The sequence below is a fragment of the Adiantum capillus-veneris genome, chromosome 8 (genome assembly GCF_014529385.1).
Source record: "Adiantum capillus-veneris isolate H3 chromosome 8, ASM1452938v2, whole genome shotgun sequence".
Lineage (NCBI taxonomy): Eukaryota > Viridiplantae > Streptophyta > Polypodiopsida > Polypodiales > Pteridaceae > Adiantum > Adiantum capillus-veneris.
This window is the reverse complement of record NC_140938.1, coordinates 60110980-60255158: the sequence shown is the minus strand read 5'-3', so window position 1 is coordinate 60255158 and position 144179 is coordinate 60110980. Positions and strand designations below refer to the sequence as shown.

The 144179-nt window shown below is 42.5% G+C and overlaps 2 protein-coding genes across 3 annotated transcripts; one reads left to right on the top strand and one right to left on the bottom strand.

The window, feature by feature from the left end:
• The first annotated feature begins 52341 nt into the window (after positions 1-52341).
• LOC147452212 (uncharacterized) lies at positions 52342-72508 on the top strand. The gene is made up of 4 exons (XM_086518894.1): positions 52342-52477; positions 52617-55827; positions 55923-56192; positions 71241-72508. Exons 2-4 carry the CDS (start codon positions 52743-52745, stop codon positions 71681-71683), a joined length of 3798 nt encoding a protein of 1265 aa, XP_086375020.1. The 5' UTR covers positions 52342-52477; positions 52617-52742; the 3' UTR covers positions 71684-72508.
• A 23926-nt stretch (positions 72509-96434) lies between these two features.
• Positions 96435-139780, bottom strand: LOC147452211 (sphinganine C4-monooxygenase 1-like). 2 transcript variants are annotated; one of them, XM_086517993.1, is made up of 4 exons: positions 139630-139780; positions 139396-139435; positions 139030-139141; positions 96435-97286 (listed from the first exon to the last, which is right to left on the bottom strand). In XM_086517993.1, exons 1-4 carry the CDS (start codon positions 139763-139765, stop codon positions 96738-96740), a joined length of 837 nt encoding a protein of 278 aa, XP_086374119.1. In that variant the 5' UTR covers positions 139766-139780; the 3' UTR covers positions 96435-96737. The 2 variants fall into 2 exon arrangements, with proteins under 2 accessions (XP_086374119.1, XP_086374117.1); XM_086517991.1 differs by having other exon boundaries at positions 139030-139415; positions 139630-139757.
• Between the last annotated feature and the right edge of the window lie 4399 nt (positions 139781-144179).

The following is a 144179-nucleotide window of genomic DNA, read 5'->3' as shown; positions in this document are numbered from 1 at the left end:
CCCCCCTCCATATGGAAACTCTCCAAAATTTTGGATACATGTTTTTGTTGCGACAGATAAAGGAGGCCTTTTGACCTATCCCTGAATATACACATTCCAAGAATATGATTGGCCTCACCAAGATCCTTCATATCCGAAGCTATTGTGTAGGCTTTGCCTCAATAGGTCCAATGCATGAACATTTTGGCCATTATATCATCCACATACAAAACTAAGATAATTAGACTATTGTCTACTGCCCTCTTGGTGTACAAGCAGTGATCAATCTGACTCCAGCTGAACCCTTGAGATTGCATGAATGTATCAAATTTTCGATACCATTTCCGAGGTGCATGTTTCAGTCCATAAAAGCTTCTTTTGAGTCTACATACCATCTTTTCCTTCCCTTTTGTGACAAAACCTTCAGGTTGCTGCATATAGATTTCCTCATGCAAATCACCATGTAAAAATGTGGTTTTTACATCCATCTATATGAGTTTCCAATCCTTTGATGTAACCAAGCCCAAAACGATCCGCAAAGTAGTCATCTTGATTACGGGAGAAAAAATATCATCAAAATCAATTCCATGTTCTTGCGTGTACCCTTTGATAGCCAATCGTGCCTTGTACTTTATCGAGGAACCATAACTCACTTTCTTTTTGTAAAACAATTTACATGGCAATTTTTTTTGCACTTTTGGCAAATGCACCAAATACCAAGTATCATTCTTCTCCAGAGATTCCATTTTTTATAGAATGGCCCTATACCATTTCCCACTATCTGGACTAGCCGTGCTTCCTTGAAGCAAGACAATTCACCACAATCTATCAACATGACATAATAATCACCAGGAACACATCTATTAGGTTTGATGGTTGGGCTGACCTCTAAACCAAAGGCTCCACATTTGCAGCTTGCTATCCAGCCTACAAATTTGCTGCTTGATGTGTTGACATGTCAGAATGAGCAAACTCAGACTGACTAGACTATCCAATGTCTGACTGTCTGCATGTTAGTCTACCATTTTTGTTTGTCCTGATTTGTGTTGTTTCGACTATCGACTATGATGGGCAATTTTTGGCTGAGCATTTTTAGCACCATTCCCTGCACTTTTGGGAACATCAACATCAATTTGTTGTTGACCATTGGGCATACACTGCTGTCCAGAAGGTACATCTTCACAAAAAAAACTCTCCTAACTTATTCAGTCCTTTGAGGTTGTTTGTGTATGCGATCCTCCTAGAAGATTACATCATGGTTGCAGGCAATTCTCCTCTTTTTGGGATCCCATAATCTATACCCCATTTCACCATCATCAACATATCCTAGGATTACACACTTACAGGACTTTGGCTCCACCTTGTTGTGGTCTTCCTTTTGGATGTGCACAAAACCTTTGCAACCAAACACTCTCAAAGGTGGATTGCCTAACCACACTTCCTGGGGAACTCCCCCACCCAAATACACGTGTGGTGATTGATTAATCAAATGTATGGTTTTCATAAAAGCCTCTGCCCAAAAACGATGGGGTAATGCGGTATGAGATAGCATACATCAAAATTTTTCTTGAATAGTCCAATTCACCCACTTTGGAACACCAGTATCGGGTGGATTATGAGGTGCAATTAGATCCTTCTTTATCCCTTTACTATTATAGAAGTCTCGGAAGTACTTTGACACATACTCACCCCCATTGTTAGAGTGCAAATAATTTACCTTATTGCTTACCTGATTTTTAGCAAGTGCCACAAACTGTTTGAACTTATCCAAGGCCTCATCATTATCACCTTGCGGGTAGCATCATCCATAAAGGTAACAAAATACTGCTTTCCCTTGAGAAATAGCCCTGGCATCTGACATACATCAAAATGTACAAATTCCAAGGGCAAAGATTTCAATGAAAGAGATGTCTTGTGAAGAGTTTGAGCATGCTTTCCATAGATACAATGATCACAATGGTCAAAATCAGCATATCTCAAACATGGTAGATACCCCAAATGAGAAAGCACCATCATTGTGATTTGACTCATGTGTCCCAACCTACCATGCCAGAAGGAAACACTTGGATGCTTGATTATGGTGACAACATGGGTTCGGACACTAGATACATGAAGTGAATACAGAGTGTCACTTTTAGGACCTCTAGCAATGATCTTGGATCCCTTGCTTATTTTCCACTTGCTACCCCCAAAGGTAGTGTGATAGCCATCAGCATCTAGCTACCTTGTGCTTATGAGGCTCTTCTTGAGCTCATGTACATGCACTGTAAAATCTGATCCATGTTGAAATTTCAACTGCACATTGCCAATTTTTTGGTTGTCCCCCAAATGAACAACACCCTATCTGCCAACATTGTAGCTACAAAACCATTCTTGATGTGGTGTCACATGAAATGAAGCACCTAAATCCAAAATCCAGGTGTGCATGTCATCATCAAAATCAACAACCAAAGATTGTGCACTAAAAGAAGAAGCAAAGAGAATAGCATTTCCAATGTCCACATGATTGACTACATCGATTTTCTCTATCTTAACCGTGCTCTTCTTTTCAGTTTGACCATCCTTTTTTCCATCCCTAATATCATCAAAAATTTACCCTTGCCTTTCTCTTTCTTCCACTTAAAGAAATCATGCTTAAAGAAATCACGCTAAAAGTGTCCTTTCTTGCCACAATGATGGCACTCAACATCTTTCCACAAGACTTGTTGATGCGTCTGTTTTTTGATTTCCCCCTTTGTTGAGATCTACCTATGGTATGCAATGCACTGGAAGACTTATCAGTTGCAATATTCTATCTATTCATCTCTTCCATTAGCAAAGAGCTCTCCACATCAGAATACATCAGCATAGAATTGGAGCTGCTCATGGTTGTCCTGAATGTATTCCAAATTTTAGGTAAAGTGCATAGTAGAAAAGTACCTTTGAATGCATCATCAATGTTGAATTTCAAAGCAACCGGCAGACTAAAAAATGAGTTGAACTCATTAAGATATACAATCATGAGTGTGCCTTCCTTCATCCAAAGGTCCATCAACTTCTTCAACCAGTAAACCTTATAGTAGCAACATTTGTCTGAGCATACAACTCCTCAAGTCTAGTCCAGATAACATAGGAAAAATTCAACTTATCTATGTTGAATAAAAAAGAGTCAAAAATTGAATGCTCTATCGTAGATCGTGCAAGCTCATCCAGATCTTCCCAATCCAACTGCTCTATGTCTGCTAGTCATACCCCCTAGTCTTAATAGGCTTCACTTGTTTCTTTTGCACCAAGACATTGTAGCATTGTTTTTGCCATATGGAAAAATTGTGTGCTTCCTCAAGCTTCTTGATGTGCAAAAGATTGTTGCTATCACTATTGCTTGCCATGATTTTAACAAAAAAAAGAAAATTGAAGCCTTTGCTGATCAAAATCTTAAACTTGACCTATAGCACTAGTAGCCGCCGATGACAAAGAGGCACAAGATGAGCTGCAAAGACTGTTTTGAGCTAGTCTCAAAACTCAAATTGTAGGTTCAGACTCAACTGTCTATCTAATTTGTAGACTCAAACTTAGCAGTCTATAGAATTCAGATTATCTAGCAATCTGATTCAGCTGCAATAATCTATGCAATTTCAACAATTTGAATTCAGTTTCAGCAATTTGGATTCAGATCTTCTATACTTTTGGAACACTTTGGAAAACCCTTGCTTGTTACCTAACTCAAAACTGAGTTGCCAAGCTTACAAATCTGAGAGCTCAAAGATCATAAGCACTCTCTCTCTCTCTCTCTCTCTCTCTCTCTCTCTCTCTCTCTCTCTCTCTCTCTCTCTCTCTCTCTCTCTCTACAGGTTTGTTGAACCAGAGTTATGATGTTGAACCAAAACTCTACTGTCCAAACACAACTCTGATGCTGATCCACGCTCACCGCACAAACTTGTAAAACCACAACTTTGATACCAGCTTGTAAGGATCAAGTGAAGCTCAAAATATAGATTCAAACTCAGTAGTCTGCTCAATCTGCAGATTCAGACTCATTAGTTTGCAAAATTTAGACACAATAGTCTGTCGAATTCAGACTCAATAGAGTGACTGTATTGTAGAATCAGACACATCAGTAAAGCAATGGAGATGCACACACATAAGTTAGAGATGGAGAGAAGAACTTTGACATAGTGTTTGTGGGGGTACAAAAGAGTTGTACCTCTTTTTTCTTTTCTGATAGATATAGTGTAGGATTATACAACCGCCCAATAAGGGTGCGAATGGGCATGCGACCCTTTATTCAAAGATATCGTTGTTATCTTTTTGCTTTATCAGTAGGGGTCTTGTATGTTGGACATAAGATATTTCAGTAAGCATGCTTGTGGGTGAGCATGAATGCTCATCAAGGGGGGTGGGCAATGATGGTGCAACCAAAGAAGCTCGATGCAAGAAAGTGTAGAAAGCAATTTTTCAAGGGTGCCTATAGATGTGTGCCAGAATGTCAAAGTAGGTATGAAGACCCAATGTAGGAAAAGGAGTTCAGGATGTGTATGACTTATGCGGTTATGCTGGCCAAGAGCATGGGTTTGATGCTTTAAAAAAGGATTTTCATGTGAAAAGCCTCTAAGAACATGCAAGGCAAGTTGGGAAGTGAGGGCCATGTGGTTACCGATAGAAAGGAAGCAGGTGAGTGACTTAACTTTACTACATGAGGGAGGCCAAAAATTCCCATTTTGTAAAAAATTTGCAAAACTCATTTTTATAAAAATGAGCCACCATGGAGAAGGAAAAGGGCATTTCAAACATTTTTGCGTCTCACACATGTAGGGTAATGCTGCACCAATTGAGAGATATTTCAAGTTTTGCAACCTGCTATTTTTTCAAGCTATGTGTAGGACAAAGAAAGAGATGGAGCTCTAAGAGATCCTTTTGGTGTATGCTCTACCATAGCCCATCACTTGGGAAAAAATCAAGCTTTGATTGCATCATCTCCGGTGTTGTCTCCCTTATCCCTTCTTCTCTTCTCTTGTGCAACTGTGTCGGTGTGTGTAACCCCCCCCCCCCCCCCTTGAGAAAATTGGTGTGTGCAGAGAGAGAGAGAGAGAGAGAGAGAGAGGTGTTATGTGTGGTTTATTTGAGAGGATCGAGGTGTTGTGATTCCATGTGATCCATAGAGAGGTGCATGTGTGTTGTCGGGTGTGTTTTCCCTTTCTCCCCTTCCATCATTGAGAAGCAAGCTTGATCCAAATACTAAAACATGTGTGTTCATTGGTAAATTCCCTTAATAAAAAAGGGTATAAGTGTTACAATACTGTCACAGATAAAGTGAGAGTGAGCAAAGATGTTTTCCATGAAATGGCAAGTTGATATACTGATGTGAAGGATGATTTAGGAGTAGATGTTAGAGAGAACGTGGTTGCAAAAAATATAGATGAGTAGTCACAAGTTTTGAGTGATCTACAAGGGTCACATAGTGCAAGTTATGGTGACAAGCCATAAAGTGAGAGTGAGCAAAGATGTTTTCCATGAAATGGCAAGTTGATATACTGATGTGAAGGATGATTTAGGAGTAGATGTTAGAGAGAACGTGGTTGCAAAAAATATAGATGCATAGTCACAAGTTTTGAGTGATCTACGAGGGTCACATAGTGCAAGTTATGGTGACAAGCCATAAATTGGTAGGTTGTGTGAGAAAGTGATTCCTTAGTAGCACATCAAATGTATCAAGAAAAGGAAAGGAAAAATTTGATGATATCCCTAAGCTGCTAAATTTGAGTGTAGGTCATAATGATGGTGACAATAGTGGTTCTGAGCATAGTTTAGATGAGAAAGTTTGGCACATCCTCCATGAAGACTCCAATGCAAGAAAGATGTAAGCAAGTAATAAAACACCAAAAGTGATCTTGGACCATGCAAATCTGAGAGAGTGATAAATAATATGCAAAGATGGATTTATGAAAATAATATGGCTTGCCATTGTGCGGATATGATGAAGTTTAGAGAGGAGGTAGAATCCAATTTTTTAAAGGATGCTGCTAAGAATGGAAAACGGCAGCAAGCTATGGATGACGAGGTGGCTGCCTTGGAGGCAAATGGAACATGGGAATCGATGCCATTGCCAAAGGGCAAGAAGGAAATTGGATGGAAATTGGGTATACAAGATAAAGCACAATTTGGATGGCAATGTGAGAAGGTACAAAGCAAAGCCTATGGCCAAGGGTTATGTACAAAAATATGGGATTGATTATGAGGATATATTAAGGCATATAGACAAGTGAGCTATTGTTCATGTGTTTATTGCAATGGTTGTAGCTTTAGGATGGGTGTTGAAACAAATGGATGTAAAGAATGCTTTCTTGAATGGAAACTTGGATCCTCCTTGGATGGTCATGTATATGATGTATCCACAGGGTTATGTACATACTACTCTATGTGAAATTCTATGTAGATTAAAGAAAGCATTACATGAGATGAGCAAGCACTTAGAGCTTGGTATGAGAGTATTGTGGCGTTCCTCATCTCTTTGGGTTTTGGGATGTCTGATGCAGATCACTCTTTGTATGTGCTAAAGGATGATGCAAGAATTGTAATTAGTCGTATTATGTGGATGATGCAATTGTTAGTGGTGATAGTGTGGTTGAAGTAGAGGGTGTATAGGCTCTATTTATGCAAGAAGATGAAAGGTCATGGATATTTGTGTTACTTTTTGAGCATTGAGATTATTTACACAAAAGAGGGTGTATGGTTGTGGCAAAGTCAATATGCATTGGACATGTTGACAAAGTATAGTATGGATTATTGTAAGCCTATTGCAATGCTCTGAAAGATCATAAGGTGAAGCTGGGAATGATGAAGGTCAAGTAGTTGAGAATGCTACCATGTACAAGACGATTTTGGGTAGCTTGATCTACTTGACTATTCACGTCCAGACTTGAGTTACACAGTTGGATTGTTGAGTCAGTTTATGAAGTCTCCCACCTATGGAGAGTCATATTTGGTGATGTGGTCATTTGCAGGGTAGTAAATATGAGATCTTTTGTTTGGTCACTTTTGGCACCATAAGGGCCCTAGGTATTCTGTGTCTAAGCATTGTGGATTAAACTGAGGATACCATTGTGGAGAGATGTATTATGATTATGTGACCGTAGTGACTGACTTTGTAGTTTTATAGTGGGATTGGTGGTTTGCTTAATGTTTATGCATCATACCATGAAAGTTCAACGATAGAGTTTTGGATAGACACTACTAATAAATTCCCTACCATGGAGCGTTGGTGTGTTGGTGGAGAGTTCAATGTAGCTAAGGTGCCTCTACTGACAAAATGGAGGGCAATCACCCCATTGTTCATGGTAGTGAGCTTGCAATTGGGAAGAGGCTATATAAGACTTTAGGGTATCTATTCTATGAAAACATGAGCAACACATGAATCTTTTGTGCATCAACAAGGGATTTTGTCCTTTTTGAGATTGGATTATATCTAAGGGGCACCACTATGTGGTGCATTGACAGATTCTATATTGGTGACCTCCTTGGAGATAGAGAAGGGTCCATTTTGGCAAGCTTCTCCTTCTTAGATCATGCTTTTGTCATTCTAATTATTTAGGAGGTATCAAGTTGACACACACTGCCTTTCTTAAGGCATTTTTTAATGTCTTAGAAAGGTCAAAATTTTATGATTCTATCATTAGAAGGGCTAGTTAAAAATATTTCCTTCTCTAAGAAAGGGAAATAAAATAGGTACTTACCAATGGAATGGGAGTGAAATAAGATGTCTCTTAGATTTAGGAAACAAAGACATGCTATAGTTTTGAAAATGGAAAAGTTACTATAGTGGGAGAATGTTTTGACCTCCACAAAGGATTGTAAATAGACTTTACTAATATAATTCACCAAACACACTACCTTCTTGTATTCCTCGCCAAACACACTACTTTCTTGTATTCCTCACCAAAGACGTCACTAAATAATAAACATTAACTTGTAATTTTGGTGATATTTAGTCATGAGAGGGGAAAAATGAAAATATGCCCTTCCATCAAAAGGGGTACTACTAAATTTCAAGTGCCTATCTCTTAAAATAATAGGGACATGCAACTCTAGTGGCAGCTAGAAGGGTGACAATGTTGAGATACTTTTTGCATGACTTATCACATTCACAATTGTTTGAGATCCGATAGTGGAAGTGTCACATGCATGGGTGGGGCCTTTGCAACCTTATAACTTAGATGCAAGAAAACCATCATGAGAGCTCATGGCTTGATTTATAGAAAAACCATGCCACAACCTTGAAGAGCAATATCATGACTTTATTTATAAAAAAAACATTGGCAAGCTTCCCATCGACTCTAAGACTCTAGTCGAGATTAGGATTACTCAAGAGTTATTTAACACTAGTTATGTAATTGGACATTCAAGTGTCCTATTTTTCTTCCGAATGTTTTGGATTTAGTTTGTGAAGCTAGAAACTAATCCTTGAAGTGTTTCTCATCAAGGAGTTAGCTTCTAAGCCAAAGAAAAATGAGGATTTTGTTCTATGTCAAAATGAGCACTATAGTAAGAGATGGTTTTGAATCCCATTGTTTCATGTGACTGATGGTTTTCATAAAAACATAGTCTTTATAATAAAACCACTACCTTAAAGACGTAATATTTTGAAGTACTTACAACGTTGCATTGCAATGGAAACAAACCCTTCATAAACAACTCAACCATAGGCAAATGCCAAACAATACTAAAGGAGTTGACACTAGTTAGGAGGAGGGGCCTATGAAGGTTAGAATGTTTAGGTAGATGATTTATGAAGGGGTGTCGCAAGAGGTTGGACATGAGAGATGGATGGTCCTACAAGTGGTGGCACTTGGCATTGAGTTTCTAGTGCGGTTCTTGTTTTTTTTTTTTTTGTATGGAGCTTTCCTTATGGTAGAGCTTACAAATTTCCTATTCTCGAGATCATGAGGCAAATCCTTTGGTCCTTGCAAGCAAGCCAAAAAGAACACTCCATCCTGCTTGAGGCTCACACAATGTTGATGAAGCTTATGACATGCCCTCACCATGGTTCCCATGCTTGCAAACACATCGAGCACACTGTCCCTAGCTTGTGTAAATGTGTCAAGAAACCAACTATTAAAGAAGCACAAAATTGATATTTAAAACTATATACTATGGACACATTGCTTGCCATGGAAATGAATGTTGTCGTTGTGCCAGTCCTTTGATAGCACATCCATCCTTGCTCTGCATCGATGCCAAATCTTTTCTCTTCTCGTAGGTTTCCTTTAGTATCTGTGTGATATCTGGTTGTGGTACCCACCATCACTATCGCATCTCTAATGTGTTGGTTACTACAAGCACATCAATCTAGAAGAATTACAGACATTGAGACACTCAACAAGGTCTCGGGTTGCGAAAACTAAAAGCTCGTACTCAGTGCGTGAGTACAATGCGTGATGATGAAAATATTGCAGCTTTAGCTAGCAGATTGAAAAGCATTCGCACTCAGCTAATTTACGTTGAAGCTCCTATCGAGATGAAGATATTATAGCCGTTTTTTTTAATAGTCTACATGCAAAATTTTGTCAAATCGTAGCTATTTTAAAGGAAAAGGATCCGCTGCCTTCTTTGGATGGTTTTGTTAATTCATTGCACGAGAAAGAGAAACGAGTACCACATATTAGTTCTTTTGTACCGACTGCATATGTAGCTCGTGGTTGCACTTCGACTACAAATTCAACCAGGACTGCAACTTCAACCAGGCCTACTACCAGCACTAGACCTTGTGTGATATGTGGCGGCAAGAATCATCAAACCAAGGATTGTTTCAGCAAAAATCCTTGCATCCACTGGGAAAAGACCAATCACCCTTCGAATAAAAGTTTTAAGAAGAATAAGCGACAGATCAACATGGTTGAAAGTGAAGAAGATGGTGAAGCACCAGCACTTTTCGTAGATAGTGATGTCCTATAGTTTTTCTTTTGTTTTATGTTTCCTTGTATGTCAGTCATTTTTCAATAAAATGTACGGGTTATAGATAATGCCACACATATCAATGGTAAGACCACCCTTTTACGTTTGGTTCTGAGTTCTAGTTTGTCTCACGTTGATAGTTGTTTGAGGGAAGTGCACACACATACCTATGTTATTATCAAACAAGGGACTTCTACTCATAGTTTTAATTAGGTGATTGATCTCAACCATGGTCTGTCTCGAGTCCATTGTCAGTGGTTTGGGCTTGAGGAGGGGGTTGTTGGGTTCAAGCCATGTGGTCTAAGTGTTCAAAGTTGTTCAAGCCCTGTGGTCTAAGCCCGTGGGAAACTCCCCGTATAGCATGCAAAGGAAAGTTTAGTTTGGAGCCAGTTTGCATGGTCACTTTATATTGTAAGTTTTTTAACAATGGGAATACAATCAATATACACAGCATTATTTTTGTCGACTCTCTCTCTGTCTCTCTCTCTCTCTCTCTCTCTCTCTCTCTCTCTCTCTCTCTCTCTCTCTCGTTTTTATGCACCCTTATCACCATGGCTGCATGCCATCATCCTCCCTAGGTAACTGCTCCATCAATACTCAGGGATTTCTCGCCATGGCTGCACACCATCATCCTCCCTAGGCAACTACTCCATTAACACTCAGGGCTTTCATGCGGTATTCTCTGAAAGTGGGAGATTATTCCATCAACCTTATTATCAAATTGGTTTTTGCACAATTAGTTCTTACACATTTTCAAGTTAGCTATTAGAGGTGAGATGGCCCCAAAAAGGACCCATGTTAGCGAGACTCACAATGATGAGGCTAGCACTAGCTGAGAAGTTGATATAAGGGAAAAAGAATTGCCTTGGAGGACCTGCCACCAAACTTGCAACGCACTGCTCCTACATTAGACAAGGTTAGAATTAATTTATTTAAGTATTTGCATTCGTTGCATAGACGACATAGTAGGAAAAGGAAAAACAATCTCAATAGATCATAAAACCATCACAAATTATGGCATGTGTTTTATATAATTTTCTTTGTAGTGAAAGATTGTTTGGAAAGTAGTATGTGTGCTCGTAGGAAAGAAATGTGTGCCTAGTAGGAAAACTCTCGAACCTTCTTCATTTAAAAATCCTATACCGATATAGTCAAAACTCCCTTTGATATCCAAGGAAAATAGTGGTGAATGCTAAAGTAGTGCATATGGGTGCACACATCATGCGGGTTTGTGCCCAGAATGTAAGATATTTCTTGTGGGTTTGTGCCAAAGTTGCAAGTTAGTCACTGTGGGTTTGTGCCCTGATTGCATGACAATTTACTTGTTTGGGCAACTAAAGGCACCAAGAGCAATCAACTCTCGCCGAGAGGAGTGAACTCTTGGGGTTTGTATGTTTTAATGAAGAAGAGTCATATGTTGTTTTTCTTATAGGAAATATTGTTTTGGTGCTGCTTTGATAATTCTTGAAGGGTTGTTTTAATGAACTTGTGATAGAAACCTTAAAAATGAATTTTGTGTATGAAAAATCATGTGGTAGTAATTAGAAAAGAAGCAAAAAGTGTGATTGCAGGGGTGGAAAGTGGGGACTGTCTCAGGTTGCCAATCAAGGATGGGTGGTCTCAATTAGTGAAGAAACTCTCCACTCCTTCTTGATAGGAGAAGTGAAACTAGAGACTCATTGTGCCAAGAGTCGACAAGTCTCGAATTGTACATGCCTCTAAAAATTATGGGGAAAAAGGAATTTGGGGTTTCTCTCTTTTGGAAGGTGAGAATTAGGAGCGTTAGATTATTGTGCTAGTTCATGATTTCCCTGTGAGACAGGGCTATGAAACCTTTTCAATGGCTTGGACTCAAGTTACTTGGAGACAAGATCCTTTCCATTAAAAATCTTGTCCTTCTTGACTATGTTTTTCTCAATCAATTAGGGCCTAACGACCTGTCAGGTACCATCGTGTTGCCAAATGGTTATGGAAAAAGGGAGGGGACCTCACATGTCAGGTTAGGAAACTGGAAAATTTTTTATTGTTTGAAAATTTGAAAAATGAATTGGAGACTTAAGTTCGAGAACTTACCATCATCAATGTTTCAAGAAGATGCCGACACTGAGTATCGCAAGTTCAAAACCTTTGAGATAATGTATTTTGAGGCTTGTCACTCTTCAAATTTTACCTTTTGTTGCAACATGATGAAGATTTTGATGAAGGCTTTCTCTACTCCATCAACAAGAATCCAAAGGGGATGGGAACTTGCATGGGGATGCGACGGTGGCATCTTCTACATCAATGTGAAGAAGCTCAAATGCCTCTCCTTTGATCTAAAGAAGCTTCGATGGGGGAAAGAGCTGCGAGTTATCCAGCTGTACTACTTTCTTGGTACTGTTAGAGATGACTACATTGTTATCTCTGAAGACGGAATTGACATGACCTTAAATGAATGGGTTTTCAATCAAGTGGTCAAAGTGATCCCTACTTACAGGATCAACCCCATTTTTGTCACTGACATTTCCCCCCAAAATAAGAGCTTTGTATTTTACGATCCTCACAAGGATGTGTACAACAGTTACTACTCAAATGAAATAGTGGATTGTAAAAACTTAACTACAAATACCTATTGATTGTACCACTATGTCCCTGGGAATCTAGCTCTAAGATCATCTAGCTTTTTGGCAAAGCTAACCTTTGTATATATTATGATTGACTAAAAAGATGCTCATCCAGCTTCTCAATGAGATCTCAACTTTGTACATACCTTGATATAAATAAATTTATGGCATCTTGAATTTAGTAAAGCTACTTGCTTTTTTTTTTAAAAATTGCCTTGAGTTGTGGAAGTTTAAAGCACTTGATATTGTGTTAAGTCTTAAATCAATCCATTGACAAGCGTATTATTGCATAGGTACCATCAGCTGCCTTATACACTATCGTACATGAGAAAAAATTTCTCCTGAAACAAGCCCAACCACCCACATTCAAAGGCAAGGGAGCCCATATCACGTGCAATGTTGAAGCCTCAATTGAGGCAATTGAGGATTATTTTGAGGCTGCAGGGACCCAACCTGTAAATCAAACTATACTTGCAATGTTTTGTCTTACTAGTGATGAAACAATATGGTGGAAATAGCACTGCAAGGACTTGGGAGTTTCAGGGTCTTCCCAGTATTGGGAGGATATTAAAGAATCGATTACAGCATGGTGTGTTCCACCCGCTCATTGAGACGCCAAAATGAATGAGTTATTTGCTCTAAAACATTTATCCTTATGGGTGGGGAAGTATTACTCCAAATTTGTAACCTTGTGAAGGTGAGGTGAAGGTATTCCCCAAAAATTTCCACATGTAGCATGGTTCCATCAAGGATTGAATCAACCTTTGGATACCCTTCTTGAATCAATGAGACCCATATCACTCCAGGATGCTCCCTTAAGGGCAACTCCTCTGGCCAAAGAAACAACTAGGAATCTAGGAAGAGGAAACTTTAGAAATCAAAGGGCCAAGCCCAACAACTGGAGCCCCAGACCTGCTAATCAGGCTTATCAACCTCTTCCTATAGCATCAGTGGATACAATAACTCAATCATAGAATCCAAATAGTCATTTTTTTTGAGTGTAATGAGCTAGGTCATTACAGAAGTCATTGTCCTAGAAGAAACATACCAAAAATTGCAAATGCCATTTCTGTAGCACCAAATGGTAAGAGCTCATGGAAGAAAAGCAATGGCTAAAACTCATGCCGTTATTATGGAAGAGCCAATAGTAGGAGATAAAGCTTAAGAGAGAGCAACTCTACATGCCGCAGTTGACAACCCTAGTGCTCGGCATCAATATGCAATCATTCAAGCACCACGATCTCGCCCAGATGAAAAAAATGAATTTTTAATTGATTGTGGAAGCACACACTCATTTCTCTCTCCTAAATGCATGAGAATATTGAAACTAAACCAGTATCCTACTAAAAGGCAACTTATTGAACAAGGATTCATCCGACCAAGTGCTTCTCCTTGGGGTGCTCTAGTCATTTTTCAAAATAAGAAGGATGGTTCTATACAACTTTGCATAGACTATCGCGGGCTTATTTCAAGTTATTGTACCCCATTCCTAGGATTGATGAGTTATTGGATAGGCTACACAGGTCTAAGATCTTCACAAAGATTGATCTTTGCTCTGGGTATTACCAGACAAAGATCAAAGAATTAGACATTCCAAAGAAGTCTTTCAATACTAGGTATGGACATTATGAGTTCAAAGTAATGTCTTTTGGTCTTACTAATGCTCGTGCAAGCTTCAATTGCCTAATGCATGATATTTTCAGACCTTATGTAGATGATTTTGTCTTGGTTTTTTTAATGATATCTTGATCTTTTCTAAAGATGAGGCAGATCATGAAGAGCACATTCGTAAAGTATTACAACTCTTATGTCAGCATCAACTTTTTTCTTAGAAAAGTAAATGTACATTTTGCTCTCCCCTATCTTGGCTTTATTATATCTTCCAAGGGTATTTCACTTGACTTAGATAAAGTCAAAGACATTGTAGAATCGCCTCAACCTACTTTTGTCATTGAAATAAGGGGATTTCTTGGGATCGCAGGATGGTACATGATATTTGTCAAGGATTATGCTCTCATTGAAGCACCTTTAACGTAGTTATTAGAGAAAGGAATGAGAATCAAGTGGAGAGCCAAATAGGAGGCCAATACTGCAAAACTAAAAGGTTACCTAGTATCAGCCCCTATTCTTAAGCTTCCCAATTTCAACAAAGAGTTTGAAGTTATAGCAGATGCTAGCAAACTTGCTTCAGGGGGAAACCTTACTCAAGAAGGTAGGCATGTAGCCTAAACTTCTCAAATCTCAGAGATCATGATAAGAATTATCCAACTCATGAATCGAACTCTTATAAATCATCCATGCATTAAATTTATGGAGACATTATCTTTCAGCCGCAAATTTCAGTTAGTCACTGATCAGAAAAGCTTGAAGTGGATCTTTACACAACCCAGTCTCAACATGAGGCAAAGGAGATGGATTGAACTTCTTCAAGAATACAACTTCGACATAAAGTTTAGACCTTGGAAGGACAATGTGGTGGTAGTTGGACTTGGCCGGAAATCTTTCCTTAGTGTTATCTGTATACCTAATAATCCTATCTGGGAGAGAATTAAGCCCAGATTATTAGCAAATATCCTTGCAGATTGAATAAGGCATAACACCTGAAGCAAAGATAATCTCTGTAAAGGATTACTCTATTCAAGAGGGGTGTATTTATTTTTTACACAGAGGCTTTGTGTACCTAAGGACCCAACACTGTAGAAAGACATCCTTTTTGAGGCTCATGATAGACCAACTTCAGGGTACCCTGGGTATGCAAAGACCTGGAAGCTATTGATAGCCATTTTTCGGCTCTTTGTAATTACCACAGTGAGTTACCTCACCCTACCAAAATCACCCAAACACTGTGGCTATCCCTACCATTTCACTGTACATAGGCGTGCGTGTGAGTTAGGGGACTTTTCCCATATCTCCTTACTGAAATAAAAAACCCTCAATTAGCTAGTCATTGGGCTAGTTGAGCCAAAAAAATAAAAAATATAAAAAATATAAGTATATTATGGCCCATGCGTATGTAAATATTTCTTTGTATATAGGGCCTAAATAAAATATTTTTTCATAATTATTTTGGTATTTATTTAAATATTTTTACCTAGGTGTGTGTTATTTATGCTCTGTACATTGCCTCACCATTATCACAATTTTTCTTACCATTTTTCATACTCTTTATTTCATATAGAAATATTTTCATGTAAGCTTCTCTTATATTTGGTGTAACTCCACCCCAACAAAAATCCAAAAAAATTGGTTTTATTTATGTGTATATTTTTTTCACTATTGTGATTTTTCCCTTCCTACATCTATTTTGTTTTTTTTCTAAAAAATTAGAACACCAAAAATATTTATCTTTTTATGGTAGCCTCATAATGAGAGAGATTTCTTTTGACCCCTTTATATTTTTTTCCACTTATATTATTTATATTTGACATGTACATATTTTTTAGACCCCTCAATATTTGATTTTCTTACTTGTACTATTCACTTATATCCTAATCTCAACAATATCTTCAATTATAGACCTACCAAATAAGGTCAAGGGTAGGTGGCATGCATACATGCACTATGGAGGGCTCACTCTTGGAGGTATTCAAAAGAATCATCCAAAGAAGAACCCCACAAGGACCTTGTGCAGTGGAAAAAAACGGTCGGTTTTGCTGAATTTTTAAAGTTCACTTGCTCTCCGAATTTGAAAAGGTGATACAAACAAAAGTTGTAGCTCGTGGGCTGAACTTTTGCCTCAAATTTTTTCATATTTTTTTGAGCTACGAGCTGTGAGCTATGATTTTATTAGTGGACCCCAGTTTTCCCATGCTATGCAGCCACACTCTCTCTTCCACTTTATCATTTTCCTCTTTCACACACACTTCTCCACTCATCATCCCCACCTCTCTCACCACTCCTCTCTGCACCCTACTCACCTTCTCCTCAACCTTGAAGAATAAGAGAAACCATGGTGAACTCATACCTCACACACACAATTCCATTCAAAAATTGACCACCTAGTCTCATTTTTCCTCCTCCAAATTACCCATATCTATAAAAAAACCACAAAATTCAGCCTCTTCTCTTAAAAGACAGCATCATGGTGGTTGATTACTCAGCTTCAATTACCTTGTCTCTCAAGGAAGGTCAAGAGTGGAGAAAAAATGTACCGTCAAAGCTAGTGGACCGTCAACAACCGTCAAAATTGGCCCTACTCAAGACACTTGGAGCATCAACCTTGTAAGAAATCCACCTTTTCTTATCTCTTAAGAGTTTTTCTTCCTTATTTGTATCCTACATGGATACTCCCATTGTAAATATCCAATTCCATTTGTAAATTAATACTAACTCTACTAACACTAACCCACTATGAAAAGTCCTATCACCTCCATTTCTCTCCTCTCTCTTTCCCCACCAACTTCTTGATAATTCCAAGCAAAAGAAATTAGATAAATTGCTGAAAATCTAACCCAACCATGGTTAGAGGAGTAACCCTAGCCTTCAAAATTGCTATAAAAGGAGGGTGTAGCTAGCACAAAAGGGAGAGCCATAAACAAGAGCACTATGCTATAGCTTGAGAAGCCAAGCTCAACCTCTCTAGAAGGAGCTCTTGAGTGGAAGCTCATTGTCTTATGCATGTGCATGTGTTGTAATAGGGGATTAGCAAGGGAACTCTATGCCATTGTAAGAGAGAGAGTGATCATTCAATTGAGAGTAGGAAATCTATCATTTCTCCTACTAGTGTAAGCCCAACATTTGCTGAATCAAGGAGGGTGGATTTGGACTAAGCTTGGATACTTTGTTTCCCTTCCAACGTGAAGTAATGGACAACAATGATGCGTAAGTGTCTTGGTGTTCTTTGTTAAGTTCTTGATAGCTTGTCTCTGGTGCTGTCATCAATCTAGCCATAAATCCCACATACTGTAAGAGGGCGACAGGGTGGAGAGGACTCCCCTGGCCTTAAGACAGTGATTGGGGTGGCTTTTCTTGTGATGTGTTGTGGTGAAATTTACGCAAGCTATGTTGAACAAATACTAATCTCACTTTGATTTGTCATGACAGATTTGTAAGAAGGTATTAATGCAACAAGCACCCCCTCCCCCTTTCTCTCTCTTTCTTAAATATATATTTGTGTTTGCTTGATCATTAACGATACACTTCAAAGCAGCCCGAGCACCAACTCTCTCTCTCTCTCTCGTGTTTTAGTGTGTGAGAGTGTTCCATTGGTGTTAGGGTTAGTGTAAATTCCTTGCTTGTTTGTGGGTTGCTCTAACGATTCTCCTCTTTTGCGTCCTAGTTCGCTCTTAAACTAGGTGGTGCCCCTTGTGTAGTTGGGATTTGGCTGTGGGTTTGTTGTTTTGGTTTGTGTTGTGTTGTGCCCCAGCCCCATTGAGCAGCACGGGAGCCTTGAAGGGTGTCTAGAGGTTGCTCTTCTTGTTGCCCGCCCCGGACCGCCTCAGTACCTTGCATGAATAAGATAACCAAAATTTAGAAAACATGCATGAAAAAGGGTTAAAATGAATTTTCTATTATCTCTTTCTACGCATTTCTTACAAGGCCCAAATTTGAGTCCAAACTTTTTCCAATGCCACGAAGACGGTGGTCTCAACGATCCCCAACTCCTCCCAAGAGGAAAAGATTGTCATATAGTCCTTCTCCTCGTCATTTTGAGAGGGAAGAGAGGAATCAAAAGAAGAAAAAGGCGAGAAAGAGGTCACCCTCTTCTCCATCTTCATCGTCTTCCTCCTCTTCCGATGAAAGCAGCGGTTTTTTTCCTAGAATACAAGAGGGGAGGACATCGCAAATCCTATGTTGCTTGAAAATCAACAACAACAACAACTCCTCTCTTCTAAAGAGTTATAAGCTTTTTGCAAAGACCATAAATGTTTCAAGTGTGGGGAGCAAGGACATGGCTATCATTCTTGCCCCAAAAGAAATGCACGCAATGAAACTCCTAGAGCTTTGATGGTTGAAGCTCCAAAAGAGGACACTCATTGCAAAGGATCATTTGTTTCCTATGCTTGGTGAAAGGTGAGGGAGCATGATGCCTTTATCCCTTTTGACCCTGGCTCTACTCACAACTTCACATCAACAGAGTTGGCCACTAAGCTGGGCATGCAAGCTTTTTGAGATGGGAGATACTATGATTGCCGATGGAGCTTTCAAGGGACAACAAGTCTCTGTTACTCCCTTGATTGGGAAATTGAGGCTTCGTGTCCAAAGCTACGTCGACAAAGAGGACTTTTTCATCTCCCCTCTCCAACATGAAGATGTTATCCTAGGGGCACCATGGTTCAACCGCATGGCTCCCAATATGAAGTTCCCTGAAAGGAGAATTTATTTCACTTACAAGGAAAAGAACATGTATATAGATGCTAATGAGTCGGGTCATATGTCAAGGCTAGGGACTTGCTACGCGCCGTGTGCGAGCCACAAAGGCTCCTAGCACACAGTCATACAACAGACAAGCTCACAAGGAAGAATGGTGTGTCACTCACCTTCCTGCGTAGTTGCGAATGAAGGATTCCCGTGCCGTGAAGAAGAGGGAGACGCCGCTACGCCGCGCTCAACCGCCTCGCCGCCGTCGTGCCGCCGCAATGCTCGATCACACACACTCTCTCTCTCTCTCTCTCACACACGTACACACACACACAAGGAGATGGTGAAGGAGAAGGTGGAGATGGAGCAAGAGCAACTTCTATTGCACAATGAGAGAATGAGTAAAAATTAGGTTTAGTGGCTTTTATATGTGCTCACCCCATTCACACTTGGGCGCCCATACTTAGCCAACTAACTCCTTGAATATTCCAGTTAGAGTGCGCCTGTCATCGGCGATCACCCTTACCCTATTCCTATTGGTCCGACAAGCCCGGTACCTGACTCTAAATAATACAACGTTTATAGATCATAGGGTGTCCGTGTGCCGTGAGGGTTAACATGTCCCCCTTCCTGATGTAGATTCCGTCCTCGGAAGCTATCCAGTTGAAGCTCGTTCGTCGAGATGGAAGAGTAGTCGACATGGATGTGCGTAGCCTTCTTTAATCACTGCAAAATCAAACAACATTGCCACAGTAATTGCATTCTCATATACAATTAAAAATCATATGCAATAGACAGACAAAGTGATTGGTAACAGAATTTTAGACAATTTGTCAGCAATAAACATTAAATTGCAATATAATCAAATGCATAAACAGATGTAAAGGTAAAAAATTAAACAAGTCTGGGGTCGCTAATTTAACGGTCAAAAGGCATTAGAGCTCGACTATTAATACCATGGGTAACTTCTCAATTTTTTCTGGTCAATTAAGTTGTTTAATCGCGAGAGCCAAGTATTTGATGTTCGAGGGCTGACTAGAGGCTATACCTAGAAGACCTTGTAGTTAAGCTACGATAAAAGGAATTTCTCATGAAATCATCGCCTGACTAATTACCTTTTCTTTGACCCCCCAAAGTCTTTTCACATTGATTCAATTTTGATGTGTGTGCTTATTTTGTATGCCTTGGGTTTTTTGCTTTTCAAGGAAAAGCGCCCACACTGGGAACCTCTGGGGCTCTAGTACTATAGGCGATACATGTGAGTGAAGTACCAATTTAAGCAGGGATTTCTCTTCCAGCTTAAAATTTTACATTGTGGCACTTTGATTTTTTGTTTGTTCATTTTCAGCATTTTATTTTTGTAACTTTGGGGGGTCATATAACATTGTTACCCTCCCCAGGCTCATCACATTAGTAAACTCCCTTTATATTACTTAAGCTAAAGGTCAATAGGGTTAAGCCCACTAGAAAGCCCTAGTACATTTCACACAATGCTGCCTAAATCGGATTAAGAACCTAAGTAACCATTGCTTATTAGGAAGGCATTCCCCATGGTATTAAGAGAAGATTTCTAATACCTAGCTTGGTCAAACTAGCTTAGTCGGTCTGCTTGATTTTTAAACCTAGACAAGTGATTATGACAAAACATTACATTGAATTAAATGTTTGATACTAAGCAAATGCGCTGAATATTATGCTACCAATCACAATCAAAGCAGACAAACATTATGACAAAACATTACATTGAATTAAATGTTTGATACTAAGCAAATGCGCTGAATATTATGCTACCAATCACAATCAAAGCAGACAAACATGGATGCAAAAAGATAAGGGCAATGCTAATGGACATAAAACACCTGTTTGTGTTGATGGTCGCGCTTGATTTGAAGTGTGAACGAGAGAAAGGTTCCATGAAGGTCCAAATCCTATCAATAGCAATACGCTCCTGTACACACTAGGAAACAAAAGGAATACCTCCAGAAGGCACATTAGTGGGAAAAGGTACCAACACTTATTGAACACAACAAAAAACATAAGGAACCCTAACCTAATTATTTGCACTCCCCCTAAAGAGTCAAGGGAATAGGATATTGTAGAGGTTGGGGGGAAACCCTAAGGCTAAACCCCTATCCTCGTCGTCGAGATAAACAAAGTCATCATCCATGAGACCATATGTGCCATCCGTGTAGTCATGTAAATTTTCTTCTTCATCATAGGTGCCCATGTTTACTAAGAAGGTCACTAGACGCCTATGGTCATCTTGGTCAAAAGGGTAGGCTTGTGCAACGGGAGAAACGCTCTCTACTAAGTATGGATCAGACGTGGTCAAGAGACGTATCAGCCATTCTAACTCCTCAAAATTCCTCTCACATGCTAGCGTACCTATCAAATCCCATTCACATGCAAGCACTGGAAAGACCATGTGAAATATTTGTGAAACGTAACGAGGGTACCTCTCACCCAAGGCAGGAGTGGATGACTCTAGCGTACTAGCCATATCTGTACACGCAAATAGATGATGGTTAGAGTGCAAATATTACAAGGGTTGTGTTCTTGTGCATAATTTGTTTTTATGATTTGTGTGATGGCTCTTGCTCTTTTACTTTTTTATCTTGTTTTTGTGAGTATAAGGCTTTATATATACATTCCCTAAGATCGGAGATTAAGAGGTCAGGGAGAAAGGTTGAGAGGGAAGCAAGTGAATGATGGATGTCCACAAACACTCCCCCCCTTCCTTGGGTAGATCATACCGTTTGAAATGAGCTTGTCACCCTTTGAAACCAATTGTTCCAGTTGGTAATAGGTGAGGATTTTTGCCAGTAGTTTTCTATTACCCTAGGTGCCTCGTCAAGTTGCAAGGGTGGTAAGGTACTCTCCCAGGATCTAACTTGAAGTGGTTTATCAGGTGATTCTTGAACACTAGGAGGTGTGGATTCTTTTGTAGCTTCATTGAGGTCCATTACTATAGATGGAGGCTGTGTAGAAGCTTTTACCTCTATGGATGTATTACATGAGGAGCTAGAAGCTTCATGGAACTCCCCCCTTCTTGAGCTAGGTGGAATAAATTGGGTTTGCCTTGGAGCCCAAACTAGCTCTGGACTAGGTGTGTAGCATTCTGTGATCTTTCCCTTCCCACGGTCTGCCATTGGCTTTAGCGTTACACTGTTTGACTCATATGGGTTTGTTGTTGATAGGGAAGGACACATTTTACGTTTAGGTACCCAAATTTTCTCATTTCCATCATAGTATCCTTGGGCTTTTAATAGTCGTTTAGGAATCCAGCGCCACGTTTTCTTACATTTCTTGGAGCGAGTGGGACGTTTCTTACGAGGCTTCCGTTTTTTAGCATCAGCCATGGTTACTAAAGAAGCTTTAGGGACCCACTTGTATGATTTCTTTGTTATATTAGGATGGTTCTTGTGTGTCTCAAGCTTTCTTTCAACTACATCAGTTGAAGATCTAGAGAGTTGGGCTATGGGGACGTATGGTTCAACCTCCTGGACATGCAATGTCTTGGGTTTTATTTCCTTAGGCAATATCTCAGGGACTATGGCTTGAGTGGTAGGGATAAGAGTTGGTTCTTGCGTTGTGACACCCCCAGTCCCCCAATCAATAGTGCATTTGGTGGCTATCATCCACGTGCGTCCTAGGTTTATATTACCCTCCATAGTTCTAGTAGGCATGACCAAAAAGTCTTGAGCTACAATTCCATTGTCATAACTGACAAAAGTGTGCCAGATTCCAAAAACCGTAGTTTTTTTCTTGTTGACACCCTTGACTTGGATAATACTCTCAGATAGAGGTGGCTTCCCTAACTGACACCACACCCATAGGATAGCAGATTATATTTAGCACCCGTGTCCAATAAGGCGTTATATAGCACTTTTCCATAGGCACTATTTAACTCAATAGGGTATCGTAGAGGTGTGTCAGAGTCCAACCAATCCTCTTCGATTTCCACGTGGAATGCATTTGTGACTCCAAGGTTAGCCTCTCGTTTTTGTCTTATACGTTGTTGTCGCTCCTTAGACTCAGCTTGAGCTTGTATCTTCTTTAACTCGGTTTGTGCTTTGGCGGCCTTCTTTTGATGAATGGCCCGTAGTTCTTCTTGGCTTAAAGGATCATAATATCTTTTGATTTTACTGCCATTGAGGAATCCAATGGTTTCAACTCCATCAAGAGTTTCCACACGAAGGGTACCTTGTGGGGTAATTTCACATACTCTATATGGTCCTTTACCAGCATATTTCAACTTTTACTTCTCTTTACGTACTCCATACATCAGGACTTTATCACCAACTTTGATGTCCTTGTCCTTCACATGGCGATCAAACCACTTCTTTCTCCTATCCTTTTCCACAAGAGCATTTTGCACAGCCAACTGTCTCTCTTCGTCTAGTTTTTCTAAGATATACAAACGCTCGGTTAAGGGGTTACCAATCCATCCTTCTTGCGAAGCTACCCTAAGACTAGGAATGACAAACTCCCAAGGCATAACCGCTTCTTGGCCGTATACCATTTTGAATGGCGTACAATTAATAGCCACTTTATAAGCAGTACGATAAGCCCATAGAGCAGATGTCAACTTCAAATCCCAATCAGTGCGATGAGCTTCTACCGTCTTGGTTAAAATAGAGATTAGAGTCTTGTTGGTGCTCTCGGCTTGTCCATTAGCTTGCGGGTAATAAGGTGTAGACTTATGGTGGGATATCATAAAGGTCGTGGTAAGCTCTCTTAGTACCTCATTTATAAAATGGGTACCATTATCACTAACAATTTCAAAAAGGCAACCAAATCTTGTGATAATGTTCTCAAAAAGAAACTTAGTTGTTGTCCTCGCGTCAGCTTTTTGTGAAGCCTTAGCTTCAGCCCACTTTGTTACATAGTCCGTAGCAACTAGAATATATCGAGATTGAGTGTTGCGAGCTGCGGGACTAATTGGACCTACAAAGTGTAAGCCCCATTTTTCAAATGGTTGGGTTACTTTAATAGGATGTAAGGGCATTCTGTCTTTGCGCTGTGTGGTCTTGTAACGTTGGCACTCATCACACCCTTTTGTAAAAAGTGATGCATCCTTAAATAAAGTTGGCCACCAATAGCCTGATTGTAGCACCTTTCTAGCAGTCAGGTCTCCTGAAAAATGTCCTCCTGCTATGCCCATATGTGCTTTTTGCAAGATATACAAATATTCATCCTCGCGGGCACAACGCCTAAGAATATCGTCCTTGCCTAGTCTATACAGAGTTCCGGCAATCAAACAATAGGGTTCACATTCTTTTACTAGCCTTCGAGCGATATCCTTACGAAGTTCCTTGGGTGGAAAACCATTAACTAAAAAGTTAACAATTTTCTCACTCCATTCATGCATAGTCTCAACTATGAATAGGGAAGTATCGGGTAATTCATCATCAACTCCTGTAGGGGCTTCACCATTGGGTATGCGAGACAAATGATCAGCCATGACGTGCCTTTTACCGGGTCTCACTACAATCGTGAAACCAAACTCCAGAAGAATTAACAACCATCGTGTGATTCTTCCTGTGGAGCATGGCTTGTTTACCAGATACAGCAACGCTTGATGATCCACATAAAATACAAACTTGTTTGCCAGAAGGTAGTAGCGCAATTTCTTTACTGCATAAACCATTGCCAAACCTTCTCGCTCTGTAGTGGTGTAGTTCCTTTCAGCATCGTTCAATTGACGGCTTGCAAAGCTAATGGGATAGTCCAATTTATGTTCTCTTGGTTGAGTGAGAACACACCCAATAGCAAAGTTTGATGCATCAATATGCACATGGAAAATGACATCCCAGTTAGGTGTCCTTAAAATCGGAGCACTTGCTAGTGTTTTCTTCAATTGTTCATAGGCCTGGTCACACTCTTCAGTCCATTTAAATTCAATGAGAAGCTTGTACAAAGGACGTGCTATCTCAGCGAAAAATAAAATAAACCGTCGATAATAACCCACGTGTCCCATGAACCTTTGAACTCCCTTGTAATTGGTTGGTGGTGGTAACTCTAGAATCACTTTAATTTTGCTCTCATCAGTTGAGATACCATTCTTAGATACTATATGCCCTAAAATAACTCCATGCTTGACCCAAAATTGGCATTTGAACGGGTTCAATGAGATACGATATAACCTACACTTTTCAAACACCTTCCGCAAACATGATAGATGTTCTTTCCAAGAAGAGTAAACACAAAGGTCGTCTAAGAAAGCTTCACAAAACTCTCTCAAATATTCTTTAAAAGGAGTGTTTATTAATCGTTGGAATGTAGCAGGGGCATTTGTTAAGCCAAAAGCCATCACACGAAATGTAAACACGCCAAATTCTGTGATGAAGGCAGTTTTAGCTTGGTCCTCTAGCGCTATCGTGATTTGGTTGTAGCCTGAGTACCCATCTAGAAAGCTATAAGCTTCCTTGCCTGCAACTCTTTCGAGTACATGTTCGGAATATGGTAGGGGGTAATGGTCTCTTCTAGTAGCTGCATTAACTTTTTTGAGGTCCACGCACACCCTGAGTTTCCCATTCTTTTTTGGCACGATAACTATTGGAGACACCCATTCAGAGTGTTCAATAGAATATATGAACCCACATTTGATAAGCTTTTCTAGTTCTTCTTGAATGATCCTTGCGTACTTAGGATTCATCGGGTAGGGTCTTTGTTGTATGGGCTTCGCAGTGCTAATCATAGGGATTGTATGTTGGACCACAGAAGGTGGAACACCTTTCATATCATGGTATGTCCAAGCGAATATGTCCTTGAATTCCTTGAGAAGCTCTTTGAGGACCGCCTCTTCAACTTCTGTGAGGTCTTGGGCAATAAAAACAGGTTTTGATTCTTCATCGGGGTCGGCTAATTCTATTTCTTTAACTATTGCCGGACCATCATAGATTCCATTATTCCCATCGATAGGTATTCTTTGGGCTTTTGTGTACACAACCTTTGCTTCCCCTGTGGTGTAAGATTTGAAATGTTCTGGTGCAGGATGCAAGTCTGTGGATTCTGGTTGTGCTTTGGTCTGTGCTTCCATTTATGCTTTCTTGTGTTGTCGAGCTAACTCTTGGTTTTGACGCCTCCTTGCAGTGCGGCTCAACTTTGGCTTGTCTATGATCTCTAATTGGGCTATGTCATGGTGTCGTGGTCTACACCACATAACATTTTGGAGATATTCACCCCAATCGTCTACCAATTTTCGATGAGCATCACATGCTCCTATATAACTGAGCCATTCTGCTAAGGATCTCTTCTTTTTTATCCTAGCACGTACATTGGCTCGATATCGACGCCTCTTAAATTTTTTCTTTTTCTTATTTGAGACCTGCTTTTGATTTGCATTTAGATCTGGCTCACTAAAGGAGTCCTCGTTGGTGTCCTCTTCACTCTCGGAGGAGCTATCATCGGTTGATGTGCTCGGTCCTTCCGAATGTTTTGACTCTGAACTTGCTCCACTCTCTAATTCATGAGATTCAGAATCCGTTTCACTCTGGGAGTCTGTGTCTGAGTCGTGTTGGTCAAAGTCTTCTATTGAGCTGTCGGTGTCACTGTCAGATTGGTCTACAATTGCCTTGCCCTTAGAAGATGCATGTATGGCACTTATCATGTTCAGAGGTGCAATTTGTGGTACCTCTTCCCCCTCTGGTGTGACCCAAGTGGTTCCTCTATTTCCCCAGGTATCTATGGTTGCAGCTAGGTGTACCCAGTCTACGTTGTCTGATTCCGTCATACAAGGTAACACATCCATGTAAGGAGAATCTTGGCCAATGTCTGTATCCTTCTTACAAGTGTAACAATATTGTAGTGGGGCCGACTGAACTGTGGTGTCAGAGCGATGATCAATAATGGTTTTACTCCCTAAGGGGTGTACCTTACCAGTCACCAAATCCACTCTAAGGACAGAGTCTTGGAATTGCAAATAGACATGATTTTTAGACCAATCATGAACCATTTGTGCTTCCCTCATGAATGGTCGTCCTAAAATCATTTCATATGACATAAGGTGTTTAGAGAAATCCATAACAATGAACGTATGTCGTACCTTGTGTCCTAGAACTTTGATCCTAAGATCCTTGAGCATCCCCATAGGTTTGGCTATGGTACCATTTGCCATCTTTACCACAATGTTAGTAACACTGAGTCGGGGTTTTCCCATGGATTCCCAACAATCTTTTCTAACGATGCTAACTCCCGCACCACCATCAAGAATTCCCTTTATAGTTAATCCCTTGGTAGTGATGGGTAGGGTCGCATTAGACTCGTCGCCTTCAAAATACTGCCCTAATTCGTTAATGGGTACCTCGCTCACAGACTCGTGTCCATCTAAGTCAAGTGATTGCACATGATTTTCCTCATCAATCATAATCGAGTCAGGCCTATTTGGTTGCGCAAACTGCGGTAATCCCGTTCGTAGCTCTCCGTTAAGGAATGCTCGAAGTGCAAGGAATAACTCAGGATCTCCATACAGCTTTGCTATGATCGTGGTTCGGACCTCAGAAGACATGAAGTCCACTAGTTTGGCAACATTCATTGGCATTTTGCAGGGTGTAGGTCCTTGACTAGGAACTGGTGAGGATGGAATCTCATATTCCTCAATGGGATCAGGTATTCCTTCGTTAAACATCCTTTCCAACAAGAAATGTGTATGCTCACTTTCTGATGTCCCGTCCTCACTCCCTTCTTGGATGATACTAGATATGGCTAACGGTCTATGGTTCATGTCGGGTGGATGAACTTGCGTGGGAAACACTGTGTCATGAATTTTGACATGCATGGGTTCTGGTTCTAGTTTCCTTTGAGTCTCCTCCACTAAACCTCTTAGATGTTTCACCTGCTCAATCTCATCTACTGGGTTTGGGTACGTCCCAATCTTCTTTTTACGATTCTTCGCTTTTTGCCCCTGCGGTTTATCTTGGGGGTCTTGGATTGGATTTGGAAACACTTGTGGTGTTTTCAGAGGCTCTTTATGGTTTTCTCTTATTCGGTTTTCATTTGGTTCCATGTTACGGTTTTCTTTGTCGGTCTTTCCCTTTGTGGTATTGGTTCTAGTCTCCATTGTCTCGATTGAATCTGAATCATCCTCGAGGTCATTCATATACACGGGGTCATCTCCTGTTCCTATGTTTGTTTTGGAACTTGGCTTTGAATTTCCCGTATTCTGCGACCTCTTCCTTCGTGTCTTCTTTTTCTTTGCTTGGATAACTGACGCGGTATCTCTCTCTTCGAGGATATAGCTTGGCCCTTGAAGCATGGACCGTGTAATCGCATAAGCGGGTGCGACGGGTGGTATTGGCGATGTCACACTAGCAATTTCGACCAAATTTAGGGGTGTGATTTTAGGCGCATTTGGGTTATAGGGGCATTGGGCAATCAAGTGATCTATGCCACAACGATTACATGTGAGTATTGGCATTGCAGACGTGCTCCCTTGATTCATTTGCATCTGTGCAGCATTCTTTTGCAACCTAATAGGGCACTCCGCTGCCCGATGTGGTCCACCACACTCGTAGCATTGAAGAGGTGGCCTCCTAGCCTGGGTGTTGATATTTTGACCTCTGGATGCGAGAGCAGCAGCTTGATAAACCGGCTTGACTTGCCCCCAACAATCTTCCATGTAGTATATAGGATACTCTTCCAATATATCAAGTCCGTAGGCAATACTAGTGTCTATTTCCTCCTCACAGCCATCTGCATAAGCATTAGATGGCTCGCAACCCACTTGGTTCATAGGGGCGACTCTTGGATGCGGGGGCTGCGGTCCTAGCACAGGAGGTGGTAGCGGTGTAGCTTGTACAACATTTTGAGATCTAGGGACCATGTGTTGCGGTAGTTGCTCAACAGGTGGAGCAGACATCAATACAGGAGCTCGAGGTGCATCCGTCCAGGCTACAGGTGGTCTATTTGCCATCATATGTTTGATCATTAAACAATCCTTAGCTTGGTGACCATACCTACCACATGCGTTGCAAGTTCCATTAAATTTTACTCTAAACGTAGGGCACTCACTAGTGCTATGTGGACCTAAGCAAATGGAACACCATTGTTGCTCCCTTCTTGGATACATGTGACTATTTTGAGGGGGTCGATTATCCTTAAGAGACTCTTGGATTGCCTTGGTGAGGTCTGTCAAGAATGTCTCAAATACCTTTGGCTCATTGGCAATGGGCTTTGCAGTCATGGGTTCATACTCAATGGCTTGTGAGCTAGTGGATCTCGTGTCAGTAGACACCCTCATGCCTGCTATCATCAAGTTGTCCTCTAATTGGATTGCATTGGCAGTGACATCTTCCCAGGTTGTGATACCTCTAATCACTAGTCCATTATAGATTCCTTCATTCCTCAACCCTCGAATGAATCGATCAAGCAGTTGGTTATTGTTGAAGCGCTCATTTACAGGGCAGCGAGAGTTTAAGTGCTTTAGACGACTAATGAAGTCCCTTACTGACTCTCCTTTCTTACGTTCGGCCTTCTGTAGCTGAGATGCTACACCCCAAAGCACACCTTCTCGTATGTACTCCTTTAGAAACAACCTTCGAAGGGTAGGGTAGATTGTTTTCTCGTCCACCCTTAGGGTTCTATACCAATCTCCAGCCTTCCCACTTAATGTCAAGCTTAAGGCATTGCACTTATGTAGTTCGTTGCGTTCCCCTAAGGAATCACATACTTGTTCAAACACTTCAATGTGTTTTCTAGCATCTTCGTCCCCATTGAATTTTTGCGTGAGTTTGGCAATTTGTACTGCCTTACTTCTAGGCTCTCTATCAGATGCATAACGCATATTTTCCGCGATAGATCGACCTATGGTTTGAGCAAACGCTGCCAAGTCACCTATGTGAGGAGGCAGGGCCGGTGGAGGTACTCTTGGAATCATATGTGGGAGAGGGACGGGTACCGGTCTTGGCATATGTGTGGATGATGCAGGATATGGAACATAACCGGGCATAGGTCCACTCGGATAAGGGCTAGGGAGCGGCACTCGAGGAGCATAAACAAGTGGTACAATTGGAGGTGTGGGGGCCATGTGTGCATAAGGGGCTAGAGGCACATACCGTCGAGGCCCCATATTAGGTACTACGACACTAGGTAGTGGCACTGCACTAACCATAGATGTCATCGGTACATTCTCTGTCAGGCTTATCCCTGGAGTGAGCACTGTGTTTTCCTTAATAGAGGGTTGAGCCAAGTTAGGGAAGCTAAAGTTGTCGCTCGGAGGCTCAGATTGCATAGAGACCCCAGGTGAAATGACGTAAGATGGGTCCATGGGGCTCATTAGAGGAGTCTCCATTTGTGATAGAGTAGGCTGTTGAGCCTTGCTCGTATCCAGAAATCTCATGGGGCCAGTTGAGAGTATATTTACCCCTCGGTTTTGCCTTTCTGATTGAATAATGCCATGGATAACATTACAGATCATTTTCGGTTGATCTTCGATGCTAGTGGCACTAGAGGTGGATTGTACAATCTCTATCCATCCTACATGGTAGGCGTGGCCAGAGTGTAGATCCGTCAACACCTCAGTGTGGAGGCCGTATGTCCAATGATCATTAATGAACAATCCTTCTAGAGTCGACGTGTTAACGGTTTCTTGTGAGGTAGAAGCAATGTTGCTCACCGTGGTTTTACTTGTCACCAACGGTACTCTAGAGGGAACTTCTGAAGGAGGCAGCTCAACAGGGCCTTCTTGGTAAGAAGTTGGCAGGATATCCACATGGACACTCTTTGGTGGTGTGGGGTCCACGTGCGATGTGAAAGGAGAGTCCACTTCCCCACCCCCTTCGTGTGCTTCATTTGCATCATGTTCCGAGCGAGTAGCTCTACCTAATGTTTCCATGAAACGGCTAAACATACTAGTACTAGGCTGTGGAGCTTCGGGAGGTGCATGGCCTTCTCTCTCAGTGTTTTGGGTAGGGTATGCTTCCATGACTTCTGAGTCGGAGGAGGAATCACTAGCGGCTATTTTAGGGTCTTGGGTGGTGCTACCTTGTGTCCCCGCTGAGGGTCTAGAGCCTATCGTGGATGGGTAATGGGTGTTCGTATGAACAGAGGCACCCTCAATATACTCGTGTTCTAGCACCCGCCCAGAGCGTAAGTGCATGTGCTTTTGATACCCTAAGGTGTCAAAAAGCTGCTCTAGGAGGCCTTGTGACTAGTTTTTTGCGTGTTTTTTATTTGTTTTTTTGCTAGATTTTTTAAAGGGTGTGTTGGAATGGGCCGTGTGATAGCTCGAAACGAGCGTATCGCTAGGAGGGATGCGTTGTTCTTTACAGCCCACCGTTTGGTTCTATTTTGCTCCAGAAAAACCCGAAACAGTCTTTTCCTAGCTGGGGAACTAGGCTCCATAGCAAGTCTAAGGGTGCAAGTGGGAAGAGAAGGGAGGAGAGTGGAGGACTTTCCCCACATGCTCTCATTCCCTCTTGAGGGGGTAGGGTATATATATACGAGAGAGTCTAGTATATATCATAGGACTAAGGCCTGGGCCTGGGCTTGGGCTTGGGCTTGGGCTTGGGGAAATGATCCCGATCCCGATCAAAAATTTAGTGATCCCCCCAGTCACTCACGCTTAAATATTTTCGATTTTTTTATAGCCTCCCCCTCACTCACGTTTTTATTTTTTGAAAATTTTTTTTTCAAAAAAAAAATCTTTTTAAAAAAAAATTTAACTTTTTTTTTATTTTTTTATTTTTTATTTTTGGATATTATTTGGTACACGTTTTGGTGCACGTTGACCTCACCTAACTATTTACTGTCCCACCTACCTACTGACCTGCTAATCAGTGGTTCACCTAATTACTAACCTTCTTAATTAACTAACTGTGCGCCTAATTGTGCACAAACCAGAAAACACAGAAAATGCAAAAAATTGAAACTTGACAGAACTATGCAGTGCAAACCAAAAAATGCAGAAAACGCAGAAACGCAAGAAATGCTAACTGTGTAAGCTGAAATCTGAGCTTAATAGAACTAGCAAAACAAAGCTTAACAGAACACAGAAAACTTGAATGCAGTCAACAACATTCTGTCTTTCTCTATTGTTTTTGCATAACAACAATAATCAAACTTAAGCCGCGCCTTTCCTACATAAAAAATAGCTTCAATACAATTTACAGGCCGCCATTTGAGCTTCACGCGCAGCAGCTCCCCGGCAACGGCGCCAAAAATGTCAAGGCTAGGGACTTGCTACGCGCCGTGTGCGAGCCACAAAGGCTCCTAGCACACAGTCATACAACAGACAAGCTCACAAGGAAGAATGGTGTGTCACTCACCTTCCTACGTAGTTGCGAATGAAGGATTCCCGCGCCGCGAAGAAGAGGGAGACGCCGCTACGCCGCGCTCAACTGCCTCGCCGTCGTTGTGCCGCCGCAACGCTCGATCACACACACACTCTCACACACTCTCTCTCTCTCTCTCTCTCTCTCTCTCTCTCTCTCTCTCACACGTACACACACACACAAGGAGATGGTGAAGGAGAAGGTGGAGATGGAGCAAGAGCAGCTTCTATTGCACAATGAGAGAATGAGTAAAAATTAGGTTTAGTGGCTTTTATATGTGCTCACCCCATTCACACTTGGGCGCCCATACTTAGCCAACTAACTCCTTGAATATTCCAGTTAGAGTGCGCCTGTCATCGGCGATCACCCTTACCCTGTTCCTATTGGTCCGACAAGCCCGGTACCTGACTCTAAATAATACAACGTTTATAGATCATAGGGTGTCCGTGTGCCGTGAGGGTTAACATCATACTATACCTCTTGTAAGTTCACCTGCTTTTGATGAGTCAATGAAAAGCTCAGTTTTCGCGTATATGATTTTTGTCAAAAAGTCCATAAATGATCCTAATGTTTTACCCAATCAAAGTGGTAGGAATCAAGAGGAATTAGAGTTGTCTAATTTTCTAAATAGATTCCAAGATCTTTTTATTGATGACATCCCTATGGAGTTACCTCCAAAACATGGGGATAATGACCATATGATAGAGCTTTTACATGGGAGCTCACCGCCTAATAGACCTCCTTATCGAGTTTCCCAAGCTCAACAAGAGGAGATTATGAGACAAGTACATGAACTGGTGGATAAGGGGATGGTGAGGCCTAGTTCATCTCCCTAATGTTCATCTGTCCTATTAGTGCAAAAGAAAGATGACACATACCGTACGTGTTGACTACAGAGCACTAAATCCCATTACTATCAAGAATAGATTTCCCGTAGCATGGGTAGAAGATTTGTTTGATAAGCTACAAGGCTCTACCTACTTCAGTAGGATTTATCTTAAAAATGGCTATCATCAAATAAGAATAGTGTATGAAGATATTGTAAAGACTGCTTTCCGCACAACATTTGATCTTAATGAATATCTTGTCATGCCTTTGGTTTGACAAATGCTCCGTCCACATTCAACCGCCTAATGGAGAAAAAAAATTAGGCCCCACCACAAGTTTACTGTATCATCATCTACTCCAATTCTCTTGAGGAACATAAGCAACATCTCCGGGTAATCTTTCAAGATTTCAGGGAGAATAAACTTTTCATTAAACAAAAGAAGAGTGAATATATCCTTCAAGAGATTCAATACTTAGGTCACATTATCTATCGAGAGGGTATCCGTATGGATCCAACAAAGCTAGAGTTAATAAAAGGATGGCCTAGCGTAAGGAATCTACATGAGCTATAAATCTTTGTTGGTATGTATGCATACTATAGATGCTTCATAAAAAAATAATCACAAATAGCAGGACCATTACATGACTTAACAAAGAAGAACATCAAGTATACATGGACTGCAAAAGAGAAAAATGCTTTTGATAAGCTCAAAGAAAAGCTTATCTCTCAACATGTGCTTACATTGTTGGATCTCTCAAAACCATTTGAGGTCTGATATGATTCTTGTGGATATTGCCTTGGAGTAGTTTTGCTTCAAGAAGGGCATGCCATAGCATACAAAAATCAAAGGCTCAATTTCAATGAGCGAGTGTTGGGCATATACAAAAAGGAGCTACTAGTTGTTCTACATGCCTGGGACACATGGAAACATTATCTTTTGGTGATTCGATTCATCCTACAAATGGCGGATCACCAAAGTCTTTACTTCATGACACAAACCAAGATTTCCAACAAACAAATGAGGTGGGAAAATTTTCTTTCGCAATGTAATTTTAATTTTCATATTGCTCATATTGTTTGCAAGCACAATCAAGTGGCCGATGCACTATCACGAGACAACCAAAGGTAAATGCAATGTCTATAGCAACTAACAATGATCTATCTTTATGATAGATGAGTATGATAATGATCTTGATTTTAAGGATATAATGTTAGGCCTTACCTTAGGGAAGAAAGAAGAACCGCTCACCTTGCAGGATGGTTATCTTCTCCATGGAAATAGGCTATGTGTTACTAACTCCCTCCATGAGAAAATAATGTATGAATCCCATGCTCCTTCATATGCGGGACATCGAGGGAGTCAACCTACTCTTTGAGGGGTAGAGACGTATTTCTATTGGCCTACCACGAAAGTAGACATACAAGAGTATGTTTCAAAATGTGTGGTATGCCAAAAGACCAAGTATGATAGAGGGAAGCAACCTGGATTTTTCCAGCCATTGCAATTCCTAATTTACCATGGGAGAGTATATCCATGGAGTTTATATTTGGATTACCCAAGTCTATCCATGGGAATAGGAGAATTTGGACAATAGGCGACAAGTTTAGTAAAAAAGCATATTTCATACCTATCAAAAAGACTATTGAGGCACATCAAATGGCAACCCTCTTCATATCATATATTTTTAAACACCATGGCTTGCCAATATCCATAGTGTCAGATATAGATCCTCAAATGACCAGTAATTTCTAGAAGGGTCTCTTTGAGAATCTAGGTACAAGGCTAAATTTCTCTTCGGCCTATCACCCACAAACGGATGGCCAAAGTGAGATAGCTAACCTTACGATTCTAGATCTACTCAAGACCTATGTCACAGAAGTAGATCAACGCTCACAATGGGAGAAGTACCTACCTCTTGTAGAGTATGCGTATAATAATATTGTCCATACTACTATAGGAAAGGCACCCTTCGAAATCATTGAGGGAAGACCTAAAGGTCTCTTTCTTCTTAAGGTACATGGGAAGATATTCGCTGTTGCTGTTGATGAGTATATCCGAGACCTACAAGAATCTTTTCAAAAGATTAAGAGGCTATATCTATCTCACAAAAAAGGAAAAAAGTTGTTGCTAACAAGCACAGAAGGGCCTTAACTTTCAAGGAAAATGATTGGGTCCTACTCAAGTTTCCCAAGGCTTGATTGAGGCAAACGACATGCAAAAATCCTACGGGCCACCAAAAGTATTATGCTAAGCTAGCAAAAAGATACTATGGTCCTTTTCAAATCCCAAAGCCAATCAACAAAATGGCCTATCAACTAAAGTTTCCCAATCATTGGCTCATACACAATCCTTTTCATGTGAGCCTACTTAAGCCTTACAAAGGAGAACCAATAATTGAAGACTCGTCCGAGATTGAGGATCAAGAAGAGGTGTTGCAACCCAAATCCATCCTTCGACATGAAGATAAGGTACTAAGACATGGTAAGATTATCAGACGGTATCTTATTAAGTTCAAAAATTATCCTTTTGAAGATGTTAGATGGATGCAAGGAACATAGCTTAAGGATAGGATGAACCTTTTCAATGCTTACAATGCTACTTTAGAGTAAGCAAATGTAAATGCTTTTTGAATAAACAATGTTTTTGTCTTGTAAGACTAGTTCTCTTTTTATTGTGCACAAATTTAAGTAGTATGCATACTTAGAATCTTGTTTGCGATGACAATGTCTCCCAAATACATAAATAGAATTTGACACTCTACTTTGGGAATATGATATGGATTAAAGAGCAAACATGCTTGAGGTAGCTAAGTCTCCCAGGCACCAAATGGATTATTCATCCATTCTAGAATGATGTTGTAGGGTACAAGTGGATCCTCTACCCCCTCAAAAACATAGACTAATGACTAAGGCTTTATCTTCTCTACCTCATAGTCGAGTACGACTATGGTTTCAAGAGAGAGGTAATGTCATAAAATCTGATGTCTAACTATCTCAAATGATTTTCTCATATTGAACTGATCATCTAGTGTGGGAAAATAAATGGGAACAAGTGTTAGAATATAGATATGTGCTTTTAGACCTATTCTAGCACTAGACCAAAGAGAGAGAAGGCTACATCTGTTGAAGGGTCCAAAAAGGGAGATGGTATATCAAAGAACAATGAGCAGATAATGGAGTTTAAAAGACCTTAGGATTAGCTTCATTAAAGACCTCCAAAGGTTACTCTTAAAATTCCTTAGACCTAAGACCTTTAGGAACTTTAGACCTTAGGCAAGCTAGGCATGTGCTTGAGGTGCTTGTCGTGCTTGAGTTGGCTAAGGTGCTTGTTGTACTTGATGACCAAGATGCTTGATGGCTAATATTCTTCAGGAGCTTGAGGTGCTTGAAGTCAAAAAGGTTTCTACAAAGGAGGGGGCGAGCCCAAGAAGTAGGGGAGGAGAGAGAAGACACATGCACCCTCTCAAGGGTCACCCCTTCCACAAGAGGCATATAGGTAAAGCCCCTAGCAAGGTTGCCCTCATATTGTGCCTAAAGCCTATGGATGACCTTTAGAGAGGTCCAATGAAAATTTAGATTAATTGAATAATTATCCAAGAATGATTCAAGCCCTCTCTCTCAAAGGGGAAAGAAGGAAACGTGTCCAAATGCTACCTCTATTGCTAGTTATTACCAAGACAATTGATTGGCTAAGCTTGGCAAGGGCCAATGAGGTGCAAGCATGAGCTAGAAGGAGGGGTCAACCAAGGCTTGTAGGGGGCTTTTTTTTTCCCTTACCTCACTCCCTGCTAGCTCTCTCCACCTTTGAAGGTGTTTCAGGTCTTGGTATTGTGGCTGGGGACAAGTTAATGCTTTTGCAAGTTAGTTAAGGGCATAGTTTTGTTTCATGAATCTTACCATTTTTATTGCATCAACAAGGTTTCAAGGAACACAAAGCATGTATTGTACTAAGTCTCTCTTCATGGGAGAATCTATAATACAAAAGCCTTTTAGAGGGGGGACTGGCTCCAAGTAAATCCGGTCCTCAACTGTTGTCAATTTTTCTTATTCTCTCTTTCTTTTACAAGTATCGTTCATGCCAAGCTAACTAGGTATAATGTTCATTTTGCTACCTTTAATCAAGTGCTCTCCTTATGCTCTTTAAGAATTCTCTTAAGTAAATGCTCCCTATTGTTACTTTAATTCCGCTACAATCAATGTTATAGCCATATTCCGTTACAAAAAGAGACATTAGGTTAGTTTCTAGGAAGGTGATGAGGAGTCCTTACATGTTCTAGACCATTCATAGTGTCAAAAAACTAGAACCACATGTAAGTTATCTCCAAGATATTGTAGTCCATTTAAAATACGCAAGTGAGTAGGAGAAATTGCCTACAAATTATCACTTCCATCAAACTCTTGCATACATCCATTATATCATGTAAGCCGCTTATAACAATGTTGACATCAGGGCAACAATGCTATTCATCAAAATGTCTTGGTTGATTGCATTGGACCTACAATTTACCACATGAACCTAAACAAATCATGGATTCTCATAGGTTACATAACAGCAAGTGCTCCTCAAGTAAAAAGATAAACTTATAGAAGGTGCCACTTGTTAAAAAAAACATTGGTTCTCTTAAGAAAAACATCCCACCTTTGTTTTCAAGGACGATTTTTTTTTTTGGCTCGGGGAGGGGGAGGGCGAGGGGGATTCAAGGACAAGGGTCCTACTGAGCATGGATTTAGGACGATGGAACAGGGGTCCGTATTTGTATAATAGGAGGTTGGTGTAGAGTTTAGGGACGATAAATAAGAGAACCATTCATGGCATTGACATAATAATCAACACTTCATCAGACACTAGATAATGGAGTAGAGTGTAGACACAAACATGATTACTAGATTGCTCAAAAGCTTTACAAGAGTGCTCTTATATAGAATAGCTAGAGTGTAATACAAAGCTAGTACAAAAGTGTAGTACAACCTCCACTCACTTGCCAACTAGGTGTAATAGAATTAGTCTATTCAACTTGAGAATAGCGGAAATTAATGAGAATACTTTCGAGAAATAACTTTGTGAGCATAGCGGGTAGACATAATTGAAGATAGCAACATAATCATAGCAATTAGTTAACTTGGCATAAACAATACTTTTGCAAGAGAGAGAATTTAGAGAACATGACAACATTTGAGGACCGGATTTATGTGGAGCCGGTCCCCCCTCCAATAGGCATTTGTATTATGATTTCTCCCATTAAGAGAGACTTGTTACAATACATTCTTTGTGTTCCTTGTGACCTAGGTCATGCAATGAAGATGGAAAGCTTCATGCATCACAATCATAACATAACATGAACTTGAAGAAAGCTTTAATTGTCCCAAGCCTCAGTCCCAAGACCTCAAACACCTTCGAAGGTGGAGAGAGCTAGCAGGGAATGAGGGTAGGGAAGAGGAAGAAGAAACATTTCATAGGAGAAAGAACTAGTTCCTCACTTATCATACTCTTGTTGCTAGCATACATAATAGCATAGTAATGAAGAAGAAGGAGATGACAAGCTCAAGCATTGAAGCATGGCTCTTGGTTGGATTTGCACTCCATAGCCAAGAGTGTTGGTGTAGGCTCTCAACCTCTACTTGCTTGGAGAGGGAGCTCTTGCACTTTGCATAGCACACAATGAGAGTGATTGTGAGTGTGTGTGGGTGAGTATACCCCTCAAGCAAGCCCCTAGCTAGCTTGGGTCGACCCCCCCTTCTAGCTCATGCTTGAAGCTCATTGGACCCTCCCAGGCCTAGCCAATCATGAGCAGGAGGCATTACAAGCAGTAGGGGTACCCTTGAGACAAGTGTCCCCCTTTCCTTTTTGAGAGAGAGGGCTAGATAAATGCTAAAACAATTAGATAATTCATGTAATTTATCATTGGGCCCCTTTGAAGCTTAGCCAATAGGCTTCAAGCAACACATAAAGGTAACATGGGTAGGGGCCTGACATGTGTCCTTGCTGCCTCTTCAAGTTGGGGCTTCCCTTGTGTGTGTGAGTGGGTGTTCTCTCTCTAGCCCCTAGGAAAAGGGCTCGCCCCCCCTCTTGTAGGAATGCTTTTGACTTTAGGTGATCAAGCACCTTACTCACCAAGCATGACAAAGCACTTGAACTAGGGGGTGTTCCCACAAGCATCTCAGGCAAGCTTCTCAAGGCACCTCAAGTACCTTAATCATGTAGCAAGTCAAGCACCTCAAGCATGGAGCCAGTCAAGCACCTCAAGCATCTTAATCAAGCACCTCAAGCATGACAAACACCTCAAGCACGACAAACACCTCAAGCAAGACAAGCACCTCGAGCTTAGGCCGGGTTCCCACCTCAAGCTCAGCCCTAGCTTACCTAAGGTCAAAGGACTTTTACACACATTTATTGGAGGTCTTCAATGAAGCTAACCCTAAGGTCTTATGCTCCATTGGTTAGCCTTGCTCTTTGATAGACCATCTCCCTTTTGGGCCCCTTTACCATTGGCCCCGTGTTGAGATAGATCTATAAGCACATATCTATATCTTAACACTTGTTCCCGTTTATTCTCCCACATTAAGTGATCAATTTAATATGAGAAAATCATTTGGGTTGGTTAGATATTAGATTTTATGACATTACCTCTCTCTTGAAATCATAGTCGTCCTCGACTATGAGGTAGAAGAGATAAAGTCTTAGTCATTAGTCAATCGTACTTAGCGGGTAAAGGATCCCTTTTTACCCTACGACATCTTTCCAAGATGGATGACTAATCCATTTGGTGCTTGGGAGACATAGCTGCCGCAAGCATGTCTGCTCTTTAGTCCATTTCATTCTCCCAAAGTAGAGTGACAAATTCTACTTGGTGTTTGAGAGACGTCGTCATCACAAACATGATTCTAAGCATGCATACAAGTTAAATTTGTGCACAATTAAAAAGAGGACTAGTCATATAAGACAAAAACATGAGTCATTTAAAAGAAATTTGTACATTTGCTTACTCTAATGTAGCATTGTAAGCATTGACAAGGTTCATACTATCCTTAAGTTGTACTCCTTGCATCCATTTAGCATCTTCAAAAGGATAATTTTTGAACTTAATAAGATACCGTCGGATTATCTTACCATGTCGTAGTACCTTGTCTTCATGCCGAAGGACAGCCTCGGGTTGTAGCACCTCTTCTTGGTCTTCGACTTCGGGAGGGTCTTCAATAATTGGTTCAATTGGTGGCTCTCCTTTGTAGGGCTTAAGTAAGCTTACATGAAAGGCATTGTGTATAAGCCAATGGTTGGGCAACTTGAGTTGATAAGCCGTCTCATTGATAGGCTTCAAGATTTGGAAAGGACCATAGTATCTTTTTGCTAGTTTAGCATAATACTTTTGATGGCCCGTAGGATTTTTGCCCGTCGTTTGCCTTAATCGAGCCTTAGGAAACTTGAGTAAGACCCAATCATTTTCTTTGAACATTAAGGCTCTTCTGTGCTTATCAACAGCAGCTTTTTTCCTTTGTTGAGAGATGGCTATAGCCTCCCTAATCTTTTGAAAAGATTCTTGTAGGTCACGGCTATACTCATCGGCGGCGAAGATCTTCCCATGTACTTTCAGTAGCAAGGGACTTTTAGGTCTTCCCTCTATGATCTCGAAAGGTTCTTTCCCCGTAGAAGTATGTACAGTATTATTGTAGGCATACTCTACTAGCGGTAAATACTTTTCCCATTGTGAGCGTTGATCTACTTCGGTAACATAAGTTTTGAGTAGATCGAGTATCGTAAGATTGGCTATCTCACTTTGGCCATCCGTTTGTGGGTGATAGGACGAAGAGAAATTCAATCTTGTTCCTAGATTTTCAAAGAGGCCTTTCCAGAAATTACTGGTCATTCTAGGATCTCTATCTGACACGATGGATGTGGGTAATCCATGGTGCTTGAAAATCTGAGATATGAAGAGAGTTGCCATTTGCTTGCTAAACCTGTCGACTATTGTCCATATTCCTGTATTCCCATGGATAGACTTGGGCAATCCAAAGATGAAATCCATGGATATACTCTCCCATGGTGAATTTGGAATAGGCAATGGCTGGAGTAATCCAGGTTGCTTCCCTCTATCATACTTGGTCTTTTGGCATACTACACATTTTGAAACATACTCTTGTATGTCCACTTTCATGGTAGGCCAATAGAAATACGTCTCTACTCCTCGGAGAGTAGGTTGAATACCTCTATGCCCTGCATATGGAGGAGCATGGGATTCATACATAACCTTCTCACGAAGGGAATGAGTAACACATAGCCTATTGCCGTGGAGAAGATAACCATCCTGCAAGGTGAATGGTTCCTCTTTCTTCCCCAAAGCAAGGGCTGACATTATGTTTCTAAAGTTAGGGTCAGTAGCATACTCATCTATCATAGAGGATAGATCATTCTGAGTAGCTATAGACACCGCATTAACTTTTGGTCGTCGTGAAAGTGCATCGGCAACTTGATTGTGCTTACCAGCTATGTGAGCAATATGGAAATTAAATTGCGAAAGAAAATTTGCCCACCTCATTTGTTTGTCGGAAAGCTTGGTTTGCGTCATGAAATACTTGAGACTTTGGTGGTCGGTTCGTAGGATAAATGGAGTCCCCAATAGGTAGTGCTTCCATGTGTCTAGGGCATGTAGAATAGCTAAAATCTCTTTCTCATAAATGCCCAAGACTCGTTCATCACCATTGAGCCTTCGGCTCTCATATGCTATGGCATGCCCTTCTTGAAGCAAAACCGCTCCAAGGCAATCACCACAAGCATCACATTGGACCTCAAATGGCTTTGAGAGATCCGGAAGCACGAGGACTGGTTGGGAAGTAAGCTTCTCTTTGAGTTTTTCAAAAGCATTTTACTCCTTAGCAGTCCATACAAACTTAACGTTCTTCTTAGTTAAGTCGTGTAGTGGTCCTGCTACTTGAGAGAATTTTGCTATGAAGCGTCTATAGTATGCACACATACCAATAAAGCTTCTTAGCTCATGTAGATTTCTTGGGTTAGGCCATGCTTTTATTACCTCTAACTTTGATGGATCCATTTGGATACCATCTTTAGAGATAATATGACCTAAGTATTGAATCTCTTGAAGGAAGAATTCGCTTTTCTTTTGGTTGAGATAAAGCTTGTTCTCCCTCAATGCTTGAAAAATCACTTGGAGATGCTGCTTATGTTCCTCCAAAGACTTGGAGTAGATGATGATATCATCAAAGAACACTCCAGTGAATTTTCGATATGGTCTAAAAATTTTCTCCATCAAACGATTGAACGTAGCTGGTGCATTAGTCAAGCCAAAAGGCATGACTAGATATTCATAAAGACCAAACGTTGTGCGAAACGCGGTCTTTAAGATATCTTCATCCACTATCCTTATTTGATGATAGCCACTCTTAAGGTCAATCCTACTGAAGTAGATAGAGCCTTGTAGCTTATCAAACTGATCTTCTACCCGAGGTACGGGAAATCTGTTTTTGATAGTGATATGGTTTAGTGCTCGATAGTCCACACACATACGGTATGTACCATCTTTCTTTTGCACTAAAAGGACTGGAGAACAAAAGGGAGAGGAAATAGGCCTCACCATCCCTTTGTCTACCAGCTCTTGTACTTGCCTCATGATCTCCTCTTGTTGAGCTTGTGAGACTCGATAAGGAGGCTTGTTAGGTGGTGAGCTTCCAGGAAGAAGCTCAATACGATGGTCATCATCCCCTCGTTTTGGAGGTAAGTCCATAGGGATATCATCGATGAACACATCTTGGAATCCTTTTAGAAAATTAGACAAGTCTAACTCTTCTTGATTCCTATCATTTACATTTGATGAAACATTAGTATCTTTTGGAGACTCTTTGACAAAAATCATGTACGCAGAAACTGAGCTCTTCATTGATTTATCAAAAGAAAGAGGATTTACAAGTGGAATAGTGCGACCACGCTCAGTAGCATCTATATACATGTTCTTTCCCCTGTAAGTGAAGTAAATTCTCCTTTCAGGGAACTTCATGTTGGCAGCCATGCGATCAAACCATGGTGCCCCTAGGATAACATCCTGATGTTAGAGAGGAGAGATGAAGAAGTCTTCTTTGTCGACATAGCTTTGGACATGAAGCCTCAACTTCCCAATCAAGGGAGTAACGGAGGCTTGTTGTCCCTTGAAAGCTGCATCAGCAACTACTATATCTCCCATCTCAAAAGCTTGAATGCCCAACTTGGTGGCCAACTCTATTGATATGAAGTTAAGAGTAGAGCCAGGGTCAAACAAGATGAAGGCATCATGCTCTCTTACCTTTCCCCAAGCATAGGAGAGTGATGATCCTTTGCAATGAGCATCCTCTTTTGGAGCTTCGATGGTGGAAGCTCTAGGAGTCTCATTGTGAGTATTCTTCTTGGGGCAAGAACAATAGCCATGTCCTTGCTCTCCACACTTGAAACACTTATGGTCCTTGCGAAAAGCTTCAAGCTCTTCAAGAGAGAGTTTGTTTTTACCTTTGTAAACTCCCTTCTCCTTGGACCGATTGTTGTTGTTGTTGTTGTTGTTGGAAGTGCCTTGGGAATTATTTTGAGCATTGGATTTCCCCTTTGCATCATTTTTATCTTTGTTTTCCATGGGCTTGACATTACGTCTAGCCCCTTGATGGAAATTGATGCGTGAAGCAACCATGGTGTGGTGGATTACTTCGGTAATAGTACCGGGCCGTTGAGAGTTGATGTATTCGGCCATCTCTTCAGGTAATCCCGCACAGAATTGCTGTCTTTGCTCGGCAAAGTCTATCTTTTGAAAGACAGTAGCTTTGAGATGTAAATCCCAAAACTTGTCTACATACTTGTTGATAGACTCATGAGAGAGAAGCTTCAAGGCGCGCCATTCGGTAAGAACTTTAACTTTAGTATCGCTTGGCAGAAATTGCTTCAAGATGGAAACTCATAGAGTTTTCCATGACTTTGGGGCTTCTCCATTGCCACGAAGGCTAGCCCACCATTGACGAGCTGATTTTTGGAATTGCATAGCTACATGACGTAGCTTGGAGGACTTTGTGAAGCCCTCGTTCCCAAAGGCCGCGTCAAATTGCTGGATGAAGGCCAAGACTTTGTCGGTAGCACCAAAGGTGCCATCGTAGGTGAGAAAAGAGATACTCTTTCCTCCCTCCTTGAACTTCTTTAGCTTTTGTGACCTTCGCCATGCAGGAAATGATTTGCGATGTCCTTCCCTCTTGTATTCTCTAGGAGAATAGCCATAACTTTCATCGGAAGAGGAGGAAGGTGAAGAAGAAGGAGAAGAGGGTGACCTCTTCCTAGCCCTTTGTTTCCTCTCTTGCCTTTCAGAGTGATGAGGAGAAGGACTATGGGTTGCTCTTTTCCTCTTGGGAGGAGTAGGCGATCGTCTAGACCGCCTTCTTCGTGGAGCCACATCTTCAGAAGAACTTAGACTTTCATTGCTTTCTTTCTCTTTGGATTCCTCCTCTCGAATGGGAGAGAGTCTTCTTTTGGGGGTCTCTTCAAGAGGCCTCCTAAGCTCTCTCTCCTCTTGGAGAGGAAGGGAAATTCCATAGGCACAAAGTTGTTGAGTAACTTCGGCTTGCAAGGTAGGGTTGCCCATAGCTTGTTGCAACATAGTAACAAGATAATTCACAAACATGGGAGCATCATCATTAGCACCTTCATGTGCAAAATCAAAGCTATCAATGTTCATTCTACTCTCTTGATTATTGTCAGCCATGTTAACAAAATTTTATGTATGTACTTAGTGTATGCTTTGGCAATTCAAAACCTTAGTTGCCACTCCTCTTAGCCTTTGAAAATTGGCTCTTAAGCATCTACACCCACGGCTCAAAGTGGTTAATTATAGAGAGTAGAGGAGTAGGTCTAACATAGCAGAGTTTCCAAGGGCTAGCTCCTTTCGGACTTCTTATGGCTCAATAATGGTAAAGCCGTAGGCAAGTCTAAAAAGACTCCATTATTAAGTCCAAAGCTCCCGAGGTGTGCACCATCCCCCACATAGTGGGCTTAACAAAACCGATATTAGATCCCAGTTCCACTTACCCTGTTATAATTAACAACATCAACCATTTATAGGCTACTTAAGGACCTCTCTTCTTAAGCAAGAAAAGAGAAACCAAATGCTCTGATACCAATGTAATAGAATTAGCCTATTCAACTTGAGAATAGCGGAAATTAATGAGAATACTTTCGAGAAATAACTTTGTGAGCATAGCGGGTAGACATAATTGAAGATAGCAACATAATCATAGCAATTAGTTAACTTGGCATAAACAATACTTTTGCAAGAGAGAGAATTTAGAGAACATGACAACAGTTGAGGACCGGATTTATGTGGAGCCGGTCCCCCCTCCAATAGGCATTTGTATTATGATTTCTCCCATTAAGAGAAACTTGTTACAATACATTCTTTGTGCTCCTTGTGACCTAGGTGATGCAATGAAGATGGAAAGCTTCATGCATCACAATCATAACATAACATGAACTTGAAGAAAGCTTTAATTGTCCCAAGCCTCAATCCCAAGACCTCAAACACCTTCGAAGGTGGAGAGAGCTAGCAGGGAATGAGGGTAGGGAAGAGGTCTACTTGCTTGGAGAGGGAGCTCTTGCACTTTGCATAGCACACAATGAGAGTGATTGTGAGTGTGTGTGGGTGAGTATACCCCTCAAGCAAGCCCCTAGCTAGCTTGGGTAGACCCCCCCTTGTAGCTCATGCTTGAAGCTCATTGGACCCTCCCAGGCCTAGCCAATCATGAGCAGGAGGCATTACAAGCAGTAGGGGTAGCCTTGAGACAAGTGTCCCCCTTTCCTTTTTGAGAGAGAGGGCTAGATAAATGCTAAAACAATTAGATAATTCATGTAATTTATCATTGGACCCCTTTGAAGCTTAGCCAATAGGCTTCAAGCAACACATGAAGGTAACATGGGTAGGGGCCTGACATATGTTCTTGCTGCCTCTTCAAGTTGGGGCTTCCCTTGTGTGTGTGAGTGGGTGTTCTCTCTCTAGCCCCTAGGAAAAGGGCTCGCCCCCCCTCTTGTAGGAATGCTTTTGACTTTAGGTGATCAAGCACCTTACTCACCAAGCATGACAAAGCACTTGAACTAGGGGGTGTTCCCACAAGCATCTCAGGCAAGCTTCTCAAGGCACCTCAAGTACCTTAATCATGCAGCAAGTCAAGCACCTCAAGCATGGAGCCAGTCAAGCACCTCAAGCATGACAAACACCTCAAGCACGACAAGCACCTCAAGCAGGACAAGCACCTCGAGCTTGGGCCGGGTTCCCACCTCAAGCTCAGCCCTAGCTTACCTAAGGTCAAAGGACTTTTACACACATTTATTGGAGGTCTTCAATGAAGCTAACCCTAAGGTCTTATGCTCCATTGGTTAGCCTTGCTCTTTGATAGACCATCTCCCTTTTGGGCCCCTTTACCATTGGCCCCATGTTGAGATAGATCTATAAGCACATATCTATATCTTAACACTTGTTCCCGTTTATTCTCCCACATTAAGTGATCAATTTAATATGAGAAAATCATTTGGGTTGGTTAGATATTAGATTTTATGACACTAGGCATCCACATGGGCTCTAGGCCACCTGTGCATCCAGTAGACTAAGGCCGGTACACACCAAGGCATAGGCTAAACATTACATATCCCAACAACCTCCCCTTGGGGTTTGACAGCTTTGACTTGTGGCAACTTTGACACGTTCCACTCTAGGACACACATCTCCAATCTAGGAGCCACTGCAAGTCTCCGACCCAAAAGCCTACAAAAGATCATAAGTCACCACAAGTCTATAATCCAAGAGCCTGTAGGAAAATGCCTCCTCTCAAACAATGTTGACAAGTCTTGGACCAAGTTAATCCAAGCTCATCCCAATGTGACTCTACTGCTATAGAAAACTTCAACTTTTCCACTGCCAATGGTTGTCCTCCCTTCTACTTTATCTTCATGTTTTGACTTTGCTACCCGGACCATCTTTGTGATGCTATTGCCATGGTTGCTGCCCTAGTCTTCTCATGAGCTTTATTGTATGCAAAGCTAATAACACTAATGTAAGATGAATTTATGATGCTAAAACTTCTCTCCTTGAGGGTGAATCTCCAGATGAGTTAATGATGCTAAACCTCCCCGGCCTTGAAGATGAATCTCCCTTTTGGTTTCTCTCCTCACCATTTGCTATGCTTTGGAGTGGTCTTTGCACTTGGAGATTCTCCAAGGCCCATGTCTAAAATCCATACAAATGCACACACTCATCCTTGCAGATAACTTTGACATACGTTTCATTTATAATGTGAATGTCGCTTTTATACAATGGGAAGGTTTTGGACATCTTTAAGTGTGAAAGATACATCTCAATCACTTGAGTATCCTTCTAGGAAAGCCCGCATCTATGGGATTAAGCGCTTAAGAGGTCTTTGCTTAATTTTAATGTGAACAAGGCACTGACAGCGTGACAAGGGTGACAAGAATTTGGGTGGGTTTGGGTCGATTGTGGCAAAGGCAGTAGCTACAAGCTAAAAGCATAAAATTGCTATCAACAAGCAAGTAAGGATAATAGGTTGCCTACGTGGCAGAGCCACAAAGCTATTTCAACGAGTGTTGTAAGCAGTGTCTTGGGAGTTGGATAGGGTGGTGTCAACCCTAGTGCCCACGAAGGTGCTCACGAGGCTGACAGAAGAGGACACAACTGGTCGAAAGGTTGTGCTTTAGGTACTGTGCAGCACTATGCGGGATTCGAGTGTTGATGGTAAAATAGGCTGCTAACAATTGCATTGATACAATCATGTAGGTTCAACCTTATAAGGTGAGAACCAATAGGGGTGCACCGTGTACTGAGGGTGCCATGTAATCGCAGTTGAATAAAGTGGGCACGGGCACAAGGGCATTGACCACTAGCAGCTTTGATGGTTTCATGTCTTGTGTGGGTCCTTAATGGTAGCTATTGGCATGCTCAAAAAAGAAAAAGAATAGTAAAATATTTTCATGGTGGTGGTTCGCACACAAGCACAAATACACACAAATGGTGCACACACCCAAAAAAAGAAAGAGAGATTAAGACCTAATCTCCTCTAATTGCAAAGATTAAAGGTGCATATGAAAGCTCCTGAAGAGTAGTATCCACTCACATAGCTGTTTAATTCACGAGGAAAACAATCAATTATTAATGCAAGAAAGCCAATGGAAGTGCTCAATCAACAATATTTACACACGACTAATGTAAATAAAAATGCTCAATTAAAGAGCTTATTGATGAGCACTAATGGTGGAATTTGAAGGGGATAATGATGATAAATGTTGATGAAAACCACAAGCTCTTTGTAATCAAGCTCACTTAACCATGGAGGGTAGTAGTCTCTTGGGTCTACCAAGAGCAGACATGCCCACAAATAGGAGATTAGCCATTGTTTAGTGAAGAATATACAATTAGCTAGGAGGCATACCATTGGGCCTTAATGATGATTAAGAGATATTAATCACCCTTAATGGCTCTGATAATATTTGTAGAGTTTAGGAAGGATAAATCGAAGAACCATTCATGAAATTGGCATAATAATCAACTCTTAATCACACACTATAGAATGGAATAGTGTAGGCATAAACTTGATTACTAGATTGCTTGAACTTGGAAAAAGGATTTACAAGAGTGCTCTTATATAGAAGAGCTAGAGAGTAGTAAAAGGCTAGTTCAAAAGTGTAGCATCCACATGGGCTCTAGGCCACATAGGCATCCAATAGACTAGGGACTGTACAAACCAAGGCATAGGCCAAAGGCCACATATCCAAACAGTTGGATGGGAGGAGCACTAGAGATGTCATATCCTAGTCCTTTCGCAAGGGTATTTTATTTGAAAAGTTTTTTGCAACATTAAAGTATTACATTTATAAAAGAAGTTTGTATTGCATTCTAAGAAAAAATCCCTACGTGCCTTGCAAAAAAAAAAAAAAAAAAGGGATCATTTAACTATCTCATAGCATAAGTATAGGGATTGTTTTACTGCTCTTGAATGCACATGATATAGATGATTTTCTAGAAGTGACCCCTTCAAGTATATTGTCTCCCCTACAAAACACCACTTTCAAGATTTGGAAAAGATTATCAAGGACTATAGGAAGCTCAAGAGCACACGACAATGAATATCCATAGCCTCCAACTACAAAGATAAGCTTTCCCCAACATGAAGGGTGCATATAGAATGCACAAGGGAAAATCCCTCCTAGCAAGGGAAAAAGGTGTCATGGCACCCCTAAGGATGCTCTCCTACATTTCTTTGGTAGCAAATCCACCAATAGTGGTGTTGCCAAGAGAAGCGCCACTCACTAAGGAGATCAATCCACAAAGGGTATCGAGCCCAAAGCTTTAAAGATCAATTACCTTGTCTTAGGTAGGAACATAACTCAAATCTATCTCATGTAAAGAGTCTCCTTTCCACAAGGGTAATGGACCTCTACGTGCTTTGTGCAACAGTGGAAAATTGGGTCTAGTGCAATTGTATTGTGCCTTGATTAGCCACAAGAATAGTGGTGATTGCCTATTGTCCTATACACGAATTAACAAGGAGGCATCTCATCGAGACGCACAATTGTAGCGATGAATACTACCTTGCATGAGTTGGCAGGCAAGCATGAAGCAAAAGCCACCATCAAACACTAGAATGTCATAATAAATAACCAATCCTATCCGGATCCAAAAACTCATGTAAATCTGGTTGCAATGACCCTCCCTTCGGATAAAGCAACCCAATCTGCGTAGAGCTAATCATGTCGCGAAGAACCCACTAATATTCATTTCAATCATATTAGAATGGCTTAAATGGTTGTCATATATCAAGTGGGAGCAAAGGTCTCATCAAAATCTATGCATTTCTCTTGTGTATAACCCTTCACAACAAGCCTTTCTTTGCAATGTAAATGCTATAATTTAGCTTACCTTAGGGTCACTACAATCGACGATTAAAAAAAAACTAAAATAACCATGTCAATATATAGGGGGGTCAATCCACGAAGGAAAACGTAGGCTCATTAGGCATTATGACATCTCAAAAGGATACAATAAAGCAATTACAACGCTCTTTTATATGCAAACCTCTCTTGTCACAATAAAGGGCATGTTTGCACGGGCTTCGTTCCACTCTAGCTCTCTTACATCAACGAACGTTGCCTCGCTTTCCCAATTCTATCGATTTTGGCAAAGTTGGGAAACCCCATCTTCTACCCCCGCTCTTTGAAATGCCAATCAATTCACATCGGTAAATGCTGATTGCTTTCAATGATATCGAGCCAATGTTGCTGACAAGAGACGGGGGTTCTATCCCAACCTGTGCGAAACTGCCCTAAAGTTTCTCACATGTAGCTCTTGAAAGCACTAATAAATGGTTGAATTCTTGTTTGTTTGTCTTTTATAGAAGCTCTAGTTAGGGTCTCCATTGCATATCAAATATACTATCCATTCATGCAACAATGTCAATCAATTGTGCGCCATCATACACGAGTGCCACACATTGAGTTGGTAGGTACTAGGCGGTACCATGAAGGGAATTTTGTTGCATTTTTTGTTTAGGTGAGCACCTTTGCATGTTTAGTTATAAACCTTGTTCTAGACGACTATGGAATAAAGGTCTTATAAGTGAAGGGATAGGGAATGGCCCTCCCTTGGGAGGGCCATTCTACAGGTCAGGTGACCGGCGGCAGCCAGGAGCCTATTGCAAATGAGTCGACCAATGGCCTTTCCCTCTCGTCACAGTTGCCGGGAGGATGACACCTCAGCAATCACAGTCGTCGAGAGGGTGACACCTCTTGAATAATAGGTCTTGAGTTCAACTCTTGTCGGATAGATCTTTGGGGTCTCTTGGGATAGTTTCCTACGACGTTAAAATCCTCTTCTTCTTCTTTTCTCTCTCTCTCTCTCTCTCTCTCTCTCTCTCTCTCTCTCTCTCTCTCTCAGAGGAGAGCCAACGAAGCAGTCATTACAACAAATCTGAGAGCCTACTCATACTAGAGGTACACTGCTTGATCGAGCCACGAAACTTGGCAGATCCAGACGTCCACGATCTCAGGGGGTCTCCCACTACTGACGAAGACTGCAACAGAAGATACAGATCACTCTAGCTCGACATGCAAGATGCCCAACCAAAGTACTGACCATGGAGGAGGTCGATGAGATCCGACAGCGACCAATGAGAAATTTCATCTGACCCAGAAACACCGCCCCCCCCCCAAAATTTCCTTTCTCCTTAGCGTCTTAGTGTTAGTTCTTTGTAACTTTGTAATTTCCGTACTCAAACACGGTATCAGATTCACCAATTGTACCTTTTTGGTCTCATAGGTCATTTTGGCCTTTTGAAGACGTTAATATAACATTTCATTTCATTTCATTCCTCTCTCTCTCTCTCTCTCTCTCTCTCTCTCTCTCTCTCTCTCTATATATATATATATATTTATTTATTTATTTATTTAGTTTTTTTTTTTTGGCATCTGTGTTGGTCTTCTATCATACCAAGACATAGCATTTGCCATAGCAAAATCATTCATTTTACTCGAGATTGTTGATTGGTAAAAGAGAGATCTTTGGCAAATATCTCTACTTTTAGGAAATCTCTCTCTCTCTCGCGCGCTCTCTCTCTCTCTCTCTCTCTCTCTCTCACACACACACACACACACACACACAACACACCCACTATTGGGCATTGATGGCATTAATGGGTATGTCATAGCACTTGATTTACCAAGACCTTATTAGCAATGAATTTGAGCCTATCCTGGATTCATATAGGTAAATATGTTTCGATCGTATTAGTGAAAATGCAAATTTTGTTACCATCTTCACTGATGCAAATACATGGGTTGACTAACGAGATCTTATATCTTCACTTTTTCTGTCGCGTGTATACCATGACATTGGCTCACATGGATGGCTACAACTTAGAGCAGATTCGCAGAAGGGAAGAAAAGGGGGGGGGGGGGGGGGGGGGGGGTGTTTATCCCCACCCACCCCCCCCACGCGCGTGCCCGCGGAGGTTCGACTCTGCCCATGCGGATGCGCCCTTACACTCTACACTCTATGGACTTGTCCTATAGAGGAATGCACGTGCAATAAACAAGTGCAATGGAAAGCACAAGTCAAGGCCTTCGCTTGTCAAAGTGGAATTTAGCAGGCTGCAGCACACATAAGTCAAGGCCATGGGGCCATGGCTTGTCAAAATTGTCGAAGGAATAGTCTACTGATGAAGTTAAAAACATTTAAATATTAACAGGCATCATACATTATGGACTCGTGAACAGTCTTTTTCTCCCGTGGATAATATTTGAGCCAAAACTGGATTATTTTTTAAGTCAAATAGTTATAATAATCCGAAAATTATTGCATTACATTTGAACCAGGTTCTGAATACAGTTAGTTCCAATTACATTTGAGCCAATTATAATTATTTCCTTTGGTCTCAAGTCTATGATCTTTAGTCACAGAAATTCTGACAAAAAAATTGGAGCCAACCAAAGGAGCATGGTGGGAGCATGCAGGCCATTGAAGCTGGTTAATAAGACCATCTTCCTGCAATATGTTTTTAGTGTAAGTGTTGCATTAAGTCTGCTTTTCTTCATTACCTATGGTTGAGCTGCAATATACCCCTCATGCAATCCTTTTATCTATTACTAGTCATGCATGCTGCAAGCAAACAATCTTCATAATCCATAAACTTCTCATGCAGGCCATTGAAGGTGGTTGATAACACCACCTCAACAGCAGCAAGGCATTTTCTACCATTAGCTTACTTCCACTCCACTCCATTTCATCACAAGTGCCAGTCTACTCAAGGAGAGCTGCTACCGCAGCGATGATGTTCTCTCTTCAGTTCCGTTGCACCTCACCACGCAATTGTCAGATTCGCTTTATATTCACAGCAATTTTTTCCCTGCTGCCCCTTCTTGTGAATGGCCAAGTACCACCCCCACCCATGGCTCCATGCAACCAAGAGGACATGCAGCTTCTCTTGGAGTTTAAGCAAGGCATAACCGAGGACCCATTAGGCTTGCTCTCCACTTGGTATAATCCAAACACCAATGCTAGCAGTGATTGCTGCATCAACTGGGTGGGCGTGTCTTGCGACAACTCTTCACGAGTTCAATCACTTCAACTTCCGGAGCTCCAGCTTGCTGGCTCCATCTCTGCATCATTGGGCTCCCTTCCGTCTCTGATCTCCCTTGACCTCTCCTCTAACCTACTCTCTGGCCCTCTTCCCCTGCAACTCGGCAATTCTTCGCTCTTGCAGACTCTATACCTACAGCAGAACCTCTTCTCGGGCCCACTCCCTCTCGAGCTCGGTCAGCTTTACAGCTTGTCGTCTCTTAACCTCGCCCACAACAACTTCTCTGCACCCATACCATTATCCTTGGGAAATTGCACAGCTCTCTTGTCTCTGGATCTGAGTTACAACAACCTCTCAGGTCAGATTCCATCCGAGCTTGGTAGCCTCAGTAGCTTGGAAACTCTATTACTCACTGACAATAAGCTCTCTGGAGCCATACCTCCATCAATCCTCCTCCTCCAAAGCCTATCTTTCCTCAACATCTCTACCGACCTTCTATCAGGCTCAATCGAACTAAGCTCCGCCTCTTGCAAGGCACTTGTCACCCTGGACATCTCCAGCAACACGCTTGACGGAAGCTTGTCTGATTCCATAGCCGCTTGCTCACAGCTCCAAATGCTCGCTCTTGGGCAAAACAAGCTCAAGGGAACCATTCCAAGTGCTTTGAGGAACTCATCCCTTGTATATTTAGATCTATCTAACAATACCTTAACTGGGCCTTTTCCCGCAGAGCTATGCGACATCTCAACACTTCTTGTCATATACATACCATGGAACAGTTTGAGTGGAGACCTTTCTGCATTCATTAACTGCTCTAGCTTAAACATTCTCACCACCGCCTTCAACCTTTTCACCGGTCCCATTCCACTGGAGTTTGAAACTTTCAGAGATTTGCAATTACTTGCTATTGGCGCCAATAGCCACTTCGGCACTATCCCGACCTCGCTCGCAAACTGCACTGGCCTTCAAGGGCTTATACTATCAGAGAACAATCTTACCGGTTTCACACCCTCCGAGTTTGGAAGCCTGGTATTCCTCCAAGTATTAGCTATTAGTCGCAACCAGATAAGCGGCACCATTCCCCCATCACTTGTCAATTGCTCCAATCTGGATCTTCTCTACCTCGATGATAACAATTTGGAAGGTCACATACCCTCTGAGATCGGAAAGCTAACCCTGCTCACTTCTCTCAAACTCTTCGGCAACCATCTAACAGGGCCCATTCCCACGTCGATCTACAATTGCACAAGCCTCCTCACTCTGGAAGTTGCAGCAAATCAGCTCAATGGAACATTGTCGCCCCAAATTCGAGACCTCAGAAACCTGCAAGTGCTCTCTGCTTTCCAAAACCAGCTCACGGGAAGCATCCCCATGGAAATCGGAGACTGCAAGGACATTTGGTCTGTATGGCTACATAACAACTTCTTCACTGGAGGAATACCAAGCACATTTGGTTCTCTCACCATGCTAGAAGAGCTTGATATAGGAGAAAATGCACTCAGCGGGCCCTTTCCTTCTGCCATAGCTAGGCTCACCAACCTTACTTGGTTGGCACTCTCAGATAATCGTCTCAATGGAAGTTTTCCATCAGAAGTCTTAAACTTGTCCAAAGTGACCTACCTTAGCCTTGGTTATAACCTCTTCACAGGAGAAATACCACAAGCAATCGGCAACCTAACAGAGCTCGTACTTCTGCGGCTTAGTCACAGCTTTCTGGAGGGACCCATACCAACTTCAATTGGACAGCTCAAGCAGCTTGTCAGATTGTATCTGGGGGGCAACCAGCTGAGTGGAAGAATTCCCTCAACAATCGCAAATTGCTCGAGCCTTATTCGTTTGGATCTTGGCGACAACCGCTTGAGCGGCGACCTGCCATCTGCAATAGGCAGACTCACAAATCTCGCCGAGCTTTTGAATGTATCCTTCAATCAGCTCAGTGGTATAATCCCATCAGAGCTTGGAGCTTTGCAACAGCTTCTGATCATGGACATCTCTCACAATCAGTTTACAGGGAGCATTCCAGGGTCTCTCGGCAGCTGCGTTATGCTTGAGGCTTTAGATCTCTCCTTCAACAATCTCACTGGACAAATCCCGAACTCATTCGGATCCCTCCTAAATCTTAAATCCCTCAACCTTTCACAAAATAAGCTTCAAGGAAGCATACCCACATCTCTCTCTGAGCTTCCCAGACTTGAAGCCCTAAACCTTTCATATAATGAGCTCGAGGGTGCAATCCCTGACAGTCCTGTCTTCCGCAACCTCTCATCAGCTAGCTTCACAGGAAATCCTGGTCTCTGCGGGGAAGTGATCGACAACCCTTGTGAGGCACCCTCTCAAGGCAGCTCACAATTGAGTAGCATGGCACGAGGCTTCATCATCGGTGCCCCTCTCTGTATTCTTGTCATTATAATAGCTATAGCAGTTGCCTTTTTGTATAGAAAAGCCCGGAGGGCTAAGGCCACAGTGCAAGGCGAGGTTGATATTGTCGACAAGAACCTGCTGAGACTAAGTGAAGATGAAATCAGAGAGGCAACCAATGGGTTTTCTGAAGATAATATTATTGGAAGGGGGGGATTCAGCACTGTTTACAAAGCTATCTTAGAAAACAGGGACCCAGTTGCTGTGAAGTTGATGAAGACTGAGGCAGACGACAAATCCAAGATCGCAAACAAGGCATTTTTGTCTGAACTGCAGACGCTGGGGAAGCTTCGGCACCGTAACCTGGTCAAAATTCTTGGGTATTGTGCTAACCTGGACATGAAGGCAATCATTTTGGAGTTTATACCCAACAGAAGTATGGAGTACTGGCTTCACGAGCACGATGTATCCGGAGGTAATCTTATGAGATGGTTTGCAAGACTATGCAGTGCATGCTCTTCACAAAACAGATATATATCTCAAGTCACAAGAAGTTGTATACTCATGCAGGTCCAGTATTAACTTGGAACCAACGACTGGACATTGTCAAAGGTGTAGCTCAAGGCCTGGTTTATTTACATCATGATTACGGCCAAGAATGTATTGTCCATTGTGACCTCAAGCCGAGTAACATTCTTTTGGGCCAAGACATGCAGCCTCATATTGCCGACTTTGGAACTGCCAGGATTTTGCAGCATCCAGGCATAGATAACAATGACGCAGTCAATGCATCAACATTGTCTACAATCTTTCAAGGTTCCATCGGCTATGTTCCACCAGGTATAGTTAAATAACCAAATTTTACTTAAAACCTTCTTGAAAAGGTGTGAAAACCCATAGAGCTCACATTGTAAAACCTTTGTTATTTGATTCGACCTTAAAAAAATTTGGACTGCTGCATTTCTCTCTCTCTATTTTTGTCACAAGAGAAAGACCAGACATGTACAAAGCACGCCATATGCCTCAACTTTGCAAAGCAGGAAAAAAGATAGGCAAACTGTGAAGAGCATGCGATCCTGGAAGGACTTGTTCTTGAATAAGTTACGGTCATCGATCACAGATGAAACCTGCCATAGCAACAGGCTCTCTGGATTCAGGGAGAGGATTCTGTCACGAGGACGTGGCAGTTATTAACCATGTCACAGAGATGTGGCAACTGCTAACCTTGGTTGTTGGTTTCTTTCCAATGGGGTTTATTTTATTTGTTTTGAGACCCTTTTTTTTCAAGTAGCAAACGGTCAGACATTGTATGGCCAATGTGAACGGTAGATTCACCGGCAGACGGGAAGTGGTGGGCACTGGAATTCGTATGGTAAGAGGATGTCTAGGCTCAGAGCAAGATCATATAGGTCCCCCCGTCGCACTTAGCAAGTTGGTGGATACTAGGAAGTGAACTCAATTAAGGCGTAAAGTCAAGGTGGGACTACCAACAAAAAGTATCCGACAGTTGGGCCACATTGCACTTTTGGATGCGGTCCCAATGAGGATAGATGGTCAGAAGACCAGTAGGAGCCCAACGGAAGCATCTCCTAAAATTTAGGGAACTGCTATTTTGGGCCGTGAAATGTGTTCGCGTCATTACCTTCGGTATGACTAGGGAAACATTTTATAACTCTGCCGCGAAGTCAACTGACGCGTCAGTTGGGATATTTTTAAGCGGCGAACCAAAAACAGGAAAATGCTTGAAAATGCGCCAAGTGTCACATTTTCATGCACTTGCTTCCTCCAGAAAAATGGGCGCTGAATTTATAACCTGGGAAGGCCTCATTATGCAATTTGTCACAGGTTAAGAGCTATGGAGTGCTTCCTTTCCCTCTCATGTACAGTGTGGTGCTAGGAGTGATGCCCTGCACACTACACACTGCTCTCTCTCTCCCCTACGTGCAGTTATGTGATGCCACACAAGAGGGCTACTCATTTGACTGATGTACAGTTGTGTGGGTTCATGCTTTTGTGCTGAGGCAAGAGCCTCCTTGAGCAGGAACAGGGATAGCTAGCTGCTGCTCCAAAGCAGGCACTGGTGAGGGTCATAACCTCACCGTCCAAGTGCAAAATCAGCGCTGTGTATGCGCTGTAAATTCACTGTTTTTCAGCCATACAGACGCCAGGACCATTGGGAATCGTGCCCCACTGGCAGAGGACAGTTAGGAGACTGTATGGGGCTGAAAACAGGGCAAAAACCAGTAAATACAGCGTGCTGAATTTACTGTTTTTGGGCAGGAAACAGAGGGTACACGCCAGTGCAAGTGAGTTCTAGCAGGGGAATTGGTTTCGCGCAAGTTTTGGGGCTGTTATGCTGCCGAAATTTGGCCAAATCAAATGGGAGCTAGGTGGATACACGTGAAGGATTCCCAAGACCTTACCTTGTAATTTACCCTCCTAAAGAATAAAGAAATACCGAAAGGGGCGCCAATTTTGGGGCCTACAGGTTGTCGGTGTCTGCTCGGAGCATTCTAGCTGCCGAGCCGTGTGTGTATTCAAGTGTTAATTCCCGTCGCAGGTTCTCTTTGTAAAGTGCTCTGTGTGTAAGTCTAAAGTAAAGAATTTTCGGGTGAGAGCCAACACCTACCGCCCCACTACGGGCTGGTTTCAGGATTCTCTGCATTTGATCATATATATACAGTTTTGGCTATCATTGAGGGTCGACAAGCACATGGACACTGTAACTATTGTTGGCTTGTGGATTTCCCCAAAGCTTTTGATACAGTACCTACAACGAGATTGATGCATAGATTGTTTGATTTGGGTGTTACTAGTGAGATTGCATGGGGGGATTTTGGCTCTTTATGAGACACTAACAAGTAGAGTGCACACTGCATATGCCAGAGGGCCTATCGGCGGAGATAGTTCAGTCACCATTAAGAGTGAAGCATGGATGCTCGCTCTCTCCTGCACTCTTTGGTGTGTATATTAATGAGGTATCCCGAGTATACTCGTAGAGAGGGACATAGAGGTGAACAGCTATCACACTTGGATACCCTTGTTGCTTTATGCGGATGATATTGTTCTCAATCTTGACTCGCCAAATGGGCTATAAAGACAATTGGATGCATTACGAAGCTATGCACACATAAGGAATTTGTCCGTGAACCTTGGCAAGATCAAACCTCAAGGTGCTGATATTTAACACAACACATTGGAAGAAGTAGCAACCGCTGCCAGAGCTTACCTTTGGGTTTTCCTCCTTTCCAAACATGTCGATGCACCGAGAGAAAAAAGAGCCTAGCCACGACACCAAGAGGATGCAAAATATGACCAAAATACCAAGTGTGTGAGGGCTGAAAATCTGAGTACAGCTCAATCTGAGAGCAGCCATCAATAAGTCCGATGAGATCTATTCTCCTAGCATCCAAAAACCATCATCAAATGCTCGGCTTGTGGAGTCAAATGTCACCAGTCCTCCGTCAACGTAAATGTTTAATTCTGGGTCCGCAAAAGATCGTTCGAAAGGAGTTTAGTAGGGAGAAAGAGTCTATCTATTGGTATCACGCTCGAGGGGCTTGCTTCAGGCCATAGAGAGCCTTTAGCAACCTACAAACCATGTCTCGGAAATCTAGATCCTCGAACACTCGAGGTTGCTCCACATACACCTCCTCTAAGTCACCACTGAGAAATGTTGAAACATCTATCCATCAAAAATAGAGGCCACTCGAAAAAGGCAACAAGGGCAAAAACTATCTGAATGGTCGCCATCCTCGCAGTCGGTGCAAAGGTCTCGTCATAGTCCACACCAAATTTTTGAGAAAAGCCCTTGGCAACTAGCCTTGCCTTCTGCTTGTCCATTTGTACTTGGTCTTGTAGACCCATTTGACACCAATCACCTTCCACTTGGCAGGCTGCGGAACCAACTTCCAAGTGGTTGTTTTTCTTGATGAAATCAAGCTCTTTCTGCATGGTCAACTTCCACTTTGGCTGTGAAAGCACCTCCTCCACTGTCAGAGGCCTTGATCACTACATATAACAAGGAATGGCCGTTTTCAGGTCTCCGTTCCCCGCTCCCATACTAAGTTCCCGTTCCGAATCCCCGTTCCGTGTTTCAAACGTGAGTACCCGTAACAGGGAATGGCATTTTGTGACACTTGCCGTTCCGCGTTCCTCCTTCCAGTTTCCCGTTCCTGGTAACCATGGATCACTGTCGACATCAAACCATAGTTCACTTGTAATAAAGTCCCATCTACCTTAGCAAATCAAAGTCGTTGAGATCATCGTGTAGTACTAGCTTCACGTCAATCAGATGGAAAATCTGAAGTCGTCGTATCTCGCAAGGTCTCCAATAGCCACTTCGGTAACTTGTCTGACTTGCTCCCTAGGGGAGGAGCTACTGGTATATCTCGCTCTAACTCTGCACTATGATGAGAACCATTGTCATCTGCATCATGTGAAGCCTGAGGGATAGGGGCAGGAGAAGAGGGTTCATCAAGAGGCAAGACAGAATCTGGGTCTCCAAGTATCAGCAAGTCAGGTATCGTCGTGGAAGACTCGGGCACTCTGAAGGTAAAAACTCATCGAAGACAATATCACGGCTGAGTACAACATCCTTCTTCTTTGGCTCATGAAGAAAATATCCCTCTGAAAGAGTACTGTAGGCGATTCTCTTGGACTTGGGATCAACTTCCCCCTCCATTCCTTCGGTACATGGACATACCTCCCAAAGATCCGAAAATGGGAGAGGTTGGGCTTGTTTTAGCTTCGAACGGGGTCTTGCCGGTCTCAATGCTCAAGCATGGTCCATGCATTTCTACTAGTGTCCTATTCTTCTGCTCCACAACTCCATTCTCTGAAGGGGATCCGGTATTCGCAAGCTCTCACTTGATGCCATTGTCCACACAAAACTGAATGAATGCTTCGGAGGTAAACTTCCTACATTTGTCCGATCGAATAGTCTACAACACTTGATTGCTTTCCTTCTCCACAAGAGAACATGTCACAAGACGGGCACCACATGCCAATAGAAAAGAACAGACTGAACAGACTTTTAGCACTTCAATAACAACTAAACTGAGAGAGAGAGAGAGAGAGAGACGACACGCAACACGGAGTGGCGTAATTCCACCCCAGAGAGTATTGGCCCCAAACCTTGGCGCCCCTTTCGGTATTTCTTTATATTGCATCAACACAGTACAAGCCGATACTCCAGACTCTACACCTTCTCCAGGAAGCATGCCAGAGAATGAGCCCTAGCCTCATATTTAAAGGCCCTAAGGCCCCAAAAGTAGTTTTACATAAAAAGCCTTCAAACTCAAAAGCTTTTGGTCCCAAAAGCAATGCCAAAAGCTGCCAACGTAAATCACGGAAATCCGTACAGCCGGCCACGTCATCATGTCGGTGCAATTTTCGAAAACTGCCACGACATTAGCTGCGGGTCTTGCTTTATTTTAATGTTTATGTCACCTGGGGCCCCATCGGATGAGGTCCCCATAAGTTGGTAGGACTTCTTATTTTGTTACTTGTTCTTCTTAGGGTTTAGGCCCCTCGGCCGGCATCTGTAAGTTGGCTCCATTCTTTAGGCTTTGACACGTCAGCAGTTTGTGACATCTCCCCTTCTTGAAAGAGAGTAATCGTCCGTGATTACAGCATATCTGCAAAACAACTCAAGTTAGCTCAAAAATTTCAGAGGGACATTCCGAGGGACAATCAGTTTGCTCTTTTTGTTAAGGAGTTAGCTTCTCCTTTTGGCTCTTTTGATCAAGGAGTTAGCTTCTCCTTTCGTCCAGATCGGAACTCTTGATATTCCGGCATAGTAAAATTAGCCATCACACCCATACCGTACCGATCTTCCACGAGTGTCTTGATGCACTAAAATTACATACCCAGGCAATCTCATCCAATTAGGAATATTCAATGGTTGGCACATCACAATGCAACACAAATGCTCACATATGCATGTTACAAGACATAGAAACATAAAACCGTCGATGAACACTCCCCCCACAAATAACCATCCAAGTCCTGGCCATGAGCTGTTCAACGACTCCCTCATCACTCCTCCCGCAAATAACCTAAAAAGGTCCGGGCCATGAGATATAGAGGCCTTTTACAACCAAACATCCCCCCATACCGCAGCCTGCGTCGTTTGGAGGTGCTGAGAGTAACCACTACTCAAACTTCTTAATACTCCTCCCGCATAACCATCCAGGTCCGGGCCATGAGTACAACAATAATACTCCCCCCGTAAATAACCACAAGGATGCGGGCCATGAGTAAAAACAACACTTTTCAATCATTCAATACTCCCCCCGCAAATAACCACAAGGGTCCGGGCCATGAGTATAAACAAGCATTCTCAAACTTCATTTCTCACTACTTTACCCGGGAGTAAAATCAACAATCATTGAAGCCAGTATTAAAACCAGAGTCAAACAATTCAAATCGGCACCAAGACAGGTTCAAAACAGATACCATCCATTTCAAACACACTTCCAAACAGGATCACCAAACAAGTTCTCAAACAGATTTCAAACTTAAAAAGCAATCTCGACACTTCTAGAGCTCGAAAAGTCGACCGTCTTTCCATCATGAAACCTGCACCAAAAATTAAGGTTAGATTCATTCCGTAAGGTCGTAGCCGAGCACAGCATGGTCCATCAGCTCTTGTGTTTCTTTAGCGGCGATGGTAGTCCCACGATAGCAATCGCACTGGACCTCCAAGGTCATCTGCTCATGAAGAGATATCTACTAGGAGTTGTCAAGAAACTTCATGTTATAATCTGCTAGGGTTTCCATGGATGATGGCAAGCATTTCAAGATACCCCACTCTGCTTGAAGTTGCACTCTGAAGGAAGATGTTAGAAACCATATAACTTCAGGCAAATTTTTTTTCTTGAAAGCTTGCCAAGTACCTGGAGTATGCTGCTTAGTAGCTATCAACGTCTGCATGGCACTGCCTCTGAGAAAAACAGCAGCTCGAAACAAACTTGGATCCTTCTCTTGTAAGTGATCTTTATGGCTTATGCCTTGTAAGACATGACCGGTGAAGACGGGAGCGCGCCCGATGCGCGATGAAGTAAGGGTGGGAGTGGCTAATAAGTCCGGGTTGGAGGGCGAAGATACCTCGAATAAATTTCCAATAGCTCTATCTGCTCTTTTGTAGGACTAGTATGCTTTCACGAAAGCACACGCCCAATGCTCTGATACCACTGTCACAAGACGGGCACCACGTGCCAATAGAAAAGAACAGACTAAACAGACTTTTAGCACTTCAATAACAACTGAACTGAGAGAGAGAGAGAGAGACGACACGCGACACGGAGTGGCGTAATTCCACCCCAGAGAGTATTGGCCCCAAACCTTGGCACCCCTGTAACAAACTTAGACACTCCAAGTCGAGAATCTACCACAACAGCCCAAATAACCACTTCAAATACAATACACAATTCACAATTGATTCAACACTAGCCCGGCGGAGTTCCGTGCCTAGAGATATTGGCCTCAAAGATTGGCGCCCCTTTCGGTATTTCTTTTTGTATTAATCTGAGTTCAAAGTACAAGAGTGCGGGCAGGCGCTCACACTCAGACTCTGCGTCCAGATGCTCTGAGTTGTGAATGGCCTACGCACTTATTTAAAGAGTACAAGGGATGCCAAAAGCAGAGCCCTAAAAGCTTCAAAAGCTGAAAATCAAAAGCTTTTAAAATAAAGCAAAAGCCTTCTGCTTTTCACCATCTCTCTCTCTCTTTCTCTCTTGAGAGGGAATAAAGCAAACAAAAGCTCTCTCTCTCTCTCTTTCTTCAATTGCGTAGCATAAAAAGCATCGTCCAAAAACTGCCGCAAAAAGCAAGTTGCCGTTGCTGCTGCCACGTCAGCACTGCCACAGCATCATTTTCTGTAGTCTTTTTAGGGTTAGGGTTTCTGGCAAAATTACGGTTTCGAGCAGAATTAGGGTTTCGGGCAGCCATGTCATCACTTTGTGACATACCATACCCCCCTGTTGAAAGCATTGTAATCGCCCTCGATTACGCCTGCAAAATAGACAGAGGCCATAAACCGTCTTAGCAGACACTGACTGTTAGTGCCTACTAGGAACACACATCTAGCACATGTACAAATCGACAGTCACATCACTAGACATCACAGGACATCACATGACATTCAACATTCATTCGGATCTTAGACCATGATTTATCAACAATGTAGCTAGCAATCGCATCTAGATCCAGTCGGGACCTCATTGATGCCCAATTGACTAACCCCTATTGCAACCATGTCTATTCGAGATCAATTAGACCAAAATGCTGCAATCATTTCGTCTATCAGTTCCTACACTTAAAAACAAGTCAAGAATAAATCAGTTTCATATTCAGGAATTCCATTTTATAACGTCATCCAGCAGAATACTGTCAACTCTCAGTATCCCTGAAGCTCAAAGAGACATCAGTGACTCTAGTATCAAAATCGAGGCATCTGTTGACAAAGGAGCAAAGTAACTCCCCTCTTGTGCATCCCACTGCACCGATCTCCGGCCAAGCTGAATTATGGGTTCCATTTGGAGTAGACTATGCTAAACCAAAAGCTTCGAGGTAAAGTTTCACAATCTGAGGAGTATCTGCTAGGTCCTCCTCCTCCATCCACTTCGCATCCAATGCAGGATAGTTCTTGAATTCAACCAAGAACCGCCTTCGGACTTTACCTTTATTCTTTCTTTCTGTGCCAATTTCTGTTCTGGAACGAGTATCTGCTCGTTTTCGTCCATTTCGTGTTGTTCATCATCAGGCACATCGTCTTCAAAAGGCTTCAAGAGACTCACATGAAAAACATTGTGAATCCTCCAAGTATTCTGACAGCTTCAATCCTAAGGAGATATCGTTTATCTTCTTGGAAAATCTGGAAAGGTCCACACTATCTCATGCTAAGCTTTCAAAGAAGCGTTTCTTTCCCTTTTTGGTTTCTTTCTCGAGAGTGCCTTCCCATAATGTAAGAGCACCCAATCATTCTCCTTCAATTTCAAATCGCGACAATGGCGATCTGCTGCCTTTTTCTGTCTTTCCCGAAATTTCTGCAAAGCCTTACCGACCAAGTCCCTCGTGAACTGGTCTGCTTCGTACTCAAGAAGGGTGAAACCTTTGTAGCAATTTCAAGAATCTCAAATGGCACCTTCCCCATCAAAGAGTTCAAACGTGTTTCTTGTAGGTATTTTCCACCAAAGGTAAAACCCTTTCCCACGTAGTCGTCTGATCCAACACAGAAGACTTTAACAAATCCAATACCACTGAATAGCAATCTCAGATTGCCCGTCAATCTGCAAGTGAAACGAGAACTGCAACCACGTGCCTATGTTCTCCCAAATAGCCGTTCGAAACAAACTCATGAATCTGGGGTGCCTGTCGAAGACAATCGTCTCAGGCATGCCATGTAATCTGAAGACCTGGGCAATAAAGAATCGTGCCCACGCTGTGTTCTCGGGAGATGAAATCCATTGCAATACTTTCCGAGGGCGGGTGGGTATGGGTAAAAAGACTGTAACAATCCCTGTGCTTCTGGCATACTCTGCACAAACTCTTCCACATCCTTCTTGAGTCTCGGCCAAAAGAAGTATCTCTCTACCCCTTTCAAGGTGGTAGCGATGCCGCGGTGACCTGTAAAAGGCGGACGGTGGCATTCAGTCATAACCTTTTCCCTCAACGGCTGTGCAACGCACAACATGGTTTTCTTCATCAAGTAGCTATCCCGAATGGAATAGTCTGCTACCATCTCCTCTTTCTGTATTCAACGGAATACATCTGCAAAATCTGTATCTGTGGCATACTGACCAACCAATACCTCGAAGTCTCTATGATGTATCGCGGAAATAGCCAGAACCAACGGCTTTTGAGACAAAGTATTTGCCACCAATTTCTTCTGTCCATGCACATGGACAATCTGGAAGTAAACCGTGACAAGATGTTTGCCCACCGCATTTACTTTTTCCGATAACTGCTTCCGTGACAAGTGGCGTAAACTCCCATCATCTGTAAAATTCGTAAAATCGACTCCGAGTAGGTAATGTCGCCACTGAATAAGAGCATGGATAGCCGCCAAAAGCTCTTTTTCACATATCTGTATTGTCAATTCCGGCCTTGAAAACAATCGGCTCTCATAGGCAATGACACTGGCCTTCTTGCATTAAGACCGCATCTAGACTACGACCACAAGTATCACAATATACTTCAAACGACTTCTGCAAATCCAGCAAAGTCAAAAATTGGTCATGTAGTGAAATTCTGTTTCAATTCCTGAAAGGCAGTCACTTTTGTGGGTCCCCACGAGAAAGGAACTCCTTTTTGTGTCAAGATATGCAAAGAGGAAGCAACCTCTGCAAACTTTCGAATGAACCGCCTGTAGTACGAACACAGTCCCAAGAAGCTTCTAACTTCATCGACATTCTTCAAATCGGGCCAATCACGGATAGTCTCTATCTTGGCCGGATGCATTTGCACTCCCGCTGCTGAGACAATGTGTCCCAAAAAGTGTATCTCTAGTAAGAAAAATTCACTTTTCTTTGCATTAATCACTAACTTGTGATCTCATAATGCTTGAAAGACCTGAAGCAGATGGTCTCTGTGTTCTGCCTCATTCTTGGAGAAAACAATGATATCGTCAAAGAAAGTGCCAACGAATAGCCTGTACTCTCGAAAAATCATGTCCATCATCCGGTTAAATGTCGCAGGAGCATTGGTTAAGCCAAAAGGCATCACCAAAAACTCAAATAACCCAAAAGTCGTCCGAAAAGCTATCTTGTAGACGTCTCCCGGCGCGATTCTGATCTGATGATATTCACTCTTCAAATCAATCCTGCTAAAGCACGAGGATCCCTGTAATCTGTCGAGTATATCATCGATCCTAGGAATCGGAAATCTGTTCTTGATGGTGATTCTGTTGAGAGCTCTATAATCGATGCACATTCTCCAAGATCCGTCTTTCTTCAAAACCAACAACATTGGAGAGCAATACGGTGAAGTACTAGGTTGGACAAGACCCTTTTCCAAGAGGTCTTTCACTTAGTTCATAATCTCTTTATTCTGTGCTCGGCTCACATGGTTAGGTGGCCGGTTCGATGGCGTGCTTCCAGGTATCAGATCAATGGTATGATCTTCAAGACGAGCGGACGGTTACTCGCCTGACAGGCCCTCTGAAAAGCTATCGGCATGAGTATGGAGAAAATCTTGGCGTTCTTTTGTTCAGGTCAAAATTTGCTCCTGGCGTTCTTTTGTTCAAGTCAAAACATATTCGACCTTCATCCATCGTTCGGTACTCTCTCAAAAAAAAGTGAGTAAAGAAACTGAAATTCATCAAGTACAATCTCTGAGCCCTTCATTTGTCAAAGTCGCATTCTCGGCCCGATAGTCAACCACGACGTTGTTCTTGTGGTACCAAGGAATTTCGAGTAGAACGTCACTACGCGTGCCCTATAACACCCCTGTCATTGCAAACAAAGTTTGCCAACGCTCCGTGTAATGGCCACATCCCGTCCGGATGCCACTCGAACTACCCCCGCCTGTGGCCTCAACCTGTCGGACGTAATTCCAAATCGAGCTGCCAATCCCAAGTCAAAAGAAGTTGGCCTTGGCTCCTTCAAAAGAGCTTCCTAATCTTTCATGTTGCCCAAGAAGCAGCAAAGTTTGTACTTTCATTCATGTGATTCGGTTCAGGCCCCACGCAATGTGGTACCAGTTCTGCTTTTTATCTGCCTTTTCTGCCACATCTCTCAGCTGCTTTAGAACTTTCTAGCCTTTCTTCATCCTGTTCATTTGGTGCCTTGCTAGGACACTTCGCGGAGATAAGTCCATGTTCCCCGCATCCAAAGCACTTCCCCTCCCTGACGAAGCGAGCCTCCTCCTGAGGAGTAAGCTTGGGTCGTGCATCTTTCTTTTCTGAGTTGCTCTTTCTCTTTCTACTTTCATTCGTCGAAGTCTGTTCGGCTCTCTGTGTCATGACCTCATCGGTGGGGTAGGTCAGACTGCCAGAGTGAATGGCAAAACCCCGTTTCGCATGACTCATCAACTCCTAAATAGAAGCTGACTTCTGTTCCAAGCAGTGATCTCAAATCTCTGTAAGTAGACCCAAGGTAAACCGCTCAATCTGTTCTCTGAACGAGGTCTTCTTGAATGAAGAGGCGGATAGAAAAGAGCTCCAGAATCTCTCGCAATAAGCATCCATTGTATCTTTCTTGGTCATCCGAAGATGGCTCCAACCAGTTCGTATATCACGTTCTTACTCTCGAGTCAGCCAAGAAGAAATAAAAAGGCTCTTGAATTTCAGCCATTTAACTGGCGCAGTCTTGTTTAAAAGAAGCGTGGACCACCAAGTTCGAGCATTCCCTTTAAAGTAAGAGGCAGCTCTCTAAATCTAGAGTGCTCGGAGTAGCGTCCTCCCGCGAAAGCGATGTCAAACTGTCGTACAAAAGACAAAGCCTTCGAAGCATCTCTATATCCCGAAAACATATCAAATTTAATTGACTGTCCACCTTCCTTAAATTCTCAGACTTTCTTGCTTTTGTCTTCCAGAAAGTCATACTGGTTGGCTTTGTGAAAATTCTTCTTCTTTGCATAAAAGTTGCCGTCGTCAGAGTCTGAACTGTCTGTAGACGAGTCCTCTGTAGAACTGTCTCTCACTGGGCAAGATTTAGACTTCTTTGCCTTTTACTTGCCCTTTCCGAAGCGTTGTTTCTTGCTTCGCTTTTTGCCTTTGCGGTTTTCTTCGCTCGAATCAGATGAGCTAGAAGAACTGTCAGAAGAAGAAGAACAAGAAGAATTGGGTACTCCTTCAAATCGAACACGCTTCTTCTGTTTCTTTGCCTTATCAAATGTCGACTGACAACCCAAATAACCCAAGAAGTCAGTGCCTTTCTTCGGCTTTTTAGCTTTGTTTTGCGCGTCAAAAAGCTGAGCAATCCGTGCATCAACCACCTCTTCTGATTCCTTCTCTGAATATTTCTTATGAGCAGAAGGTTTCTTGAGAGCGGGTTTCGGGGGTGGTGTTGTGGTTTTCTGCCACTGCTCGTGCACTTCCTGAAAAGAAGTCTCGCTCATATATTTTGCAAATTTTGGGTCCTTCACAAAATTGAGCATCATCTTTGTTGCATCGCCGATCAATTGACGATGCTCCATCTCTCATCCCTCCGCCTAAGTAGGCCCGAGGCGGGCCATACTCTCTGCCGGAATCTTCGTTGTCATCCCTGCCCGCATCTCCAGATGCAGAGGGAGTCGATTGATCCTTGCATGAAGCCATAGGTGCCGCGGAAAAAAATTTGGGAATCAGATTTCCCGTAGAAGAGAAATTGGCCGTGCTCTGATACCACTGTAACAAACTTGGACACTCGAAGTCAAGAATCTACCACGACAACACCAAATAACCACTTCAAATACAATTCAAGTTCACAATTGATTCAACACTGGCCCGTCCGGCGGAGTTCCGTGCCTAGAGATATTGGCCCCAAAGACTAGCGCCCCTTTCGGTATTTCTTTTTGTATTAATCTAAGTTCAAAGTACAAGAGTGCGGGCAGGCGCTCACACTCAGACTCTGCGTCCAGATGCTCTGAGTTGTGAGTGGCCTACCCACTTATTTAAAGAGTACAAGGGATGCCAAAAGCAGAGCCCCAAAAAGCTTCAAAAGCTGAAAATCAAAAGCTTTTAAAACAAAGAAAAAGCCTTCTGCTTTTCACCATCTCTCTCTTTCTCTCTTGAGAGGGAATAAAGCAAACAAAAGCTCTCTTTCTCTTTCTTCAATTGCATAGCATAAAAAGCATCGCCCAAAAACTGCCAAAAACTACCGCAAAAAGCAAGTTGCCGCTGCTGCTGCCATGTCAGCATTGCCACAGCAGCATTTTCTGCAGTCTTTTTAGGATTAGGGTTTCTTGCAGAATTAGGGTTTCGGACAACCACGTCATCACTTTGTGACAGCCCCTTTTTGGTATTTCTTTATATCTTTTCTCAAAGGAAATACTCGAACATGGTGGTCCACCCTTCTTCTGAGGAAAGAAGCTACAGTCAAGTGGTTGAAATTCAAAAGGCTCTTTATTTCTTCTTGATTGACCCGGGAGTACGAACGGGATATACGAACCGCTTGAAACCATCTTTGGATGACCAAGGGAGATTCTTTGGATGCTTATTGCGAGAGGTTTTGGGACTCTTTTCTACCAACCTCTTCATTTAAGGTCACCTTTAAGGAACAGATTGAGCGGTTTTGTTGCGGACTCCCTACAGAGATCCGAAACTACTACCTTGAACAAAAGTCAAATTCTATCCAAGAATTAAGGGGTCATGCGAAGCGGGGACCAAAGTACGATAGGCGAATTCAGATTTCTCACTCTGAATGTGGCTAAACGTCTCTGTGGTGTCCACCTCGCGCTCACTCGGGAACTCATCGCCACGAAACTCTTGGCGTATGCAGCTCAAAACAGTCTTGTAACTCACGCTCCCTACAGGACAGACCTCGTCACCGCTCTGCAATTGTTTGTCTACAAGCCTCGGAAGACGCAGTGATGCATGTCACCAGATGGGACGTGGAATCTATAAAACCAATGCGTGTCCAAACATCCTGAATCGACTAGGACAATGAAGCATCCTCTAACACCAAGTCACGTATGCACAATCCTTGTCTAGGCATAGAGGAAGTCTCAAATCTCAAATGCAAAGAAATGGGGCATGATCAGAGAGTACCTTCTTGTGCCGAAGAGGTAGTGAGGCAACCACTTGTATGGAATGCATATGTGACAGATGTAGAAGGCCGTCAGCTAGGCAACAGGACTCACATTGATTGGGCTAGAAGGGATGACGGGCCAGCAAGCGAAAAACGCCGTTTGTCTTATGCTTCCTTGCTTGGGTCACACAGGGTATTGGAGTAACCTACCGGATCCGGTGTTTTTGCATCAGTTCAGTAAGTGTTTTTGCATCGCACCATCACCAGCAGGCAGTGGTAAGCAACTCCAGCAGGCAGGGTTACCTCAGCAGGTTGTTCAGAAAATCACCAGCAAGCTGTGCAGGAGGAGGCAAAGAGCAGCAATTGAGGAATTTGCCAGAACCTGCAGGGGTAAAATCACGAGGCAGCAGTGCTATGAACCTGAACAACAGAGGTGTAGGTTGTGGGCAGCAAAACTGGCGTTCTGAGACAGGTAATCCACAGCATGTGCATACACAGGGTCAGCAGCAGGGTGCAGAAACCAAGATTGCTTTGGATCAGCAACAAAAGGATCACTTGCACCCTCTGTGTTCAGCACGGAAATGATATTGTAGCTTCTGTGAATCTGCTACACAGAATGCTGCAACCTGTAGCCCAGAAAATGACGAGAGAGCTGAAGGTAGCTGCAGTTGAGGCCAGTGCAGTCGCTGCTGTAGGGCAGGACAAAACAGCAGAGCAGTGCAGGTGCTGTTGTGGGGCACGACGAAGCAGCAGAGCAGCGCTGGTACTGTCAGATCACGTTTCTGCAGGCAGATTCGGCCTGCAGCAGCCAAATTAGGGTCCGCGTCGCACTTAGGGTTTGCTGCAGGAGGAATCGAAAGTTCTCTCTCTCTCTCTCTCTCTCTCTCTCTCTCTCTCTCTCTCTCTCTCTCTCTCTCTCTCCAACAAAAAAGTGGGACTTGTACCCTTTCCAAATTCTGTCATAGGCCAACATACAAGAAATATGGGAAAAACCCTGAAAAATATACAATGCCATCATTGGGAGAAAACACCCATACAATCACTATCGCTCCCTCACAAACACACATTGACCCAAAAAGTGATATCCAAAAACACTAGCCCTTTTCCATGCAAGACATAAGCATTGCATTTGAGGTGTGGTCAATGACTTGTTGTCCATTCTTAGATTGCTAATGGAACCATATGTGAACAACATCATTCCTTTTTTATTTTGCAGAGTATGGATCGATAGCTAAGCCCAGTGCAAAAGGGGATGTTTATAGCTATGGGGTTATCATGCTGGAGCTTCTAACAGGAAAAAGGCCCACTAATACAGACCTGGGGGAAAGCATAACCATTAGGAGATGGGTGCTTGAGAACCTAGGAGAACATGGCATTGATGGAATCTTGGACCCTCGAGTTTTGATAGCTGAGAAGACAACAAACAATGAGGTCTCCATGCAGCACTTTTACAGACAAGCAGAGCTATTCACACAACTTGCCCTCCGATGCACCAATGATAATGCCATGGATCGGCCGTCCATGAAGGAAGCTCTCCAATGGCTGCTTGAACATGTTGAAGGGGGGTTGTTTCCAAGTCCCAGCTTGGACAGAATTCTACAAGCTGAATCACAAGATGCCCAAGCACACCAAGTACACACAATCGCCTCTTTTGACTAGAGGCTCCCTACAGCTTCTCCATAGCCAGGCAGTGTAGTTCATGCATATTTCTTTGCAAGTATTATCTTACTTCTTGACATGCATTTTGAGTCCTCTCATCTTGCAAATGTTCAAGAAATGTCGAGATCAAATTCGGACATAATTGTTGTCAATTCACCATGTTACGTGCAAATTACGAGACATTCACAAGGTGCTACACATCAATACCTCGCAGAGTCCAGAGTCTTTAGTTTCGCAGCAAATAAAAGCAATTAACAAAGTCAATTAGCCACAGTTTATAGGTGGCTGGCCTTCTCGGAGTTTTCTATTTTACCGTTGTGGAGGGTTTTCTGCACATGTTGTTTGGGCCATCTTGAGATTGTTTGTTTTTCACTTCAATCCACTTTGTCATACAGTCAATCTATCTAGACAAAGCACATTTCTAGGGTTTTCTGCAAATGATCATCTGCTCCTCCTAAAGCTGTTGAGGAGAGGAATGACACGCTTGGAGGGGGCAACTTGTGCTAGAAATCTCAAGCCTTGGTTCTTATTGTTCATTTGTGGAGAAAATAGGAAGAGAAGAGAGCACTCACCCAGAGAGGGAATCCGGCATCATGTGTCAAGTTGTCTTCTTTAACCTTTTAGTTGAAGCAATGTTACAACATAGTCTCCCCAGGAAAGGCATCTGGAAAATCGAAAGCCGGGGAGAGGTCTGCTTGTGTTGACCACCATTTCATTATACTCTCGACAGAAAAACTTACAGCGGATGCATGGCAGACTCCGCAGAGGGAGATACGGCCTGTGTGTAATGTGCGCGCGAGCTTTAAAAGTACACCCATATCGCAAGTGGCGCCCGTCCAAAGCATGGCCGCCCATTTGAAAATGGGGGCGAGCGTGGAGGGCATTGGTGGAGGAGAAATGGAGAGTATAAGGTACCAGGGCCAATACAGTGGCAAGAAAATGAAGAGCGAACCGAGTGAGCTGATTCTTGTAAATGGAGCCGCTCGTAGAACGAAAGAAAAAGTGATAGTGATGTGGATTTTACCTGATGGTAGAGCTTGTGATAATAGCTCCTTAGCATCTCTCCTTGAAGCTTTTGCCAAAAACTCGATGACCTCGCATCACAAATGAGATTTTGCATTAAAAGATGTATGGGAGAAAAAAATGCACATTCTAGCATTCAAAGATGGAAAGAGATGCATTTTGTGCATTGCGATGCTTGTGCCCAAAAAACAAAGAAAAAACCATATGTATGTATGGTGTGGAGTTGGCACCATTCTCCATATTTATAATAATACCGTAAGGAACATGCCCTTCCCCGGCCAACCATCGAGATTCAGTATGGGAAGCTCTAAATTCAAATTAATGGCTAAATTTATGGATTGTGAAGGTGAAATGGCGAGTATCAAGAACCAGAGACTTGCAAGATATTAAAGAAGCAATAATTAAGAAAGTCGACATCGGGACGCCTTGAAGGAGATTCTAAAAGACGAACCTAGCATAAGTAAAGACAAAATCGAGAAGTGGTTTCGGCTTGAGCAAGCTGTTGAGGGCAGATTTCGAGATTAAGAGAAGAATTAATTAAGAAGACGGCTTGTGTGAGAGCTTTCGAGGTTTCTTGGAAGAGGAAATTGAAAAATTCATAAGCTTGGTATGATGCCGACACTCCCCAGTGAAGTCAAGGTTGCAACATTTTCTGTCCGAAGCACAAAGGGAATATTACAATTCAAATTGAGGGTCCGATAAGGACCACAGTGGGAGTGGCCTCTTGCAAGCCCAACGACTAGTACCAACGGGGGTGTCCTGGAGCAATTTCTCTTGTTGTCTCGTGGCCGAAAGTGCCTCTGCATGTCACTGTTGTCCTCCCTCTTCCTCACGCTATCACTCTGTAGACCTCCAAAGTTAGTGTTTACACACACTTTAATGTAAAAAGTGTAAAGAATGAGGATGCAAGAGAGCTACACAAGACAAGCACAAAGCACACAGAGATGGAAAGCTTCTTCTTCTTCTTCTTCACAGAAAAGAGAGTACAAAATGACTAAGTGCTAAAGCTGAAAAGTAGCACATATGTACATGCGGTCACTAAGTGTGAACTCGCTAGAAGCGTACTACGCTGGCACTATAAGTGTAGTCCAGCTGTAGAATCACTGGCAGAGATCCTCCGTGTCGGTCACCTAACGCGCCAGTGAGTAAATGCCGTAAGCGGCCAAGACCCATAGTGGATGCCAGCTCAAGGTGTAGAGCTCGACATCTCAACACTTCCCCTCGAGCTCTGCATGTCGCAGAGTCCAAGCATAGTCCGCAAACGTCGAAGCTTCTCAGCTCCAAGGGCCTTGGTAAAGATATCCGCTATCTGCTCCTCTGTGCTAACGTAGACCAAGTCGATGTCGCCCGCCAACACTCGCTCTCGAACGTAGTGGTAATAGACCTCTATGTGTTTGGTCCTGGCATGGAACACTGGGTTCCTAGCCAACTGCATGCTGCTGAGGTTGTCACAATGGATGAAAATCTGCTGGTCCACCTGCACTCCCAAGTCCTCAAGTAATGTGCGTAGCCAAGCTACCTCGCACGCCGCAACTGCTGCACCTCTGTACTCGGCCTCTGTGCTCGATAAAGCAACCGTAGGCTTCTTTTTGCTGCTCCAAGTAACAGCAGCACTCCCAAAAGAGAACATGAAGCCACTCGTAGATCTCCTATCAACAATGCTACCTGCCCAATCTGCATCTGTATACCCATACAATGCTAATGGTGCATCTGCTGCATAGAACAATGCGTAGTCAAGAGTACCTTGCACATACCTAAGTGTGCGTCGTACTCCATCCAAATGTGGCTTCCTCGGAAGCTGCATGAACTGACTCTCCAAGCCCACTGTGTAGCTCAAGTCTGGCCTCGTGATAGTCAAGTAGATTAGACTACCCACAATCTTCCTATACATATTGACATCCTCAACAACATCACCCTTCTCTGCACTCAACTTTGCATTCACATCCAAGGGAATAGAAATTGGCTTACAATCAACCATACCATACTTTGACAACATGTCCAAAGCATACTGTCTCTGTGATAGCCATACACCCTCTAGAGTCTTGATCACCTCAATGCCAAGAAAGTAGCGCAACTCACCTAAATCTTTCATTTCAAACTCCTGTTTGAGAAGACCCTTCACATGGTCAATCTCCATAGCATTGTCACCAACAATAATAAGGTCATCTACATATATGGTAATGACCACAATCCCCACATCACTCTCACGTACATAGAGTGAATCATCAGCATGAGCTCTCCTAAAACCAATACTGACAAGATACTTGGCAATCCTGTCATACCATGCTCTAGAGCCCTGCTTCAAACCATACAAAGCTTTGAGAAGTCTGCATACATAATCTAGGTAACCTGGATCGACATAACTAGGTGGCTGATCCATATACACTTCCTCTTGCAACTCACCATTCAAGAAGGCATTCTTTACATCCATTTGATGCATAATCCATCCTCTAGATGCAGCCACTGCTATGACAGCTCTCACAGTCGTCATCTTTGCCACTGGAGCAAAGGTCTCCTCATAGTCTATGCCATACGTCTGTGCATAACCCTTTGCGACCAGCCTTGCCTTGTGACGCTCAATGTTACCATCAGCCTTATGCTTGGTTTTATACACCCATTTACAGCCAATAGCTTTCTTGCCACTTGGCAATGGCACCAACTCCAATGTGTCGTTTGCTTCCAATGCAGCCATCTCTTCATTCATTGCATCATCCCAATGCACATTTCCAACTGCATCCTCAAAACATGTGGGCTCCACATCCTGTATCACCTTAGCCATGTAGGCTTGGTGATGTGCTAGATACCCATCATAAGTCAATTTCTGAACTGGATTTCTGACTCTATTAGATCTGCGCGGTCCTGGGTCACTCCTTTGCCCTCTAGCATCTTCTTGTACTTTCCTTACACCAGGTGTCCTGACAACCGGAATTCCAAATTCCTCATCAAGACTTTGTTCAGAACCATCTGAATCCATGTCTACATGTGAAAAACCTGATGATGCATCAGCCATAAAGGGAGGTTCATCAACCTTTTCCTTTCCTTTTCGTGATACATTCCCTGTACCTGTTGGTGGAGTAACCTGCGTACGTAGTCTACCATTCCATGGTTTCTCAACAGAGCCACGAGAAGAGGACTCTTGTGGTCCACTCAAAACCTGTGATTGTGGCCTCACATTTTGTACAACCACATCATCTTTTACATCAGCCCCAATAGTGCCATGTGCATTACTGTACCAGCTGCTCATCTCATCAAAGACTACATCTCTGCTCACTCGTAATTCTCGTGTAGTAGGATTGTAGCACCTGTACCCCTTTTGTTCAAGGGAATATCCCACAAGAATACATTTCTCTGCTTTAGGATCCAATTTCCTACGCAACTCATCTGGTACATGCACGTAAGCTATGCAGCCGAACACTTTCAAGTGTGCCAAATCAGGCTTTGTACCTGTAAACTTTGTACCTGTGTTACATCATGCACCGCAGCTGTAGGTGTCCTGTTCATAATGTACACAGTTGTATTTACGGCTTCAGCCCAGAAATGATGAGGCATGTTCTTCTCATTCATCAATGCACGTGCAACCTCTGCAATGTGCCTGTTTTTTCTTTCTGCGACCCCATTCTGTTGTGGAGTATATCTGCATGTAAACTGCCTGCGTATACCATGCATTCGCAGAAAATCTGAAAAATCTTTGGAGAAGTACTCTCCCCCTCCATCTGACCTCAATGTCTTGATTTGCATATCTGTCTCCTTCTCAATCATGACTTTGAAGTCTTGAAAGTGACCAAACACTTCACTTTTGTTACGCATATAGTAGACCCATACTTTCCTTGTATGGTCATCAATGAAAGAGACATAATACCTGCAACCATGTATACTTGCAGTATCGGTTGGACCCCAAACATCTGTGTGCACCACCTCAAGTGGCTTTTTACATACATTGCGCTCATGTGGAAATGAGTCCTTTGACTGTTTTCCAAACTGGCATGCTGCACACACTTTATGCATACCATCCACCTTGAATTTGGGCAAACCTTTTACAATCTGTTTTGATTGCATGCTGCGCAATCTCTGCTCATTGACATGGCCAATGTGTTTGTGCCAAATGTCAACATCAGCCACAACACATGTGCCCTGTGCAAATAAGGCATCTTTTACCTCAGGCATGTCTACATTTAGCGTAAACATTCTGCCCACACATTTGCCCTCTGTGATCAGCTTACAGCCATTCTGGAAATCTTCTACATAACAGCCATTTGGATTGAAGCGAACCTGCAAACCCTGCTCAACCATTTGTCCAACAGAAACAAGATTCTTTGTAATGTTTGGGACATGAAGTACATCTGCTAAGTACTTTGATTTCCCACTCTTCGTATTTAGAGGTATGTCCCCTACATGAGCAATGGGGTGAGCTGTGTCATCTCCTGTCTGCACATAGCCTGACACATCTGGTTTGCGCATATCTCTAAACCACTCTCCATGAGACGTCATGTGACTAGAGGCACCTGAATCCACATACCAAACATCATCTTGGGTGGAATTCTTTGCAGTCATTGTATTCATTACATGCTGCATAACAAACATGCGCTCGTTTTTGTTGTCATTTGCATCTCTGCTAGTAGATGCATAGTTGCCATGTTCTCTCTTTCCACTTGCTTTTCCCTTTGGACAATCACGTGACATGTGACCTCTTTCACCACAAGTCCAACATTCTCTGTTATCTGGAGTATGTTGTTGCCTGCTTGATCCTGCACCACGACCTCTTTGACTCCCCCTGCCTAGAGACTGGTTTCCCCTGCCACCTGTATTGTTTTGATTTGATTGACCTTCCAGAAATTGGCCCCTGCAACCCCTTGGGCCTCGACCACCACGACCTCTACCTCTACCTCTGTTGGAGTTAGAATAGAAGGCCTGTTCAGAATTATTTCTACCATGAGAAGAAGATGTGTCAAGGTTCTTCTCCTCCAGAATAAGCATAGAAATCAAATCTTGGAACACGGGGATGTCGTCTCTTGTATTCATGGAAGACCTGAAATGTACATACTCATCTCCTAGACCATCCAAGCATGCACGGACAATGTCATCCTCTTCCACTGAGACTTTAATAGATCCAAGAACCTCAATGATACTCTTGATCTTCAAGGCATAATCATTGATTGAGAGGTTGTTCCTCTTAACCTGATTTAGCTCCAACTTTAGTTGAAGCTTCCTGGCCTTGGTGTTCACCTCGAACACTCTGCCTAAGTTTCTCCATGCAATGGCGGGGGTTTCAGCATCCTGTAGATAGCCCATCATGCCATCTGTGATGCTCATAGAAAGCCAATACATCACTTTGCTCTGGCCTTGTTGCCAGTCCCTCAAAGCTTTCCTTTGTTCTGCTATAGCATTTGCCTCGGGAATCTCTGTTCCTTTTCATTGTCTCCTTCTACATAGTCCCAATAACCTTTTTCTTTTAGGAAATTTGTTATTCTGAACTTCCATGCAGGGTAGTTATTTTTCTCAAGCTTCTCAGTAACAATCTGACTGAAACCGTCAAACATCTTGAAGCACTAAGACAAAATAGTTGCAATCTACAAAAACCTGCAAATCTGTTGAACCTGCTATCGTGGTACCTGTAACGCTTTCTACACTCAACAAGTGTCCACAATCAAGCGTACATACAACCACTGTACTTGTACAGTAAATCTCTGTATACTGCACTTTGGAGACCTTTTCAGAAACTTGTGCGAGAAACTCGGCATCTGGTCGTGGATTGCGAACGAAGGGATTGTGATGCTCTTGCTCTCTTAGCCTCTCTTGCCTGCACCAGGCTCTGATACCATGTAAAGAATGAGGATGCAAGAGAGCTACACAAGACAAGCACAAAGCACACAGAGATGGAAAGCTTCTTCTTCTTCTTCTTCACAAAAAAGAGAGTACAAAATGACTAAGTGCTAAAGCTGAAAAGTAGCACATATGTACATGCGGTCACTAAGTGTGAACTCGCTAGAAGCGTACTAGGCTGGCACTATAAGTGTAGTCCAGCTGTAGAATCACTGGCAGAGATCCTCCGTGTCGGTCACCTAACGCGCCAGTGAGTAAATGCCGTAAGCGGCCAAGACCCGTAGTGGATGCCAGCTCAAGGTGTAGAGCTCGACATCTCAACAAAAAGGTGTGGCTCTTATTTACTCTTTGGTCGGCCACCCAGTGAACTCCCAAAGACATCCATTTTAAAGCCCTTTCACCCACTTTCAAGCTCTTGACCGGCCATTGCAAACCCAAGCAGTAAAAAGAAAAGTTTGGCCGCCCAACTAGCCAATTTGAAACTTCAAGGCCAAGTACGATCCAATTTTTTTAGCCATGGTATCACCATAAACCCTTCAATTTCCACAGGCTTTGATCTCTTTGAGATCCATATTTAAAACTTCTTTTCGGCCCTCCACAAAGCATTTGAAGCAAGTTTTCCAAAGCACGACACCAATGGTATTTAATCTGACAAGGCAGAAATGAAGATGTACAGACTTACACTGATCATTTTTGGAATTGCCTCATTCAACTTCAAGCTATCGAACATGTCATCTGCAAGAAATTAAAGCGTAAGTATATATCTAGGTTAGCACTGCAAATTGGTGATGAAGTGGACATGTTTGAGCCAGATTCAAAGTCAAAGACCATCTATTTGGCACTAAGTTAAACAGTCTACTAACACTAACCATTAATAAGAGAATTCTTTCCTATCCAAACTTTTACAAGAGACGCAAATTTGACAACTCTACCACCTCTTCTCAACCACATGGCACAAACAACAATCCTATGTAGCAGAGTACCAATCACAATCCTTCAACCAACCAACACCCCAAAAAGGTGAAATGTTATAAATGCTTTCAGTTTGGTCATTATACAGAGAAGTGTCCAAACAACCCTGTTAAGAGCAACGATCGTTCCAATGGCCAACCTAATGGAGTCATACGCAACCACCACAACCAAAAGCCATTCAACAACAAGCGCCTAAATGGTGCACAAATTAACCTCATCAAAGATGCTATCCCGATGACAATGAAGTTGAGGTCAACTATGGTGAGGGCTATGATCCTGAGTATGATACCAATGACGATCCTTATCTAGGTATTCCTATATCTCCACACACTCTTCTCAAAGTGAAAGGCACAATTAAAGGTGAACATATCACAATTATGTTAGATGATGGTAGTAGCTATGATTTCATCTCTACACGATTGGCACAACAACTATCTCTTTCACAACTCTGTTCACCTCACAAAGTAAAAACTATTTTTACTAATCAACATTTTAACTGTAAAACTCAGGTCATTGTTGAAGTTTGCATTGGTGAATTCTCTCATACACGTACATTTATAGTCGTACTTTTGCATGGTATTGACATGATTTTGGGGATGCTTTTTTGACATGAATTTAACCCACCAATAAATTACAAAACACGTACTTTAACTCTCTCTCATGAAAACAAAGCCCACTCCAGCCAAGCACTCCTAGAACACCAAAAATTCCCACCCTTCTCTCACACTCAAGCCAAACAAGCAATTTGAAAGCAAGGGAAAACATATCTAATGCTTGTAAACCAACTTTCTACTCAAGCGGACACTTTCAAGACTCTTCACACAATGAATTTCTCTCACAATTTAAACATTATTTCATGCATGATTTGCCTCTTTGACTACCACCATCACGTCTTGAAGACCATAAAATTGACATTAATCCGGGTAGTGAACCTCCCTCTAGAGCACCATACCGTGTAAACCCCACCGCACACAAGGATATATAAAACCAAATCATAGACTTACTTGATCAAGGCCCTATTAGACCTAGTAGTTTCACCATATGGAGCTCTAGTACTTCTTGTTAAGAAGAAAATGGAACCTTTCGTATGTGTATTGACTACATGGCTCTAAACAAGATCACCATTAAGAATAGATTTCATATTCCTAGAGTGGGCGATCTTCTGGACAAACTCATAGGGGAAAATATCTTTAGCAAAATCGCCCTTCAATCAGGGTATCACCAAGTTAAAATGTTTGAACAAGATGTCTAAAAAACTGCACTCATAACACAAATGGGGCACTATGAATTTCTTGTCATGCCATTTGGCCTGACAAATGCACTAGCTACCTTCACTCGCATGATGAATCGAATATTCATTCACCTTCAAGACTTTGTCATTGTATTTTGATCATATTCTAGTATTTAGTAAATCTGAGCAAAAACATAAGGAGCGTTTAACAAGTGTCTTTGATCTTCTATCACAAAACCTTCTATACTTGAATCCTGAAAAAAGTTCATTTTTCCAATCTGAAATAGAGTATTTGGGACATATTGTATCGGGTAAAGGAATACATGTAGACCCCAAGAAAATTGAAGCTATACAATCATGGACTAGACATAAAAACCTGCATGAGCTATGTTCTTTCATTGGTCTTTGCAATTATTACAGGAAGTTTGTTCATAATTTTGCCTACAAATCACACTATCTGACTCTCCTGTTAAAGAAAAACACCCTATATGTATGGACTCATCTACAAGAAAGCTCATTCATTGCACTTAAGAATGCTTTGACTAATTCACTTGTGTTACAATTACCTGATGTGGACCGACCATTCTTTGTGGTAGTCACTGATGCTAAGTAGAAAAGGTATCGGTGCAGTTCTTATGCAAGATAACCATCCAATTCATTTGAAAGTCGTAAATTTAAACTATGTGATGCTAAATTTAGTACATATGACAAAGAGTTGACTGTTGTAGTGCATGCTTTGAAATTTTAAAAACACTATCTAATGGGTGCTAAATTAATCATTAAAACTGATCGGCAAAGTATTAAGTACTTGTTATCACAACCCTTAATAAATGATAGGCATATTAAGTGGGTTGCCTTACATTTTTCAACCAAACATTCAGTACCAACCTGGTAAAGAAAACGTTGTGGTGGATGATGCTTTGAGTCGAAGACCCTATCTTAACAATATATCTATTATTATGGGAACTTCATTTGATACTATGCCTGATACTTATGCACAAGATGATGACTTTAAAACCACTTGGTTACATATGCTTGAAAATTCAGTGCACACTTTTCTTGAATACACTAAAAAAAAAAAAAAATCTTTACTTCAAATAGAAACTGTGTGTCACAAAACCATTTTGTGTTCTGCTCATTGAAGTGTTACATGAACCACCTTATGTTGGACATAGAGATTTTGTTGCTGCTTTTTAGAATTTATGTCGTGATTTTTATTGGCTTGCCATAAAAAGTGATGTTAAACAGTATGTTTCATCTTGTTTAATTTGCTAAAAGATTAAAGCAACAACATGTAAGAAATTAGGTATGTTACATCCTCTCCCTATTCTTGAAAGACCTTGGGAACTCATTTTATAGACTTTGTTACTGGTTTCCCACTCATTGCTCACAAACATGACATGATTTGGACTGTTATAGATCGTTTTTCTAAGCAAGCATATTTCATTACATGCAAGAAAACTCTCACTTAACATCAAACTGCACTTCTTTTTTAAAATGATGTTTTTCCTCATCATCGTTTGCCAAAAGTAATCATATCTCATAGGGATTCAAATTTCTGTAGTGCTTTTTGGACTACAGTTTTTGAAAATCTTGGCACCACACTTGATTTCACTTCTGCATTCCATCTTGCATCTAATGGTCAAACAAAAATCACTAATCGTATTATTATTGACTTATCTTATGTGTCTTCTCAACCCAAGAAGTGGGATGATTACATGCATATTTTACAATTTGTTTATAACAACACCACACACTCTGCTACAGGTAACTCTCCTTTTGAGATTGTGTATGGTCGTTATCTTCTTGCTCCAGCTTCAAGAGTTTCTAACATTGTGCATATAGTTTTGATGAATTTCATGAAATTTATGAAAGTGTACACTCTGCTATAAAGCATTCACAAGAACTGTACACTAAGCATGCTAACAAGCACCTTAAACCACATGAATTTAAGGAAGGAGATTATGTTATTCTTTGAATTGAAAAGAGAAGAATTAAAAGTGTTGATACAAATATTTTGTTAATCTTGCTCCTCGTTTTTATGGTCCATTCAAAATTTTTGATGTGCTCAATGATATTTCATTTCGTTTAGAATTACCTTCACGCTGGCACATTCACAATGCATTTCACATTAGTTTACTCTGACCCTTTAGAGGACCCCTACCTACACATTTTATTTATGAAGAACCGCCCACACTTGTAGATCAAGAAGAGAAACTCATTCCTGACCAAATAATTGATCATGAAACCACCACTACACGCACGCACTGGCATGGTTTATAATAGTTATTTTTTGACTTTTAAAGGTCACCCTAGAGAAGATGCTAAATGGATGCCTAATTTTTTTTTCCAAAACTTCCCAGATCTTCTCCACACATTTCATCAGTCATGGTCTAGTTGATTCTCTATTGAGCAACTGAGGACAGCTGCTATCCTTGGAGGGAGGGATGTTACGAGAGTGGGTACCCTCTTGTTGTATGTGGTTAACTACAATTAGGATAGATGGAGCGTAATGGGTCATTATTGTGTTGTCTTTCTATATATTTTACTAACGGTGATTTGATGATTTGTAGATTGGAGTTCTCGGCAATAAATAAATTCCTCCACCATTTTATATTTGCACAGCGTTCCACTATGGCTACTTTGTAAATAGGATAGTGAGAGCTCACCCTAAAAAGGTTACGCAATAAGTGATATGCTCCACTCATAACTAAACTCGACTAAGTGTCAAAAAGAGCCTCCAATTTTTGGCACCAACAAGTACTATCAAATATTAAATAACAAACTCCAAAAGAAGTGCCATGGAGTTTGGAGCTACAAACTTTAGGCTTTTCTTGTGTAGATCCTCTCGAATTTTTCATTTCCCCTGTCTTATGCAATGTTATGATGTGTTGTGTACTCTCTAATCAAGTCTACATCTCTTCTCTTGCACTCTTTCATTATCAAGCTTATGTGTGTGTGTGTGTGTGTGTGTGTGTGTGTGTGTGTGTGTGTGTGTGTGTGTGTGTGTGTGTGTGTGTGTTGTCATAGCCTAGGTGTGTGTGTGTACTTGGAAATTGGGAGAGATGGTGAGAGGTTGACAGGGACGTGTGCAAGCAAGATTGGAATTGGAAGAAACCGTTCTCCCATCTCCTTTTCAACATAACCTCTCTCTCTCTCTCTCTCTCTCTCTCTCTCTCTCTCTCTCTCTCTCTCTCTATATATATATATATATATATATATATATATATATATATATATATATATATATATATCTTCACACACATCAATTGGCTCGGGGGACTCACACATGCGTACACACATCGATGTCGTTGCACAAGAGAAGAGAAAAGGACAAGGGATGCGGGGAGGCGACAATATAGAAGATGCAATCAAAGCTTGCTTCTTTCCAAAGTAATAGGTTATGGTGAAGCATACAAAAAAAAGGCTCCCTTAGAGCTCTCTCTCCTTCTCTACTTTGTCCACAGTCTCCAAAAATAGCAAAACATGAAAACTTAAAATTCTCTTGATTGGTGTGGATTTTGCCTATGTGCGTGAGATGCAAGAATGTCCAAAATGGTCTTTCCCTTGACCATCCACGGCCATTTTTGCAAAAACCACGTTTTACAAAAAAAAAATTACAGACTATCATTTTTTGGCCTCCCTCATGTAGTATAGAATCTCTCATCCACTTTCCTCTCTATGATAGGCCACATGGCCTCAATTCCCCAACTTGCCTTGCACGGTTTAAGAGGCTTTTCATATAAAAACATGCAAGCATCAAATCCCTGCACTTGGGCTTGCATAACCGCATAAATCATACACATATGAACTACTTTTCCTGCACTAGGTCTTCATACCTACTCCGACATTTTGGCATACACATGTAAGCACCTTGATATTGCTTTCCATTTTTTCTGGTATCGACTCTCTTTGGTTGTACCAATGGAGGGAGCTTGTACCTAGTGCTCATGTCATCATCTACTTCTCTCTCCTCTCGCTCACATGCATGAAGCCTTTGTTGAATGAGGGAATGGGCATAAAGGTGTCACAAGCTCAAGAATATCCATTATGAAGTGGAAAATTATAACCTAGAATGAATTTGCAAGATAAAAACGGGTTCTAAATGACTCTCAAACCTCAATTTCAATAATTGGGGAGCAGTACGAGAACTGAAGGGGAGGCTGATCCATAAAGCTAGAATAGGTGGAAAAAGCAAGAATTATAGTTTGGGATGCAAGGAATTTGCTAGAAGTAGCACATGACATAGCTTTATGGGGTGCCATCACTCCTTTTGTGTGTGTGTGTGTGTGTGTGTGTGTGTAGAGTAGGCCTAGGCACTCAGACCATGCATGTTCTTTCAGGCATGAAGTACCCTAGGCAACTACTTTGGAATGGTGTTTAGATCCAATGCAATAACCTTTATCCCTTCATATGTTCAAAGTCAAGGATGACTATGATGTAGGTGTCACCAAATTTAATTTTTGGTAAGTCTAAATTACAATAGAAGTAATGAAAATTCAATTCACTCGAAGATTTTTTAGAGTGATCAAATTGAAAATGTAAGGCTAGACAAGTAACTTTCTCTCTCTAGTTTGGAGAGAGAATTAGTGCCTATTTGACATAAATTCGGATACGGAGTAAGCATGTGAACAACAACACTAATGCTAAATTTTAAAAAGCCTTAGAACACTCACAAACTACTAAAATTTATTCTATGGGTTTTCGAACTTTTTTTTTAAACAAAAGGACCTAAAAATGACCTTGTGACGGTGTTTTCACAACTCGACAAGCCTTTGTTAAATGGGGAAATGAGCATGAAGGTGTCCGAAACTAAAATCCGTTATGATGTGGAAATTTTTTAGGGAACTGGCTTTAATATTTTGGGATCAAAATAGGTTCAAATGACTCATGAACCTGGATTTTAGTGTTCGGAGACTAGTTTAAGAATTGTAGGGGAAAGCCAACATGTGAATGGGACATTGTGATAATTGCACACAATGTCTATGATTTGTTGATCATTCATACACAACTCTAAACAGGGAGGTCAATCCATAAAGCAAAGATGACATAGATTTATGAGGTGTCATCTCTCCTTGTGTGTGTGCGTGCGCGCGCCTCTCGTATTCATATTAGAGCTATAAATTGCTCATGGATGACAGAAAAGGCTAACAACAACAACAACGATGTCATGATGCTTCGTGTCCAAAAGGAAAAGCAAAAAAAATAATAGGATTTTTCTGTGGTGAAAGAAAGTCGTTTCTCAAGTGCGGTGATTGCAGGTGATGGCAATATGGCAATGGTAAGGGATTTTTGCGTTGTTTTTGCATCAAAAGTGACTAGATGTTGTGTATGGCAAAGGTTTGGTTGATATGAAAGCCAAATGGGTGCCATATGTTGTTTTTTGCAGTGCTTTGGTTGATATGCATGCCAATACTGCTTGGCAAAGCTTTGATCGATATGTATGCTAAATATCAGCTAGCTTCGTTAGCCATTGAAGGGAAATGTGCTCTTTTGCAATGCTTGGGTCAATATCCATGCCAAATATGGTGAACTTCAAAGAGCATTGTAAGTGCTTGAGGAGCTTCTTATTCAAAATGTAATTTTTTTGAGTACATTGCTTGCGGGGATACTCTCGGCATGACAGGAATGAGGAAGCTTTGAATGGATATTTTTTTCAATCAAGGCTTGTGGAAAAGTGTTGGAATTAGGGTTGCAGAGAAACACACACAGCTTGGAGAAGACGAAGGAAGCTCAAGGCACACAATAGAGAGTGTGTTACTTAGTGCGCAATGGAAAGATAGATAGCCCTAGAGTGATGGGCGTATATACAATGCACGGGGGAAAAAACCTCCTAAAGAGGGAAAAAATGCCCCGGCGGTCCTAGTGTGTTCACACACATCACTACCACATGTATATGGTAACAAATCCCCCCTGGAGTGATGCGGTGAACGAGAGCTGGCACATGAGTAAAGGGAAGTGCCATGCCCTGAGGACAGGATCAGTCCACAAAGGGGAGTAAGCCCAAAGCTTTGCGGAAAGCTTCAAGCTTCTCACGAGACAATGCCTTTGTGAAAAGATCTGCAAGGTTGTCCTGTGTTGGCACATAAGCCAAGCTGATCTCTCCTGCTGAGAGCCTTTCCCTGACATAGTGGTAATGCACCTCAATGTGCTTTGTGCGAGCATGAAAAACTGGGTTCCTCGCAACTGCCAATGCGCTCTGACTGTCAGTGAAGATAGTGTTGGCAGTGTCCTGTCCAACACCCAAGTCAGCCATAAGGCGTCTGAGCCATACACACTCAACCGTAGCTGTGAAGACTGCCCTGTACTCAGCCTCACAACTCGAAGTGGCCACAGTAGGTTGCTTCTTGCTCAACCATGATATACATGAACTGCCAAGCATGAAACAAAAACCACTTGTGGACACTCGCGTGTCAAAACAACCAGCCCAATCTGAGTCCGAAAAAGCATGTAAGTCTGGCGGCAATGATCCCCCCTTGGGATAAAACAAGCCAAGATGTAAAGTGCCACTAAGGTAGCGGAAAATCCTCTTGACAGCCTGCCAATGCTTAGACCCTGGGCTATGCATAAATCTGCTGACCTGCGAGACTGCAAACTGAATATCTGGCCTCGTGTTGCATACATAAATGAGGCAGCCAACAGCAGTTTGGTAAAGAGTGACATCAGCAGGATCGCCAGCATCATGTAGACTCAACTTCAAACCTGTTTCCATGGGAGTGGCAATAGGTTTGCAATCCTCAAGTCCAAACTTACATAGCAATGTCTCTATGTAACTTTTCTGACACAAGGCAATACCACCATCACATTGCTTAAACTGTATACCCAAGTAATGATGCAACAGCCCCAAATCTTTCATCTTGAAAGTAGCATTCAAATCAGCCTTAAATTCAGCAATATGTCTCTCATTTGGTCCAGTGATCAGCAAATCATCAACATAAAGAACCACAATGAGAAATACATCATCCTCACGCTTTACATACAATGTGCTTTCTGTTGGACTGTTACGAAAGCCTCGTTTAACCAAATGAGTGTCAGCTTTCTCATACCAAGCACGAGGAGATTGCTTCAACCCATACAAAGCCTTCTTACATTTGCACACTTTGTCCTCTTGTCCTTTTATGACAAAACCGCGAGGCTGCGTTACATAAACTTCCTCAAATATGTCACCATTCAAGAAAGCAGTAACAATGTCTGATTGATGTACATCCCAACCAAAATGAGCTGCCAATGCACATAGAAAACGCACAGTAGTCATACGACAAGTGGGAGCAAAAGTCTCTTCATAATCTATGCCTTTTTGTTGTGCATAACCCTTTGCAACAAGTCGAGCCTTATGGCGATCGATCTCACCATCCGGCTTGCGTTTCAACTTGTAAACCCACTTCGTACCAATGGCCTTTTTGCCAGGAGGCAAATCACATAAAGTCCATGTGTCATTCTCTATAAGTGCATCATATTCTGATTTCATGGCAGCAATCCAATTTTCTGAATTCTGTGCTTCATCAAAAGACAGAGGCTCCTCAACATCATGTAAACTAGACACAGCCAAAGCATAACAATCTGATGCATAAGATGCATGGCGAGAGCCTGAACGAGTACGACTAGATAAAGGTGCATCCAATTTACTGTCACGCAAAGTGTGCACCAGCCATTTTGGCATACTTCTAGCCTGCTCATTTTCAGCCCTTTCCTCATCAAGTACATCATGTACATCTGCATCAGTAATAGGCTGTTCTAAAACATTTTCAGAAACCCCCATAGGCTGTACATTTGCCTCATTGGAACTTACATTCGTATTTCCACCACTGAAAAGAGGCAACAAAGTGTCATAAATGTCCTGTGAGCTTACATTACTGTCTCTAGTACATGACAGCAAGGGTTGAACAGAATCTTCCACAAACACTACATCCCGTGAAACCAAAATACGTTTTGTTTGCGGATGATACAACCTGTAACCTTTGCTTTCAGCACTATAACCAACAAAAATACATTTGACAGCCTTATCATCCAATTTTCTGCGCTGCATTTGTGGCACCAAAGCATATGCCAAACAGCCAAAAACACGCATGTGCTCAATAGAAGGTTTTCTATCATGCCATGCTTCATATGGAGTAATAGACTGCAAAGCTTTCGTAGGACACCTGTTAAGTACATAAGTGGCACACATGATGGCCTCAAGCCAAAAAGAATGCGGCAAAGCTTGACTTTTGACCATACATCGTGCCATTTCCGTTAGTGACCTGTTTTTCCTCTCAGCAACACCATTTTGCTGAGGTGTATAAGGCACTGTACATTGGTGTTTTATCCCACGACTAGCCAGAAATGCATTAAATTCATGAGACATATACTCCCCCCCTCGATCGGAACGGAGGGTGCCCATAGTACATTTTGAGACAGTTTCAGCCATAGCCAAAAATTGTTTGAAGCACATAAAAACTTCGGACTTCGCTTTAAGCGGAAATACCCACGCATGCCTGGAGTAATCATCAATGAAAGTCACGAAGTACAGGTAATTGCCCAAGGACGGAGTTTGCATGGGCCCACAAACGTCACTATGCACAAGCTGCAACCTGCATGTGGCCCTAACTGAACCATCCTTTGGAAACTTAGAACGCTGTATTTTACCCAGAATACAGCCTTCACAAACATGTTTGATAGGTGCTTCAAGAGGCGGCAAAGAAGCAACCATATCAGATTTCTGCAAACGCAGCAAACTGGCAAAATTCAGATGACCAAAACGTGCATGCCAAAGTTTTGCATCTGAAATAGCCCTTGAATCTACAACAGCATTTGCAAAATTTTGTCCACACTTGTCATACAAAGTGAGCTTATACAGCCCACGGCACAAAAGCCCAGATGCAACAATTTCATCACCAAAACTGAGATCATGAACTGTACATCTGTCATCCACAAATTTGACTACAAGTCCAAGTCTAGCAAGTGCGGATACAGACAAGAGATTCTTCTTGATCCCAGGTACATAAAGTGCATCAACAAGTGTGAAGGAACTGCCATTAGCAGCAGTGAGCACAATCTTTCCAACTCCCTGAACTGGATAAGAGGCGTTGTTGGCACAAGTGACTGAATTCCCATGAGGGACAGACTCGAGAGAGGTAAACAATTCACGATGTGAGGTAATGTGCTTTGTAGCACCACTGTCGAAATACCACACATGTGAATCTGCAGCAACTGACAAGCATGCATCATGGACAGCAGGATTGTAAGTGCACTCTGCGCTAAAAGCCCATTCTGCATCAACATCAGCATCAAAATCTCCTTTCACAGAAGACAACAATGGCTGCATTTGTAGTGGAACCAGCATTTGCAGTGGAACCACCCTCTTTCTTCTTAGCCTCTTTGGCCTTCAACTTAGGACACGACTTGATCAAGTGATCATTGGCTTTACAATAATGGCAACGCATCTTCTTTTTGCCCTTATCACCAGAATTTCCAGACGAAGTGCTGCCAGCAGAAGCATTAGGAACAGAATTTTTGCCACTCGCAGCAGAACCATAAGAAGTGGCTGCATTACTGTTACCACCCTTTCTTTGAGAAGCAATAAAAGCCTGTTCAACTGCACGCTGCCTAGTCCTGTTTTTTCTAGAAAGTGACTCTTGCAACAGCAATGTGCATAATGCATCAAACTTGACAACTTCAGGATTTCCTTGGGTCATCAGTCTCCAAGTACTAGCAAAAGTCTGGTAGGAATCTGGTAAGGCATCAAGAACAGTTTGCACAAGGGAACTGTCAGAAATGACTTCACCTGCAGAAATGAGTTGCTCATTGATATCCTTGACACTAGCAAGGAAAGTGTCCATATCATCTTCCTCATGCATAATCTTCGACTCTAGCTCTTTACGCAGCAAAGCAATTTTAGCCTCATTGCGGCTTGCATAAAGACCTGCTAGAATATCCCAAGCCTGTTTTGCAGATTTTGCTGAACGGATGTGAGGAATAATGGTGCGCTTCACAGACAACGCAATCAATGCATGAGCCTGCGCATCCTTAACATCCCAACGAGCTTGTTCTGCTGTAGGCAAAACAACTCTAACAGCTGCAATCCTTGCAGCAAGACCTGCAACATCCTCAACATCGCCTACATCTTCAGAACCAGGACGTACATCAATGCCCTGCACAATGTTCCAGACACCTTTTGACACAAGAACATGTTGCATCATATAAGCCCACATAGGGTAGTTGTCCCCATCCAACCTGTCCTCAGCAACAAACATCTTGAACACATCTGTGTTGTTGTTGTCAGCCATGGTAAATGCTGCACCTGATGTGAAAACTGCCCGAAAATAGGAGAAATGGAGCGGGAACAACTTGTGCTATATAGCACAAACCGTAGAAGACTATAAGGCACCTGTTATGCAGAAAACAGCACTGACAGAAAATCTGCACAAAATGACGAAATAGCCTGTGCAGTACTGCCCGTAGTGGAAACGGAGGTCGAAATGAGCCCAAATCAAAATTCTGAGCAGACCAAGCTCTTCGAGCTTACCCAAAATATTTGTCGACCTGCGAACGCTCGCCAAAGCTCACTGAAATCGGAGAAAGTGAGCAGGCGTGTGCTGGAGCAGCTGGCGACTAAGCCCGGGAGGACGTGACCTGCTCTGATACCAATTGTTGGAATTAGGGTTGCAGAGAAACACACACAGCTTGGAGAAGACGAAGGAAGCTCAAGGCACACAATAGAGAGTGTGTTACTTAGTGCGCAATGGAAAGATAGATAGCCCTAGAGTGATGGGCGTATATACAATGCACGGGGGAAAAAACCTCCTAAAGAGGGAAAAAATGCCCCAGCGGTCCTAGTGTGTTCACACACATCACTACCACATGTATATGGTAACAAAAAGATGTGTTTAGCAATGCATTGGCCGATATTTATGCCAAATGTGGTAGACTTTCGGGAGCACAAAAGTGCTTAAAAATTGAATTGTCTGAGATCTCTTAGAGTACATTGAATGCAAGATTATGTCCAACATGGCAGTGGCAAGGATACTTTTGTTTGATCATCGATAGTTGTACATAGCAATGCTTTGGATGGTATACAAGCCAAATATGGTGGAAAGTGGCTGCCCATGGTTAAACAAGATGTCTCGAGGATGAATGGCATTGCCGGAGGCGAGATGTGAAGACGTAGCTTAGAAGGAGGGTAGAGTAAGAGAAAAGCCCTCTCTCTCTCTCTCTCTCTCTCTCTCTCTCTCTCTCTCTCTCTCTCTCTCTCAAGTACACACCTTAGAAAAAAACGTGGAGAATAGAAGAGAAAAGAGAAGATGGGTTATCGTAAAGGATAAATTCTATTTGTGATCAGAAATTGACGGCAACATTTTTGTAGTAAAACATAGAAACGTTGCATTAGCAACTACCTTTGGCAGTGCCAATAAAGAAAATCAAAGTTAATTAATAGTGTACAGAACAGAGTAAGGGGGCAAAAGCGAGGAAGGAAAAATAGCACAGGGCACTAACAGATTTTGGTTTTGCTCGCCTCGCCATCAACCTGCCATGTCATGTCACTAGGGGCAGATTCCCACGCGTGCATCGGCTACACAAGCAAACAAAAGAAAATTTCATAAATAACTTTGCAAGGGAAAAGGTTTTTTTTTTGTATCTACGAGCAACAAGAGAGGAGTCTAAGTTGTTTAGAACAATCTTTAGGAGGAGGATGTCAGAGAGTTTGAGAAGGGGAGAAGGCCTCAACACTAAAGGGCATGCATAGATGGGGAGAGATGGGATCCGCGATGGGGGTCGAAAGTGGGAATCTCGAGGCGAATGGAAGGTGGTAAAAAATAGGCGCCCGTTGGCAGGCACCCGAACTCAAACCCTCACCACCGCTGTGAGAGCCCAATGCGCGTCCCCATCTCCGTGTCCTAGTTTCGCTGCCGTAGATCCCACCGCTTGGGCTTTATTAAATTGCGTGTGCCCTTTAGTGTTGAGGGGGAGATTCCTCTCGTGACATTTGTAATCTTGGCCGTGTTGTTCAAGAACATCTAGAGCAAGGGATGACTGAGAGATGAAGAGTAAGTGTTAAAGCAAGGGGTCAGAGCAAGGGCGAGAGAAGAAGATATAAATTCTTGTTCCAAGGTGTCATTTGTGCATAGTTTCTTTGTCTTGTGCGCTCTCTCACACTTTTTTTTTTCCCACAATGAGCAATCGAGTAATCACCCCGGTTCACCTTGCGAACACAAATCCCCCGACAACAACAAAAGTATGAGGACCTTGAATCCAACATTCATCTAAACCCTTATTCGGTTTAGTTTACCAATTCATGTTTGGAACAAAATTGTTAAGTCATCTCGGAAATTCAAGGTATGTAACTAAAGTAAATCAATATCAACGTTCCCATCCACCTAAAGCAATATATGAGTAGTCCCAAACCATTAAAGTCGAGCATCACACATGGCCTCTCACATGAAATCCATGACCCTTAGACCATTGAAATCCTTTAAAGCCATGTGAGATGCTTGTCAATACTATGTCACTCCCCTGCCTCAAGCACAAAATGGTTGTAATCAAACACCCTTTTTTTGGAGTTTTCAGCATCACTTGAAGAAATGCACCCGTCAAAGAGGTCACCAATCGATAACGTGACAAAAGTGATGACAAATGTAATCAAACCTTCAAAGCATGATGAAAAGGGAGTCGAGTGACTAGGTAATGGAAAAATGTAATGAGAGGGGATATCTATTGGCTCTGATATCATGTTGATAATTTGAATGCCAAGATCACAAAGAGGAAGATGAACATTAAAAGACACATTCTTCCATGAAGATGAAGGCATTATATAGCCATACAACTTTACAAGAGAGAACATTGCATAAGTAATTATGTCACATGTATGCACATATCATAACAGATGTCATCGCTAGACTAGAGATAGTGGAGGTCTCCACCGTCAAGGTCGCTGGTCGGGGAGTAGGCCATCCTGGCCGTCCATCCCGCCGCCATTACTGGACGAAATCAGTGTGGAGGGCTACTGGATGAACGACATCTCATCACTCAGAATCTGAGAGGCAGAAGTTGACCAATAGTAGGTGTTCAGCTCATCATGCGGAATGATCGCTACCTCTTCCAATCATTGCCAATGATTGCATGGCAAATCAACCCTCGAAATAATATCTCTACCAATAACGCATCACAACTCACTGCTCAGAATAATCATCATTGCCAATGGTTCTATGGCAACTCAACACTGGACGATGACCTGTGATTGGCGTAGACACTGGGACTTTGCAATCTTTGCAACTAAACCACTGTATCCGATAATCTGAGTTTCTGTACTTGGCCCCCCTCCCAACAACCTTGACGGTTGGGAATGGTCATTTAATGACCATACCCATAATATTGACTCCCACCATGACTCCTCCGCCGGTCGCCATGTGGTCGTCAATATTATGGAGTATGGTCATTAAATGACCATTCCCTACCCCATGAAGACCTAAAAGTGACTTAGTGTGAATTAATCTCTCTCTTCCTCACTTACTATCAAGATCTAAGTGAGCAAAAAGAAGCTTGGTCACCTGAATATATAGGTGAGGCCTATAGACAAGAGTTCGTCAAGCAAGACTCGTTATTGCCTCAAATGAGCCAAGGCCATGATGATGAGAAGAGTGGTCTATTGAGTGGCCAATTCAAGAGCAAACCGCAAAGAACCAACCCACGACATGCAAAATCCCAATAAGAAAAAACCTAAAAAATGTGTGGCTGGGTTTAACACATTAAAGGTGTCCATGAACCATACTGTTAAAACATATTTTGAAAAAGTATGAGGTAGCCTGAATTGGAGGGAAATAATAGGTTCCCTAAATTGATCCCAAGTGTTAGAATCTAGAAGGGTATTGAATGTGTGTGTGTGTGTGTGTGTGTGTGTGTGTGTGAGAGAGAGAGAGAGAGAGAGAGAGATACTGGTATAACAAATTTACCAAATAGCCATATGCTATTTGGCAAAGTAGATGCGTGAAGCAGGGGAGTAAAATCAGGGGGTATTCCCTTTTCGGAAGTCGGAGCAGGCATAGAGCAGGAGAGGGCCAGCAGGTGCAAGAGGCGACGATGCTCGAGGGCGATGGCCAGAGAAGCATGCGCGTGCGATCCGCTTGCTGTGATGATTTTTTAAAATTAGTATGCTTGCCAGCTGCAGCGGCATCGCGTCGAAGGTTGGTTGGTTATGAGGGTCAACACAACTTGTAGGCTTCTATCCATGTGGGTTCGACACTCCTACATAACACTTTTAAAGGTCGAAGGAATGAGTTCCTCGGTAGCTGCTCATAGCTGCTGAAGGCAAGTATTCAAAGAATCTCCTCGAGAAATGAATAAAATAAACAGGGAGCCAGTAGCTACCAAGAATTGGTTCCTTTTGTTGTGCATTATCAAGTCACAATCGCAATGCACTCTCTCGATGTGCTTCCACCTTTCCTTTCTGGTGCTAAAGCACTATTGCTTTCTTAGTCTTCAAAGCACATTTGATGCATGATCAATTCAACATCATCAGTACTTGTCTTGAAGACGGTGGTCTAAATTTGCGTAGACAAGCACACTCAACGTTGGTAATGTTAGAAAAGCAAGAATATATCATTATTCGAACAGCATGAAGGAAATGACCCAAGGTAGGAACTATAGGTCCCCCAAGGGAGGAACAACTTCCTCACATTACCAGTCGCTTCCAAAACCTTAATAGCTCCACGATCTCAGGCAAACACAGCTCTTTTGTCAAAAAACTAGAACACGGTTCAAGAACCATCATCACCCACCTATCCTGTAAAGTAAAGGTTCCATCTTCACCATGCAGGGCAACAGTTTCTTAAAAGCTACATCAAATTCTCCATCTTCCCACATTTGGTGTAACTCTAATGTCCTCTTATAGTTCTGTTCCATTCAATGCTGCGGAATTGGACTGATTGTTTGATATCAACCCAACAAGGAGCATTCTCTTGAACTACTAGAACTAACTTGTTCCACAAAAACATCAGGTGATTGAAGCACGCCTTCTGCACGTACTCTATTACAAGCACTCTTCTACCATATGTGAACGCCGTGATGCTATTGATTGCAAGCTCCTCTTTCCTGGTGTGGCTTATGAGTCAAGAGTTCAAGGGAAGACTTTCTTAGACAAACCTGCTCCACTTCATTACACTGCAATGGTACAAACAAAATATTTGGCGCATACCAAGCCAGTTCAAATCCCTGTAAGACATTGCTCTCATTAAGTGTTACCTATACGTATTTGCAGAATTCCATTCGTATCCTTGTGTTCAGATTCGTGTCTGTAATACCATCCTCCAGCATCGTCCTCCAAATAAATTTGAGGCAATCACAACATTTGTGCCTCATCCACAATGTATTTGAGTCCATTCTCTGGGCATCTTGAATCTTCACTCCATTGAGAAACTCATCGTGGCCATCGTAAGCATTTACACAAGTACTCCTGCATGCACCTCACCCATGCACCATCACCAACCAAGAAATTCACTTGCCAAAACCGAGTGGGGGACAACCCACAACCGTCCGAAACAAGGAACCCCATCACCCATAAGTGGGTCGTCAGTTTTTTGCCCCGCATTGGAAAAAGGCCCCTAATTCGTCACACGGGTATGCTTATCAAAAGCCTTGCAAATACCGAAAATATCTGACTTAACTTGATCTAACAATCTTTCTGACAGCAAAATGACATGGAGGTAAAAGAAGTCAGGCACTGATTAGCAAAAATAAATCGAACCTGAGAGTGTCAGTTTTTTTTTTAAAACTCAAACGTTACATCGCCGCAAAGAACAGACTTTGTAGGAGTCTGCAATTCTAAATCATTGTAGCGTTCTTTGCACTTTACCATAAAGAATGAATTATTGAAGCCATTTGCTACATGAACATATCTTAAAATACAGAGTCACTGCAAAAATTACTATAAGGAGGGCCATCAGCATATATAGCTTAGCCGAGAGCTACACATTGAAGAATCTTCGGACTTCCCATGCTGTTGCAGCAACAGAACTCTGATGTTTGCATAAGACAAGCTCAAGTCTCATGTTTTACAGGTCTGGCTTCAAAGCCACCATCCAATCGTTTCACAAGAGTAAACGCCATGTACGTTCCTAGGTACTTGTCCCACATCATGAAAAATGGCTGAGAGAAATTGTACTTTGTACCGTGAAGTTGATGATGAATATCGTGGTAAGCTGTATTGTTCCCAAATAACAAGTGGAATGGGTTACCTGGCAATCGTAGCCCACAATGATCGTCTACGGTTTTGATCACTGCAAATGAAAAGAAGAAAACAGACGTTTTGGGTGTCATTCCTGATACTAGAAATGAAATGGCACCCCCTACGGTGTCCAGCAATAAGCCTTCCAATGGATGGTTGTAAAGAGCCCCAATGGCATACGGAACAACCAATCTATGATGCTGAGAGTGTACGTGACGATACAAGAAACTGTTCACATGCATGTAACGGTGTACAAAATACTGCCATGTGTCCATCACAAACATGGCAATCCCTACTTGTAGGATTTGAACCCATAAGCTTGGCTGCATGGGCTTCTCAATCACGCCTTTCCTTGAGGTTACCTGGAAAAATGTCACATAAGAGTTAGCTAAACTGAACTGAATTACAAGAAGGAAAAAAATGATTTGGAACAAAATTTGTAATGACCAGAAGCAAGAGCAAAGAAGCAGCAAAAGCAAGAAGGGTATGGCCAGTTAATGATGTATCATCAACTCATGGTAAGCCCTATCTATGCTAAACAAGAAAAAGGGCCTGAGCAGTAGACAATGTATCATTGTTACAACTGAGCTGACATGGCCTACAGGACCTATTGGGCCCCTAAAGGGCCCACTGAAGTTAAATGTGAAGGCCAGACAAAGACTCCTGCAAAACGCATTGTCGTGGCAGCTCCGAAAAACACGGAAGGCGATGACTTGGCAATTTCATAATAAAATGCTAGGGCCGTACTATTGAGGCTTTTTGCACAAGATCTTTTCAAGGCCAGCTTTTAGCAAGATAAGAAGCAGTTTTGGGGCGCCCAGATTTCAGGCCCCTTGTACCTATAAATAAGTGGCTAGGGCTCTTCCGCAGATTTGCTTGGAAGCAATCGCAGAAAAGGTGACCCTCAGCATTTGTACTGTTTGTGATAAATCAAGAAAGAAATACTGAAAGGGGTGCCAATCTTTCAAGCCAGTGCATCTGAAAGTGGAACTCCGCAGCTTCATGTCGACTCTCGTCTTCTCTCTCTCTCTCTCTCTATTCAAGCTCAGTTTGTTGCAGTTTCGGTTCATGTGTGGCTATTGATTTCTCACTTGGGGTGCCCAAGCCTGTTACAGTGGTATCAGAGCTCAGACGACTCTTCTTCTCAAATGATCCGATCCATCTTCTACAACACACATAGATTCTAGCAGTGAATCCGTCAGAGAGGACAATGTTCCATTGACTACACGACTCGGGGAAGATGAAGAGGGCTCCAATCCCAACAATGGTACGGAGTGAATTAACAAAGCTTTGAACCGGAGCAACCCTCCTTCCGAGGAATCGGGAGAGGACCACAGCAAGTTTCCGGCGGGGGATCTCAATAAGACAGTCTGGGCATTTGACACATGCGCAAAACGAATGATCAATTACTCCAATGACCCGAACTACGTGAAGTACACCCACTTGATTAGGTTCACTCTCGATGGCAAGATGCCGTCCACTCACCTATCAAATCGGTCATGAAGACTAAAGCAAAGCCGGTGTCACAAACTACCAACGTGTCAAGCCATTGAAGACCCAAGCCAACCTGGAGATCCTGGCCAAGGGAAGTACAAGCAAAAGAAGACAAAGGTCTCACCAACTTACAGATCCTCGTCGTGTAAGGTGCAGCGGAATGAATGTTGTATTTTCTCAAGATTAGTGATCTTTATTGCTCAAGGTTCCTTTTAGTTCTTAGGAAAGGAGAGAGCCTTCCGTCTATGGAGAGTGCTATGATCACGAACAAACTGAGTGGATATTGTGTGTGCAAGTGAATGAGATTGAGAGAAGGAGAGAAAAGAGATACGACACCGAGAGGTTGTAAAACCCTCCTCCGAAGGCCCCAATCTCGTCGGCGAGAGTGGTCTACTTTGATTGCACAAAGGTGTACAATGCGTATGCAATGGACTCATGCAATGGGACTATGCCGATGACGACGACGGTGGTGATGACGACGACTTAGGTCTGAAATCTGGGATCTTCTATTTGTTGAATTTCTTGGACTGTTTCGGGGCTGAAAATGACTGTTTTTGTCGATGGTTCTTGGCTGAATAAAAACCCTGATGTCAAGGGGGTGAGGCTGCGTTTTTATATGGCTGTTGCAGGCTGAAAACGCTGCAGATCTGCAAGTCAAGGGCTGCATTTTAATGGGCTCATTACCTGCTGCAAAAACGCTACCAAAGGCTGATGTCTGCTGGCGCTTTTGGCTGATATCGCTAATGCTCTGATGAGGTTGAAAAACGCTGGACTGCAGGCTTTTCCAATGCTAAACACGCTGAAATTGCTGATGGTGATGGCGATGGTCTGCAAATGAGGAAACGCCAAGGATGGGAACTTGCCCGGCGAGGATGGGGATCCAAGACGCTGGGGGTGCTGTGGGGTACTGCTGAGAAGTTGCCTATTGAGCGGGAAGCTCCTGCTGCCTCTTCTGCCAGAAAGTGCTAACTTGGGTTTGCTTATATATTAACTTAGCAAAATTGCCCTACCTACTTTTGTTGGAAAGTCACTTAAAAATAATAAGTGAAAATATCAAAAATAGGGAAAATAAACTAAATGCACTAGAAAATTCCCCTGACTGAATCTGATGGATTCTGAAGGGAATACTGATGATCATGTTGTGTGCAACCGGAGGATATGCATCTATGCTAAGTGACTGGGCATGCAAGGTCTACGAATAGACTCACAAATGTGCCAGATCACTTCTAAATCTAGACTAACCGGACTGACTGAACCCTGGTCGTGCTGTAGCTTGTCCACGGACACATAGGGTTGGGATGTGTCACGTGACATCCCCTCCTTTTCAAAGTGAGGTACTGGTACCGAATTGTACGGCGTCGAGGGAGATTGCCAACAGCATCCGGAATCTTGGAAGGGACTCTTCGTCGGCCCACTCTGTTGTGTGGGTCGTGCGGTACTTGAACTTCATAAAGGTCTGCAACGCTTGCTTCTTTGGGCCGCACCGAAAGCGACTCAAAGTCTTCTATGGCTCCTTTGATGCTTCAACTTCGTCTAGAGTCCTGCTTCTTTCGTCTTCAAGAATCTCCATGGCTGAAAATTCATGAAACCATTTCCAACACAAAACCATGAACATACCCGTTCCATGTAAAGTGAAGGAAAAGAATCTTGTCTTCTCTGAAGACTGTGTATGCAATGTAGATGAACATAGAGACGGAGTGACCAACCGTTCATCAAACACATGCAAACAATGAGGTCAAATCTTTTTTGTTTGATCGAAATCAATCAACTCACAATGGAAATGCCCATGCTTGGTGCTCATACCGTCGTGTGCTCTGTCTACAACTGTGTCATGCCAAGGAAGAGACATGAAATGTGACCTCCTTACATACAAACTTTTCAGCTTTTCATGAACAATCCGCATACATTCGTGCTCATTCATGATAGAAACGTGCTCAACCTACAATATGTCATGCCTACGAAAAGGGATCACATAACGATGTTGACTAAAATACAGGAAACCGTCACGAATGAAACACTCGAACAATGCGTGCGTATCAATCATGCGAACACATAATACTTCCTGTGAGGGCTCTTTGGACCAAGGCTCGAGAGCCAAGATCGCTTCTTCGGGATCTATCGAATCTTCTTGTGGGGGATCTATCGAATCTTCTTCTGGGGGATCTGTGGACCTCGACTCGAAAGCCAAGATCGATTCTTGGTGATTGATCGAATCTACAACGAGGTTAGCTCCGCTAGAAAAAGCATCAACTAACACATCATCCTTGTGAACAATCACATCATCTTCATGCAACTCATCATGCTTGTGAGAAATCACATCCTAATCATGCAAATCATCATACTTGTCATTGTCATCCAAATCATCATGCAAATCATTATCCTTCAAATCATCATGCTTCTCATAATCATGCAAATCCTGTGTATCATGTTCTAGAGAAAAAGAGATTGAGAGAATCTCCTTATCCCGAATCCTTTCAACCTTGTCCTGCATATTAGCAATGAGAGATGGAGAAGGAGCAATGTCCACTCCATGAAAGACAGTAGGAGAATCACTTTTGGCATTGAGAGTTAAAGTGTTAGCCTCAGAATCAATGAGAGCGTTAGTCTCACGAAACCATCGAATGCCCAAAATCATATCACATCCTGAGAGAGGAGAAACAACAAATCTTCTAGTGAAGGCAATCTGTTGAATTGCAAACAACACATCAAGGCATTCCTCTGTGATGAGAGCGTCCATACCGGGACGAAAGCCAGAGACCTCGATAGGAGATCTCAGACTAACCTCGAGGCGGGCTCTCTCAACAAGAGAGGAACTGATCACATCATGCATACTACCTGGGTCAAACAATATGACAAAACGGTGCCCCAACATACGACCATAACATTTAATGAGAGAATCGTCAATGGGAGGGTCCTGAGAAACTTGGGACACACTCGTGTTATCATTCATTGCATTGACAGATGTAGTGGGTGTTGTGGGTTCTTTAGATTCATTCGATTCAAGCTTAGGACATTTTCTTTTTATGTGACCCTTAATGTGACAATAAAAACAACGACCTTCCTTAGAATAAGTGCTTTGTTCTTCCGACGTGATGTATCCTCCTACAATTCCTTGTGCTGCCTTTTCATCTGGAGTAAGCTTAGGTTTAGCAATTGTGTTAGCCTTACCCTTAGATTCATTGGAAGAATTCTTTGATGAGATACTGTTGGTAGATTGGTTAGAAGAGTTATCATTCTTACCATTCTTACCGTTCTGAGGGTTCTGAGAAGTCTGCGAGGTACTTGTGGAAGTCTTGTTCTCCTTACGCTTTCCCTTGTTATGCTTCATCTCCTGTGCGAGAGCAATCGCTACCGCCTTGTTGAGATCGATTGGATCGAGTACCTCTACATCGTACTTGATATACTCGTCCAATCCAAAGAGAAAAGCCTCTTTGCGCTCATCATCCGACATACGTAATTGGGTACCTAGCTGCAAAACACGATTAGAAAAAGACATGACTGGCATACCATTTTGCTTGAAAGAGCGCCAATCGTGCGAGGTACTGAGGTGGCATAAACCGCGCCTTGAGCTTGTCTTGGAAATCAACCCAATCGAAGGAAAGGGACGTGAAATCGTCGGCTGCCTCTAGGTGCGCGGCTAGCTGTGCCTCTTGCCATGCGTAGTACCAATTGATGGCATCACCGGCAAGGTACATAGCTGTCGTCAAACTTTGCTATTTCCTGTCTTCTTAGTTGTCGCAAAATAAGCATTAAATTGATGCAACCAAGAATGAATAACTGTAGCATCCATCTTACCGTCATACTTATTGAAAGTCGACTTCTCTGTGGACTGGATGGTTGGAATCCGCATCGTGGCTTACGCCACTTGATGAACTCCCACGATCTTTGGGTGGTTCGGTCCTCGAGGCTAGCACGTGGAAAATAAATTCTTGATTGCGTAGCTCCCTTTGAGCTTCACGCTCGGCGTCCTTTTCTGCTTTTCGTTCATTTCGTTCATCACGCTCGCGTTCGAAAGCAAGGCGATTGGCTTCTTGTTGTGCCAACGCAACTCGATTCGCCTCTATGGTAAGGCGAGTCGCTTCTTGTTGTTGTAGTGCGTTTCTTTCATTTCGTTCCATCGTAAGGCGAGTCGTTTCTTGTTGTGCCAACATCATGTCCATCATTGATTTGACCATCATCTCCATAGGAGTTAGAACAACTCGTGGTGTAGATGGCGAAGGGGGAGGGTCGAAAAAGTCTCCTGGTGGGGAAAAATCTTCGCCGCCTCTCTCATGCTCATCACCTGTATGCGAAGGATCCATTCCGCTTCAGGTGACGACCATGCACTAGGATCTTTGGTTCTTAAGTTCACAAGGAACTTGGGTTCTTGAGGTCTTGATTTTCACTAACTGCTAACGTATCAAGCTATTCAAGACCCATGGAAATCCCGGCTGAGAGAAGTAAAAGCAGAAGAAGACAAAGGTCTCACCAACATACACATCCTTGTCGAGTGGGGCAAAGTATTTAAAAACCTACCAACTTATGGGGAGCCTGTCCGATGGGGCCCAAATTTAATAAAGCAAGACGCACACACACTAATTGCATAAGCAACTAATGACGTGGCAGACTATACGAACATTCCACAATTTATGCTACATGCTGACGTGGCACCCGGATTTTGTACCAACCTGTTAACGTGGCAAACTATACGAACACATCCACGTTTTGCGCTGCTAGTTGCTGACGTGGCAGACTGTACGGACAACTCTGCTGGTGCTAGCTTTTGCGAGAGCAAATATTTTAAGATTGTATGCTTTTCATGTATTGCTTTTGGATGGACCTAGGGCCTATAAATACGAAGGATGGGCTCTCTCTCTCTCTCTCTCTCTCTCTCTCTCTCTCTCTCTCTCTCTCACGAGCAGATGCAGATGTAGAGCAGAGCAGAGCCACCAACCTTGTACTGAGTTAAAGCAATATAAAGAAGGAAAAATTACCAAAATACCCCTCAAAATTCAAAATTCCCAGAATACCCCCCATATTTTGTTATAAATTCCCAAAATTCACTTCAAATTTTCCAAAATTCCCAAAATACCCTTGGTTGTTGGGCCCTAAATGATCTCTTAATGTACATTTTTATACTTTGTCCAGGTTCAATGTGAACCTAGACACATTTTTTGAAGTCACTTGTAATAAAAATAGGATGGCCACAAAAACTATTAATGTGGGTTTCCCTAAAAACGAGCATGCCTTCTCTCTCTCTCTGCTTCGATCCGTAGCGCTTCCTCTCTGCTGCACTCCACCTCATGCTTCTTGTCCCAATCTTGCACTACATCGCGACGCGCACCTACCGGTACACTCTGCTTCGCGCTTTCAATTGGTATCAAAGCCCTAAAGTTTCAAAACAACCCTGCGCAATTTGTTGGACAGCGAGTTAAAATTGCTCTCCCGCGATCGATTTTCGCTTCCATCGCGAAGCTCCTTGAACAGGTTGTTTTTAGGTCAAAACAGGTGATTTACAAGTTATTATTGGTCAAAACAGCAATACGCAAGTGTACCAAAGTTGTGGGATCACATGTATTGATGTTTGTCACGACAAATTGAGTGAAAAGCTGAGTACAGGTACTTGAAATTACACATTTCATCTGAAATTTCAGATTTGGATTGTTTCATGTAAAGAAACTGTGGCTCTTTGTATGCAAAGTCTTGTGGTTGCTACTATCTCTGCTGAAATTTTCAGCCTATTGTATCTCTCTTGTATACACACTTTTGGTTGAATTAAGATGGCTTCTTCCTCTTCCGCATCTAACACTAAAAGTTTGATGGAAATTCAACGGTTTGATAGTCATTCGATCTTTGGCAAGAACGCATGCAAGGTATCCTTTTCTTAAAGGATTGTGAAGATGCATTGGAACAGAATAAGCCACCGGGTTTGTTTGACGAAGAGTGGACAGGTTAACACTAGTTTGGTACCAAAACAAGACACTTTAAGTGTCCTTCTTTAACAAATTTAAATTAAATGCTACTTGCATTAGACGGTTTATTTAAGAAAACCCTCTTAATATGCTTAAATATGTTAGCTAGAGAGTCTTTTAAAAATATAACCTTGCATTTTAGAATCTATCATGATCAAGAACTATACTCATCAAGTTGACACTCGTAAGACTGCGATTGACGCTTTGAAGAAATCGCCTTTATAAGCTCAAGAAAAAATGAGGTGACCTGGTAGAAAATTTTAGGTGACTTCCACAATTTTTCTATAGATAATTGAAAGTTTCATGTGTAAAAAAATTGACTTTGGAGTATATAAAATAATGGAAAGTTCCATGTGTTTGATATGGTCATTTCAAGCATATCGTTATATACAAAGAAAAATATGTTTCTGATGTATTTGTGAGTTTTAGAAAGTGATACATTGCTTGCCTTTTCCATTGAGCACTCAAGGTGGCAAGTAGAAGAGCTTTGGTATGCAACAATTATTGGATCATTTTAAATATTCAAAACTGCATAAGAGAAAAGTTTCATATTTTCATTTTTGAGACATAAGCATTCAAAACCTCAAATAATATCAAACTTTCCATGTATATTAACTAAATGTATCAAAGTACGTGGTACATACACAATTGGGGTGCTTAAAACCTTGGTTTCAATGTTATTATAGAGAACTAAAGATTTTCAAGAGTTTTTGCACGATAAAAAATTCAAGATAGAGTTCAAGCAACGAGATTTAATTGAGTTAGGAAGCCCAAAAAATACATAGTTTTTTTGTTTAAACATATAAAGTCATTTGTAGTTGTCAAATTGCACTAAAATAGTACCAATTTCATGAGGGGCCCCACCTTTGGAAGACCAAAATTGTGCTCTTATTCAACACGTGGTCAAGTATGAAATTATGTCTATAGCTTGCATGTGACTTGAAAAATTATCTTTGAAGTGCATTCCATTGTTTTGTAACACTAAATGCTAACACTTGGCTTTTATAAACATAAAAATGGCCATCTCTACAAAAAGATATAATAATTTTATGACTTTTTTGAAAAAACAGCTTGAAATTTTACTAAAATTTATGTCTTAGAACTCATCGAAATTCTCTCCATATAGATTGTATTTTGATATGGATAAAAATCCAATGCTTTCTTTCCCTCATAAGCAATCTATGGTAGAAGCAAGGTGTAAAAAAAATCTTTCTAGCTTGGCAAATAAATTTCCAAAACTTGGTAGAAAAACAGGACACTTTAGTGTCTCAGGACACTTAAGTGTCCAATTACAAAACTAATGTTAAGCGTTTGGACTTTGCTTATGCTATAATATGTCAAAAGCTGAAGTCAAATTATGAAAACACCATGCCTATGAATTTGATGCGAAAGTTGGTGAATATGCAGCTTGATGACTCGAAGTCAGCTTCTGAGCATTTGAGTGCTTTTACAGGTGTGTTGAGTTAGTTGCAGGACAGTGGGCTTCAGCAATTCGATGATAAGCTGAAAGCTATTTTCTTGCTTATGACATTGCCAAATACTTGGGAAACCTTGGTTGTCTCCTTGAGTAACAGTCCCACCCTCACGTATGACGGTGTGAGAGGGTCTATTCTCAATGAAGAGATTGGACGCAAGTCTAGTGGGGAAGGTGGCGGTTCTGCCTACAATGCAAGAGGTAGAAATCAAAAGCGTAATGCGGGCAACACGTCTCAAAATAGAAGTAAGAGTAAGACAAAGGATAAGGATATCACTTGTTATCAATGCGGCAGAAAGGATCACAAGAAACCCGATTGCAGGTATTTCAAGAAAGAACAGGAAAGGAAGAAGGAAACGCAAGATAAGAAGAAAGAGGAAAAATTAGTAGGTGATTCCTCCAGGGATACTAAGAATGCAAATGTATCCTCTAGTGTGGTCATTGAGGAGTTGTCAGACGTTGAGAAAATTTTGGTTGCGGCTTCATGCCCCTCAGATTTGGTGATAGCTAATGCAGAAGACATGCTTATCTCAAAGAAAGATGTCATTGATGTATTGCTTAGTGCTAATGATGGCCTATCCCAGTCTTGGATAGTGGATTCTGGTACTTCATTCCATGTGACTCCAACTTTGGAGTGTTTTGCTACATATACTATATGCAATTATGGCAAGGTGTACCTTGGTGATAATTTTGCTTGCAATATTGAGGGAATGGATACTATGCGTTTGGCTCTTAACAATGGTCAAGAGCTTGTGTTGAATGATGTCAGGTTTGTAGCAGGTATTAAGAAAAGTTTGCTATCTGTTGGCCAGTTAGACGCACATGGTTATACTATCATTTTTGATGGGGGTTTAAGGAAGTTGCTCAAGAGCTCCATGCTTGTTGCAAAAGGGTCTAAAAGAGGTACTTTGAACTATCTTCGATGCAAAGCTTTGCCTGGCAAGTTTCTTACTGTTGCTGAAGTTGCTTTACACACGGAATTGTGGCATAAGAGACTTGGCCATATGAGCCAAAAGGGTATTGATGTGCTTTCCTCTCTGAAGAGGGTTGATGTAAAAGGCAAAAACTTGGCTTTTTGTAACGATTGTCTTTATGAAAAGCAAAAGAAATCTTCTTATTACTATGGTGTCTCTCGCAAAGCTAATCCTCTTGATCTTATTCACTCTGATGTATGCACTATGCTTGTTAAGTCTTTTGGTGGTGCATTGTATTTTGTTACATTCATTGATGATTGTACTAGGAAAGGATGGGTGCATTTGTTGAAAAGTAAGAGTGAGACTTTTAATGCTTTTGAGGAGTTTCATGCTTTTGTCCACTATGCAAAAGAGTACTCAGCTTAAATGTCTCAGATTTGATAATGGAGGAGTATGTATCTGCTGAATTTCAGCGTTTTTGTGATGAAAATGGGATTAAAAGGGAGTAGACAGCCCCTTATAATCCGTCTTCTAATGGTGTGGCTGAGAGGTATAATTGTACTTTATGTGAGAGAGTGCGTTGCATGTTGTCGACCGCTAATCTTTTCCAAGAGTTTTGGGGGGAGGCATTGAAAACTGCAGATCATATTTGCAATTGCTCTCCTAATAGTATGCTAAAAAATAACATTCCGGAGGAGGTTTGGTCTAGCAAACCTTCCTCTTATGGTCATTTGAGAGTATTTGGTTGCGAAGCTTTCGTTCATGTACGCAATGACTTGAGAACAAAGCTTGATATGAAGTCCATTAAGAGAGTCTTCCTAGGTTATGGGGAAGAAGATGAAATGGGCTATAGAGTGTGGTTACCACAGTTTAGAAAAGTAATCCGCAGTCGAAATGTAGTGTTCAATGAGGCAAAATTGCTTAAGAATGCTACAAAACCTGATGCTGACAAGAAAACAATTAGATTTTAGCCTTCCGTGCCACCCATTGATGTTGAAAAAGAGCCTCATGATGCATTACCGCAAATTGATAATCAGCCGGTTAACCTTGAGCCAGAAGAGGTAGGACATGATATTGATGCTCCTAATGAGGATGGACAGCCACCTGAATTGGTTGAAAATGATGTTCAACAGCATGACAGAGTTGAAAATGAGTTGCCTTATGATGTAGAACCGTTGCCTAAGAATGTAGATCATTGGGTACGCAGGTCAACTCGTTTAAGAAGGTAACCACAGAGATTTAACTCCTCTTTGGATCATGTAATGTTGACAGATGAGAGTGAACCTCTTACATATAAAGAGGCCAAATCATGTAAGTCAAGCAGTAAGTGGAGCTTGCAATGCAAGAGGAAATGAAATCCTTGTATGCAAATGATACTTGGGATCTTGTGCCATTGCCTAAAGGGAGAAAGGCTCTTCCTAACAAATGGGTGTACAAGATTAAGATTGTGGATGAAAAACCCAAGTACAAAGCTACAAAAGGATATGCACAGAAAGAAGGAATTGATTTTCAAGAAATCTTTTCTCATGTTGTAAAGCTTACAACTTTACGTGTCCTTTTTGCTCTCGTTGCGGTACTTGATTTGGAATTGAATCAAATGGATGTAAAAACAGCGTTTTTGCATGGTGACATTGAAGAGGACATACATGAAACAACCTGAGGGTTTTGTAGTTCCTACACGTGAGGAACTAGTATGCAAACTGAAAAGGGCTCTGTATGGTTTGAGACAATTTTCACGACAGTGGTATAAGAAGTTTGACACTATTATGTTGTCTCAAGGCTTTAAATGCAGCCATGCACATCATTGTTTGTATACAAGACGGAATGAAGATGGTAGTCAGATCACACTTGTTCTCTATGTTGATGACATGCTCCTTGTCGAGAAACATAAGATTAGTCTTGATGCTCTGAAACGTAAGCTGAATTCAGCATTTGCTATGACGGATTTGGGTGATGCAGAGCATATTTTGGGCATGAGTATTAAAAGATATAGAAAGCTGAAATTGTTGTTTTTATCTCAAGAAAGGTACATTGCAAAAGTACTTGACAGATTTAATATGGCTGATGTTAAGCCTCTCTGGGTACCTTTACCTCCATACACTAAACTTAGCAAAGCCGATTGCCCAAAGGATGAGATGGCATTGAACGCAATGAAGGGAATCCCTTTGTTAGTGGATACATGTCGAATCCTGGCAAAGCGCATTGGCCAAATGCATTTTGAGATATTTGAAAGGTACACAATCAAAGTGTATTTGTTATGGCAAAAGTGACTTAAAGTTGCAGGGATATTGTGATGCAGATGTCACGAGGACGTGGCAACTGCTAACCTTAGTTGTTGGTTTCTTTCCAATGATTTTTGTTTAATTTCGAGACCCTCTTTTTGAAGTTGCAAATGGTCAGACATTGTATGGCCAATGTGAACGGTAGTTTCACCCGCAGACGGGAAGTTGGTCGGCATTGGAATTCGTACAGTAAGAGGATGTCTAGGCTCAGAGCAAGATCACACAAGTCCCCCAGTCGCACTTAGCAAGTTGGTGGATACTAGGAAGTGAACTCAATAAAGGCATAAAGTGAAGGTGGGATCACCAACAGAAAGTATCCGACAGTTGGGCCACATTGCACTTTTGGATGCGGTCCCAATGAGGATAGATGGTCAGAAGACCAGCGGGAGCCCGACGGAAGCATCTCCTAAAATTTAGGGAACTGCTATTTTGGGCCGTGAAATGTGTTCGCGTCATTACCTTCGGTATGACCAACGGAACATTTTATTACTTTGTTGCAAAGTCAACTGATGCACCAGTTGAGAGATTTTTAAGCAAGAAGCCCAATGCGGTGAAATTGCATGTATAAGTGCCAAGTGGCACTTTTTGGTCAATTTACCGAGTCTGGGAGAACAGAACTCGTAACTGATTTTCTGGAGCAGTTTTGGAGGCTGTTAACGCTGATTTTCAGCCATTTCTCTCCATTTTTGAGCTTCCCATGACTTTGCCTAGGTCCAAGGAGCTCATTTTCAGCATTGGAAGGCATCAGATGCGTGTTTATAGGGCTGTTTTGCTGCGTTTTCAGCGATACGCAAGTTTTGGCAGCCATGGAAATCTTCCCCTTTTTGCATCTATTTGTTCATAGATGCATTACACGTCAAGGGCAGAAGAAGGGGGCGCTCGATTTATGCTGGAGGATGCTTCATTGAGAACCTGTCACAGGTTAAGAGCTATGGAGTGCATGCTTTCCTCTCCATGTACAGTGTGGTGCTAGGAGTGATGACCTGCACACTACACACTGCTCTCTCTCTCCCCTACGTGCAGTTATGTGATGCCCCACAAGAGGGCTCCTCATTTGACTCATGTACAGCTGTGTGGGTTCATGCTTTTGTGCTGAGGCAAAAGCCTCCTTGAGCAAGAACAGGGGTAGCTAGCTGCTACTCCAAAGCAGGCACTGGTGAGGGTCATAACCTCACCGTACAGGTGCATTTTCAGCGCTGTGTATGCGCTGTAAATTGACTGTTTTTCAGCCATATGGATGCCAGAACCATTGGGAATAGTGCCCCACTGGCAGAGGACAGTTAGGGGACTGTTTGGGGCTGAAAACAGAGCAAAAACCAGTAAATACAGCGTGCTGAATTTACTGTTTTTGGGCAAGAATCCGAGGGTTTATGCCAGTGGAAGTGAGTTCCAGCAGGGGAATCGGTTTCGCGCAAGTTTTGGGGCTGTTATGCTGCCGAAATTTGGCCAAATCAAGTGGTATCTAGTGTGATACATGTAAAGGATTCCCAGGACCTTACTTTGTAATTTACCCTCTCAAAGAATAAAGAAATACCGAAAGGGGCGCCAATTTTGGGGCCTACAGGTTGTCGGTGTCTGCTCGGAGCATTCTAGCCTCCAAGCCGTGTGTGTGATTAAGTGTTAATTCCCGTTACAGGTCTCCTTTGCGAGTGCTCTGTGTGTGTGTGTCTAAAGTAAAGAATTTCGGGTGAAAGCCAAAGCCTACCGCCCTACGGGCCGGTTTCAGCAGACATGGTAGTTGACATGGATACCAGGAAATCTACCGGTGGATATGTATTTGCTATTGCTGGTGGTGCAGTCTCTTAGTGTTATAGGTTGCAAAAAATTGTGGCATTGAGTACTACTGAGGCTGAATACATTTCAGCCACAGAGGCTTCAAAGGAGGCCATTTGGTTGGGCAGACTTGCAAAAGAACTTGGCATGCCTGCTCATATACCCGTGTTGGGTTGTGATAGCCAGAGTGTTGTCTAATTAGCCAAAAATGCCATGTTTCATTCGCGTACCAAACACATAGATGTGCAGTACCACTTCATACGTCAAGTATTGGAGGATGGTCTAGTCACCTTGACTAAGATCCATACAAAGGATAACCTTGCAAATGTTCTCACCAAGAGTCTTGCTAAGGCTCAACATGAGCATTGCATACAGCTGGTGGGAGTTGGTTAACTTAAAGGCGTCATTTATGCCTTTTAGTGGGAGGTTGTTGGGTTAAAGGCCCCAAATGACCTCTTATTGTACATTTTTATACTTTGTCCAGGTTCACATTTGTAAGGTGCAGCGGAATTGAAAGTTGAACTTTGCTCAAGATGAGTGCTCCGAACTGTGCTCCAGGTTCCTTTTTCTTACGGAAGGGAGAGCCTTCTGTTAGTGAGAGAGTGCAATGGACACAAACAGAGTGGTGAACACTGTGAATGAAGGTGCTGAGACTGAGATATAGAGAGAGAAGAATACGACACCAGAATGTTGTCAAAACCCTCCCCCGAAGGCCCCACTCTCTATGGCGAGAGTGGTCTACTATTGATTGCACAAATCTCTACAATGCTTTGGACTTGCAGACGATGTCGTGACGATGAGGACGACGACGAGACGGGCTGAAATGTGATAATGCTAAGGGCTGAGATCTGCAAATCTTTATTACTGAATTCTGACTCTATGTCGGTGACGATGTCGATGAGACGATGCGACGACGACGCGCTGAAAATGCAGATGCTGAAATCTGCGTTTTCCGGGCTGAAACTGCAACTTCGCGGGATCTGACCGTGCGGCGAGGATCTGCTGCGGGAAGGTGAGATCTGCGAGGTTCGGGGGGTTCTACTGCGGGTACTGACTGCTGAAAACTGAAACGCTGAGTCTAGGGCTGATTTTGTCACGAAGATCTGCAAAAACGCTAGGGCTGAAAATCTTTTGCTGCGGTGGAAATCTGCTAACGCTAGTGGATCTGCTGTCTGTTGTGGTCGTAGAGGCTGATCTGCTGCGCAAAAATGCCAAGTTTGGTCTACGGTGCAAAAACGCGAGTGTTGATGCTGTGTTGCAAAAACGCTAGGCCTTGCTAGGGGGTCCTTGCTGAGAAGGTGCCTGTTGAGCAGGGCTCCTGCTGCCTCTTCTGTTAGAAAGTGCTAGTCTGGTTTGTTTATATATTATCTTAGCAAAATTGCCCTACCTAGTTCCCAACAAAAGTCACTTAAAAATAATAAGTGAATGTCAAAATTAGGGAAAATAGGTCTATGCACTGTAAAAATGCTCCTGATGGGTTCTGATTGTAATCTGATGATCATGCTGTGTGCAACCAGAGGATATGCATCTAATCTAAGTGTCTGGACATGCACGGTCTGCGAACAGACTCACAAAAGTGCCAGATCACTTCCTATTCTATACTGGCTTGACTGAACTGAACCCTGGTCATGTTGTAGCTTGTCCACGGACACAAGGGTTGGATGTGTCACGTGACAACATTGAACCTAGACATGAGCCTTGAACCTGGACACATTTTTTAAAGTCACTTATAATAAAAGTGGGATTGCCACAAAAACTATTATTGTGGGTTTCCCCAAAAACGAGCGTGCCTTCTCTCTCTCTACTTCGATCCCTAGCGCTTCTTCTCTGCTGCACTCCGCCTCCTACTTCTTGCCCCAATCCTGCACTACATCGCCACGCGCACCTACCGGTACCCTCTGCTTCGCGCTTTCAGTTGTGAGAGTAAATTTCTACAAAATAAAAAAAAATTGTAGCTTTTCATAAGAAGAGTGATTGTCTATCATACAGCATGCTAAAACTAAAATTTGAGTTGGTTATGTAGACTTTGGAGATGAATTGCTTCATTATTTTTAGACATAATTGCCTTTTTTGCGAGATAATTTGTGGCAAATTACATTTTAAGCACTCAAAAATGGATCTCAATTGTCAAACAAGAATAAAGATTAGTAAATCTTGAAGAATCCAACCAAAATAGATCCAAGGGTATTTTTTAAATTTGAGGGAAACACTAGAAATTTCCACAAATTAGAGAGGTATTTTGGTAATTTTTCCTATAACTAAATACCGAAAGGGACGCCAGGGTTTGGGGCCAATGCTCTCTTGGGGCGGAACTCTGCCACTTCCCGTCTCCTGTGTCGTGTATCTCTTTCAGCTAAGTTGTTATTGAAGTGCTTAAAAGTTTGTTCCATCTATTCTTCTCCGTTGGCACGTGGTGCCCTCCTGCTACAATGGGTATCAGAGCTCCAATCGTGTGCTTTTTTGAAAGCATACTGGTCCTACCAAGAATAGATAGAGCACAACGGCCTTCTTGACGAGCTTTGCGACATACTCTCGCGGCATCCTCTGTAACAAATTTGGACACTCCAAGTCAAGATTCTACCGCGACACAACAGGAATTCACTTCAAAACAGTTCAAAGTTCACAATTGATTCGACACGGCCTGGCGAAGTTCCGTGCCTAGAGATATTGGCCCCAAAGATTGGCGACCTTTTGGTATTTCTTTTTGTATTAATCTGCAGCTCAAAGTACAAGGGAGTGGGAGGGTCTCACTCTCAAACTCTGCGTCCAGATGCTCTGCAGAGTGGGAGCCCTACCCACTAATTTACAACTTTACAAGGGTTGCTAAAAGCACAGCCACAAAAGCTGCCCCAAAAACAGGCTTACAAATAAAGCAAGGCTTTCAAAGGCTTCTAAAAATAAAGCCATTTCACAAAAGGCCTTCACGTAAAAACTTCTTTTTTTCCTTGCGTAAGATTTCAGCCTTGCATCGGTAGCCAAAAAGCAGCCCCATACTGCCGTGAATTGCACCGCAAAACGCGGAGAGTCCGTATGAAGTGCCACGCCAGCATTCAGCACATTTTCCGAAAATCTTGCGTCAACAATGCTCAGACTTTCACCGCCACAGCCACAGCTAGTGTGTGTGTGTGTGTTTCTCCTGTCCACTGGAAGACTTCCGCCGCCGCCGCCGCCATAGCTAGTGTGTGTGTGTGTTTTTCTCCTGTCCACTTGCCAGTGGCCACATCATCGGTTTGTGACATACCCCGCTCTTGAAAGCATTGTAATTGCCCTCGATTACACGTGCAAAACAAACAGAGGCCATAAAATGTCTTAGCAAACACTGACTGTTAGTACCGACGCACTAGGAACACACATCTAGTACATGTACCAATCGACAGTCACATCACACGACATTACAAGACATCACTTGACATCACAGGATATCACATGACAAATCACATTCAACATTTATTCGAATCTCAGACCATGATTTATCGGCAACGTATTTAGCAATCGCATCTAGATCCACTCGCGACCTCATAGATGTCCGATTAACTAATCCATATTGCAATCACGTCTATCGAGATCTTTTAGACCGAAATGCTGCAATCATTTCGTCTATCAGTTCCTGCACTTAAACAAGTCAAGAACAAGTCAGTATCATGTTCGGGAATTCCAGTTCATAAAGTCATTCAGCAGAATACTATCAACTCACAGTATCCCTGAAACTCAAAAGAGACATCGTGATTTTAGTATCAAAATCGAGACAATCTGTTGACAAAGGAGCGGAGCAACTCCCCTCTTGTGTATACCCACTGCACCAGATTCCGCCCAAGCTGAGTTCAAGGTTCCATTTAGAATACACTATGCTAAACCAAATGCTCGTTTTCCTCCAATTCGGGTTGAACATATGGCTCCCCATCATCGGGCACATCGCCTTTGAAAGGCTTAAAGAGACTCGCATGAAAACATTGTGAAGTCTCTAAGTGTCCGGAAGCTTCAGTCTAAAGGAGATATCATTTATCTTTTCGAAAATCTAGAAAGCTCCATAGTATCTCATGCTAAGCTTTCGAGGAAGCCGCTCCTTTCCCTTTTTCTTTCTCAGGCGTGCCTTGTCAAGATGTAAGAGCACCCAATCGTTCTCCTTCAATTTCAAATCGCGACGATGTCAATCTGCTGCCTTTTTTTGAGATTTTTGCAAAGCTTTCCGGACCAAGTCCAAGTCCCTCGTAAACTGGTTGGCTTCAAAGAAAAATCTTATCTTTCGTGCTAAGAAAGGGTGAAACCTTTGTAGCAAATTCAATAATCTCAAATGGCACCTTCCCCATCAAAGAGTTAATCGTGCTTTTGTAGGCATATTCCACCAAAGGTAAAAACCTTTTTCCATGAAGTCTTCAGATTCAAAGAAGAAGATTTCAACAAATCCAGTACCACTGAATTAGCAATCTCTAATTGCCCGTCAGTCTACGAGTAGAACGATGACGAGAACTGCAACCGCGTGCCAATGTTCTCCCAAATAGCCTTCCAAAACAAACTCGTGAATCAGGGGTCTCTTTCGGAGGCAATCGTCTCAGGCATGGCATGTAATCTGAATATCTGGGCAATAAACAATCGTGCCTACAATGTGTTTTCGGGAGATCAAAAATGAAATCCATTGCAAATACTTTTCCAGGGGCGGGTGGGTATGGGTAAAGGCTGTAACAATCCCTATGCTTTATGCCTATCAAAACTTGACCTTCTGGCATACCAAACAACTGAATACAAAATCGTCCACGTCCTTCTTGAGTCTCAGCCAAAAGAAGTATCTCTCTACACCTTTCAAGGTGGTAGCAATGCCGGAGTGACCCGTAAAAGGCGGACAGTGGCATTCGGTCATAACCTTTTCCCTCAACGGCTGTGTAACGCACAACATGGTTTTCTTCATCAAGTAGCCATCCCGAATGGAATATCCCGCTACTATCTCCCCATTCCGTATCGAGTGAAAATATCTAGAAAATTTGTATCTGTGGCATATTGATCGACCATATCCTCGAAGCTCCTATGATGTATCGCGGAAATAGCCAAAACCAACGGCTTCCGTGACAAAGCATCTGCCACCAAATTCTTCTGTCCCTGCACATGGACAATCTAGAAGTGAAACTGTGACAAGATGTTCGCCCACCGCATTTGCTTTTTCGATAGCTGCTTCTGTGACAAGAAGTAGAGTAAACTCTGATGGTTTGTGAAGACAGTAAAATCCACTCTGAGTAGGTAATGTCGCCACTGAGTAAGAGGATGGATAACCGTCAAAAGGTCTTTCTCATAAATCTATGCTTTCAATTCCGGCCTTGTAAACAATCGGCTTTCGTAGGCAATGACATGGCCTTCTTGCATTAAGACTACACCCAGACTACAACCACAAGCATCACAATATACTTCAAATGACTTCTGCAAGTCCGGCAAAGTCAAAACTGGTCATGTAGTCAATTTCTCTTTCAATGTCTAAAAGGCAGTCACCTCTGTGGATCCCCACAAGAATGGGACTCTTTTCTGCGTCAACATATACAAAGGGAAGCAACCTCTACAAACTTTCTAATGAACCGCCTGTAGTACGAACACAAGGCCAAGAAGCTTCCAACTTGATGGACATTCTTCAAATCGGGCCAATCACGGATAGTCTCTATCTTGGCCGGGTCCATCTGCACTCTTGCTGTTGAGACAATGTGTCCCAAAAAGTGTATCTCTGGTAGGAAAAATTCACTTTTGTTCACATTAATCACCAACTTGTGATCTCGTAATGCCTGAAAGACCTGTAGCAGCTTTTCTCTATGTTCTACCTTATCCTTGGAGAAAACAATGATGTCAAAGAAAGTGCCAACAAATAGTCTGTACTCTCGAAAAATCATGTCCATCATCCGATTAACTGTCGCAGGAGCATTGGTTAGGCCAAAAGGCATCGCCAAAAACTCAAATAACCCAAAAGTCGTCCGAAAAGCTGTCTTGCAGACATCTCCTGGTGTAATTCGAATATGAAGATATCCGCTCTTCAAATCAATCCTGCTAATACACGAGGATCCCTGTAGTCGGTCAAGAATATCATCGATCCTAGGAATCGAAAATCTATTCTTGCTGGTGATTTTGTTGAGAGCTCTATAATCGATGCACATTCTCCAAGATCCGTCTTTCTTCAAAACCAACAACACAGGAGAGCAGTACGGTGAAGTACTAGGCTGGACAAGACCCTTTTCCAGGAGGTCTTTGGTCAGAAGGCGGGCACCACGTGCCAATAGAAAAGAACAGACTGAATAGACTTTTAGCACTTCAATAACAACTGAACTGAAAGAGAGAGACGACACGCGACACAGAGTGGCGGAATTCCACCCCAAAGAGTATTGGCCCCAAACCTTGGCGCCCCCTTTCGGTATTTCTTTATATTGCATCAACACAGTACAAGCCGGTACTCCAGACTCTGCACCTTCTCCAGGAAGCACGCCAGAGAATGAGCCCTAGCCTCATATTTAAAGGCCCTTGGCCTAAAAAGCAATTACAGTGAAAAGCCTTCAAACTTAAAAGCATCTGGTCCAAAAGCAAAGCCAAAAAGCTGCCAACGTGAATCACGGAAATCCGTACAACCTGCCACGTCATCATGCTAGCGCAATTTTCGGAAATCTGCCACGCTACCCTTAGGGTTAGGTTAGGGTTTCTGCAGTTTTAGGGTTTTTGGCAACAGAATTAGGGTTTGCAAGTTTTAGGGTTAGGGTTTCCAGAATTAAGGTTTCAACAATTAGGGTTTTTGGTAAAAATTAGGGTTAGGACTTTTGCTCTCGGAAAACCACGTCATCACTTTGTGACACTTCTTCTGTTACTTGTTCTTCTTAGGGTTTAGGTCCCTCGACCGGTAGCTCCGTTCTTTAGTAGGTTGACACGTCAACAGTTTGTTACATCTCTGTCACAAGGCGGGCACCACGTGCCAATAGAAAAGAACAGACTGGATAGACTTTTAGCACTTCAATAACAACTGAACTGAAAGAGAGAGACGACACGCGACACAGAGTGGCGGAATTCCACCCCAGTGAGTATTGGCCCCAAACCTTGGCGCCCCTTTCGGTATTTCTTTATATTGCATCAACACAGTACAAGCCGGTACTCCAGACTCTGCACCTTCTCCAAGAAGCATTTCTATAAAAAATTCGAAAAGGACCAAGCGTGCGGAACACTCTAGCTTCATGGAGGGGGGGGGGGGGGGGGGGGGGGGGGGGGGTTGGGAGGAGAAGAAACCAAACGCGTTTCGCTCTTAAGAGAGCTCATCAGTGGTGTTTCTAGGGAGATTGGGCAATGTAAAGAAGTTATGGGAAGGGAGTAGGGGTTTGTTTAAGTAGGGTGAGTTCTGGGAGGGAAGGTGTTTGAAAAAGAGGGTAGTTGTATTCAGTGTGAGAAGGCGTAGCCGTAGCGTGCGAGGAGATGTAGCTGTAGCGTGCCTTGGAGGGGATAGGTGTGCATGAGTAGGAGGGTAGGCAGATGATCACGCGAAGCTAATGCTAAGCTGTGGCCCGTGGAACAGATTATCATTATGCTCCACAGGTTTTGGGTTGTTAGCGAAGGTGAGTGGCGCAGGCGAGAGAGGCAGGAGGTGAGGTAGTGTGCAAAACGTGCGAGCTTGACGATAAGGTGTTAAGACTGCGCAGCGGGAGGTTTTCGTGAGTTTTGCCGAGTTGGTTATGATTGCTATGCGGATTATGGGTAGAGGGTTTACCCCATATCCCGCCTTTTCTACCTCACTTTTGATCCAAAGATTGTTTTGTACCCATCTTTAGAGCATAACAATTTTTTGTACCCATCTTAAGAGCATAACAATTTTTTGTACCCTACTTTTGAGCTAAACCATCCTTTGTACTCCGCTTAGGAGCTTAATAATTCTTTTTGTACTCCACTTATTGTTAGGGAATAAAGGCCTAAGTGCCTTGTACTTATTAACTTATAAGTTAAAAGACTTATAAGTGAGGGGGCCCAAGTGTGAATGGCCCCCTAGTCACTTACTCATATACTCAAAGGTCAAGCCCAAATAAAAACAATCGTGACTTCTCCCAGATTTCTACGAGCTCTCTCTCTCTCACACATTTTTTCTCTGCGCATGCTTCTTCTGCCCCATCCTCCTCTTCTCCTTCACTCTCATTGCATAGAGTAGCAAGTGGGCTCTCTCTCCTGCTCCCCCACACATGGTATCAGAGCTTTAGGGTTTCCAAGAGAGCCATTTTCGCAACACAGATCAGAATTCTGTTCTTGCTCGCTACGGGAAGGATATTCAACCGTTTTCGATCAACTCTGTCGCGAAGGGATCCTCTCATCGTGTAGAATCGACCTCCGGTGACAGTTTCCCCAAAATTAGGGTTTCAAAAAACTGGCGAACAGCAGCCTATTTCTGCTGAAATTGACCAATTTCGGGGTCAATTTGATGCAATTTCATTAGGGCAAGTCTCACAGGTCTATCTTACAGGTGTTTCCACCAACGAGGTTCTGAAAATTCAGCAAAACAGGTGTTTACAGGTCTGATTTTTGCCCTAAAACAGGGAATTTCAGCAAGCAAATGATGTATACACCTTGTGGAAACCTTTGGTAAGGGTTTGGCAGTGAATGTACGCCGTTTTGGGGTGATTTCGCGTGAAATTTGCTCGTTGTTTTTCTGTAACAGCAAGCTGTTTTTTGCCCGATTGCGCACATTTGGGCGTGTTTAGGTCGGCAAAATAGGGTTTCAGTGTTTGCAATCACTCAGAATGGCTTCTAGCAGTGAAAGTGGCAATTTGTTGCACATTCGCAAGCTTGAAGGGGCTCATAACTTTGCTATATGGAAGAAGCAATGTTATAATGTGATGTTGCAGAAGAAACAGGCGAAACCTATTAAGTTCCAGGGTGTGAAACCGGTTGATATGGAGGTTGAAGAATGGGAAGAAGTGGACGAGTTGGCTCGCTCCACGATCATGCTTTCGGTGTCTGACAATTTACTCTTCAATGTAGAGAATGAGCAGACAGCATGGGGCATGTGGAAGCGTTTAGACGAGTTGTATGCACAGCAGAGTGCTGCCAGTAAAGTGTATTGGCTTAAGAAGCTTATGGATCTCCGCATGAAGGAGGGCACGCACATGTCAGTGCACCTCAATGAATTCAATTCTATTTTCAGCCAACTGACAGAGCTGAAATTCACGATTGATGAGGAGTTCAAAGCTACTTTTCTGCTATGCACATTGCCCGAGAGTTGGGATGTATTCTGGACAGCTCTTAGTAACTCAAGTGCGTCACTTAAGTATGCAGATGTAGAGAGTTCTCTCTTGATGGAAGAGATGAATAGGAAGAACACCACAGGTGGGTCTTCTAATGCATTGCACTTGAGAGGCAGGTCTCAACAGAGGGAGAAATCTGACAGTAAGGACAGGGCACACAGCAAATCTCGTAGGAAAGATGTTGTGTGTCATCATTGTGGAAAGAAAGGGCATTATAAACGGGAATGCTATGAGTGGAAGAAAGAGAAGAACAAGGGTGCTGAAACTGATGCAAAGGACAAGGGACATGCCAAGAAGAGCACTGTGTTGATTGAGGAAATCAATGTTGCTAGTAGTTGTGACAGTGACAGCAGCACTAATGTACTCAATGCCTCTTCTGTGGATGCACATACCCTTGCTATGGGTTCTGATGTGGACATGCATACTTGGATTCTCGATTCAGGTGCCTCCTTTCATGTAACACCTCATAGGGATTGGTTTACACAGTACTCAGGTGAGGTGCAGGGCACTGTTTATTTGGGAGACAACTATGCATGTGACATTGCAGGTATTGGCAGTGTCCAGTTTTCCTTTGATGATGGTATGACTTTTGTTTTGCACAAAGTGCGCCATGTGCCACAACTCAAGAAGAGTTTGATTAGTACAGGGCAGCTAGATGATGCAGGCTATCACACCACTTTTGGTGATAGCAAGTGGAAAATTTGTAAAGGGGCCCGAATTGTAGCCAAGGGTTGTAAATCGGACACTTTGTATCCTTTGCATGTATCTAGTGTGTGTGACCATGTTGTCGCCGTAACCGAGCAGCCAAGTGTTTCTTTGTGGCATGGCCGGTTGGGACACATGAGTAAAAGAGGAATGGAAACTCTGTCTCGTTGTGGTTATTTGCCGTGTTTGAGGTATACTGATTTTTCTCATTGTGAGCACTGTATTTATGGTAAGCACAGTCAAACACCGCACAAAAGGTCTCTTTCTTTGAAGTCTGACAGGTTAGACTTAGTGCATTCCGATGTATGTGAAATGCCACAGTTGTCCTTAGGGGGAAAGAAAAATTTTGTCTCGTTTATCGATGATGCTACACGTAAGGTGTGGGTGTATCCAATACGTGCTAAAAGCGATGTTTTGGATATTTTCAAGAAGTTTCTTGCGTTTGTTGAGAATCAAACAGACAAGAAGCTTAGGTCTTTGCGCTCAGACAATGGGGGGGAGTATGTATCAAAAGCATTTATTGACTTTTGTGCTACTAAAGGTATTAAAAGAGAGCTCACGGCTCCTTTTAATCCCTCTCAGAATGGAGTTGCAGAGAGGTTGAACCGGACTATCCAAGAGAAAGTTCGGAGTATGCTGTCACATGCTGCATTACCTCATGGTTTTTGGGCAGAAGCTGTGCAAACAGCTATTCACTTGATTAATCGCTCACCTAGCAAGGCTTTGGGTGGAAAGGTGCCTGAGGAGGTGTGGTCTGGCAAGCCACCCTCATATGCACATTTAAGAGTGTTTGGTTGTGAGGCCTATGTTCACATCCGGAGTGAACTGCATACCAAACTAGAACCAAAGTCTCATAAATGCATTTTCCTAGGATATGGTGAGGATGGTGAAATGGGGTATAGATTATGGGATCCCGCATTACGGAAAATCATACGCAGCAATGATGTCATCTTCAATGAGAATTGCATGCACAAACAGCCCACAAAGGTCGAGAAGTGCGCCGGGTTGTTTTTCGTGAAGATGTTACATATGGACAGCCAAGAAGGCCCAATGTTCAGCAGCCTTTACATGCTGAAAATGGTGCTGAAAATCAGCCATTAGCTGCTGAAAATCAGCCCCAACAAGTTGCCATTGATGCACCACAAGTAGGGAACAGGTTGATGCTCCTAGACCGCCCGTTGTTGCGATGCAACCGGCTGAACAGCCTGCTGTTTTTGATGGTTTACAAGCTGAAAATCCACCTGTTATGGATCATTGGGTGCGTAGGTCTACTCGGGTGACAAGGCCCCCGATAGATATGAACCGTCTTTGGACTATGTCATGCTTACTGATTGTGGTGAGCCGTCTTGCTATAAAGAGGCTATGCAACGGGAAGACAGTAAGAAATGGTTCAAAGCAATGGTTTCGGAAATGCAGTCTTTGGAGAAAAACCATACATGGGACTTGGTTGATTTGCCTAAAGGGCATAAGGCTCTGCCATGTAAATGGGTTTACAAGACCAAGGTCACATCTGATGCTTCTTCTAAGTACAAGGCACGTTTGGTTGCTAAAGGGTACAAGCAAAAGCATGGTGTTGATTTTTATGAGATTTTTTCTCCTGTTGTAAAGCTTGCCACATTACGTCTTGTTTTAGGCCTGGTTGCTTCTGAAGATATGGAGTTAAAGCAAATGGATGTCAAAACAGCGTTTTTGCATGGCGATTTGCTCGAGATGATCTATATGATGCAGCCAGAAGGTTTTGTGTCAAAGGGGCAAGAGAAGAAAGTATGTAGACTCTTGAAGAGCTTGTATGGTTTGAAACAGTCTCCCCGTGCATGGTATCACAAGTTTGATACATTCATGAGGTCTCAAGGATACAAAAGAAGTAATTCTGATCACTGTTTGTATATCAAAACGGCAAGTGATGGATCTCTTCTATTGCTGATTTTGTATGTTGATGACATGCTTATTACGGGTAAAAATGTCACGGAGTTGGATGCATTACAGCAAAGCTTAAAGAATCGCTTTGACATGAAGGATCTTGGTGCAGCTAATCATATTTTGGGCATGCGTATCTCTCGAGATAGACCCAACAGGCGTCTGTATCTATCTCAACGAGATTATGTTACTAAGGTGCTACATCGTTTTCATATGGATGGGGGAAAGGCACTTGGTACTCCGCTGCCTCCATATGTAAAACTGACTGCACATGACTGCCCAAACACAGATGATATGCGGGCTGAAATGGCCAAGATTCCTTATGCATCAGCCGTTGGCAGTTTGATGTATGCTATGGTTGCTACACGTCCGGACATTGCATTTGCGGTGGGAGTGGTAAGCAGGTACATGAGCAATCCTGGCAAAAAGCATTGGGAAGCAGTGAAGTGTATCTTGAGATACTTGAAAGGCACTAAAGACTTGTGCATTTGTTTTGGGAAGAGTGAGACATCTGTGCATGGCTTTACAGATGCAGATTTTGCTGGACATCCAGATTGCAGGAAGTCTACCTCTGGATATGTGTTTACATTCACAAGAGGTGCAGTTTCTTGGATTTCTAGACTGCAAAAATGTGTTGCTTTGTCTACCACTGAGGCTGAGTATGTGGCTGCCACTGAGGCATGCTAAGAAGCTTTGTGGCTCATGCGTTCGGTAGAAGAGCTTGGCATTAAGTCACCGGTTCCTGTGCTACACTGTGATAGTCAGAGTGCTATTATGCTTGCAAGGAATCCTGTTTTTCATGCCAAGACAAAGCACATAGAGGTGAAGTATCATTTTATCAAGAGTGTGCTTGATGACAAGAGCATTACACTTGTCAAGGTGCACACAGATGACAATCCTGCAGATCTTTTGACCAAGAGTCTTCCAGCAGAGCGGTTTGCATATTGCCGTCAGATGATGGGTGTTGGATGAGTAAGTGCATGATCAGCTGATGTATCATAGTTAGCTGATTCTTTGATCTCCCAAGGTACATTGCCTTTAGGTGGGAGGTTGTTAGGGAATAAAGGCCTAAGTGCCTTGTACTTATTAACTTATAAGTTAAAAGACTTATAAGTGAGGGGGCCCAAGTGTGAATGGCCCCCTAGTCACTTACTCATATACTCAAAGGTCAAGCCCAAATAAAAACAATCGTGACTTCTCCCAGATTTCTACGAGCTCTCTCTCTCTCACGTTTTTTCTCTGCGCATGCTTCTTTTGCGCCATCCTCCTCTTCTCCTTCACTCTCATTGCATAGAGTAGCAAGTGGGCTCTCTCTCCTGCTCCCCCACACTTATGAGTTAAATCACCTTTGAACCCCACTTACGAGCATAACAAATTTTTTTGTGCCCCACGGATTAATAGAATCCCTCTTGGTGTACCCCACTTATTGGCAAAACCCTTTCTCTTTACAACCCTTTTTCCTTTTGCTACCCTCTTCTTGCACCCCATGTACGAGCAAAATTTTCTTTGGTCACGACTCTAAAACTCCTCCGACACTACTCTCAACCACCGTTGTCAATACTCTACCATAAATCTCTACCGCTAAATCTATTCACTTACCAAACCAATTACCGCGCATATCCCTTACTGCGCTACCCAAACCAAGCTCTGGAATCCTTCCATAAGTATTACCTAATTTGGTATAAGACTCCGTCGCGCATATTTTCTACGTAAACCCTCCCAACTTAACGAACTCACCCTAAGGGAGTCTCTCTTTCTCCCTCTTTAAACCTAAGAATAATAAGGCTCACCCTTAACATTCATTCTCATGTCACTCTCACACACAACTATACTCTAGTCCTTTTGAATTCGAAGTTCAAAAATCTAAACCTCCTTCCCCCCCTCTTTTTCAAACACCTTCCCTCCCAGAACTCACCCTACTTAAACAAACCCCTACTCCCTTCCCATAACTTCTTTACATTGCCCAATCTCCCTAGAAACACCACTGATGAGCTCTCTTAAGAGAGAAACGCGTTTGGTTTCTTCTCCTCCCAACCCCCCCCCCCCCCCCCCCCCCCCCCCCCCCCCCCCCCCCCCCCCCCCCCCCCCCCCCATGAAGCTAGAGTGTTCCGCACGCTTGGTCCTTCTCGCATTTTTTATAGAAATGCTTCTTGGAGAAGGTGCAGAGTCTGGAGTACCGACTTGTACTGTGTTGATGCAATATAAAGAAATACCGAAAGAGGCGGCAAGGTTTGGGGCCAATACTCACTGGGGTGGAATTCCGCCACTCCGTGTCGCGTGTCATCTCTCTCTTTCAATTCAGTTGTTATTGAAGTGCTAAAAGTCTATCCAGTATGTTCTTTTCTATTGGCACGTGGTGCCCGCCTTGTGACAGAGATGTAACAAACTGTTGACGTGTCAACCTACTAAAGAACGGAGCTACCGGTCGAGGGACCTAAACTGTTGACGTGTCAACCTACCAAAGAACGGAGCTACCGGTCGAGGGACCTAAACCCTAAGAAGAACAAGTAACAGAAGAAGTGTCACAAAGTTATGACGTGGTTTTCCGAGAGCAAAAGTCCTAACCCTAATTTTACCAAAAACCCTAATTGCTGAAACCTTAATTCTGGAAACCCTAATTTTGTGTCAAGGTATGTAAAGGGGAAGCAACTTCTGCAAACTTTCGTATGAACCGCCTGTAGTACGAACACAGTCCCAAGAAGCTTCTAACTTCATGGACATTCCTAAAATCGGGCCAATCACGGATAGTCTCTATCTTGGCCGGGTCCATTTGCACTCCTGCAGCTGACACAATGTGTCCCAAAAAGTGTATCTCTGGTAGGAAAAATTCACTTTTCTTTGCATTAATCACTAACGTGTGATCTCGTAATGCCTGAAAGACTTGAAGCAGATGATCTCTGTGTTCTGCCTCATTCTTGGAGAAAACAATGATGTCGTCAAAGAAAGTGCCAACAAATAGCCTGTACTCTCAAAAAATCCTGTCCAACATCCGGTTAAATGTCGCAGGAGCATTGGTTAAGCCAAAAGGCATCACCAAAAACTCAAATAACCCAAAAGTCGTCCGAAAAGCTGTCGTGTAGACATCTCTCGGCGCTATCCTGATCTGATGATATCCACTCTTCAAGTCAATCCTGCTAAAGCACGAGGATCCTTGTAACCTGTCGAGTATATCATCGATCCTAGGAATTGGAAATCTGTTCTTGATGGTGATTTCGTTGAGAGTGCTATAATCAATGCACATTCTCCAAGATCCGTCTTTCTTCAAAACCAAGAAGACTGGAGAGCAATACGGTGAAGTACTAGGCTGGACAAGACCCTTTTCCAAGAGGTCTTTCACTTGGTTCATAATCTCTTCATTCTGTGCTCGGCTCACACGGTAGGGTGGCCGGTTCGGTGACGTGGTTCCAGCTATCATATCAATGGTATGATCTTCAGGCCCTCTGAAAAGCAATCGGCATGAGTGTGGAGAAAAATCTTGGCGTTCTTTTGATCAGGTCAAAACATATTCAACTTTTATCCATCGTTCAGTTCTCTCCCAAAAGAATGAGTAAGAAACTGAAGTTCATCAAGTACAATCTCTAAGCCCTTCATTTATCAAAGTCGCTTTCTCGGCCTAGTAGTCAACCACGGCGTAGTTCTGGTGGTACCAAGGGATTCCGAGTAGAACGTCACTCACGTGCCCTGAACACCCCTGTCATTGCAAACGAAGTTTGCCAATGCTCGGTGTAATGGCAACATCCCATTCGGGTGCCAGTCGAACTACCTCCGCCTGTGGCGTCAGTCTGTCGGACGTAATTCCAAATCGAGCCGCCAATTCCAAGTGAAAAGAAGTTTGCCTTGGCTCCTTCAAAAGAGCTTCCTGATCCTTCACTTTACCCAAAAAAAGCGGCAAAGTTTGTACTTTCATTCATTTGATTCGGTGCAAGTCCCACACCATGTGGTACCAGTTCTGCTTTTCTGTCTGCCTTTTCTGCCACGTTCCTCAGCTGCTCTCGAACTCTCAAGCCTGTAGTCGTCTTTATCATTATGTTCTTTCTGTGCCTTTTTAGGGCACTTCGCGGAGATACAAGTGGAGTGGCAAAGAACCACAGCAGGTTTCGGGAGTGGTGTTGTGGTTCTTTGGAAGAGGTACAGATGGAGTGGCAAAGAACCACAACACCACTCCCGAAACCCGCTGTCGAGAAACCTTCTGCCTCCAAGAAATATACGGAGAAGGAACTGGAGAACGTGGTTGATGCACGGATTGCTCAGCTTTTCGACGTGCAAAAGAAACGCAAAAAGCACGGGAAAAAAGCAGAAGAAAGGCACTGACTTCCCGAGATATTTGGGTCGTCGGTCAACATTTGACAAGGCAAAGAAATTAAAGAAGCGCGTCAAGTTTGAAGACCTACCCAGTTCTTCTTCTTCTTCTTCTGACAGTTCTTCTAGCTCTTCAGACTCGAGCGAAGAAGACAGGAAAAGCAAAAAGCGAAGCAAGAAACAACGCTTCAGAAAGGGCAAGAAAAAGGCAAGGAAGTCTAAGTCTCGCCCAGTGAGTGACACTTCTACAGAGAACTCGTCTACGGATAATTCAGACTCTGACAACGGAAACTTTTATGCGAACAAGAAGAATTTTTACAAAGCCAACCAGTATGACTTTCTCGAAGATAAAAGCAAGAAAGTCCGAGAGTTAAGGAAGGTGGCCACTCGATCAAGTTTGATACTTTTTCAGGATACTCAGATACTTCGAAGGCTTTGTCTTTTATACAGCAGTTTGACATCGCTTTCGCGGGAGAACGCTATTCAGAACACTCCAAGATTCGGAGAGCTACCTCTTACTTTAAGGGGAATGCTCGTACTTGGTGGTCCACGCTTCTTTTAAACAAGACTGCGCCAGTTAAATGGCTGAAATTTAAGAAGCTTTTTATTTCTTCTTGGTTGACGCAAGAATATGAACGAGATATACGAGCTGCTTGGAACCATCTTCGGATGACCAAGAAAGAAACAATCAATGCTTACTGTGAAAGATTCTGGAGCTCTTTTCTACCAGCCTCTTCATTCAAGAAGATCTCATTCAGAGAACAGATTGAGCGGTTTACCTTGGGTCTACCTACAGAGATCCGAGATCACTGCTTGGAACAGAAGTCAGCTTCTATTCAGGAGTTGATGAGTCATGCGAAGCGGGGCTTTGCCATTCACTCTGGCAGTCTAACCTACCCCACAAATGAGACCATGACACAACGAGCCGAATAGACTTCTGGGAATGAAAGTAGAAAGAAAAAGAGCAACCCAGAGAAAAAGGATGCACGACCCAAGCTTACTCCTGAGGAGCGAGCTCGCTTCATTGGAGAGGGGAAGTGCTTTGGATGCGGGGAACATGGACATATCTCCGCGAAGTGCCCTAAAAAGGCACAGAAAGAACAGAATGATAAAGACGACGACACGCCTGAGAGTTCGAGAGCAGCTGAGGAACGTGGCAGAAAAGGCAGATAGAAAAGCAGAACTGGTACCACATGGCATGGGACCTGCACCGAATCTAATGAATGAAAGTACAAACTTTGCCGCTTTTGGGGCAAAGTGAAGGATCAGGAAGCTCTTTTGAAGGAGCCAAGGTGTTAGGTGCAGCAGAATGATTGTTTGCGCTTTGCTCAAGATGAGTGCTCCCAACTGTGCTCAAGGTTCCTTTTAGTTCTTATGGAAGGGAGAGCCTTCCGTTCTTAATGGAAAGTGCTATGATCACGAACAAAGTGAATGGACAATGTGCGTGCAAGTGTATGAGACTGAGAGATAGAGAGAGAAGAGAGATACGACACCAGAGACGTTGTAAAACCCTCCTCCTTGGGCCCCACTCTCGTCGGCGACAGTGGTCTACTTTTTGATTGCACAAAGTGGTACAATGCGTATGCAATGGATTGATGCAACTTGGACTATGCCGATGACGACGACGGTGATGACGACGACGACTTTAGGGCTGAAATCTGCGGTCTTCTAACAGCTGAATTTCAAGACTGTTTTGGTGGCTGAAAATGACTGTTTTGGCTGCGTTTTTATGGGCTGAAAATGAGGTTCTTCTACAACCAACTAGGGCTGAATCTACAGCTATGGAGACTGCTGAAAAACGCTGTTGCAACCGCTTCGGAATGGCTGAAAACCAAAACGCTGAGGCTGCTCTGTAGCGTTTACAAAAACGCTGGCCTAGATCTGGACCTGTAGGTAGCGTTAGTGAAAACCACCAGGGATCTGATGGGATTATGCTAGCGATCTGCAAACGCTAGGGCTTTGGAGGACTGTCGGCGATGATGCGAACTGAAAACGCTGGGGCTGATGTGTGGCAAAGGTGGGGGAACCAAAAACGCCAAGGTTACTGCTAGGGTTCTGCTGAGAAGGTGCCTGTTGAGCATGTGCTCCTGCTCCCTCTTCTGCCAGAGAAAGTGCTAACTTGGGTTTGCTTATATACAAACTTAGCAAAATTGCCTTACCTACTTTTGTTGGAAAGTCACTTAAAAATAATAAGTGAAAAATACCAAAAATAGGGAAAATAGGCTAAATGCACTGGAAAATTCCCTTGACTGAATCTGATGGATTCTAAAGGGAATACTGATGATCATGTTGTGTGCAACCAAAGGATATGCATCTACACTAAGTGACTGGGCATGCACGGTCTACGAATAGACTCACAAAAGTGCCATATCACTTCTAATCAAGACTTGACTGGATTGACTGAACCCTGATCATGTTGTAGCTTGTCCACGGACACATAGGGCTGGATGTGTCACGTGACACAAGGCCAACTTCTTTTCACTAGGAATTGGCGGCTCGATTTGGAATTACGCCCGACAGACTGACGCCACAGGCGGAGGTAGTTCGACTGGCACCCGGATGGGATGTTGCCATTAGACCGAGCATTGGCAAACTTCGTTTGCAATGACAGGGGTGTTCACGGCACGCAAGTGACGTTCTACTCGGGATCCCTTGGTACCACAAGAAGTACGCCGTGGTTGACTATCGGGCCGAGAAAGCGACTTTGATAAATGAAGGGCTCAGAGATTGTACTTGATGAACTTCAGTTCTTTACTCATTCTTTTGGGAGAGAACTGAACGATGGATAAAGAGGGCTTGAAGATCAGACCATTGACCGATACCTGGAAGCACGTCACAACCGGCCACCTTACCATGTGAGCCGAGTACAAAGATTATGAACCCAGTGAAAGACCTCTTGGAAAAGGGTCTTGTCCAGCCTAGTACTTCACCGTATTGCTCTCCACTGTTGTTGGATTTGAAGAAAGACGGATCTTGGAGAATGTGCATCGATTATAGAGCTCTCAACAAAATCACCATCAAGAACAGATTTCCGATTCCTAGGATCGATGATATACTCGACAGGTTACAAGGATCCTTGTGCTTTAGCAGGATTGACTTGAAGAGTGGATATCATCAAATCCGAATCGCGCCGGGAGACGTCTACAAGACAGCCTTTCGGACGACTTTTGGGTTGTTTTGAGTTTTTGGTGATGCCTTTTGGCTTAACCAATGCCCCTGCAGCATTTAACCGTGATGGACAGGATTTTTCGAGAGTACAGGCTATTTGTTGGCACTTTCTTTAATGATATCATTGTTTTCTCCAAGAATGAGGCAGAACACAGAACTCATCTGCTTCAAAGACACTTTTTTGGGATACTTTGTCTCAGCAGCAGAGTGCAACTGGATCCGGCCAAGATAGACACTATCCGTGATTGGCCCGATTTGAAGAATGTCCATGCAGTTGGAAGCTTCTTGCGACTATGTTCGTACTACAAACGGTTCATTCAAAAGTTTGCAGAGGTTGCTTCCCCTTTGCATATCTTTATACTGAAAGGAGTCCTTTTTCTCGTGGGGATTCACAGAGGTGACTGCCTTTCATGCATTGAAAGAGAAATTGACTACGGGACCAGTTTTGACTTTGCCGGACTTGCAGAAGTCATTTGGAGTATATTGTGATGCTTGTGGTCGTAGTCTGATTGTGGTCTTGATGCAAGAAGGACATGTCATTGCTTACAAGAGCCGATTGTTCTCTAGGCCGGAGATGATAGCACAAATATATGAGAAAGAGCTTTTGGCGGTTATCCATGCTCTTACTCAGTGGCGGCATTACCTACTCGGAGCGGATTTTACTGTCTTTACAGACCATCAGAGTTTGCGCTACTTCTTGTCACAGAAGCAGTTGTCGAAAAAGCAGATGCGGTGGGCGAACATCTTGTCACAGTTTCACTTCCAGATTGTCCATGGGCAGGGACAGAAGAATGTGGTGGCAGATGCTTTGTCTCGGAAGCCGTTGGTTCTGGCTATTTCCGCGATACATCATAGGAGCTTCGAGGATACAACAGATTTTGCACATATTCACACGGATACGGGATGGGGAGACACTAGCTGGATACTCCCTTCGGGAAGGCTACTTGATGAGAAAGATTATGTTGTGCGTTACACAGCCGTTGAGGGAAAAGGTTATGACTGAATGCCACTGTCCACCTTTTACGGGTCACCGCGGCATTGCTACCACCATGAAGGGGGTAGAGAGATACTTCTCTTGGCCGAGACTCGAAAAGGATGTGGAAGAGTTTGTGCACAGTTGCTCAGTATGCCAGAAGGTCAAGTTTGACAGGCATAAGGCACAGGGATTGTTACAGCCTTTACCCATACCCACCCACCCCTGGGAAAGTATTGCAATGGATTTCATTTTTGATCTCCCGAGAACACAGAATGATCACGATGATTTTTTGATTACATGGCACGTCTGAGATGATTGTCTCCGACAGAGACCCCAGATTTATGAGTTTGTTTTGGAAGGCAATTTGGGAGAACATTAGCACGCGGTTGCAGTTCTCGTCATCGTTCCACTTGCAGACTGACGAGCAATCTGATATTGCCAATTCAGTGGTTTTAGATTTATTAAGTCTTGTATCTCAGATCAGAAGACTCAAAAGGAAAAGATTTACCTTTGGTGAAATTTGCCTACAATAACAAGATACACTCTTCGACAGGGAAGACGTCATTTGAGATTGTTGAAAGTGCTACGAAGGTTCCATCCTTCTTGAGCACGAAAGATTAGATACTTGAAGCGGATAAATATTCGCGAGATTTGGATACGGCTTTTGCCAAGGTTCACGAGACTTTGCAGAAGTCTCAAGAACGACAGAAAAAGGAAGCGGATCGCCATCGTCGCGACTTAAAATTGAAGGAGGATGATTGGGTGCTCTTACGTTTCGAGAAGGCACGCCTAAGAAAGAAAAAGGGAAAGGAGAGGCTTTTTCCAAAGCTTAGTATGCGATACTACGGACCTTTCCAGATCATTGAAAAGATAAATGATGTCTCCTTCCGATTGAAACTGCCAGATACTTAGAGGATTCACAATGCATTGCATGTGAGTCTCTTGAAACCTGTTAAGGGTGATGTGCCTGATGATGGGGAGCCTGATGAGCAACCTAGAGTGGAAGAAAACGAGGAGATCCTTGTTCCTGAACACATTTGGCACATAAGGATACGAAGACTAAAGGTAAAGTCCGAAGGCGGTTCTTGGTTAAGTTCAAGAACTATCCAGCATTTGATGCGAAGTGGATGGAGGAGGAGGAGGACCTAGCAGATACTCCTCGGATTGTGAAACTTTACCTCGATGCTTTGGTTTAGCATAGCCTTCTCCAAACGGAACCCACACTTCAGCTTGACCGGAGATCTGGCGCAGTGGGATGCACAAGAGGGGAGTCACTCCACTCCTTTGTCAACAGATGCCTTGATTTTGATACTAAAGTCACTGATGTCTCTTTGAGCTTCAGTGATACTGAGAGCTGACAGTATTTTTCTAAATGACTTTATGAAATGGAATTCCTGATTATGATACTCATTTGTTCTTGACTTCTATTAAGTGCAGGAACTGATAGACGAAATGACTACACAATTTTGGTCTGATTAATCTCGAATAGACAGGTTGCAATAGGGGTTAGTCAATCGGACATCGATGAGGCCCCGATTGGACCTAGATGTGATTGCTAGCTACATTGCCGATAAATCATGGTCTAAGATCCGAATGAATGTTGAATGTCATGTGATGTCCTGTGATGTCATGTGATGTCGTGTGATGTGACTGTCGATTTGGTACATGTGCTAGATGTGTGTTCCTAGTACGTAGGTACTAACAGTCAGTGTCTGCTAAGACTGTGTATTGCTTTTGTCGGTTTTGCAGGCGTAATCGCGATCGATTACAATGCTTTCAAGAGGGGAGTATGTGTCACAAAGTGATGACGCGGCTATCGACAACAGAAACCCTAATTTCTGCCAAAAACCCTAAAATTCCTACAAACCCTAATTTTTGTCAGAAACCCTAGCTTTGCCAAAACCCTAATTTTTGGAAACCCTAATCCTAATTACTGCTTGAAACCCTAAAATGGCTGGAAACCCTAAAAGCAGGCGGCCATGCCACGTGGCTGCAGAGTACGGATATTTTCGAAAATCACAGAGGTGAAAAAAAAATCTTTTTTTTTCTTTTTTTTGAGCGATGCAAAATCCCAGCTTTTGGCTTTTTGCTATGAAAAGAATTGGATGAGAGAGAGAGAGAGAGTTGAATTGCTTTATTTTTACTCTCATTCAGAGAGAGAGAGAATCTGCTTTTGCTTTCAAGGTTTTGGGGCTCTGCTTTTGGGCATCCCTTGTAACATTTAAATATGCGATGAGGGCCTCACTTCCCAGAGCATCTGGACGCAAAGTCTGAGAGTGAAACCCTAACCGCTCTTTGTACTTTGACATTGATTTAATACATAAGAAATACCGAAAGGGGTGCCAGTCTTTGGGGCCAATATCTCTAGGCACGGAATTTTGCCGGGCCAGTGCAAATCTATTGTGATCTGTGAATTGTTTTGAAGTGGTTATTTGGTGTTGTCCAAGTCTGTTACACACGTCATCATGCCAACGCAATTTTCGAAAATCTGCCACGCTGTCCTTAGGGTTAGGGTTAGGGTTTCTGCAGTTTTAGGGTTTTTGGTAGCAGAATTAGGGTTTGCAAGTTTAAGGGTTAGGGTACAGAATTAGGGTTTCAACAGTTAGGGTTTCTGGCAAAAATAAGGGTTAGGGTTTCTGCTCTCGGGCAACCACGTCATCACTTTGTGACACTTCTTATGTTACTTGTTCTTCTTAGGGTTGAGGCCCCTCGACCGGTAGCTCCATTCTTCAGTAGGTTGACACGTCGGCAATTTGTTACATCTTTCACTTGGTTCATAATTTCTTCGTTCTGGGCTCGGCTCACACGGTAAGGTGGTTGGTTCGCTGGTGTGCTTCCAGTATCAGATCAATGGTATGATCCTCAGGACAAGCTGGTGGTAACTCGCATGGCAGGCCCTCAGAAAAGCAATCGGCATGAGTGTGGAGAAAATCTTGGCATTCTTTTTCTACGTCAAAACATATTCGACCTTCAATCATCATTCAGTTCTCTCCAGAAAATTGAAGAAAGAAGCTGAATTTCATCAAGTAAGTCGCTTTCTCAGCCTGAGAGTCAATCACGGCATTGTTCGTATGGTACCAAGGGATTTGGAGGAGGACGTCACAACCTCCCAAGGGCATTACGTAAAAGTCCTCGTGCCCTAACACCCATGACATTGCAAACGAAGTTTGCCAATGATCGGTGTAATGGCATCATCCAGTCCGGGTGCTGCTAGAACTACCTCCGCCTGTGGCCTCAGCTTGTCGGGCGTAATCCCAAATCGAGCCGCCAATGCAAGTGAAAAGAAGTTGGCCTTGACTCCTCCATCAAAGAAAAATGAGGGCTTCCTGTTCTTTCACTTTGCCCTAGGCGCGGCAAAGTTTGTACTTTCATTCATCTGATTCGGTTCGGGCCCCACGCAATGTGGTACAAGTTATGTTTTCATCTGCCACATTCCTCTGTTGCTCTAGAACTCTCTAGCCTGTCTGCAGTCCGTTCTTGCTGTGCCTTGTTGGGACACTTTGCGGAGATGTGCCCTTGTTCCCCGCATCCAAAACACTTCCCCTCTTTGAGATAGATAACCTTTCTCTAAGAGTCTGTCAGGGACGTGTGTCATTCTTTTCGTTGTTCTGTGAACTCTTTCTCTTTCTACTTTTGTTGGGTTCTCTGAGTCAAGATCTCATCAATGGGGTAAGTCAAATTTTCAAATGTATCGCAAAAACCCCGTTTCACATGACCCATTAATTCTTCAAAAGAATGCAACTTCTGTTCCGAGCAGTAGTCTCGGATCTCTATGGGAAGTCTGCAAAAAAACCACTCAATCCGTTCCTTAAACAAGACCTTCATAAATGAAGAGGCTGGTAGAAAAGAGTTCCATAATCTCTCGCAATAAGCGTCCAAAGAATCTCCCTTGGTCGTCCGAAGATGATTCCAAGCAATTGTATATCTCATTCATACTCTCGAGTCAGCCAGGAAGAAATAAAAAGCCTTTCAACCATTTCACCGAAGCTTCCTTTCTCGGTAGAAGAGTAAACCACCATGTTCGAGCATCATGGAACCCAAAAAAGGATTCAAATCAATTGTCCACCTTCCTTAAATTCTTTGGCCTTCTTACTTTTATCTTCGAGGAAGTCATATTGGTTGGCTTTTTTTTAAAAATGTTTCTTCTTTGCATAAAACATGTGATCGTCGAAGTCCGAAGTATCTGAGGATGAGTCCTCGATAGAACTGTCAAAAACTGGGCGAAATCTAGTCTTCTTTGCCTTTTTCTTGCCCTTTCTGAAGCTTTGCTTGTCCATGTCTTTCTGCGAGTATAGGTTCTGCTTTTCTGCGCTCGTCTGTCTTTTCGGCTTTACTCCCTTCCTGAGAGTAAAAGCAATGGCCACACGCCATCTCGAGTAAATCGTATCAATCGGGTAATTCTTCGGGTGTATTACCAATCTCAAGTTCCTGGAGTACTTAATCAATCTGTTCACATATATGCCATCTGCAGATGAGGTCTGTACTCCTTTTCTAGCAAACTTGTCCGAAAAAAAATTGCCCAAATCTTCATTCTTTTCTTCAGTTCCCGCATCGGTTCTTCAACTTTTCTTTGCCTTCCCATTGGGAGGTGTCATCTCTGTCAAATTCTTCACCAGAACCCATGTGTAAGCTGGGATTTTTTAATACCCTGTAAGACAGAGCGATGAAGACGGGAGCGCGCCCGATGCGCGATGTATGAAGGGTGGGAATGGCTAATAAGTCTGGGGTCGGGACACGAAGATTCTTTCCCAAAAGTTGTGTGCACTATAAAAGGATCGGATCCTCCGTAGAAGAAGAATCTTTTGTGCTTTGATACCACTGTAACAAGCTTGGACACTCCAAGTCAAGATTCTACCGCGACACAATAGGAATTCACTTCAAAACAGTTCACAGTTCACAATTGATTCGACACGGCCCAGCGGAGTTCCGTGCCTAGAGATATTGGCCCCAAAGACTGGCGACCCTTTCGGTATTTCTTTTTGTATTACTCTGCAACTCAAAGGACAAGGTAGTGGGAGGGTCTCACTCTCAGACTCTGCGTCCAGATGCTCTGTAGAGTGAGAGCCCTACCCACTAATTTATAACTTTACAAGGGTTGCTAAAAGCAGAGCCCCAAAAGCTACCCCAAAAATAGGCTTACAAATAAGGCTTCTAAAAATAAAGCCATTTAACAAAAGGCCTTCACGTAAAAACTGCTTTTTTTCCTTGCGTAAGATTTCAGCCTTGCATCGCGTAGCCAAAAAGCAACCCCATACTGCCGTGAACTGTGCCGCAAAACGCGGAGGGTCCGCACGGTAGTGCCACGTCAGCATTCAACGCATTTTTTGAAAATCCTGCCACGTCAACAATGCTCAGACTTCCACCGCCACCGCCACAGCCACAGCTAGTGTGTGTGTGTGTGTTTCTCCTGCCCACTGGCCACTGGCCACGTCACCGGTTTGTGACATCCTGAGCAGAATCTCTCGATGCTGCAAAGTTTCCAAGAGAATCTGAACTACATGTTACCCCCTTTGATGCCCCAAGTGGTACCCCCTCCTCCGGCAGCAGAAAGTGCAAGAGTCTCTAACCGGCAACCCTCTCAACCGTCTGTTCTGATTGGGGAAGTTTTTGGGAACATGGTGCAAGAGTCTCTAACCGGCAACCCTCTCAACCGTCTGTTCAGATTGGGAGAGTTTTTAAGAACATGGTGCAGCCATCTAACCCTGATCTTGTTAGACTCACACCACTCTGGTGCTTCACACAGGTCTAGGGAACTTTCTTATACCATAGTTACCTAGAACGCGGAGTGGGAACAACAACAGGCCTCCCTGCGGAACGAGGGAACAAGAACGGGTCTGGAACGAGAACGGCGCGCAGCAAGAGGCTTAAAAAACACCCAAATAATGCAATTTTTAGCGTTATATGTTTGAATACAAGTAGTACTAGAGTCCTTTGACTCTAATACCCACAAAAAACACGATTCGAAGACCATTCAACCTTAACATGACTTGATTGTGATGTGTGATGCCGCTATCATAGTACATACACAACAGACACAAAGCCCATACACAATAACACAAGCAATTACAGATTAGAGCTCTCAAATAATTGCAAGAGTAGAAGTTAGAGATAAGACTTGAAAGTTGAGCCATAACATTGAGCAAAATATACTTTTCACTTAATTTTGGCTAATAAGGCTCCCGGCAATGATTACTCGCATACGATAGTGCTTGAGTACGGATGTAATGATTGACCAAATGATTGCAGCATTTTTGTCTCGAAAATCTATGGACATAACGCAATATGGGATTAGTTGATCTGACATCAGTGAGATCCGGGATGGATCTAAATGCAATTACTAAATACGTTGCCAAGAATCATGGTCCTAGATCAAAAAGAAACCTATGGATGTGATTGCAATATGGGATTAATCAACCCAACATCAGTGAGGTCCGGTGCCGATCTAGATGTGATTGCTAAATAGGTGCCAAGAATCATAGTCCTAGACTCTATGTGATATGATGTGAAAGGAAAGCAAGAACCAAACCCAAACCTAGCTGGAAAAGTAGACCCAAATAGCATGTGAAAAGCAGAAGAATCTGCATGTTGGAACGCTTTTTGTTGTTGCTGACATGGCAATCCTTTCAGTCACTATTGGCATTGCAAATGAGAAGCATTGTAGTGCAATTATAGAAAGTGTTTGACATTCTTGACTTTTGGGCAAGCTTTTGATAGCAATTGCTTTTGAGGCCGCATGTCTAAAAGTATGAGCCTTCAAGGGGCCAAACTCATCAATTGTAGAGTTTGGTCTCCCTAACTATTGTATCTTTGAAGATCGATTGGTAAAGAAGTATTGCAAGGGACACCTACCTCAAGGGCCACTGCATTCAGAGTAAAACTCTACCCCACTATGTCATCTCCAGGTTTCAAACGATTGTTGTTTTAGTTTACTTCGCGGTGGTATTCACCACCTTCTCAATAGCTTGCTTGTTACAGAGAGAATGGCATTAGAATTATCCCTATTGTTGCTTTTGGAATTGTAATTATGCTTGCTAAAAGAATCTTTTGAATTGTTACTGTGCGAAGTAGGCATTTCATTAATTATCCTTGAAAGCTTGTTGCACTCAGCATTGGTTATATTTTTTGGATGGGATGGTGAGTGATCAACAAGTCATTGAGTGAGTTTATCTGAGATCATCGACAACACATTCAGAGGGTTGATGGGTGATCTCCTAAATCATTAAGAGCATATCAATGCAAAACGGCTTGGAATACATTGCTCAAGAAGAAGGCATAACATTAACTTTCCATGGAGCTTGTTAGTGAAACAAGTCGTCTCCTAAATGTGGGCCCACTATGTGTGGGAGAAGGAAGACAAACCCTTGCTTGTGAGCTTGACATCCATTAGGTCGCCGGTCCTCTTTTTAAAGGTGTGATTATTCATCTTCCTCACTCAAGCCTTGCATTATTGTCTCACCCCTTCAGTCTCCTACTTCATTCTCGTCTCTCTTTTCAGTTTAGCATCCCTTACCAATATGCTAGTCAATGACACCAAACTCATGTGTTTCAACATATCACCATCAGCTTAACAATGTTTTCAACATTTGATGTCACGAGTTGGTCCTTGTTGTTTTGTGCTAGGTCTAGTTTCTTATGGGACATTTGAAAAACACCATTCAAAAAGTACTTTTAACGACCAACAGTGCTTTGTCAGTCAGCTTGTGAGTTTGTAAGTAGAAGCTATCTCTTGCTAGACGAGGTCACAAGGCATTTCTGTTTAATAAGTTTGGCACTTCTAAAACAGGCAGAGAGCTTGCATCCACATGCAAAGTATCCTATCGAATGTGAGAATATGTCTTCAACGGAAGAGATTGAAAGAAAAATTTTCCGAGGAACCACTGAACTCTATGAGGAAGTGTAAGAGTAGATAACTTTTGTACCTGAAACATTGAGAGAGCAACTGCAGCTTGCAATGCTTGTTGCAAAAGTACACCTTTGATGACTGTGGATAAAGAAACCACATTCTTTGACTCTTCTTTCCGAGGATGAAGTCTATAACAGTCCAAGGGAGGTAACAAATGATAGAATCCAGCATACAACCAGTACACAACGATAGGTGCTAGTGTTCCCATCACTTCATCGCTCACATAACCTTCCCAAAAAGCCATCATCCGTGTGCAAAGTTCTGTGTAGGGGAAATGCATACTCCTGCTTCGCTACATCAATTGACTGTGCCACCAGCGACAACCCGATAGTATCTAAGGTGCATGTAAAGGACTTAGGGTTGTAAACTTCTTCCAACGTACAAGCTGATCAGCCAGCCTCTCTGAACATTAACCCAGATTCCTACGTAAGAGAACAGATGAGGTTAAAATAAGGTTCAAGCAAGCAGATGACACTCAAATAAACATCGCACCGATGCTCTCTCTCTCTCTCTCTCTCTCTCTCTCTCTCTCTCTCTCTCTCTCTCTCCGTAGAGGTACACAAGTGTGTGCGCGCGCGAAGCGCATGTGCATGCATGCGTGTACAAATAGAGCTACCTGAGACAAGTATGAGTGCAGCCCGCAGCTCGGAAGTTGGATCTGCGATGGCGCCCTCGTCACCAGCATGGATCTTTTTATGTTTATGTAAAGTGAAGTTCAATGAGAGTAGGTAATGGTGTGGAAACAATGTCATTAGAGATGTGTTACCTTGCTAAATCCTAGGGGATGCAAGTCCAATACACTAACCACCTAAGTCGACTATGTGAATCATTGATCCTAGGGTGAGCCACTTGGACTAATCCAAGCCATCAATTTTGTGTGCTTTTCTTTATCGCATCCTTTTGTGTATCACTTGCATATTTGCTTCCATCGCCCAAGCAAACCACCTAAGAAAGAAGTCTCCCTCTTCATGTTGTGGCCGCGGGGGGGGGGGGGGGGGGCAAAAGGGGGGAGTAAACAACTTTAGAGACTACCTCATATAGATGCGGGGCCGGCTGATGATTCCCTCGAAATAATAGCTAACCACGAGCTTTCACCACCTGGTTGGGTATTCATTAAAGAGATTTATGGGCAAGATGATCGCGCATGCCCCTACGTGGATATCTCATGGCAAACTTTCTTCCACTATCCGTGTCAACTATTAGGATGCATCTCATATACAACACAGTGCTAGGAGGAAGGTGTTGAATCTGCATTGCCATGGGATGAGATGAGGGGAAGCTGGCATGTAGGCTCCTACTTAGACTAGCAGCTTTAGAAGGTCTTAGAAACATTAAAGGATCAGCATACATCTCAAAATAATACTTTTCACCGCGTATCAATAGCTTTTCCATTGTCACTTTTCCAATGCAAAGGAGCGATTGTAGTCACAAGGATGGTGATCGGAGGACTCACAAGGATCATGACAATAGCACAAATAGATAGATCAATATTCTAGTAGTGATGACGATGATGAATGCAGAGACCGCAACAGGAGTAATCGAGATGATAGAACACTAGCTCTTCAAAAGGGTATGAACCATACGAACTTGAGATGTTTAATGTTTCTCAAGGTAGTGTTAGGGATAAAGACCATTAGGCCAATACCATCATAGACTAACTGCTCACTAACCCTAATCTCATTTTTCTTATTGACAATATAGAACATTAGGGAGCGCACACATAGTGTGAGAAGAAGCTCCACCAAAACCTATCTCTCTGTCATAAAATCTAATATCTAACCAACCAAAATGATTTTCTCATATTAAACTGATCATTTAATGTGGGAGAATAAACAAGAACAAGGGTTAGAATATAGACATGTGTTTATGCATCTGCCTCAACACGGGGCAAAGGTTAAAAGGGGTTCAAATGAGAGATGGTGTGTTAAAGAGCAATGCTACCTAATGGAGCTTAAAGACCATAGGGTTAGCTTCATTAAAGACCTCCAAAAGTTACTGTTCAGAAGTCCTTTGACCTTAGGCAAGCTAGGACTAACCTTGAGGTGGGAATCCTACCCAATCATGAGGTGCTTGTTGGCTTACTAAGTGCTAGTGGGAACCTTACCCAAAAGCTTGAGGTGTTTCTCACATGTTTAAATGACTAAAATTCTTGAAGTATTCAATTCAAAGATAACTCTCAAGAGGCATGAACGTTTCCATGCTTGATTGACTAAGTTCTTGAAGTATTCCATTCAACCAAATGACTTAATAAGCATAAAATACTCATGTTCAAATGACCTTCTACATGTGGCCCTCATGTTGTGTTTGAATGCTATTGGATAGGTTTCAAAGGGGTCCAATGAGAATTTAGATACATAAAAATAAATAATTAAGTTCTTTCTTTCAAAGAGGAAAAAGAAGACACATGTCCTAATCAAATAATAAAATAATACAAAAAAGAGAGAGAGAGGTGTGGACCAAGCATGAGAGGGGGGATATACTCTCCCACACACATTCTCTCATTGTGTGGAGTGCAAAATGCAAGAGCTCAATCTCTTTTCCAAGCTTGTTGAGAAGTGGAGAGCCTACACCAACACTCTTGGCTATGGAATGCAAATCCAACCAAGAGCCATGCTTCAATGCTTAAGATTGCCATCTTCTTCATCTTCATTACTATGCTATTATGCTATGCTAAGCAAGAAGCGTGATGATAAGTGAGGAACTATTTCTTTCTCGTATGGAATGTTTCTTCTTCCTCTTCCCTACCCTCATTCCCCGATAGCTCTCTCCACCTTCGAAGGTCTTTGAGGCCTTGGGATAGTTAATGCTTTTTGCAAATTTTATGTTAAGATCATGATGCATGAAGCTTTCCATCTTGATATCATCACCAAGGTCACAAGGAACACAACGATTGTATTGTAATAAGTCTTTGTTAATGGGAAAATCTATAATTCAAACGCCTTTTGGAGGGGGGACCGCTGGCTCCAAGTAAATCCGGTCCTCAACTATTGTCATGTTCTCTAATACTCTATCTCTTGCAAAAGTATTGTTCATGCCAAGTTAATTACGTACTATGTTTATGTTGCTACCATCAATTAAGTTCACCCTCCATATTCTCAAGTAATCTCACAAAAATGCTCACTCTAATTCTCTTAATTCCGCTATTCTAAAAGTTCATAGGCCATTTCCATTACATTGATATCAGAGCATTTGGTTTCTCTTTTCTTGCTTAAGAAGAGAGGTCCTTAAGTAGCCTATTAATGGTTGATTTTGTTAATTATATTAGGGTAAGTGGGATTGGGATCTATTATCGGTTTTGTAAGCCCACTATGTGGAATATGGTGCACACCTCGGGGGCTTTGGTCTTAATATTGGAGTCTTCTTAGACTTGAGGATTAGGTGTAACACTACTGAATTAAGTCGGTTCAGAGGTTACATCCTCAAACCGAATGCGTATGTACTCAATTTCTTTAATGGGCTTCTTGTGCATTTTTGATTCATTGAAAATCGCGTGTGAGTTACGAAAATCACTTGTGATCCGAGGAAGAGCGCATATTGTTGTCATAAAGGTAGTGTGCATCAGCCTATTGCTATGCCCTTGGATTAGAATTTGAAAGTGCAAGCCAATGTGGAATGTTGTAGGTTGAATTCATATACAGATTAAGAAACCTTAGAAATTGAATAACATACCTAATGACCAAATCATTTTTGAGTGCATCGAGTTCAAAAAATTTGTATAGGAGCCATGCCCTGGGTTGCATTTATACGCCCATACCAAAAACAAATACGTATAAAACGTCATCATATACCAAAATTCAGAATAATCATCAAATAGCCATATTTTTTATTTTTGATAAAAAGATATTACGATCAAAATATATTTTTGCTTCAAGAAGGGCATGCCATAGCATATGAGAGCCGAAAGCTCAATACGGATGAACAGGTCTTGGGCATTTATAAGAAAAAGCTTTTTGCTATTCTACATGCCCTAGACACATGGAAGCACTATTTATTGGGGACTCCATTCATTTTACGAAAAGACCATCAAAGTCTCAAGTACTTTACGCAAACAAAGCTTTCCAACAAACAAATGAGGCGGGCAAATTTTGTTTTGCAATTTAATTTTCATATTGCTCACATTGCTGGTAAACACAATCAAGTGGCCGATGCACTATCACAACGACCAAAAGTTAATATTGTATCTATAGCAACTCACAATGATCTATCTTCTATGATAGATGAGTATGCTATTGACCCTGACTTTAAAGACATAATATCAGTCCTTTCTTTGGGGAAGAAAGGACTGATATTATTCTATGATAGATGAGTATGCTATTGACCCTGACTTTAAAGACATAATATCAGTCCTTTCTTTGGGGAAGAAAGAGGAACCATTCACCTTGTAGGATGGTTATCTTCTCCATGGAAATAGGCTATGTGTTACCCACTCTCTTTGTGAGAAATTCATGTATGAATCCCATGCTCCTCCCTATGCGGGGCATAGAGGCATTCAAAGTACTCTTCAAGGAGTAGAGACGTATTTCTATTGGCCTACCATAAAAGTGGACATACAAGGGTATGTTTCAAAATGTGTGGTATGCCAAAAGACTTAAGTATGATAGAGGGAAGAAACCTGGATTACTCCAGCCATTGCCCATCCCTAATTCACCATGGGAGAGTATATCCGTGGATCTTATCTTTGGATTACCCAAGTCTATCCATGGGAATATGAGAATATGGACAATAGTCGATAGGTCTAGCAAGCAAGCACACTTTATTGCTGTCAAAAAGACTATTAAGGCACACCAAATGGCAACCACCTTCATATTTCAGATTTTCAAACATCATGGATTACCAACATCCATTGTGTCAGATAGAGATCCTAGAATGACCAGTAATTTTTGGAAAGGTCTATTTGAAAATCTAGGTACAAGATTGAATTTCTCTTTGGCCTACCACCCACAAACGGATAGCCAAAATGAGATAGCCAATCTTACGATACTCGATCTACTAAAGACTTATGTTACAGAAGTAGATCAACGATCACAATGGGAGAAGTACTTACCCCTTGTAGAGTATGCGTACAATAATATTGTCCATACTACTACAAGAAAAGCACCTTTTGAGATCATAGAGGGAAGGCCTAAAAGTCCCTTGCTACTTATACATGGGAAGATCTTGCTGCTA

Coding starts and splice junctions, on each gene's coding strand:
- LOC147452212 (XM_086518894.1), top strand. CDS start 52,743: ATGATGTTCTCTCTTCAGTTCCGTTGCACCTCACCACGCAATTGTCAG. Junction 55,828..55,922: donor CGAGCACGATGTATCCGGAG/GTAATCTTATGA, acceptor ATACTCATGCAG/GTCCAGTATTAACTTGGAAC. Junction 56,193..71,240: donor CATCGGCTATGTTCCACCAG/GTATAGTTAAAT, acceptor TTTATTTTGCAG/AGTATGGATCGATAGCTAAG.
- LOC147452211 (XM_086517993.1), bottom strand. CDS start 139,765: ATGACATTGTTTCCACACCATTACCTACTCTCATTGAACTTCACTTTA. Junction 139,436..139,629: donor TGCACTCATACTTGTCTCAG/GTAGCTCTATTT, acceptor TCTCTTACGTAG/GAATCTGGGTTAATGTTCAG. Junction 139,142..139,395: donor AGAGGCTGGCTGATCAGCTT/GTACGTTGGAAG, acceptor GGACTGTTATAG/ACTTCATCCTCGGAAAGAAG.